The 144,179-nt window shown below is 38.7% G+C and overlaps 6 protein-coding genes and 1 non-coding gene across 16 annotated transcripts in view; 3 read left to right on the top strand and 4 right to left on the bottom strand.

Annotated features, from left to right (window-relative positions):
• The window catches only part of kctd17 (potassium channel tetramerization domain containing 17), a 39,542-nt gene extending 31,654 nt beyond the window's left edge, over window positions 1-7,888 (bottom strand). For all 7 annotated transcript variants that reach the window (XM_062056190.1, XM_062056188.1, XM_062056189.1 and 4 more), the window contains exon 1: window positions 7,470-7,888. In XM_062056190.1, coding sequence (XP_061912174.1) covers window positions 7,470-7,793 — 324 coding nt within the window. In that variant the 5' untranslated portion in view covers window positions 7,794-7,888. The remainder of the gene's footprint in view (window positions 1-7,469) is intronic.
• A 6,451-nt stretch (window positions 7,889-14,339) lies between these two features.
• Window positions 14,340-33,005, bottom strand: plbd1b (phospholipase B domain containing 1b). 3 transcript variants are annotated; one of them, XM_062056194.1, is made up of 11 exons: window positions 32,685-33,005; window positions 32,152-32,374; window positions 29,865-29,948; window positions 26,954-27,095; window positions 26,730-26,873; window positions 25,341-25,485; window positions 21,329-21,529; window positions 21,116-21,256; window positions 20,952-21,032; window positions 15,371-15,477; window positions 14,340-15,226 (listed from the first exon to the last, which is right to left on the bottom strand). In XM_062056194.1, the coding sequence occupies exons 1-11, from the start codon at window positions 32,749-32,751 to the stop codon at window positions 15,050-15,052; spliced, it is 1,512 nt and encodes a 503-aa protein (XP_061912178.1). In that variant the 5' UTR covers window positions 32,752-33,005; the 3' UTR covers window positions 14,340-15,049. The 3 variants fall into 3 exon arrangements, with proteins under 3 accessions (XP_061912178.1, XP_061912177.1, XP_061912180.1); XM_062056193.1 differs by having other exon boundaries at window positions 20,847-21,032; window positions 32,685-32,996; XM_062056196.1 differs by lacking the exon at window positions 32,685-33,005 and having other exon boundaries at window positions 20,847-21,032; window positions 29,865-30,039; window positions 32,152-32,287.
• Window positions 32,898-32,970, bottom strand: trnar-ccu (transfer RNA arginine (anticodon CCU)). Its single transcript has one exon. It is a non-coding gene; the product is annotated as a tRNA-Arg (tRNA).
• A 330-nt stretch (window positions 33,006-33,335) lies between the features above and the next one.
• Window positions 33,336-39,205, top strand: cby1 (chibby 1, beta catenin antagonist). 2 transcript variants are annotated; one of them, XM_062056197.1, is made up of 5 exons: window positions 33,336-33,589; window positions 33,665-33,766; window positions 37,063-37,168; window positions 37,239-37,351; window positions 37,427-39,202. In XM_062056197.1, the coding sequence occupies exons 2-5, from the start codon at window positions 33,674-33,676 to the stop codon at window positions 37,493-37,495; spliced, it is 381 nt and encodes a 126-aa protein (XP_061912181.1). In that variant the 5' UTR covers window positions 33,336-33,589; window positions 33,665-33,673; the 3' UTR covers window positions 37,496-39,202. The 2 variants fall into 2 exon arrangements, with proteins under 2 accessions (XP_061912181.1, XP_061912182.1); XM_062056198.1 differs by having other exon boundaries at window positions 33,354-33,504; window positions 37,427-39,205.
• A 378-nt stretch (window positions 39,206-39,583) lies between these two features.
• pdap1a (pdgfa associated protein 1a) lies at window positions 39,584-53,120 on the top strand. The gene is made up of 6 exons (XM_062056201.1): window positions 39,584-39,797; window positions 40,351-40,433; window positions 40,499-40,570; window positions 40,645-40,769; window positions 51,915-52,066; window positions 52,177-53,120. The coding sequence occupies exons 1-6, from the start codon at window positions 39,785-39,787 to the stop codon at window positions 52,209-52,211; spliced, it is 480 nt and encodes a 159-aa protein (XP_061912185.1). The 5' UTR covers window positions 39,584-39,784; the 3' UTR covers window positions 52,212-53,120.
• A 185-nt stretch (window positions 53,121-53,305) lies between these two features.
• sh3bp1 (SH3-domain binding protein 1) lies at window positions 53,306-82,884 on the top strand. Its single transcript, XM_062056199.1, has 18 exons — window positions 53,306-54,739; window positions 68,963-69,005; window positions 69,133-69,237; window positions 69,301-69,377; window positions 71,414-71,525; window positions 71,607-71,683; window positions 71,768-71,855; window positions 71,942-72,010; window positions 72,115-72,205; window positions 74,129-74,265; window positions 74,357-74,468; window positions 76,002-76,083; window positions 76,146-76,226; window positions 76,331-76,444; window positions 76,513-76,610; window positions 79,462-79,615; window positions 79,968-80,236; window positions 80,630-82,884. The coding sequence occupies exons 1-18, from the start codon at window positions 54,690-54,692 to the stop codon at window positions 80,821-80,823; spliced, it is 1,953 nt and encodes a 650-aa protein (XP_061912183.1). The 5' UTR covers window positions 53,306-54,689; the 3' UTR covers window positions 80,824-82,884.
• On the bottom strand, window positions 81,909-99,101 carry cdc42ep1a (CDC42 effector protein (Rho GTPase binding) 1a). The gene is made up of 3 exons (XM_062056200.1): window positions 98,952-99,101; window positions 89,383-90,267; window positions 81,909-85,160 (listed from the first exon to the last, which is right to left on the bottom strand). Exons 2-3 carry the CDS (start codon window positions 89,852-89,854, stop codon window positions 84,469-84,471), a joined length of 1,164 nt encoding a protein of 387 aa, XP_061912184.1. The 5' UTR covers window positions 89,855-90,267; window positions 98,952-99,101; the 3' UTR covers window positions 81,909-84,468.
• Window positions 99,102-144,179: the final 45,078 nt, after the last annotated feature.

Consider the following 144,179-nt stretch of genomic DNA (forward strand, 5'->3'; position numbering starts at 1 on the left):
AGGCTAATTTGCTTTTAGCGCAACGTTAGCTCAATTTGCGGTGTGTGTGTGTGCGTGTGTGTGTTACGGACAGCAAAGCCCTCTCTGGCTGTTATTTCACTTTACCTTTTTCTGTGTTGATTGAGCTGTGTTGAAGCATCAAAAAAGGACATTATGTTAAATGAAGAGTTTCTGTCTCTGATAGTTGATATAATAATGTAACTGCATCATTAAGCCTACATGAACTCCATGGTGTTCAGGGATGAATAGTCTCTCCTATTGATATTGTACTATTTTTTCAGCTATAGTTACATTAATCATTAGTAATGGAGCAGCCTAGTTTTGAATGGCAGGGTCCCTGCTATCACACGTTGATAAAAATATAACATTTACATAATAAAAATCAACTACAGGCTTCCCAAATGCTGTAATAAATTAAGCACGATGAGTTGACTTGAAACTGTTTAATGTTGCACTTTTTATATGTAGAAGAAAAGTTTTGTCATTTTATTTAATCTGAGCAACAACTCGAGGCAGTTTAATGTGAATTAACGTGGGCAGAATTATTATAGTGTTCCAGATGTTAAAAGGATAAAGCCATTGTTTACAAATTTGGTAAATAAATAACCAACATTTTTTATATTTTGTTGTTTTCTTACTGTACCGAAAATGAACCGAACCGTGACCTCTTTTATTTATATATATATATATATATATATATATATATATATATATATATATATATATATATATATATATATATATATATATATATATACACACATATATGTAAATATATATAATAATAGAAGAACAGAAGAAAACATACACATACGCATTCATACACGCACACGCATACACAGCACTATTGACAATAACAAAGCAAAGACAAAACATGGCATGGCACTGAGAATTTGAGGAAAAAAATTATCTAACTATGTACGTACGTAACACATGCACGCGCATTAGCCTTGGGCTTTGTTAGCTAATGATAGCGATTTGGATGGTTAGTGTTAGCTGTCATTGTATGTATGTACGCAAATTGTTTGTTGCTTCTCTTGGACTGCTTTTGAATGTATGCACACGCTCTCTGCACGTACAAGTTGTCGAGACACGGCGAATGATCCGCCATAAACACCATTTTATTCGGGCCAATAACATTTTTTACGACTCAAATTTAGTAATTGTGAAAAATATAGACTGTTTTAACATCAAATGTGCTCTGTTAATCCACTAATGGTAACACAAACTAGCCATTAGTGTTTTTGTTATATTTTTTGCTTTGAAAAATGTAACTGTGAGCAAGTTGCAAACAGCCTCTTTAAGAGACGCAATCCACTTTGCACACGTTTAGTAGATCAGTTTTGCGTGTGCTATCAGGTTTGAACGTGCTTAGTACATACAAACTTTAAGTAAATCAGGACCTGTGTGTCCAACTGCAACCCGGAGAAGAAGATTGCACTTTGTCAGGCCTCTACCTTCACACCTGTACAACACCAGAAGATTAAGCACCTGCTGGTAGCTCTTAACCACAATAAGGTGGCAATCTCTCAGGGATGACAAAAAAAAAAAAAGAGTTAAATAAATAAAATAAAGTCCCCTTCATCCACATTTTATCAACCATCACAACATGTATCTTAACTTAATGACCTAATTATTAAACTGAATGTAACCTTAGGTAGGACTTCACTTACAATAGTGTATATTTATAAAACTGAAAAGTACAGTAGTCTTATTAATAACACAAAAAATATATTTTCAAACTAGTTTATCATTAGGTCAGCTGAATCATGCCTCAAAGTTTCTGCATTCTCCACTCATTTAAACAGAGAAACTTAACAGCACTGCCTACACTCTAGACATAGTAATGTTTTTTTCCCAAGTTGTTTTCTGTACCAACTAACAAGGAGTCAACAGTTCCCCCTGTTCTTTTAAATTGGATTTATTTCATTGTGTACTCTGACTAGAACGCATGTAGACACTTGCAGCGTGAGGAAGTTTACAATGACACAAATAATGGTAGCCTACATATTCGTTTTCATCACAGTTTGAACAGGAATAGCAATGTATAGCTCTTTTCGACGAAACAGCTCATTTCGACAGAAAACCTGAAGCAGCAAATACACACAGCTTTAACTTACAAACAATGGCTGGTCTGCTAATGGCATCATATAGCGTCAAAACTAAAATGTGTCCTCTTCACTTTCTCCCAGGTGTTCACATTTTACGATGTAGAACACATTAAATCATTACCTTTTTGTTTTGGTGCCGCTGGTGAAAAATTCAACTTCTTCATCTTACAATGAAAAGCATCTGATTGGCCCACTTTTGTCGCTTTGTCCCACCCATTTACAAGGCGAAATTAAATATGATTGGATTTTGTTCCGGACAACTTCTCGTTTCGTTTTTAATTCGTCGACACTGGTTTACCAAGGAGCAGCGGCTTTAGTTTGAGCTCCTCCCAGATGACAAAGCTTCTCAACCTATCTCTAAGGGAGAGCCCGCCACCCGGCGGAGGAAGCTAATTTCGGCCGCTTGTGCCTGTGATCTTGTCCTTTCGGTCATAACCCAAAGCTCATGACCATAGGTGAGGATGGGAACGTAGATCGACCAGTAAATTGAGAGCTTTGCCTTCCGGCTCAGCTCCTTCTTCACCACAACGGATCGATACAGCGTCCGCATTACTGAAGACGCCGCACTGATCCGCCTGTCGACCTCACGATCCACTCTACCCTCACTCGTGAACAAGACTCAGTCTGAGGTACTTGCTGCTCCTCCACATCGAGAGGAGCCAGATGAGGTGGTTCGGGCATCTGGTCAGGATGCCACCCGAACGCCTCCCTAGGGAGGTGCTTCGGGCACGTCCGACCGGTAGGAGGCCACGGGGAAGACCCAGGACACGTTGGGAAGACTACGTCTCCCGGCTGGCCTGGGAACGCCTCGGGATCCTCCGGGAGGAGCTGGACGAAGTGGCTGGGGAGAGGGAAGTCTGGGCTTCTTTGCTTAGGCTGCTGCCCCCACGACCCGACCTCGGATAAGCGTAAAAAGATGGATGGATGGATGGTTTACCGAGAGCTGAAGAGAGGAGTGTGTGTGTGTCTGTGTGGGCGTGGACTTGCGGAGCCTGACACAGGTGAAGAACAGAAAAGAGGGAAGATGATATCATACGAGTGCTGTTGCGTGTACCTTTTTCAGCGGATTTCTTCGCTATTGCGGATCATTTTGTCAACTTGTAATTAGGGATGTCCGATAATGGCTTTTTGCCAATATTCCGATATTGTCCAACTCTTTAATTACCGATACCGATATCAACCGATATATGCAGTCAATCAATCAATCAATCAATGTTTATTTATATAGCCCTAAATCACAAGTGTCTGTCGTGGAATTAACACATTATTATGCCTAATTTGGACAACCATGTATGGTGAAGATAAGGTACTTTTTAAAAAAAATAATAAAATAAGATAACTAAATTAAAAACATTTTCTTGAATAAAAAAGAAAGTAAAACAATATAAAAACAGTTACATAGAAACTAGTAATTAATGAAAATGAGTAAAATTAACTGTTAAAGGTTAGTACTATTAGTGGACCAGCAGCACGCACAATCATGTGTGCTTACAGACTGTATCCCTTGCAGACTATATTGATATATAATGTAGGAACCAGAATATTGATAACAGAAATAAATGGGGGGAGGGAGGTTTTTTGGGTTGGTGCACTAATTGTAAGTGTATCTTGTGTTTTTTATGTTGATTTAATAAAAATAAAAAATAAATTAAAAAAAAACCGATACAGATAATAAAAAAACTGATACAGATCATTTCCGATATTACATTTTAACGCATTTATCGGCCGATAATATCGGCAGGCCGATATTATCGGACATCCCTACTTGTAATACATACATTTTGTGGGTATATTAAAATGTACTCTGAACTTCAAACATTTTGATTTGAAGGGGCGCTGCCCGCTCTTTCCTCTACGCAGAGCCGCCCCCGCATGTGAATGTGTTTGTGTCCGTCTACGTGCGTGATCGTCCCTGTCCACTGACGCGAAAGTCAGCCTTGTCACGACATAATTAATGCTCAATCAGCGTTGTGCCACTTCCCCCTTGCACAGCTGTAAGTGCAGCCCAGAAGAACAAAATTAAGAAATATGGCTAACATTTTCATACAAGTTTAAACACAACATTTAAGGGAGCAGCAACTTCAGTGACAGGCTTTAGCCTCACTGACTGCTTGAGCTCATGTTGTGGTGTGTTCAGTAATTCTGCCATTAATGCAGTCTCACAGGCAGGCACAGGGTGTTAATGGTCCCGACTGGGAGAATAAACACCTACTAATTCAATCAGGAAAAAAATAAATTTTACATCTAAATATTTTTTAATTAAGAGTTTTTGATCTGATTCAACTCCTCTGATATACAATGCTCAAAAAAACTCTGCAGACACTTTTTGTTCAAATCATTTTTGAATTTGTGGATAAAAACATTTTGTTCCAGATATAATCATTAAACATGTTCTGTGTTATTACACATTATTTTTACAGTACCTCAAATTCAAACTGCACTTTAATGTACTTTTATTAAACATAAGTTACAGAGTTTGAGTTTGAAAAAACTCCAAAATATGGGTGATCGCTTGCCCTTTGCCAAACCATAGGTAAGAAGCTCTAATATATACAAGTAATTAAAGAGAACAAATAATTTACCATTTGAAAGTGTTGTTTACTAAATGTTAACTTAAAAAAGTCTTACAGTATTTAGTACACCACTTGTTTACTGCAACATCGAAGGAAAAACATTAGAAAAAAAAAAGTTCACTCTGCAAAAACCGAGGTACGGAACATAGCGGGGGTTACCTGTACAGTTGCACCTCTAGTAAACGCAATAATATGAACAAAATGACAGTTGTCAGCTGTTAGCATATATTACCTCGATCAAACATGACGGAAGTGTCTGTTACAAGATGCTGCAGTAATAAAGAGTAGGGTACTTGCAACTTCATACTTGCCAACCCTCCCGATATTCCCGGGAGACTCCCGAATTTCAGTGCCCCTCCCGAAAATGTCCCGGGGCAACCATTCTCCCGAATTTCTCCCGATTTCCACCCGGACAACAATATTGGGGGCGTGCCTTAAAAGCACTGCCTTTAGCGTCCTCTCTCACCTGAAAAGGAGACTATTATATATGTCTCCGTTATCCATTGGTTTATCTATAACCCATAAAGTAGGCAGGCACAGAGCTATTTCTCAGCGTGTGTTTATTCCAGCCGGCACGTTAATACACTGACACACAACATACAGATTCCCATCATGCATTGCTTCAAAACCACAGCAAGTAGTAATGTCCAAAAACATAACAGAGACGAAGCAGAAGAACGAAGAAGAGACATGGCGACAACGAGTAAGAAGAAGAAGTACGCTTGCAAGTTCCAAAATGATTGGAAAAAATAATTTCAGTTTATCCAGGACAGCTCGAAGGGGAACGGGTATGCTGCCTGCAAATTTTGTAGATCAGACTTCTCCATTGAACACGGTAGCCGAACGGATATACTTGTCCCCTAGAGGGGGGGGGGGGGTTACCCACATATGCGGTCCTCTCCAAGGTTTTTCATAGTCATTCACATCGACGTCCCACTGGGCTGAGTTTTTCCTTGCCCGTATGTGGGCTCTGTACCGAGGATGTCGTTGTGGCTTGTGCAGCCCTTTCAGACACTTGTGATTTAGGGCTATATAAATAAACATTGATTGATTGATTGATTCATGAACGGATTATTTATATATATAAGAAATACTTGAATATATAAATACTCCCCCCGCCCCCATCTCCCGAATTTGGAGGTCTCAAGGTTGGCAAGTATGCTTGCAACGGTACTTGGTATAATCCTGCACGGGACAATCCAACTTTATTAAAAAAATAAAACAAAAATTTAAAAAACGAGATCGAATATGAAAAAAATTTATCGTGATATTTTTTTTTCTGTATCGCCCAACCCTACTTTTGACATTTTATTGAAAAGTTGACCATAAATTAGTGCATTTTCCCAAGTTTTAAAACTCCATAACTGTGCTAATATTTATCACAGGAAAATGATACGTATATCATTGGAATTGCCTTCACAAGACACGTCTGATAAAACGTGTAAATCACTTATTTTTTAATTTGTTCCCAAACAAACTTACTTTGAAGTCTTTACACACATATCTATTTCAAAGTCTTCAAAGTCTGTTGGTATCGGATCATAGTGCGATTAAATCAATATTTTTCCGTTCTCTTGTATGTTTTTCTTCATACATATCTGTGTGTTTTGTTTTGTTGTCCAAATATATTGTACATATTTATATAATATTTAAAAAGTTATTGGGCGCAGTAGGAAAAAAGCCAAAGGATTTGAATAAAAGCCAAAGGATTTGAATGACAGCCAACAGTAGTTTTTGCTTTTGTTTAGTTATTTTGCACATGTAAGAACTAAATAAGGGATTATTATTTTGCTGAGACTTGTTTGTGAATTTACATATTGTTAGTTTGTATGGGTGGGTTTGGATCGGCTCCAGCACCCTCCGCGACCCCAAAAAGGACAAGCGGTAGGAAATGGATGGATGGATGTAAACTCAAAAGGAGGGCGCCATGATGAGTGTGTGAATGAGTTGAATAGGGCAGTGGTTCTCAAATGGGGGTACGTGTACCCCTGGGGGTACTTGAAGGTATGCCAAGGGGTACATGAGATTTTTTTTAAATATTCTAAAAATAGCAACAATTCAAAAATCCTTTATAAATATATTTATTGAATAATACTTCAACAAAATATGAATGTAAGTTCATAAACTGAACATCAAATCAAGTAGGCTATTCCATTCATTACCATAAACCCAGAGTTTCCCCCATGCCATGATGGTTTGACCCTCACTAAAATGTCTGTCAAAAAGAACTGTGAAAAGAAATACAACAATGCAATATTCAATGTTGACAGCTAGATTTTTTTTGGACATGTTCCATAAATATTGATGTTAAAGATTTATTTTTTTGTGAAGAAATGTTTAGAATTAAGTTCATGAATCCAGATTGATCTCTATTACAATCCCCAAAGAGGGCACTTTAAGTTGATGATACTTTGTGTAGAAATCTTTATTTATAATTGAATCACTTGTTTATTTTTCAACAGGTTTTTAGTTATTTTTATATCTTTTTTTCCAAATAGTTCAAGAAAGACCACTACAAATGAGCAATATTTTGCACTGTTATACAATTTAATAAATCAGAAACTAATGACATAGTGCTGTATTTTACTTCTTTATCTCTTTTTTTCAACCAAAAATGCTTTGCTCTGATTAGGGGGTACTTGAATTAAAAAAAATGTTCACAGGGGGTACATCACTGAAAAAAGGTTGAGAACCACTGGAATAGGGTATATAATGGAATACAGGCTCATTTCCTGCTACCATGTACACTAGAATGTATGGACCCGGGTGTACTAGCAGGACTCACCGTGTCAGAGTGTAGGTCCTGCTGCTGGCACAGTCGGTACAGGAACGAAGTTTGTTCCTTGAGGAGCGTCTGCCTCGTAGTGAGGAAAACGGTGCCGCCGACGTTCAACCGGACCCACTTTCCATTACTCCCTCCTGCGGGGTTGATGACCGAGCCATTTCCGACGCTAGGCGATGTCTTCCCGCCAGGTTCGGGCGCGCTGGCCGCTGTGGCGGAGCTCTCTCCCGCCTCGTTGTCTTTGTTGTTGTTGTTATTGTTGTTGTTACTGTTGTGGAGGCATCCGTGGAGCGCCGGTTCCCACTGGTCATCCGGTGTCGTAGCCATTTAGAAACGGGCGCTTCTCAAAGAGTCAAGAAGACCATAGAGTTTGTGTGCTTTGGCGTCTTCTCTCCGTTACCAACCGGAGCACGCCCCGCCCACAGAAGGCGTGGCCTCGCGTCGTCCCAGTGCACTGTGGGTATTGTAGGATTTTTGTGGAATGTGCCATAACTTACACTTTAATATTTAATCACTTTATAGAGTGGCCATTTTTTTTAAATCATATTAATTTGTTATTTTAAAAGACGTCCATTATATTATTACGTCCAGTATATTATTATATTTAATTATTATTATATAACTTGATATTATTTTAAAGACTGGAAATCGTTTAGTTGTTATCAGTGGTAACGGTAATGGTTTAGATCAGAGTGTCCAAACTTTTGCCACTAAGGGCCGTACGCTGAAAAATCAAAGCATGCGGGGGACCATCCATCCATTTTCTACAGCTTGTCCCTTTTTTGGGGGTTGCGGGGGGTCGCTGGAGCCTATCTCAGCTGCATTCGGGCGGAAGGCGGGGTACACCCTGGACAAGTCGCCACCTCATCACAGGGCCAACACAGATAGACAGACAACATTCACACTCACATTCACACTAGGGCCAATTTAGTGTTGCCAATCAACCTATCCCCAGGTGCATGTCTTTGGAGGTGGGAGGAAGCCGGAGTACCGCAGTTACGGGGAGAACATGCAAACGCCACACAGAAAGATCCCAAGTGCAGGATCAAACCCAGGACCTTCATATTGTGAGCCCCCTCTACCACCATGCTGCGGGGTACCATTTTGATATCAATCAATAAATCAATCAATCAATCAATGTTTATTCATATAGCCCTAAATCACAAGTGTCTCAAATATATTTTCAAAACCAATACAATATATAGATAGTTTTTAGCTTTTACGGCTTCCCTCAAATTTGGTCCTGAAGGGTCTCAGTCATAAAAATGATGAAAATAAGTATAATATATCAAATATATATATATATATATATATATATATATATATATATATATATATATATATATATATATATATATATATATATATATATATAAAGTTTTTAATGCCTTCAGAACTTTAGATCAACTTTTAGATCTATCTGTTAATATAAAGTTGTATTTTTTTAATGTTTTATACCTTTTTTACTAAAAAAAAAACAAAAAAAACAATCCTGTTGTTTTTGGCAAAAACACAAAATATGCAACATTACCCACCTCCCCCCAAAAAAATTTCAAAGTAGAATAATTGAATTAATTGGAGAACTAAATAGGTCACTCATTGATTTCGATTCATTATTATTTTTTAAGCAATGACTGTGAAAAAAAAAACAAATTCCACAAAAATGATCAGGAATCCAAAAGGGCCCCACTCATAGAAGTATTAAAAACATTTCACAAGTTTTTTTTTTCTTTCAAAACTTAAATGCGCTTGATCAACTTCAGATCTATTTGTTGATTATAAGTTTACATTTTTGAAAGTAATTTCTTTGTTTGTTTAATGCCCTTTTTGTCATAGAAAACTTTAATATGCAAAATATGCAATATTTTCCACCAAAAAAAATATTTCAGAGTGGAATATTTGATGTGAAGTAATTGGAGCCTTGAATAAGTCAATAGTTCATAACAACATTGATTTTGATTCTTTTTTTTTTTTTTGAGCAATGACAGTTTCAGAGAAAAAAACAGCCAGCATGACAGCTTTGTCTTATTAGAGTCAACATTGCAAATTTTTTCTCGTTACATTTCACCTGTTAGCTCTTTCACCTGTACTTTGGACACTCCTGGTTTAGATTATGTCAAACATGCAAAATCTACCTTATCTATCTAGTTTTCCCTCGCTTATCACGGCCATGACTGTGATAGACAAATTTCCACAAAATAGGAATAATTAATTATAAATCTAATATTTTCATAACCATAGTTCAAGGTTCAAAGTTCAATGTTTCTTTAATGGTACCCGGAGCTAAAATAGTTGTGCAGACATTTGTAATTCAGCGTCAAGACAGAATGAAGCAAGCAAACACAAATCATATAAAACATAAAAACATTTTAAAAATCCACAAACGATCACCAGTATACAGGCACACTGTAGAACAGACCTGGGCATTGTACGGCCCGCGGGCCGCATCCGGCCCTTTGCGCATCCCTGTCCGGCCCGCGTGAGGCCAATCATAAATTACAAAATAAATTTAAAAAAGTGTCTATGTCGAGTGTGCAATACAACGGTGCTGCTTTTGTTTTGAAAAGCGTTATTTGTATTACTTCCGTGTGGACGTATGCGCGTGTGCGATTGTGAGTGAATTGAACGGCGCAATTACAAATTACAAAATAAAGTTTAAAAAACATCTATGTCGTGCGCGCAATACAACTGTGCTGCTTTTATTTTGAAATGTGTTATTTATGCCGTATGTCCGGGGGGAACCTGTGATTGAAGGTGCATAGAGACAAGTGATGAGACGCTAAAAAAAGAAAAGTTGATGAGGAATGGCGTGTTTCCAACAAGAGATGGACTGCCAAGTATTTCTTTACATAAATTAATGGTAAAGCCGTGTGCTTAATGTGTGGTACACAGGTTGCTCTGTTTAAATATCATTTTAATCGCCACTACACGAAGAAACACGAGGGAAAATACCGGAATGTGTCTGATGAAGCGCGCGCAAGGGAGGCTGATGCGTTGATGGTAAAACTGCAAACCCAACAAGGACTTTTTGCCATATTTCACACCCCCAGAGATGCAGCCGTCAGGACAAGTTTCGTCATTTCTCACAAAAGCGCCAGAAAAAGTAAGGCGTTTTCTGACGGAGAGTTTATTAAGGAGTGCTTATTGGACTTTGTTGCGCTGATAATGCCCGGAGACATGGACTGTTTTTCGCTAACTTTGGATGAGAGCTCTGATGCAGTCAATTAAAGAGACAACCACAGGTAATGACTTGTTCACAGAGGTAAATGCGTGTTGGGACACGCTGGCAGGTGTGACAATCCAATCCACTTTATTTATATAGCACATTTAAACAACAAAATGTTTCCAAAGTGCTGCACAACAATATTAAAAACAATATTCAAATATTATCCTTAGCTCCACCAATGACTGAATAAAAAGAAAAAACAATTACATATAAAACCAATATAAAAAACAATATAGAATAGATATGATTAAAAACTATTTTTAACAACAGATGGTTGTCCAAATCTGATGGGGAAAAATGTTGGATAATGCAGGATAAAGTGACCTTAAAAAGCAATCTGCTTTTGTATAAAGTTAAGTTAGGTTAAATGAAATTATTATTATTATTATTAATTATTATCATCATTATTATTTATCTTATGGTATATCAAAAATAATATTGAGCAAAATTTCATTGAAATATTGTCGTGTGGCCCTCCAGCAGTGCTCGGGTTGCTTATGCGGCCCCCGGTGAAAATTAATTGCCCACCCCTGCTGTAGAACAATAAAATACAATACCTAATAAACCAATAAAATCATTGTGATTAAAATGCAATGGCATAATAAATAAACTAAATCACCATGTGATAGCCTTATTTAAGCGTGTGATGGCAGCAGGTATTCTTATATCGTTTAGTCCTACAAAGAGGAACAATGAACCACCGACCAGAGCGAAGGAGCTGGAATTCACTGCGTAAAGGATGATGGGTGCAGTGGTGAATAAGAGAGCTCGCCTTGCGTTGCAGCTGCGTGGCATAGATGTCAGACAGGTTGAGTTGCGACAATTTGATTTAGTGCAGACTTGTTTCTTGAGGACAAACTACCAAACCATGACACCAGGGAAAAGGACAGAATCCATTCAATATATGCCCGATAACAGAGTGACAACATGGTTCTATCTATGTGGAGACGTGACAGTTTCCTCAGTCAATGAAGACGTGGTGTCCCTTTTTACACACCGCTTCGCAGTTCATCTCGAAGGTCAGCTTTGAGTCTATGACCGTGCCAAGGTACTTGTAGCGTTCCACAAAATCTACAGGCTGACCTTTGAATACTGTGGTAGGTTTGGCATTGGTGTGGGTTCTAAAATTAATAATCATGTCCTTTGTTTTAGATATGTCGAGCTGTAAAAAGGATTCCTCACACAAGCTGACAAATTCACCAACAATTAGTCCATGGCTGGACTAATTTTCACTGAGAAGACTGACAATGACCGTGTCATCTGCAAATTTCACTAGCGTCCTGTTAGCATGCTTACTCTGGCATGTGTTTGTGTACAGGATAAAAAAGGTCTGAAAGCACACATCCTTGAGGTGAGCCAGTTGAAGAGTGTGATAACTCAGATAAAATACCATTCACCTTGACTTGTTGGCATCAAATAGTTAAAAACTCTAAATTCCAACCAATTCAGATTAAAACTCAGATTCAAATCCCTGATCAGCCTTTTGGCTAGGATATGAGGTTGGATAGTTTTAAAAGCAGATGAAAAATCTACAAATAAAAGTCTAGCGTGGGTTTTATTTCCCTTTAGATGTTTAAATAGAATGTTAAGAAGCGTGGTTGAAGCATCCACCACACCTCTGTTTGCCCTATAGGCAAACTGCGTAGGGTCGAGTACATGCTCGATTTCTGTTGCAAGATGAAACTTTACAATTCTTCCAAAATATTCAATCACAAGTGAAGAGCAACTGGCCTTAAGTCATTCAAAGCGGTAGGTCTGCTGCTTTTAGGGACAGGGATAATCGTGGCACACTTCCACACACTTGGAACACGCTGTAAGCTTAAAGATAGATTAAAAATATTACAAAATATAAAACTTAGTTGCTTTGCGCATGACTTAAGTAAAATACCACTGATTCTATCAGCGCCTGGACATTTGTTAGTCTTCAGTGAAAGTAAAAAACATTCCACTTGACTTTGCTCTATAATGAAGTGGTGCTCATCCTTTAGATTTAGTCTGAAATCCTCAATTTTTTCATTAAAATCTTGCTGCTGGTCAAATCTCAGATAACATGTATTAAGAGCAGTAGCCAAATCAATGTTAGATCTGTAGCCCTCCGTTATAATGTTGCTTTTACTCATGAATGCCAGCAATGGTTTTCATACCCAACAAGCTGCACCAATGTTCCCTGCAGCCAATTTATTCAAAATGTTTGTTTTATAATTTTGTTTTGCCCTTAATATTTGAACTCTCAGTTCCTTTTTTGCTGTCTCCATATCAGATGCTTCTCATTGACTAAATGCTGCTTTCTTTCTCTTAAGACTGGATTTAACTGATTTAGACACCCAAGGTTTATTATTATGTTGGGACGATCATGTTCTCGCAGAAGGAAATATAAGAGCAGGTGACATCAGAGAGTTCATCAATGCCCTTACAAGAATCCGAGAACACATCCCACATGGTGCAGTCCAAAAAAAAGACAAGCAGTGGAATCCTCAGACCATATTTTAACTTCTTTGGTCTGGATTTTTTCTTTCTTTAATACTATTTTATATGTTGGGTGGAGCATCACACGGTTATGATGGATTTATATGCATCTTTTACTGTGCTAGGCCCATAACAAAGATCTAAAGACTTGTTCTGTCTAGTTGGACAAGTTACATACTGAGAAAAAACAGACAGGGATTTCTTTAGGGACACATGATTAAAATCACCCAATTAGGTGCTTCAGGTGAGGGAGACTGCATTTGTGTACTATGTCCACTATAGTACTTGTGGCTGTGGTAGGGTTTGCTTTGGGGTGAACAGTTGTTCAAAATATATGTGGAAACTCACAGGGTAAATAAAATGGATGAAGCGACACCATCAGAAGTTCCACATCAGTTGTGCACAGTCTTTCTCTGACAGTGACAGCACTGCAGTAGCGCTTGTTGACGTAGATGCACACGCCCCCTCTGTGGGATTTCCCAAGCGCATGTGCGTCGCGATCCAAGCGAAATGGAATGCCATATTCATCAATGGTCACGTCGTTGTCCGAGTTGTCCACGGTAAGCTATGTCTCAGTAAATGCTATAACACAGCAATCTCTGTAGTCCTGGAGGAAGCGAGTGTTTCCTTGAAGCTCATTAAGTTTATTTTGCAAGGACTGGACATTCCCCATAACCAGGGACCTGGTTATGGGGAGCCAACTACCTTCTAAATATGTTTTTCGAAATGTTGAGAGCACTCTAGATATGAAATAACACCGTTTAGCCACCTTAACATTTTTCACAATCCAATATAGTACCTGAGGATTAGCCAATCAGTGGCCATGATGTTGAACAGTGTGCTCTGAATGGTTTGGTCTCCTCTTGTGGCCAGTAGTACAGTACTATTGAGATTTTTTGTTGATTTAGCCATGTTTCTGCTTGAAAATGCTTAGTTTAGGGCAACATTTTTTATTAAAACCAGCTTTAAAAAAGAAAACCACCGAACAATCGGAGATGTTGTGAAGCCGCAATTTTTGACGCGTGATGTAGAGAGGGACGACTATAGCTTTAATTGTTTTATTTTTTAAATCACAATGATTATTATTTATTCAACACATAAGCCTTAGGATTTGGTCAGGCTGATTAGAAAAAATAAGTAAATAAATATATAAACCAGCAGCAAGGGTGAAGTGTCTTGCCCAAGTACACAACAGATGTGACTAGGATGGTAGAAGGTGGGGATTGAACCCCAGTAACCAACAACCCTCCCATTGCTGACACGGCCACTCTACCAACTTCGCCACGCCGTCCCTAATCAAAAGTACTGCAAAAAAGGAATCATAAATAACAGACGAAAAATACATTGACACACAATTATGTTGTGCTAAAATGAATAAATACAATTATTCATGAAAAGGTTTTTTGACTAACCTGTCAGTATTTTTTTGTTTTAAACATTTTTGACACATACAGTCCAGAAATACAATTAAACACATGTCAAATATTCATTTTTTTTTACTGTAGCTTTAATTGTATTAGTCTTTTACAACACACTAAAATGAGAAGGGTTGCATTCAGTTTGGTTGTACATGTACAGATTAGGGTATTCTATTCTACTCAGATGTACAGTATAACAATATAGAAGAAAGATATCTTCATGCTTCATAGAGTGTATATCGGACTGTGCATTCAATGTTACACGTTAACAGGCTCTTCACCAGTTTACTGACAGTTAAACATTAACATTTGCTGGTGATGCTGGAGGAAAAGGTCAACAGCATCCCTCCTCTAGGGAACAATGCTTTGCATGACATCCAAGTAGCTGCCCAATCTGCAACCGTTGTTTGAATGCTAGCACACAAACTAAACCGTTAACACAATATAAGCTATGGATTAGAGGGCTGGTACGTTTACGGCTTGTGCAGAGCGGGTCTCACGGTGATAAAAGTAAAGTTGTACTTGTAAGGAAGGCCGTCGTGAGCTGTGAGGTTGAAGGAGAGCCATGTGAATGGTCGTAACCCCCCCTGGATCGTGGGGCCGTTTATTGCCTCTGCTGCCAGCTGGAGAGCCATCTGGTAGTCGGTCACCTGTGTCATGTGACAGGAGTGAGGAGGGGCGTAAGCGGCATGCAACGGACGGGACGAAAAACGATCACCTGATTACTCCACAGTAAGCATTTTGAGTTGAACGATAACAATGGATGCAAAGAAGACGAGCCTTTGACTTCTGACCTTAGTGTCGTAGCAACCACCTGGCCGTGGTCTCCTTGGTCGCAGGTCGTTACGGCAACAGATGGTTTTACATGGATGGCCCTTGGCATAAGGATCTCTCCTATAGTCTGAAACAGATCCACAATAAGACACATCACTGACATACAGTAAAACCTCTCCTGTTTCACAATTTTTTTATAATATTCATATCACTTTTCAAGTTTCTTAATTGTCACACAAGTGTAAAAATATGTCGGACAACTCATTAAGTCCTGGTCCACTGTTATTATTATTATTATTATTACTAAATAAGCCCATTTAAGTCGGCGTTGACATACATGGTGGACTGTTTTTGTAAAATGAAAATTACATTTTTTGTTACATTCTTGTCGACATGTGTTGTAATATTGCCTTCTTTGTTATCGATAATAAGCGTGAAACGATTGTTACACAGCATTAAAACATGCACACAGTGATTCTCTGTCCAGTGCAAAATGAGTTTCAAAATAAAAGCATGACAGTATCAACCTGGGTGTTACACCCATGAGTTAATTTATTTTAAATTGTTAGTCAATGGAAGAAATATTTACACACGTGCGAAAGCTTTATTGCCATTGTTGTCAAAACATACTGTACACTGAAACTGTTGGGCCACAGTATAGAAAATTGAAATGTCGGCAAAATAACAATGCAAAATTACAACAAAATCAGCCGTTTAGCCTTGGCATGCACAATACCTTACAGCAAGACAAACTCCACACCAACACGACTCGATAACTCTTCTTCTGTCTTAGACTGGCTTATAGCAGGCAAACACTACTGCCCCCTACAGCCCAACCACTGAATTGCAGTTCAGAACCAACAATACTCCCGCAGCTACAATGTCATACGAAAACAGAAGAATCGAAAAAGGAGTACAGTGGTAGCTCAGCTTAAGACTGCCCTAACTTAAGAGTGTTTTGAGATAAGAGCTGTTGCTCAGCTAATTGTTATGCTTTATCAAAAGGGCTGCCATTTATCCATGAATATATAGAAGCACTGCTGATGGTGTGTTTGATGGAGAAGAAGTCCACGCTCCAAAGTAAATACTGTACATTATTAGTACACTACTTTATGAAAATACTGTAAATATTAAGCTGCTCAGTGGCCTTGTGGTTAGAGTGTCCGCCCTGAGATCGGTAGGTTGTGAGTTCAAACCCAGACCAAGTCATACTAAAGACTATAAAAATGGGACCCATTACCTCCCTGCTTGACCCTCAGCATCAAGGGTTGGAATTGGGGTTAAATCACCAATATGCTTCCCGAGCGCAGCCACCGCTGCTGCTCACCACTCCCCTCACCTCCCAGGGGGTGGAACAAGGGTCAAATGCAGAGGTGTGTGTGTGATGATCAATGGTACTTTAACTTTAACTTTTAGTAGTACATTCTTTTGTATTGTTTTTACACAATATTTCTTATCTAAAAGTGTGTTTTTCTTTTTAAAAAGGCATGTTAAAATTATGTTGTTTTTCCGAGGAACATGACATGATCCTCTTGAAGTGTTCTCGGGCCGCATCGTAGCGATAGTTGCGTTATCAGGATGCAAGAAGACGGTGGACGATAGCAGAAGCAGCGTGCAGGTAAGAAGCTATTTTATTCCAAACACTGGCAAAACACAAAACAGCATGGTGGTGAAAAATCATGTGAAGCCAAAAGGCAAAAAAGTAGCTCTAAAAATACAATTAAAACAAGCATGAAAACGTAGCAGGCGCCAACGGCGAACATTGGCCCAGCGCTTACTGCAATGCAAGACAGGTATGAATAAGGGGAATGATTAGCCTTACAACAGGTGGAGACACTAATCATTACTAGAGACTATGTGTGAACTCAGGGCTCCTAGCAACGAAATGCAAACAAAGAAGGAAATAAGTGCTAGGAACAGAACTTAATACAAAACCGAGGAGCTCTATACAACAAAAACCAACACGGGGCATGACCTGCTGATAGATCATGGCATGATGTGTTTTTTTTCCTTTGCTAGGTGTTATTTCTCTTCCAACATTCTTCTTTGTTCGTTTACACTTACTGTGTGTTTTAATTTCCTGCCACTTCTTCTCTGGCCTGAGTGCTGCCTCCATCACCTGCCCTTGGTTGCCAATCAGGTTGCTTTATATGTTTTCATTTCCTGCCCCTTTTTTTCTGGTTGGACCGCTGCTTCCCTTACCTGTCCCTGATTGGCAATATGGACACACCTGTCCCCTGGTTACCAATCAGGATACCGTAAATGCCATGTTCCTCATGTATCATCCTTTATTGTTTAGTGACTATGCCACTGAGGTGTTTCCTTTATGTTCACTCCCTAGCTGCACTAGGTTTTGTACTAATAAACCTCCAGTTTACCTGCACGCAAGCGGCTTACTCTGTATCTTGGGGTCACGTTGCAAGTGTCCCTGTCAGCTGGTCACAGGGCAGGCACAAATTGAATTAAATTTCAATTCATTTCAATGGGAGACTGTCAAGACTTGGTCCTAGGCGTGGTTTGCTCTCCCGTGGTGCAAAAGAATTGGACCATACGTGGCGTACAGGTGAGGACATGTTTAATCTTTTAACTCAAACAAAAAGGTATAAACAAAAAGCGCTCACCGCAGAGAAAAAAAACTTGACTAGGAAAACAAAAGGCGCGCACAATGGCGGAGAACTATGAACATTAAACAAACAAAAACTTACGTGACAAGGAACTGTGAACATAGCATGAATGTGTGATGTCGCCAGGACGAACAACAGAAACAGAAAAGCCTATATAGTGACATGATAAGTGAAAACAGGTGCGTGACTAACTGTGAACAGGTGCGTGACATGACAATGTGAAAACGTGAGACAGGTGTGTGTGAGTCCAAACGTGGAACAGGTGAAACTAATGAGTAACCATGGAAACAACAAAACCAGGAAGTGAAACCAGGAACTAAAGAAGTGTCCAAAAAACAAAACAGCACATGGCCAAACAAAAACATGAACACAGACATGACAGAACCCCCCCCTTACGGACAGATCCCAGATGGCCAAAAAACAAAAAACAGGATCAAGAGTCATGGGAGGGAGGGAGGGGGACATGGCGGTGGGTCGCCAGACCAGGTGTCCCCGAATCCACCGGGGCAGAGTCAGGTGGCGGCGGCGGGTAGACCGCCGCTGAACCTGACGAGGTGGGCGACCTGGGAATGGCCACATTCGTGGCAGACGATGAGGTCGGCGCACCTGGCGTGGCGGACGCCCATGGAATGGCCACATCCTTGGCCGACGAGGAGGTGGGCGCGTTGTCGTGGCAGGCGGCGAAGCTTGGCGTGGTGCGTCAGGCGGCGAAGCTTGGCGTGGTGCGTCAGGCGGCGAAGCTTGGCGTGGCGGGTCTTGACGAGGGTCTTGGTCTTGGCATGGGTCTTGGTCTTGGTCTTGGCGAGGGTCTGGGTCTTGGTCTTGGACTTGGTCTTGGCGTGGTTGGTCTTGGTCTTGGACTTGGCGTGGTTGGTCTTGGTCTTGGACTCGGCGTGGTTGGTCTTGGTCTTGGACTCGGCGTGGTTGGTCTTGGTCTTGGCGTAGTTGGTCTTGGACTTGGTCTTGGTGTGGCTGTGCTTGGACTTGGTCTTGGTTTGGGTCACTTGGCGGGTCTTGGTCTTGGTCACTTGGCGGGTCTTGGTCTTGGCTTTGGTCTTGGCGTGGGACAGCCACGGGCGGCACTTGGCGGCGTGGGGCAGCCACGGGCGGCACTTGGCGGCGTGGGGCAGCCACGGGCGGCACTTGGCGGCGTGGGGCAGCCACGGGCGGCACTTGGCGGCGTGGGGCTGCGACTGGCGGCGCTTGGCGTGGAGCAGGTACTGGTGGCGCTTGGCGTGGAGCAGGTACTGGTGGCGCTTGGCGTGGAGCAGGTACTGGTGGCGCTTGGCGTGGAGCAGGTACTGGTGGCGCTTGGCGTGGAGCAGGTACTGGTGGCGCTTGGCGTGGAGCTGGGCGTGGAGCAGGTGGATCTTGGCATGGTCGAAAAACTGGTGGTGGCGGCCGTGCTGGTGGCTGTGGCTTAGCAGGTCGAAAGACAGGTGGTGGTGGTCGTGCTGGAGGCTGTGGCTTGGCGTGACGATGCTGACCCACCCCACCTGAACAATTCCCAGCCCTAGCCCCCCCCTCAAGGAGCGGATCCCAGACGCGCTCCCCGCGGTCTGGAACCGTCTTTTGGGGTGGGCGGAGGGGGTTCAGGAGGAGGGCAGAATCCTCCCCTCTAAATTGTCCAAAAGGTCTTTCGTTCCCCCCCACCTGGGCTTTTGTGGGTGAAAAAAAAATTTCTGACTTGGGCGTGGCATGAGTCCTGGGGGGCGGGGCATGAAAATTGGGTGACTGTGATTGACAGGATCTGATTTCTAAAAACATGTCTTGGTAATATTTAATCATGGATTTAGAGTCTTTGGTTGGATGTGGCTGACAAGAAAAAGAGTTCAGGGGAAAAAAATCCATGACGTCACCCACTGGCAGCGGCGTGACGTCGTCCTGGGGAAGCCGGGCTGGCTGCAGCTCGTTTCCGCCCGGAGGGGGAGGAGCTCGCGGGAACGATGCGTCCTTTCCAATGCTTGTGGAAGCCCTCCCTGACGTCCTTCGTTGGGAGCGGCGCTTCCGGGACTGCGGTGACGCAGCGCCATCCTCGGACCAAAGGGAGCTGATCGGCACCAGTTTGCCGGTCGGACCCCACATGAGATCCCTGCGCTCCATGGGGGAATGGCGGAGTGTCTCGGCTTCCATGGCGCGCAGGACCTCCCACGTTACCTCGTCAAAATTGTCCCATTTTTTTGCGGGAGAGCTCTCGTGCTGGCGACATCTGTCAAGACTAGGTCTTTGGCGTGGTTTGCTCTCCCGTGGTGCAAAAGAATTGGAACGGACGTGGCGTGCAGGTAAAGACATAGTTTAATTATTACTATAAACTCAAACAAAAGGTACAAACAAAAGGCGCTCACAGCGGAGGTAAAAAACTTGACTAGGAAAAAACAAAAGGCGCGCACAATGGCGGAGAACTATGAACATTAAACAAACAAAAACTTACGTGACAAGGAACTGTGAACATAGCATGAATGTGTGATGTCGCCAGGACGAACAACAGAAACAGAAAAGCCTATATAGTGACATGATAAGTGAAAACAGGTGCGTGACTAACTGTGAACAGGTGCGTGACATGACAATGTGAAAACGTGAGACAGGTGTGTGTGAGTCCAAACGTGGAACAGGTGAAACTAATGAGTAACCATGGAAACAACAAAACCAGGAAGTGAAACCAGGAACTAAAGAAGTGTCCAAAAAACAAAACAGCACATGGCCAAACAAAAACATGAACACAGACATGACAGAGACATTGATTTGAAATACAAGTGTTCTGAGTTAAGAGCTTTGTCACAGAACCAATTAAGCATGCAGGTTGAGGTACGACTGTGTCGGAGTCATGCTTCTTTACCAGCATTTCAGTTTAGCCCCATCTAGTTGCACTTACTGTTGTATCTCATTATGTACTTGAGGGACCTGAGATCAAACACCTTGGCCTGGTCCCTGCGCAGGATTTTAGCTCTGGCGCAAAGGTCATAAGAGAAATCTTCACCATGTTTTGTCCACATCACGCTGTATCCACTCAGGTTGTAGATTTCAACATGAAATGGAATGTTGTAGGACGGCCAGTACCCTTTAAAGCAAAGCACCATGGAGAAAAGGTTATCTATAGTAGATAGACGACCACTCTGGTTAACTATTAAAAAACGTTGTTACCTCCTCGCAAAGTTTGGGTCTGGTCAGAGTGCATCACCTTCCCGGGAATCTGCTCCACAACAGTCAGAGCTCCAGTTCTGATGCTGTGACCGAGTGAGATCTTACTCAGGTCCACCACCATGTACTGGCTGTTATATGTACCTGCAACACGGGAATATAAACATTGTCTTGTTTCCTGCAAGCTTGAGTCCCACAACCTGCAGCTACTGTGACCTGAGTTGTATTTTGAGAAGATCTGCGCCCACTCTTCACCGCTGCGCGCCAAGCTGTTGGCCAGGCGGACTCTCTGCCAGGCCAGCAGGCTGTGAGGGCTGAGCTGAGAGAACAAGGAGGCGTTGAAAACACCGATTGAAGTCTGAGTAACCAGTAGGCGGCTACCAAGGAGGTAGAAGTCGTCCAGAGACGTAAGGAAGCCTGCAGGACGATGAGGAAGATTTGGGATTAGGAATTGGGCAGAGAGGGATACTTTTGGTTGAAACATAATATTAAAACAGGTGAAGGATATGTTGGAAATCGGGCTGTCAAAAATAACTCATGGGATTATTCACAAAATGTTTTTGCATTAATCATGTACGTACGCAGATTAATCACGCCATTTATTTTGACCGTACATGCTCTTTTACTTTAACTGCTATATGGTCAGTGATCAGAAAAATGCATACATCAGTGCAAAGATGAGTGAGGAGACTCAAACTAGTGTGCTTGCTGGAAAATTGTACTTCAAAATAAACCCTGACTGGACTTCAGATAAAACGGTTAACAATTTTTGACCAAATAAATTATGTGCATTCATGCAAAACATTTAAAAAATGTTCCCGTACAACATTATGATAATAAAATTGCATTTGTGTACAAATATTGGGTTTTATGACACTAATACTTATTGTACTTTTACAAACCCCGTTTCCATATGAGTTGGGAAATTGTGTTAGATGTAAATATAAACGGAATACAATGATTTGCAAATCCTTTTCAACCCATATTCAATTGAATGCACTACAAAGACAAGATATTTGATGTTCAAACTCATAAACTTTATTTTTTTTTGCAAATAATAATTAACTTAGTCCGGGGGTCTCCGTTGTGGTACTTTAGGCTTCATAATGCGCCACACATTTTCAATGGGAGACAGGTTTGGACTACAGGCAGGCCAGTCTAGTACCCGCACTCTTTTACTATGAAGTGGCCTGCCTGTAGTCCAGACCTGTCTCCCATTGAAAATGTGTGGCGCATTATGAAGCCTAAAATACCACAACGGAGACCCCCGGACTGTTGAACAACTTAAGCTGTACATCAAGCAAGAATGGAAAAGAATTCCACCTGAGAAGCTTAAAAAATGTGTTTCCTCAGTTCCCAAACGTTTAATGAGTGTTGTTAAAAGGAAAGGCCATGTAACACAGTGGTGAACATGCCCTTTCCCAACTACTTTGGCACGTGTTGCAGCCATGAAATTCTAAGTTAATTATTATTTGCAAAAAAAAAAGAAAAGTTTATGAGTTTGAACATCAAATATCTTGTCTTTGTAGTGCATTCAATTGAATATGGGTTGAAAAGGATTTGCAAATCATTGTATTCCGTTTATATTTACATCCAACACAATTTCCCAACTCATATGGAAACGGGGTTTGTATATTATTTTTACAATATCTATTTGCACACTTTGGAAGTCTTCAGGTGTCATAAATTCAGATATATATGATAATAGCTTCAGTAACGAGTCAACTAGTTTTTCCCCTCTACTGGTACTTTGATTATAATTTTTTTCTGTATATGACAGAAGGGTGTTTTCCTTCCTGTCATTCCCTTGCTATGAGGAATCCTGCAGTTCAACTTAAGTTTAAGTAACCAAATGTGGTTTTGTGCTTTATACAATAGGATAGCCCTATTGCCTGCCAAGCATTTTCACCATTCTACACTGTCAGAGAGTAACAACTATCTTCATTGTAACGCAGTGAAGTCACAGCCTTTACACTCTAAAAATAGCACCTTGAATATCAGTTGTGTTCTAAAGGAAACACAAGCCTATAAGAGGATTTTTTGGCAAATCTTTGCAGTTAGATTATTCAGTGATATTCTACTTTTACATTCAAAACACGTTATTTAAATTAATAAGGCTGCTGTAACTTAACTTTTATTTGTACTCTATATTTCAGTATGGTGTTTTCATTCTAATCATTCCCTGTCTTTTTTTATTTGCTATGGAAAAATCTCACGTTTTATCTATTTCATTTTGAGTATAAAGGGGAACTGCACTGTTTTTGGAATTTTGCCTGTCGGTCACATTCATTATGAAAGACATGACGACGGATAGACTTTTGTTTAATGCATTCTAAATATTAAATAAACGTAAATAAAAGTCGGCTCACAGCGGAGCCAATGAGAGCTCCATTATTTTTCCCATAAAATCCAATAAACAACCATCCAAAAACTGCCAACAATAAATACTCCATGACTTGAACACTAATCAAGTATTAGTGATTGTTATTATAAGCGCTAACGCAGACAAACTATTTATAGCGGCGCTGTGATCACTACCGCGCGTCCCTATGCTTACATCATCGCGTGGTCTGCTGCTTCCTCCCTTCTTTGTTCCCTGTAAGTTTATTCTAGATCATAAATCATGCATCTCACCTGCACATAAGAAGTCTGAGTAGGTATTCTGACAAGTTGGTACACTTTGACAACCATTTAGGACCCGAAAAGGCCGGAATGGCACGAAAAGACGCTTTACCATGAATTGATTAACGTGGACCCCGACTTAAACAAGTTGAAAAACATATTCGGGTGTTACCATTTAGTGGTCAATTGTACGGAATATGTACTGTACTGTGCAATCTACTAATAAAAGTCTCAATCAATGGTCCCCCCATACCACCACCTTGTTTCTTTGTGAGGATTATGAGTCATTCTTCATCTAAATGGGAATTTATATATACATTGTAGCAGTCTGCATCCTAAGGACAGCAGACCTTGTACAGTAAGTGATGTTTTATTATGTTTGTTGGCTCTCATAAAGTCTGCAGTGAGCAGAAATCCGTGATGAAGAAAAAAAACAAAGCAAACGTCCTGATGCGTTTTTAAAATTTGCTTATACGGGAACTGCACTTTTTTTTGGAATTCTGCCTTTCATTCACGATCATTAATGATGATTGATTTTTTTTATTTTTTTTTTGCATTGTAAATATTAAATACATGCGATCAAAAGTCAGCTTACAATGGAGCCTATTGGGGCCTCTCTATTCCGCCTACAAAGCCCTTAAAAAAACATCTATTGAGGTTTTATATAAATGATGTAAGTATATATGTAATGTAGTAACGGGCACTTTTATAATAACATTTAATATTTATGTGTTTTGATCATTTTAAGCTTACACGGCGCAATTTTTTCAAAAGCGTTTCTCAAAGTTTTGTTTTTTTCTTCATCACTGATTATTACTTACTGCAGACTTTATGAAAGCGCACAAAAGATAAAAAACATCACTTACTGTACAATGTCTGCTGTCATTAGGATGCCGACTGTTGGGATGTTCATATATTCCCATTTAGATGAAGAATCATGAGTATGTGAGGGACTGGGGAACAAGCGCCTTTTCGTGCCTATCCCAGCTGCATTCGGGCAAAAAACGGGGGACACCCTGGACAAGTCGCCACCTCATCGCAGGGCCAACACAAATAGACAGACAACATTCATACTCACATTCATACACTATGCCAATTTAGTGTTGCCAATCAGCCTATCAATGCATTAAAAAAACATTCCATCCGTCGTCATGTCTTTCATAATGATTATAAACGATAGGCAAAAAAATAAAAAATAGTTCCCCTGTAAAATTAGCAAAATATGTAAATAATATATTAAATGTTATTATAAATCTGTCTGTTAATACATTACATATATACTTACATCATGTATATAAAACCTTAATGTGGGTGTTTGGATGTTTTTCAAGGGCTTTGGAGGTGGAATTGCGCAGCTCTCATAGGGTTTTTTTAAGCGGACTTTTGATCGCATTTATTTATTATTTTGAAATAAAAATACATGAATAACATCCATTGTCATTTCTTTCATAATGATTGTGAACAATAGGCAGTTCCCCTTTAAATACGTAAGTTTAAGTAAGATACATTTTTGTGAGATACATACATACCATAACCCATAGTTATGGGTTGTATTACTTTATTGCACTATGGTACTATGTATGATTAGGAAAATGTGTGTACGTACCAGGGTAGCTGCTGAACGACATCTTTCCCGTGGCTACGTGCATGTTGGACACCCTGAGGTTCCAATGTTTGTAGATGCGCATGGTGGATGCATAATTGTACCAGCTGGAGTGACCCAACAGCAGGTTCTCAAAACCAGGCGTCACCTTGGACACAACGAAGAGAGGATGGATGGGATGTGTTTAGTTTTCCCTTTTGGAGATCTCGTTCTAGTTTTGTGGGTCAGTTCATGAGCATTGGCAGTAAAATTCATGATTACTACTACCTTGCAAACCTGATGATAACAGCATTTACAGGTTGTGATGATCAAAAACATGCACTGTCAGTCCCGCATCCTTATTTGCAGTTTTTTAATAAAAATAAAATTAAATTAAATAAAATTAAATTTAAAAAATAAAAATAAAATAAAATAAAATAAAATAAAAATTAAATTAAATTAAATTAAATTAAATTAAATTAAATTAAATTAAATTAATGGGACCTTTGATGATTTTAGTCTACATTTAAAACATTTTCTTGTGGTCTAGATACTATGTATTGGATATTCTTTGGTGTATATTTTGCATCAATTGTACTCCATTGTCATTTTTATAACCCGTTTTTTAAGTCTGTCTGCAAGATGTTCCATTCCGGAGACGTTCCCAGATTGCAAATGAAACCAGGCCCCACCCTCTGCAAAAGTATCATCATTTATCTTTTGAAAATGTACACTGTTTGAATATACATGATGAAGTTGTCACTGCTGTTATTTTTTTTCCACACACGGTCGAAAATAAACTTCATAAACATTATCTAGATTCACCAGGTCACAACATTAGGCACAACTGTGCACTCTGCGATCGATTCAGACTCTGCATAAAAAAGTGGCTTTTAACAGAATTTATGTGACTGCAAGTCCCACGTCTGTTTTATTATGCATATCCCAAGATGAAAGTTGAAGTTAAATGAAAATAACACTTCATCCTGCCTTTTTTATGTTTCCTCACAGCCGCAGGGGAGGAGGTCCGCCCCTCTTGCCGAGAGCTTGACTCAATGTCCAAATAAGTACATCCATCTCGCTGTGATATCACAGCGTAGCCAGACTGCAAAACCCCGCGAACATAGGCATCCAAAACTGCGTGCTAGCTCACGCTAAATTGTATGAACCTTATTATTTGACACTATGGTATTGTTTCACACAAGAATGCAACAGTTTAACAACGTTTATAACTCATAAAAGACAATATTCTTCATAGGTCCCCTTAACATAACTATTAACTCAAAAATAATCCACAAGCAAGTAAATATATTTTACGCTGTCAAGAGTGCAGAAGGACCAAAACAAAAGTTATTTATATTTAGGATTCCTCAGCGCTCACTGGCAGCTTGAGCCAAAAGAGCCCGAGCTAACCTTTATGAGAGCCGTGCAGTGGCCCATCCCTTGAATACTGAAAGACTTGGGCCCGGCAGAGTTGAGGCGGGGTGTTAGAGCAGGGACGAGGTCCAGGAGGTCGCCAACACTATTCAGAAACTGTACCGTAAACACTGACAGAGGCTGGTGGGAGTGAGAGGAGAGAGAGATGAGTAAGATGACACAGTTGTTGTTAGTGTATTTGCAACAGGCGTTACATACACCTCTGTGTGTTTGCTTTTGGCCCACGATGCAGCTCCAGCTATGAGACCGTCCAGTTGGGCCAAGATCAGTCCCAAGTAGTTCCACAAGGGTTCACTGTTCTTCCTCAGTTTTACCTGCTCTCTGGCCCATTGATCCTGTTCGCTGTGGAACATACAGGGTGTGCTTATTACTAGGCCCTTTTAATTGAATAGAATAGAATAGGCTTTTATCATCATTGCACATCAAGAACAACAACATTGTGGAATACAGATGGCGGAAGCTGCCATGCAAGGCGCTAACCATGACACCTCAGGAGCATTTAGGGGTTTGGTGTCTTGCTCAAGGACACCTCGACATGAACTCGCCAGGCCGGGACGGAACCAGTAACCCAACAGTTACAAGATGGCCACTCAACCCACTGAGCCTTGCTTGGACCAGACTTCACCATGGTGCGATTCTTCACCCTTCTCCGAGCCTCCGCTGACCTGACACTGAGCATTCCTGAGCATTCTGGCTTCAGCTTAATTGCATGTACCCTCACTTCTCTATTGCTGTATTACCACAATTACCCTGATATTGTGAATCATTTTTAGTTGTATATCGAGTTAGTCTACTGATATCCTTTTTTGCAAGTTGGTAGCAGTCTTATACGTATAATTACTTGCGAGTAGGGGAAATTACAAGGCACACAAATGCAATCGGGCAATCAGCATTGACTTTTGGATTATTTTAAGTCCATTTATTCATTTTATACCGCTTGTCCCTATCGGGGTCGCGGGTGGGGCTGGAGCCTATCCCAACTGCACTCGGGCGGAAGGCAGATTACACCCTTGACAAGTCACCATCTCATCGCAGGGCCAACACAGATTGTCTTTATATTTAATTTCTATGATAAAATGTGTTGTTTTTTTTTACAAACCTGTGATGTGTGATTGCATTATTTCAGCATGTATGCACTCGACATTCCCTGGCCCATCTATTTCAACCGTGCCAGGAAGTGTGCCGAACTTGTGCACAGATCACACAAGCCAAACGTGCAGACTTTAGGTGTGTAACACGGTACAACTGGCCTGGTGTGACTACACTCAAAGAGTTGCTTTTAGATACATTACACGTTATGTTAAGTGACAAAAAGCGCTGTAGGTCAGTGGTTTTCAAACTTTTTTCACCAAGCACCGCCTCAGAAAACACTTGGCCACCATAATGACCAAAATTAGGCCTAAGTATTCATGAAAAACAAGGCAGCGGTTTTATTTCACAAGTATATTTTATATTTTTGGCCACTGTAACAGTACACACAGTTTGAACAGTAACACTGGGTTTAAAAGTAGAACAATAAAACCCTGTACTTTATTCGGGTTATTATTTGGCATACCACGAAATGGAGCCTGCGTATACCCCCAGTGGCAGAGTCGAATATAAAGAGAGTATGGCCATCTAAACAACAGGCGCCATGACTGCTATTACAGACGTGTGCGGGTGTGCCCGAATGCATGCAATTGCTGTCGTTTCGACGTTAGTTTTTCTGACAAAATAAACCAAAATAATATGTCTATACAGAGTTCTCAACATACTACAGCTCATAAACTTACAAAAACCCTGCATAATAAGTATAATTTTGCGGCCGTATTAATGTCCATGACTCTGACTAGTGGCAGAGTTGTGTATAGAGAAAGTATGGCCAACCCGGTTACAGGTGATCTCCCCAATGATTGGTCAAAAGGCACTCACGTGACTAGGGGCCGCCCTGACTGCTACCAGCTTTGAGCTGATGCTATGTGTTTGCGACGCTTCCTCGTTAGTTTTTTGACATGTATAAACGCCAGAAATGTGGACAGCTTTTACATAACTTTCCCTGCATACCGGAAAGAAGACAAGTATGGGAAGTGAAGGTGTGCCGTCAGCACAGCATTAAATCAATCAAATTTTAGGTGTAAGAGTAGATGATAGTGGATCAATAAATATTGTCTGAGTCTAAAAGCACAGGCATACCACAAACAATGATTACAAAAAAGACATTGGAGGCAGCCACCACAGTTGACATATTTAACAGAAAAGTCATAATTTCCCCATGATTGTTGGTCCGAAGTTTAACATTTTGGCAAAATGAGGCTAATATGTTGCTTTTTCGGTTATTCTGTGTAATTTTTTCAAAGTTTTTTGCGCCGTCGGGTGCGTGTTTAAAGCCGACTGGTCACTAAATGAATGAATGAATGCAATGAATAAATGAATAAAATTAATGCAGCAGAAGAGTGTGTGAAATACGTCCGCCAAATTGTACTTTCACGTTTTATTGTAACCTAATGAGCTATTTTAGAACTATATATGGACGTAATATTTTGGTTTATTTTGTCAGAAAAATGAACGTCCTTGGTAGCAGTCATGGTGCCTGTTGTTTAGCTGACCATACTTTCTTTATACTGACCGGTGGTACATGTACCACAGTTTGAGAATCACTGCTCTAAAATAGAACATGTAAACATAGAATGTTTTTGCTTCTCTGAAAATACTATGGGTTTTGTTCAATATTGTGTGTTATTGCTATATAGAAATATTTTGTTTATCGCTGTTGATTGAATCCGGACATGCCTGCGAAGAAGGAACCATTAATTATAAATCAAATATTTTCATAGCTAGAGCAAAAGAAAACCTCTTACAACAAGTTTTTCAACATTACAGGAAAGGAGCCCTCTAGAAATTAAATAACACCCTTTAGTAACATTTACACTCTTTTAATCCAATTTAGGCTGAGCCAATCAGTGGCCATAATACTGAGCAGTGAGTGGTTTGGGCTCCTCTTGTGGTCAATATGACTGAAGTTTTGATTTTTTTTTAGTTAATTTAGCCATGTTTATGCTTGAATATGCTTAGAATACAGCACAATGTTGCGAGTGACAACTGTATAAATGTGAACTAATATTAAGATTGTACCTTAAGAAGCTTTCCAATGGATTCAGAACCTTCTCGTCCTTTATTAGCTGAGGGTACACGTTGGAATAATGGTTAAACATCTGTCTGCAAGGAAAGGAGAGCAATTATTTATTTTAAATGTGTTTATTTAAAATCAATCAAATTAACATTTAGAACTTATTTTCCAAAAGGAGTCCTGGCCAAGAGGTAGCAGTAAGTAGAAGACAAAGTTACATCATACACAATAACAACAACAACAGATTACTTCACATTACCATTAAAATAATTCAAAACAAGTGTCAGAAAAGGAGGTAACTGCTTTCAAATTAAAAGTGTATCATGTCAATTTCCAGTCCTCTTGTAAAATGTTACCTTTATTTTTTGATATCTAGGTTTGCAATCAGCCGTATTTTTATGTTATTAGTCTCAACTCACCCTATAGATCAGTAATGTCCAAACATTTTCGCTTAAAGGGGAACTGCACTTTAAAAAAAATTGTGTTCACAATCGTTATGAGAGGCATGCCAATGGATGTTATTTATTTATGTATTTTGTTTTGCATTTTATATATTAAATTAATGCGATCAAAAAATTGTTTACAATGGAGCCAATGTGAGCCGCTCTATTCATGAAGCCCCTAAAAAAACATACAAACACCTCCATTGAGGTTTTATATACAGTACATGATATAAGTATATATATAATGTAGTAACGGTCACATTTATAATAACATTGAATATCTACGCATTTTTATAATTTTAAGCAAACACGGCACATAATATCAAAAACGCATCACGTTTGCTTTTTTATCTTCATCACTATTGCTACTCACTGCAGACTTCATGACAGCCAACAAACATAATAAATCATCACTTACTGTGCAACGTCTGCTGTCATTACGATGCCGACTGATAGGCCGTTCATATATTCCCATTTAGATGAAGAATGACCATAGTCCTCACAAAGAAACGGGGTATGGGGATGGGATCAAGCGTCTTTTAGTTTCGTTCTCGCCATTTCCGGGTCCTAAATGGCTGTCAAAGTGTACCAACTTGTCGAAATACTTACTCAGACTTCTTCTGTCCAAGTGAGATGCAAGATTTATGAGCGACAATAAATTTCTAGGCAGCAAGGAAGCGAGGAAACACCGCGCCAGTCGTTGAGATTGTACACAGGCTTGTGGTCACAGCGCTGCTATAAATAGTTTGTCTGTGTTAGCGCTTGTAATAACAATATCACCAATACTTGGTTAATATTCCAGTCACAAAATGTACACTACCGTTCAAAAGTTTGGGGTCACATTGAAATGTCCTTATTTTTGAAGGAAAAGCACTGTACTTTTCAATGAAGATAACTTTAAACTAGTCTTAACTTTAAAGAAATACACTCTAGTCTATACATTGCTAATGTGGTAAATGACTATTCTAGCTGCAAATGTCTGGTTTTTGGTGCAATATCTACATAGGTGTATAGAGGCCCATTTCCAGCAACTATCACTCCAGTGTTCTAATGGTACAATGTGTTTGCTCATTGGCTCAGAAGGCTAATTGATGATTAGAAAACCCTTGTGCAATCATGTTCACACATCTGAAAACAGTTTAGCTCGTTACAGAAGCTACAAAACTGACCTTCCTTTGAGCAGATTTAGTTTCTGGAGCATCACATTTGTGGGGTCAATTAAACGCTCAAAATGGCCAGAAAAAGAGAACTTTCATCTGAAACTCGACAGTCTATTCTTGTTCTTAGAAATGAAGGCTATTCCACAAAATTGTTTGGGTGACTCCAAACTTTTGAACGGTAGTGTAAATGGAGTATTGTTGGCGCTTTTTGAATGGCTATTTATTGGATGTTTGGGGCAAAATACAGGACCTCTCATTGGTCTGACTTTTATTTACGTTGATCTACAAGTTAGAATGCATTAAAAAAAATCCATATTTGTCATGTCTTTCCTAATGATTGTGAACGATAGGCACATTTTTTTTTTAAGTGCAGCTCCCCTTTAGGGAAAACTTGAAGGATGCCCGTTTGATAGAGTTTGTCCATAAGGATGCTAAAATATACTATGCTGTCAGAACAAAACATGATTATATTATTAGTGTAATATTTAGTAATATTTTTTTATCACAAATTTTTTAGTATACTGCTCTGCAGGCCAATAGAAAATCAGAATCATACTTTGAACTCTCCTCTCCTACACAGTTAATTGTTAGTATCCCAACATTTAAAGAATAAATTAGTACATTATAGGTTTATTGCTTCGTTCTTAACATTCATTAAGTGTCGGGATACGTAAAACGCCTATACTCACTTGGCAGTGAAGTAGCCTTCCAGGTAGCCAGCCAGGAAGAAGGTTGTCTCGTCTTCCTGTTGGACATTTCCAAAACCGGCGCAAATTTCCAAGATGCCCCATCCGGTTAAGTGCAGAGTATCATTGAAGTAGCCATAGGCACCCCCCTCTGTCTCCATCACATCCTCCTTTAGGATCACCCTTTTCTGGGCAGCATCCCAGTACACAGTGGCCTCATGAAGGCCTATCATTGTAAGAGGATAGTCGGGGTCACACAGTTGAGGTTAGATAACACACATTATGTAACTTATGTCATAGCGGGAACATAGCAATGCAATTGTTAAGGCACATTTTAAAATGTTTCTTTGTTTGACAATATACCTCCAATTGATGCCCCAAAGGTTAAAAATCACGTATATATGCAGCCTGTGATATGTGAGCTAATGTTAACAAGATGTATACATGCACACGCTCAGTCTAAAACAATGATAAAATCAAGTTTTGTTTTCTAATAAAAATAATTCATATTCTGAACCATTAAAGACCATACTCACGCCAAGTGTGTCCTGATGCAGCCAAAGTGTTGAACAATATCCACAGTTTAGCGAGATACTCCTTCATTTATGCAGGTATATTCTTGTTGTTTTCTACCAAAAATGTGCCTTTTTTTTTATCACCACTGTTTACAGTGCAGTGCAAAGAATTGGCATTTCAAGTTACAAACGATAGATGTGTGACTGTCTCTGAGGGGGGGAAAATGTCACTGACACCCCAGATGGGACTCGAACCCACAATCCCTGGCTTAGGAGGCCAGTGCCTTATCCATTAGGCCACTGGGGCACAAGTACCTTACGGTTCCATTTTTTATATTTACCCCGGATGTATCGCATCATGGCGTCTAATCCTGGTCAAAATATCCATTTGTGTAACTATTACTATATTATCCAAATGGACGATCATAGTAGGAATATTGACCCAATTCGGAAGTGGTAATCGCCGTATTCGGATCACTATGGTGATGTGTTTTGGGACGTTCCATGTGATCGTATTTAAAGAATGTGTTTACCAATTCATTAAATAAATGAATAAAAAAATAATATTAAAATATAAAAAAGGGGGAAAAAATGGTGTGGTTTAAATTCAATCGTAACATCGATATTAAACATACAATTGTTAAACAGAATTACTATTTTTTAATGGAACATTCGCACTTGCGCAGTAGCACGCTAGCATTATTTACGGAGAGGTCGACCACAGCATTAGGAATTTAACTAAATAGTCTTTATGGAGTTAAATATTATAAATATATAAACACACTGTCACACCAAGAGCTACTAATGAACCCGTAAGGCTATCAACAGTATCAAAATAAAGGTCAGGTATGATAAATATCCGTAGCTACTAGTTGTCAGATAAGTAGCTGTTAGCTCGCGTTGGCCCGTCGTGTTGTGTCCTGCTGGTAACTACAACGATGGCATGGCGTTAAGTGTCTGTACAAAAAGTAATATTAACTTGTGTGTTCAACCTCATCTAGGACCTCAAAATGTCACTGAAGCTCCCGCTTAATTTTGGGAACTTATTCAGTCCGAAGAAGATCCCTCCAAGAAAATCTGCATCGTTATCAAGCCTTCATACAGTAAGTTCTTGCACAAGAAAGTATGTAAATGTCACTAATGGCGAGCTGATCAATCTGAACATCGATACGATCGATACTACGCGTTATATCAATATCTGGTCAATATTCACGTGTGATATTTTTCAGTTGTCTTTCATTTCGTTTCATCGACGTCTATGATTTTTGTTGTTCGTTTAGTTAGATTTTTGCTATTGTTCTAGTTCAATGGTCCCCAAACTACGGCCCGCCAGCGTCCAAAATCCGGAAGTCCCAAGTAAAAGAATAAAAATAAAAAGTATTATTATTTTTAAAAATCTGTCCTTCCTAATCCATTTTCTACCGCTTGTTACTCTCGGTGTCTCCTAGCCGCTCAGGCAAATCATATTGTCTAAAAATGCATTTTCCCATCGATAACATGACATCATCGCGCTCTGAATATATATATATATATATATATATATATATATATATATATATATATATATATATATATATATATATATATATTAGGGCGGCAATAACTAATCGATCAAATCGACCCCTGTTCTAGTTATGTATTGGCAAATAATTCAAAAATAAGCATGTTTGTCAACATTTGCATTTGAAACAGCAGGGTATGGGAAATTAAAGGCTTTTTGCAACTTACTCAAAGTTACATTTTCGAAGCAAAAAATATAAGGACACTACAGGCTAGATTTTTGTTATCATTAATGGTTTAACATAACATATATTTTAAAGAGTTGTACATATTTTTTTTACAAATACTTATCATATTGAATAAAAATAGCTTGTTGGCCCGACGAAAAATTCTGGCGTTCAGACTCTCACTCATGGCTGTCTCTTACACACGTACACGCCTCGAGCGAGTGCACTCACACTAAAGCAGTTCCAGATAAGCAAGTTATGCAAGTGACAATTATGCTGTCCTGCTGTTTTGATGATAGGCTATACAATCAGTGATAACCAACGTTAGTATAGAGCAGTGTTTTTTAACCTTTTTTGAGCACAGGCACATTTTTTGCGTTGAAAAAATCCGGAGACACACCACCAGCAGAAATAATTAAAAAACGAAACTCAGTTGACAGTAAAATGTCGTTTTTTGGATATGAATTCGCAATTGTTGGATATGAATTCAAACCATAACCAAGCATGCATCAATATAGCTCTTGTCTCAAAGTGGGTGTACTGTCACAACCTTTTTATCCTTCTTTGTGGGGACATTGTCGATTGTCATGTCATGTTCGGATGTACATTGTGGACGCCGTCTTCGCTCCACAGTAAGTCTTTGCTGTCGTCCAGCATTCTGTTTTTGTTTACTTTGTAGCCAGTTCAGTTTTAGTTTCGTTCTGCATAGCCTTCCCTAAGCTTCAATGCCTTTTCTTAGGGGCACTCACCTTTTGTTTATTTTTTGTTTAAGCATTAGACACCCTTTTACCTGCACACTGCCTCTCGCCGTTTCCGACATCTACAAAGCAATTAGCTACCTACTGACATGGAAGAGTATTACACGGTTACTCTGCCGAGCTGTAGACAGCACCGACACTCAACAACGGCACTTTATTAGTAGATTATTAATTACTGATTTGCAAAAAATATTTTTTACCCCTAATAGGTGAAATTAGATCATCTCCCACGGCACACAAGACTGTATCTCACGAGTGGGCTGCGTCACAGTGGTTGAAAAACACTGGTATAGAGCAGTAATCCTCAAACTGTGGTACGCGCCAAAAACTTTGATTCATTATTTAGGTACAGTATATCGTTTTCCGATATTTAAACATAGTGTTACTGTTCAATCTGTGTGTATTGTTACAGTGGCCAAAAATATTAAATCCATCCATCTATCCATTTTCTACCGCTTATTCCCTTCGGGGTCGCGGGGGGGGGCTGGAGCCTATCTCAGCTACAATCAGCCGGAAGGCGGGGTACACCCTGGACAAGTCGCTAACTCATTGCAGGGCCAACACAGATAGACAACATTCACACTCACATTCACACACTAGGGCCAATTTAGTGTTGCCAATCAACCTATCCCCAGGTGCATGTCTTTGGAAGTGGGAGGAAGCCGGAGTACCCGGAGGGAACCCACGCAGTCACGGGGAGGACATGCAAACTCCACACAGAAAGATCCTGAGCGCAGCATCGAACCCAGGACCTTCGTATTGTGAGGCAGATATACTTTTTAAATAAAACCTCGGCCTTGTTTTTAATAAATACTTAGGCCTACTACACTGCTGTATTTTAATGTTGGTCGTTATGTTGGTACTTGGAGAGCCAAGTGTTTTCTGAGGTGGTACTTTGTGAAAGAAGTTTGAGAACCTCTGGTATTGTGGGTCAAATGCGACATAATTAAATAAATAAATAATTACATCTTTAAATAATTACTTAAATCTGTCATTAGTAAATTGTAATTGAAATTAGAGACATATGTTTCATTAAATGTGTCCTTAATTTATTTAATGTAAAATTACATTTAATAATGTAATCATTCAACTATTTGTTTCATGATTTATTTAATCCATTTCATTATTTAATTATTTATTTTATGATTTCATTATTATTTCATGATTCAATTATTTAGTTATTTCATTATCTAATTAATTTTTTCACAGTTGAATAATTTCATGATTTCATGCTTTATTTAATAATTTCATGAACCTGTGTGTCAGCGCTTCATGCATGTATTTTATCTGTCAAACTCAAAGTCAGTGGGTTATTTATTAATTTAATTCTGTCCCAATCGACCCTCCATTAGTTAGGAGCTAAATGTTGCCAAATCCCTATTATTAGCTGACTTTTATACATTTTAAAATGAATGTCTTATTACACTTCTGTAACTGCTCTGTGACATGCGCTGTTGACCTCTTGGACAGGGCACAATTGTGAAAGAGATCTCGATCTCAATGGCTTCTTATCTGGTTGAATAACAGTTACAACAAGTATAAATTGTAGTTTCCGTGGTCAAAGCCGCAGGAGAGCGGGATATAATGCTTACAACACTTTTAGAAAGCCCCTTTGTGTGTCCATCAAGAATGAATTACAACAAACTTGCACAGGAAATCGTTTCACAATAAAAGCAATATGTATGTACCATAACATAAATAAAAAGGATAATATACAGTACGACCAAATAACATTGTTATTGAGCGCACATAACTCAACAGGGGCATGTGCTGGTGGAAAGACCTGACCGCTTTGGTGCTTTTATTCTGAAAGACTGACTATATTGAGAACAAAATTTGGAGTATCGCCCACCCTTTATATTACAAAAACATACAGATTTGATGATTTTCCCTGTACATGTCCTCTTTTTTTAGTTAGATCGTTCCACACGGGAAATGGAGCTTGGCCTTCAATATGGACCGCCTGTGATGAACATTGGGGGACAGACTTTAAAATTTGAAGATGGCCAGTGGATAACAGGTAATGGAACAGAGAATCTTACAGTGTCAGATGCATACATATGACTTTTCTTTTAATTATTCTTGACCAGACTCCGGTGGAAATGTATCCGTAAAGGAAGTTGAGCGGCTCAAGAAAAGAAACATACAGCTGGAGGAAGAAAACAATATTCTGAAATTAAAGATTGAAATTCTTCTTGACATGGTGAGAACAGATAGAACACTAATGAGGTTTAATGCATCCCTATTATAAACAGTACATTTAATCTTTTCCATGTAGCTGACAGAGTCCACAGTGGAGTACCACCTAAAAGAGAAAGAAGTGGAGGGGATCACGTCCGTGCATTGAAGAAATGACAAATATATGATGCCTTCCTCATAGGAATTATAAAGTGGAATTGTGTTCTGTTTAAAAAAAATAATACCTTTTGAATTTGTGTATAGCTAATAATGTCCAAAGGTTTATCAATCAGAAAGACTAAATGTATAGATTGTTTTAATTGCCTTATTTTTTATTGCGTAAGGTATTTTAAATATTCAGCATTTTTTACATTGTACCTGTGTGGCAAACAGTTCTCTTCACATTAAAGGGAATTTTCTGTCACAATTTGAGCAGCCGAGGGATTTTATTCACATATTTATTTCCAGGAAGACCCAACACCTTATTTATTACACAGATTCAGGTTAGTTTTATGAATACAGTGCATCCGGAAAGCATTCACAGTACTTCACTTTTTCCACATTTTCTTATGTTACAGCTTTATTCCAAAATGGAATAAATCAATTGTTGCCTTCAAAATTCTACAGACAATACCCCATAATGACAATGTGAATTGTTTTTTTGTTGTTGTTTTTTTTGCAAATGTATTTAATATAAAAAAACTAAAAAACACATGTTAAAAGTATTTACAGCCTTTGCTGAATATTTTGTTGATACACCTTTGGAAGCAATTACAGCCTCAAGTGTGTTTGAATATGATGCCACAATCTTGGCACACCTATCTTTGGGCAGTTTCGCACATTTCACTTTGCCCATTCCTCTTTGCAGCACCTCTCAAGCTCCTACAGGTTTGATGAGAAGCGTTAAGTTTTCATCCAGGATATCTCTGTGCATTGCTGTATTCATCTTTCCCTCTATCCTGACTAGTCTAGTTCCTGCCGCTGAAAAACATCCCCACAGTATGATGCTGCCACCACCATGCTTCACTGTAGAGATGGTATTGGCCTAGTGATGAGCGGTGCCTGGTTTCCTCCAAACATGATGCCTGCCATTCATGCCAAAGTGTTCAATCTTTGTCTCATCAGATCAGAGGATTATGTTTCTAATGTTCTGAGAGTATTTCAGGTGCATTTTGGCAAACTTTTTATTTAAAAAAATGGCTTCCCTCTGGCCACTATATCATACAGACCTGATTGGTGGATTGAGGCAGAGACTGAGTGATTGATTGAAACCTTTATTAGTAGATTGCACAGTACAGTACATATTCCGTACAATTGACCACTACATGGTAACACCCGAATAAGTTTTGAATAAGTTGAAAAGCCAGCATCTGTGATGGTATGGGGGTGTATTAGTGCCCAAGACATGGGTAACTTACACATCTGTGAAGGCGCCATTAATGCTGAAAGGTACATACAGGTTTTGGAGCAACATATGTTGCCATCCAAGCAACGTTACCATGGACGCCGCCCCTGCTTATTTCAGCAAGACAATGCCAAGCCACGTGTTACATCAACGTGGCTTCATAGTAAAAGAGTGCGGGTACTAGACTGGCCTGCCTGTAGTCCAGACCTGTCTCCCATTGAAAATGTGTGGCGCATTATGAAGCCTAAAATACCACAACGGAGACCCCCACAACCCCCGGACTGTTGAACAACTTAAGCTGTACATCAAGCAAGAATGGGAAAGAATTCCACCTGAGAAGCTTAAAAATGTGTCTCCTCAGTTCCCAAACGTTTACTGAGTGTTGTTAAAAGGAAAGGCCATGTAACACAGTGGTGAACATGCCCTTTCCCGACTGCTTTGGCACGTGTTGCAGCCATGAAATTCTAAGTTAATTATTATTTGCAAAAAAAAAATAAAGTTTATGAGTTTGAACATCAAATATCTTGTCTTTGTAGTGCATTCAATTGAATATGGGTTGAAAAGGATTTGCAAATCATTGTATTGTGTTTATATTTACATCTAACACAATTTCCCAACTCATGGAGACAGGGTTTGTAGATTTCAAGCTACCATAGTATATATGTATATATTCGATTTGATGGTAGAATGATAATGGTGTTTTTTCATCTACAATTATTATTTCATAGAATTACTTAACATAGGACTATGTACAAAGTATGTAGAGTGCAAGCGTATTATTTTCAATATCCATGTCAAAGAGTAGGTCCGCCTAATCAGTGCAGCTGATTGGTAATTAAATCTCTCAGTCAAACGTCACGATTGCCTACCGACTGCGCATGCGCGGGTAGATTCGCGACGTAGTTACGGTAAATGCTGACAACCCTCAGAAGACAGTAGACACAAAGTTCCAGCTGTTTAGCTTTTCTTAGACGAATTTTAACGTTGTGGTGTAAACAAGGAAATAGTGGTAACTACTGGGATCGAGTTATATTATTGTCCTTAACCGTCATCATGCCGAGAGGTGGTAAGTATCTATTTAAGCAAGCTAATCGTAGCTAGCAAATGTGGCGTGTTGTGCCGTAAATTGTGGCGCATGCTTAGCTTTAGCATGCTAACTGGTTAGCAAAGGGGCTATATTTGTGTTAGTGTCCCGCGGAAACATAATGATTGCATATCAGAGTGCATTAAATTGTGTTGAAATGAGTTTTATGCTTGTTGTAAAGTTAGCTCCCCTTCAAACATTCGCACTATAACGTTTCTGTGTTCGTTTACCGCCATTAACGTTACCATGTGTGCCGTAGATTCGCCCGTTGACAGCTATTTATTTCTTACATCTTCTCAATAACACGTAGTTTTCCCACTGTGTGAGACTTGCTAGTGAAGGCCACAGGCTATTTCATACAGTCTAATCAAGGTTCACAATGGGACAGGTATTCCTAATGTTGTGGCAGTATACTGCCACAACATTATGAAACTATAGTTTCCTGCTGGATAATACCTACATCAACGAAAGTATTAAATAAATTAACCCCAGAAGCTCATATTGTATTGTAATCGATCTGCATGTATCTCTCCAGGGAAAAAGGGCCACAAGGGCAGAGGGAAGCAATTCAGCAATCCTGAGGAGATTGACCGTCAGATGAAAGCACAGCGAGAGCTGGTGAGTTAAGGTTTTCTTTTTATTTATAAGAAATTTATTTTGGTTTCTGTTTTTTTCTCCAATAGGAGGAAAATGGTGGTGTTGAGAAAGAGGTTGCTTCCAACTCAGAGGAGAGTAGCAGTGATGAGGAGTCCGAGGTGAGGAAGGACGGTACAGAGTTTGCTGGCCGCATCTTGTGTTGTGCTACAAATGCATTCATTTCTACACACAGTCTAGGAAGAGGAGCGGTGTGGAGGGAATCATAGAAATTGAGAACCCCAACCGTGTGTCTCAGAAAAGCAAGAAAGTGGCCGAAGTAGATGTTGATGCACCTCAAGAGCTGTCTCGCAGAGAAAGGTGGGTCTTTAGTGAGTTGTTTTGAATAATGTGCTGATTGATCGGCCACCGGTCATTATCGGCCTATTTTAATGAAAGAGTATGTGATCGCTAGGGCTGCGAATCTTTGGGTGTCCCACGATTCGATTCAATATCGATTCTTGGGGTCACGATTCGATTCAAAATCGATTTTTTTCGATTCAACGCGATTCTCGATTCAAAAACGATATTTTCACGATTCAAAACGATTCTCTATTCATTCAATACATAGGATTTCAGCAGGATCTACCCCAGTCTGCTGACATGCAAGCAGAGTAGTACATTTTTGTAAAAAGCTTTTATAATTGTAAAGGACAATGTTTTATCAACTGATTGCAATAATGTAAATTTGTTTTAACTATTAGATGAACCAAAAATATGACTTATTTTATCTTTGTGAAAATATTGGTGTGTTTGAGTTTGAGTTTATTTCGAACATGCAAGCATACAACATGATACATCACAATTTCCAGTTTCTCTTTTCAACATGTTCGAAAAGGAGTAGGAAGAAGCAGAGCTTATTTAATCCTACCCCTTTTCTTTACATAACAGTTGCAAAACTTTTTGTTCACTTCCTGTTCACAATTTTTTCACAATAAACTCCATAAGTAATCACAATAAAAATAAATAATAGTAAGAATGTAATAATAATAATTGGTGAAGTAAGTCATATTTCATATGATGAGATAAGTAAGATTACTTTAAGAATGAATGAATGGATGGATGAAATAAATTGAGAATGTTTGTCATGGTTCTTCTTCTTTGTACTTTGTAAACACTTTAAGTTTGAAGAGTTTCCTGAAGTGTATCATATTAGTACATTGTTTGATTGCTTTGCTTAATCCATTCCATAATTTAATTCCACATACTGATATACTGAAGGTCTTAAGTGTTGTACGTGCAAACAAATGTTTTAAATTACGTTTTTCTCTAAGATTATATTTCTCCTCTTTTTTTGAGAAGAATTGTTGTATATTCTTGAGTAGCAGGTTATAGTTTGCTTTGTGCATAATTTTAGCTGTTTGCAAATTCACTATGTCGTGGAATTTCAGTATTTTTGATTCAATAAATAAAGGGTTTGTATGTTCTCTATATCCAACATTATGTATTATTCTAACTGATCTTTTTTGTAACACCGTTAATGAATGAAGTGTACTTTTGTAATTATTTCCCCATATTTCTACACAGTAGTTCAGATATGGTAACACTAGTGAGCAGTAGAGAATATGAAGGGATTTTTGGTCTAGAACATGTTTTGCTTTATTCATTATTGACGTGTTTCTTGCAACTTAATGTTGTATATTTTTTACGTGAGATTTCCAGTTCAATTTATCATCAATCATTATACCTAGAATTTGGTTTCATTTACTCTTTCAATTTCTATTCCGTCTATTTGTATTTGACTTTCTCTCCTACTGTTACCAAATAGCATTATTTTAGTTTTACTAAGATTCAATGATAGTCTGTTTTTGTCAAACCATCTTTTTAATTTGTTAATTTCTTCTGTTATTATTTGTATTATCTCCTGTGTGTTCTCTCCTGAACAAAACGCTGTTTTATCATCAGCAAATAATACCAACTTTAAATCTTTTGTAACTTTACAAATGTCATTTATATATAGATTGAATAATTTAGGTCCTATTATTGATCCCTGAGGTACACCACAGGATATATTTAGCATTGTAGACGTGTGTTCGCCTAGCTTCACGTATTGTTTCCTGTTCGTTAGATAACTTCTTATCCAGTTTAAGACTAACCCTCTGATGCCATATCGTTCTAGTTTTTTGATTGAAATATTGTGATTAATTGTGTCAAATGCTTTAGTTAGATCCATAAAAACCGCTGCCTCACATTTTTTACTATCTATTGCATTGGTAATTTCTTCTGTAATTTCAATTAAAGCCATTGAAGTTGAAACATTTGCTCTGTATCCATATTGGTTCTCTTCGAGTATTCTATTTTTATTCATGAAACTTTCTAATCTGTTATTGAACAGTTTTTCAATGATTTTAGAAAATTGTGGAAGTAGAGAAACAGGTCTATAATTTGTAAATTGATGTTTGTCTCCAGTCTTATAAATTGGTGCAACTTTAGCTATTTTCATTTTGTTTGGAAATGTACCTGTTTGAAATGATAGGTTACTAATATACATTAATGGTCCTGAGATCTCTTCAATAACCTTTTTTATCGTTTCCATATCAATTCCGTTACTCTCAGTTGAAGTCTTAGATTTAAATTTTTTTGCGATTGTAACTATTTCCTCCTGTGTCACATTACTGAGGAACATGGAGTTGGGATTTCGCTCTATGGTATCATTATAGTCCTCAATTGGAACTGGGTCTGGAATCCTTTCTTCCAATTTTGGTCCAATATTTACAAAATAATTATTGAAGCTTTCAACGACTTCCTTTATGTTGTCATTTTTTTTATTTCCATCTAAGAAGTATTGAGGGTAGTCCCTCTTAGTTCCATTTTTAATAATGCTATTGAGGATGCCCCATGTTGCTCTCATATTATTTTTGTTCCTGTCCAATAATTCACTGTAATATTCTTTTCTACATGATCGTAGTATGTCTGTTAACTTGTTTTTATACCTTTTGTACTTTATTTCTGCCTCTATAGTTCTTTGTGCTATACATTTTCTATATAGTGTATTCTTCTTACAAGCATTTTTTAATCCTTTTGTCATCCATGGTTGATTATTCTTTCTCTGCTTGTTACTGAGTTGTATCCATGGACAATGTTTGTCATAAAGTATTATGAACTTGTTTAAGAAATGTTCATATGCTTCATCAACCTCTTTTTCATTATACACATTGTCCCAATCTTGCTTTTGTAGCTCAATTTTGAAGGCAGTCATCCTCTTCTCTGCGCATAGTCTTCGAAATGTCCTTTTGTCTTCCATGTTCTTCTTGTAGTTTCCATCGTATATTGTAAAAACTGGCAGATGATCACTAACGTCGGTTATAAGTAGACCACTTGTAGTGTTATTATCAAAATCATTGGTAAAAATATTATCAATAAGCGTGGCACAGTGTCCTGATATTCTGCCTGGTTTTGTGATTTTAGGATATAGACTGATGCTGTACATTGTATCAATGAAGTCATCAATAGACTTTTGCTTGTTGGGGTTCAATAAGTCAATATTAAAGTCACCACATAAGAACATTATTCTTTGACCATTGTCCATGTAAGTTGCCTTGATCCATTCTTCAAATGTTTCTATACTTGACTTAGGTGATCTATATATACAACTGATGAATATGTTTTTGCTTTTTTCCTGGCATATTTCAATGGTTATACATTCTAAGATATTATCTATAGCAAATGACATGTTTTTTACCACTTTGTAGTTCAGGTTCTTCATCACGTACACAGTTACTCCTCCTCCATTTTTGTTGGTTCTGTTGATGTAGTTTAGCTCATATCCCTCCAGATCAAAATCTATTCCTTTTTTATCATCAATCCATGTTTCTGTGACAGCAATCACTTTGAAGGGTTCGTTGATGTGTTCCAAAAAGTTGTTAATGTTGTAATTTGCATACAAGCTTCTACTATTAAAATGAATAATTGACAATTTGTTATCACATTCAATGTTGCTATTATATTGATCATCTGTATAATAAAAACAACTATTACTGATGTGGGAGAAAAAATTTGTATCTGGATCTATATCATTTTCCAAATCCTGGTTTTTGTGATCTTTGTTGCAGAAATTTTTTAGTTCCATATTTTCTTGTTCAACAATCTTTGATGTTGTTTCAATAATCTCTATAAGTTTGGTGGATGCAATCCTGAATCTAGGTCCTCTTGTTTAGTCGTCCCTTGGAACATAGTAGTGCCGATGCTGAATTTAGGTGCTTGTTTTCTGTCGGAGTCCATTATCATCGTTGTTGTGGTAGCTGTGTAAACTTTAAAAATTGTCCAGGTCCTTGATGTCATGTCAATTACTCTTGCTTCTGGACCTCCATTCAGCTTGATGTAGATTTTACAGTTGGCGCTCCAAGTTCCCTGGATTTTTCCCTGCCTTCTCAAGTCGCGTGCTTTCTTGGCGATTCCAGCATTACGTTTTGTGAGATGCTCATTCATGTACACATTTGTTCCCTTCAGCTTCTTTCCCTGTCTCAGCAATGCCATTTTAGATTTTCTGTTTACGAGTTTCACGAGCACGCCTGGAGTGGTGTTGTTGTTTCTTCCGTTCAGTGGGATGCATGTTTCGATGGTATTAATGTCAATTTCAATTTCTTTTAATTGCAGAAAGTTGACCACTTGCTGTTCTGCTGAGACCATATCCATTTCATCTGGTTCACCTTCATTATTCACAGCTTTCGCATAGGATCTTGGTTTAATTCGGTGCCCCGTCACAATATCATTCATTCGTTTATCCTGATCCATTTCATCTATGATGTTCCTCAGCATGTTGTTGTCTTCTTGAAGGATTTTCATTTGTTTGCTCATTTCAGTGGCTTCTTTATTTCTGGAGTTCTTTTTTCATTTCTTTAATTTCTTCTTTCATTTCTTTCATATCCTCTTTCCATCCATCCATCAATTCTTCCCATTTTTCTATCATTTCTTCTTTAAATTCCTGGAGTATTTTTTGTAGTATCCCTTCTTGAATCCCATCATGTCCTGTGCCCAGCTTCAAATCAGTCTTTCCAGTCAATCCTTTAACTTTTGGCATCGCGGCAGTCACTGACGTCAGCGCCTCTTATGTCTTAAGGGCAGTTACTTCTTTAGCGACTTGCGGCACTTTTAACTTGTTTTTTCAACAATTTCGTACCTTGCGCCGTTCAGAGATCAATTTGAGGTGTCAGCCTGTCAACTTATATCACTCTGCGACGTCGGGATCACTTTAAAACAGCTGTAAACTCGCCGTAGCTTTTGGTTGCTAGGCAACCACTTTGAACTGCAGGAGGCGCCTTTGGCTTGAGGCTAACGGCTCTTCCACTCGCCTTATTTCAGCGTATCAGTGCCTCTCAACTGACCAAAATCAGATCGAAGATGCCAGGTGACTCTCCTGTGGCTGCGATCGCAAATCAGTGGTCAAATCAGTGGTCAAAATCTTCAGACTTAACAAAAACTCCGGTAGCAGAAGCAGAGCTTTTTTCTTTGCGTCCTTTCTCATTGACAGGAAGTCAAGCTTATGAGATGCGATGCAAGTGTAAGCCACTGTGACACTATTGTTCCTTTTTTTAAATTTTTATAAATGTCTAATGATAATGTCAATGAGGGATTTTTAATCACTGCTATGTTGAAATTGTAACTAATATTGATACTGTTGTTGATAATAATTTTTGTTTCACTACTTTTGGATTGTTCTGTGTCATGTTTGTGTCTCCTCTCAATTGCTCTGTTTATTGCAGTTCTGAGTGCTGCTAGGTCGGGTTTGGTTTTGGAATTGGATTGCATTGGTATGGTATTGTTGTGTATTGTTTTGTTGGATTGATTAATAAAAAGAATAAATAAAAAAATTAAAATAAAAGATTTTAAAAAAATAAGAATCGCTTCTGAATCGCACAACGTGAGAATCGCGATTCGAATTCGAATTGATATTTGCCCACACCCCTAGTGATCGCAAATGCTGATTTTTGACTTTCAAAGCCGATCACAAACGGCGATCCCCTCTGATAGATAGACACAGCGATATGGCTGAAAACTATCACAATATAAGTTTTCATATTGGTTAATATTGATAATTGATATTTTTATGACTTATAAAAATATGGACCAGGGGAAAAATATATTAAATTAAATATTTTCATTTCAAATGTTACTGTCCTCTGATTATAATCCCCTCAGCTATCAGGGCAGAAAAGAAAGGGATGTCAACACACCCATGACAAAAAGGATGGTCTAAAATCACAAACACTTAAAAATAAAGTGCAAAAATAAGTAATATGTAAGAAAGTATTAATACAGTGTAACAAAATAGTGCAAGTGTTAAAGGCTTAGACTGATTTTTTCTCTCTCACCACCCCATTGTTTACCTGTATCTCACCTTTTTGTAAGAGGCGCTAGAAGTTGGCAGACCCGTCAGCGATCCTGTTCTGTCTCCCTGTAATGTTTGTCTGATCTTGAATGGGATTGTGCTGAAAATGTAAATTTCCCCTCAGGGATTAATAAAGTATTTCTGAAAATGTAAACACAGAGAAACCTGAGAACAATTTTTGGCAGGTTTACTGTCAGGAAGTTACGTGTTCTGTTTAACATTACATTTGGTGTGTTATTCTTATTAAAGTATGCAAATTAATCGATTTTGTGCAGTAATTATTTAAATATTATCAAATTAAAAAAATTTAAGTATCGCATTATTTATATATTTTTTTATTTTATTTATACATTCCTGCACTTTAGTTCTTACCTTTTGTTTCCGTACATCCAAATAGGGAACGGTCGGGGGTAAAAAGATGAGCGCAGCAAAGGATTATGGTCCATTTGAAAAAATCCATAAAACTGCCATAGTATCGAGGTGACTTTACCCGTTTTATCCACAATTTTTGCTCTCTGCAGCACTCATTTATAGTTTCCCTTCTCACTCTGTGCAGAGAATCGATAGCAAGATGGCGCAACAAAATTTGATAGTTGGTACTGTTAGGTGATTGACTGTTTAGCGTGTTCCTCCCATTGCTCATAGATCACTTCCTGTTTGGTAGGTGACCAGTTTGTGTTTTGTACTATTTACTTTTTTTGACAATTGGATGTACACTACCGTTCAAAAGTTTGGGGTCACATTGAAATGTCTTTATTTTTAAAAGAAAAGCACTGTACTTTTCAATGAAGATAACTAAACTAGTCTTAACTTTAAAGAAATACACTCTATACATTGCTAATGTGGTAAATGACTATTCTAGCTGCAAATGTCTGGTTTTTGGTGCAATATCTACATAGGTGTATAGAGGCCCATTTCCAGCAACTATCACTCCAGTGTTCTAATTAGGGTTGGGTATCGTTTGAATTTGAACGATTCCGATTCTTTGTTTCGATTCCGATTCCTGACTATTCTCGATTCCGATTCTTTTAAGAGGCAGGGTCAAAAAAAAGTTTAGGATATTTTAAATGAGCTAGCTAACCTACAGTCTTTCTGAATGAAATAGTCTGGCATTCTCCATCAATTTTAATTCTATTAACTTTTTATGAACTTTACTATAAATTCCTCACAGGGCTGTTTTCAACTCGAATATAAATATCAAATCTATGAACTTGAATATAAATATTATAAATTATGAATACATTTTCCCAGGGGTACACTTTCCTCAAGAGAGCTTTATTTTTGAAAACCTCATGAAAACACATTTACACATAAGTGTATGATGCTGCAGGAAACCTCATGAAAACACATTTACACACACAAGTGTATGATGCTGCAGGTACTTAAAAATGTTACCGTGCTCCCACTGATGGGCTAACCTGGTGCAGAAAAGCAAATAAACAATAAGAAACAACTTGCAAAACCCAGTCCAGATTAGCAGCAGGTACAGTATAAAATCAGAGACAGTTCTTGTTTAGGAAAATGACCATATCCGCCTTCTCAGGCAGGATGCGTGAGCGTTCTGGACAGATAGTGTCTCCTGCTGTGGAAAATACACGTTCGCTGGGTGTGGAAGAAGCTTGAACGCATAAATATGAGAAAGCGAGATCTGACAGCAAAGGATAAGTCTTTTGTTGGTTCCACCGCACCACCACCATGTAGCAAGGTCGTCAGACATAAGTATCGGTAGAACGTCCTGCTACATCTGCAGCTCTCTCTCCACTCGTTTCTTGATGTACATGGAGCTCTGTTATTTTGCGGTTATTTCATTTTTTTTTTTATAAAGTAAAGCCACACTTTCGACCGCCGACGCCCGCTATCCATGCTTGAGCTTGACTGACTCGCTCGGCTATGCTAACACTTCCGGCAGTGGGCGCTTCTTCGTTGGTGTTCAGCGGCTTCTTCTTCCGGTTCGGCGGACATATTTTTTTCCGGTCGGCTGACTGGGTATCGAAAATAGGAATCGAAATTTAAACTTTTGAACGATTCTGGGAGAATCGGAAAGTTAGTCCCGGTTCCAATCGATACTCGATACCCAACCCTAGTTCTAATGGTACAATGTGTTTGCTCATTGGCTCAGAAGGCTAATTGATTATTAGAAAACCCTTGTGCAATCATGTTCACACATCTGAAAACAGTTTAGCTCGTTACAGAAGCTACAAATCTGACCTTCCTTTGAGCAGATTGAGTTTCTGGAGCATCACATTTGTGGGGTCAATTAAACGCTCAAAATGGCCAGAAAAAGAGAACTTTCATCTGAAACTCGACAGTCTATTCTTGTTCTTAGAAATGAAAGCTATTCCACAAAATTGTTTGGGTGACCCCAAACTTTTGAACGGTAGTGTAATACAAGTTAATAAAGAACTAGTTAAAATACTGTGCTGTATTGTTAAACTGTCAGTAGCACTCATAAATATATAGAAAAACTTAGAGCTAATACATATGATGGCTATTGGTAGCGGCCGCGTTCCCTCTACCGGAATCGGCAGCATAAATTCCTTTTTGGAACGTCTCTATTTTTTTAATTAATATTTGTTTATTGAATTTTTTTTACCAATACAGTTGCCAGAAACACAATTAAACGCACGACAAAGGTTTTTTCCCCCCAAAACATGTGAACCAAAAAAATAAAATAAAAGTCAAAAACATGCATAAGTCAAATAAGTACAGGCAAATATTGACATGAAGCCGCAGACAACTGAACACCTGAATGTCCCCAACACTGTACAGCAATACACAAAAGCAAAAAAATTGTCATCAATTATCTACATTTGAATTACTTTTCAATCGGGGTTAAATTGGAAATTAGTCTCTTACGTATTTTAGGAAAGCACCCCATACTTATTGAAACTTCACAGAACAACCATTGAATGTCAGCCTAATTTTCTCCAATTTAAGGAATATCTCGGATCCTGCGGGTGTGGCAGGGAGACGCTGCAGCCTTCCAAATTAACACGAGTCTTCTAGCTAACAAAATAGTGAATGCTACCAAATTGTTTTTAAATTTGCTGAGAGAAGATGACAAAGAGAGGCTACCCCAAATAGTCCACTATGAGGAGTCGTTTCAATCTTTTTGCTAATTACAGAGACAAAGTATTCAAAGTTTAATACCAATAACTGCACAGGGGTGGGCAGAGCCAAAAACTACGTATTAAGTTTGCTGGCAATTGTTGGCACCGATCACATAATAACGATATTGCATCATCCATCTTAGCCAGTTGGACCATGGTATAATATAAGACAAGAGTCTAGCGCAAATAGAAGACTTATGAACTCTACTTAAAATCTCTGTCCAGCTCTCCTTCGATAGGGTCACTCCTAAGTCACCCTCCCAAAGTGACTTAATTGAATTCAGAGACTCGGGGCATAAATGAAAAACATTTTTTGTAAATACTTGTAATTGATCCTATTAAAGTCGAAAGTGGTGTCAAAAACGCACCAGACTCTGTTTCAGTCGGTAAGTTTGGGAACCTGGAGAAAGTATTACAAACAAAACTGCGGGTCTGCAGATATCTGAAAATAAATTTGCTTAGGTAGTGAAAATGTATTACAAAGTTGCTGAACAGAAGCAAAAGTGTTGTCAATGTATAAATCTTTCATGTTGTTGATCCCAGACTTATCTTAAAAAGGCACTATCTACAAGAGAGGGAGGGAATGCATGATTGTAGTGATCGGCACAAGATTACAAATAGTCTGTAGACCAAAATAGCGCCTAAACTTAACCCAAATCCTGAATGAGGTCTTCACAATTTAGTTTTTCGTATAAGCTGAGGATTTGTTGAAAGGACTAGTTGGTACAATCCCTGGGGACTCTGCATGGCAGGGGCGACCTCCTCCCTGAGCCAGGCTTGCACCTGGTAGTTGAGTGAATGGGAGAGTGAACCAAAGCTGGTTTAGTTGAGGGTGCCTCCATAGTCAGCAATTATGGAGGATGATCAAATGCTTTATATTGCAGCCAATACTTAAGAATTGGTGGTTGGTGGTCTAGTAATAAAACCTAAAGTTTGGTACTGGTACTCCTCCCAACGATTTTGGTCTTTGCAAATATTGTTTACGTAACCTGTGAGTCTTTTTGAATCCCAAAATCTTGACTAATTTACAAAAGAATGTCTGAGACATACAGAAGGTCATCCGCGTAGAGAGACTTTCACCTGCACATTGTGTCTTAAAATGTCCATAATAAGCGGATTAGTACAAAGCGCTATTGACAGAGGCTCAATGGCAAGAGCAAAAAGTAAAGGTTTCAGAGGACAACCATGTCGTGTAGAGCAAAAGAGGTGAAAATATTCAGATGCAATATTATTTGTCTGACCGAGGCCTCAAGAGATGAATAAAAGCGCTTAGTCTATGAAATAAAACTGTTACCAAAGTTGAATCTCTCCAGGACATAAAATAGATCATTATAATTAATATTAATAGGTCAAATGCCTTTTCAGCATCTCTAAATATCACTGCTTCTTCGGTGTTAAAAGCAGGTACACTGTACAAGATATTGAAAAGATGCCAAAGATTCGACAAGGGGTGCCTATTCCGAATGTACCCAGTTTGATCCTCATAAACAATAAAAGGAAGAATAGTGTCCAGACGGAAAGCCAGCAATTTGGATAACAGTTTGAAGTCCACACTTAACATGCTGATACGAGATGCATGATAATGATAAGGGATCCTTACCTTTTTTCAGGAAGAGAGAAATTGAAGCCTGGTTAAGTGTTTTAAATGATTCATTGTACATGTCCAATAATATATGTACCGGTAGGTTAGCTTATGCCAAAATGTTTTGAAAAATTCGGGACGATATCCATACGGTGCCGGAGATATACCATATAGTAATGATGTCGCTGCAACGTTCAATTCCGCAACAGTAACTGTGTTCTATGAAAACTTTTTGTAAATTACAAAACATTAAGGCCGTTGGTGTATAAGAATCCATAAATGAGCCTTACCGTTTTATAAACTGCAGGATTCAAAACGTTGGGGCTTATAGTCCAGAAAATTCGGTAGTTGTTTTTCAAGTTTATTTGTATGGTCGTTGAATAATACAATTGACCTAAATTGTGTGTCTGCTAGTGAGCTTTTTTTCATATTGTTGTGTTTGTCAGGGAGGAGATCGAGAAGCAGAAATCTAAGGAACGCTACAGGAAGCTTCACATGGAGGGGAAGACGGAGCAGGCCAGGGCCGACTTGGCAAGACTTGCTATCATCAAAAAGCAGAGGGAGGACGCTGCTAAGAAAAGAGATGAACTCAAGAAAGGTAAGAAGGAAGGAACTAACTATTATCTAATTACACAGCTTTACACGTGGTTTGTAAGAACTCCCCCAAGTCTGAAATGTCAACCGTCATCTTTTTTTTTTTTTATGTAGAAAAAGAGACAGAAGAGGCCAAAGCAAAACGCTAGTCACCTGTCCGAGAACTTCAACATGTACATCAGTCTCAGAGGGATGGAGAGAGGACAGGGAACAAATTTGGAATAGTGTCAGAACATGGCTGCTCCTGAGCTCCATCCAGTGCTTCCTTGTACCACCAGAGGGGCGTGGGACTTTTCATCATGGTGTGGTCCAGACAGACAAAAAACGGGTGAAATCATAAAGCGGTGAAGAGAAATGCAACATTTGGAATTCGTCTGCAGTTTTAAAGAGACTGCTGCAGGTTTTCTATATGCTACACACACTCTTTACTCGTACATCATAATAATTCTTAGAGCGGCTTACATTTGCGTTCCTGTTTTTTTTTTCTTGTTTCAAATGTTTTTACAAGGTGTTGACTCTTAACAGCCGCAACTTTTCCCTGCATCCGACTTATTTTTGTCGGAACGCAGCAATAGACAGTAAAATGTATATGAAAGAAAAAGTAGATCAAGCTTGTATTAATTCTTTATGAAGTGGGCTGAATGTTTACTCCGCGCAGAAGGAATATTACTTGAACTACGTATTGTTTTTTCTCAATAGTTCAACCATTTAACACACCACTTCTGGAAAGCCTCGCATCAAACTGACTCAGTGACTGTGGCCTTGTTTATGCAAGGATCCGCAGTCCTTTTATAGAACGGATTGTCTTTTCTCGTGAGACCACATCACTGGCTTTTACCTGCGTTAGATATTTTTTACAGTTGATTTTCACTCACTTGCTCAAACAAAACCTTCACTTGTGTTATGCATTTTTGTATCTGACAAGCTAAGTATTTGTATGCAAAAACTTTTAGTGGATGGTCAACAGTCATCAAATACATTTCAACACAAGTAAGAGTTATACAGTATAGATATAAAAAAATCAAAGCTCAAAGCAGAATCGAAACAAGTTCCTCAATTTTTTCCCTCATGTGTTTGAAGTCATTTAATAAAGAAATTCATTCATATATTCATAATGGCTTTGCTGTACATTTTAATTTGTGCTTTAATTTACAATGTTGAACATTATTTTAATGCATTATTTGGTGCAGCATGTGCACATGTACACTGTCACAAACAATATAAATATGTACATTTGATTTATAAAGGGCTTTTCACAAATACAAATCAAAGTGCTATACAAAACATAGGTGAATTAAAACAGGGGAAACGTCATAAAAAGGATAAGTTAAAAAGTCCATCGACTAAAGGCTTGCATAATGCATAACCGTAGTTAACACCGTTCAAAGCTCTTTGTTTTTGGGCACAACATGACATCACAAATCAAAGACAAGTCATTATACATGGAGCAATTGTTATTACAGTTGTGATAACTTAAATGAAAATATAAATCACAGAGATAGGGTGAGAAGCTCTGTCATCCGGGAGGAGCTCAAAGTAAAGCCACTGCTCCTCCACATCGAGAGGAGCCAGATGAGGTGGTTCGGGCATCTGGTCAGGATGCCACCCGAACGCCTCCCTAGGGAGGTGTTTAGGGCACGTCCGACCGGTAGGAGGCCACGGGGAAGACCCAGGACACGTTGGGAAGACTATGTCTCCCGGCTGGCCTGGGAACGCCTCGGGATCCCCCGGGAAGAGCTAGACGAAGTGGCTGGGGAGAGGGAAGTCTGGGCTTCCCTGCTTAGGCTGCTGCCCCCGCGACCCGACCTCGGATAAGCGGAAGAAGATGGATGGATGGATGGATAAATCACAGGTTGTTTACTCAACATAGTAACCAACAAGGAAGTGAAATAAAACATTGACCAAAAAAAGCTACATTAAAACGTTCAGATACTACTACGCGACGGCTTAGAAAATAAACCTTTTTATAAATTCATAAAGATAAGCATTCATCTTTCAGTGGTTCTAGTATTTGAATACACATATTACACATTTGTCTAATTTTAAAACTGGCCCTTTAGTTTATTTTGATTGTTAGCAACTCCTACTAATACATTGTATTCATTTTGCACACATGCATACTGGATAGACCAGGGGTTGGATTAGAAAGGACAGATTTAAAAATAATTTAAAAAAAACAAAACATTTTTTAACTTGGGACTTCCCGTTGGCCGGATTTTGGACGCTGGCGGGGAGTTTGGGGACCCCTGGGGTAGACCATTAAGTATACCTGCACCATCTTATGAAAATTCTACCTATACAAAAATCAAGGCCTCAAGTGAATTCAGGTTGTATATATGTTTACTATTAAAGAAAAAGTACACTGAAGGTAACAGTTTGTGATTGTCAGTAGTGGGGGAGTGGAACTGTCAGTCAAAACAGAAAAAAAACCCATCTCTTCCCGCTCACAATTGCATGTGTGCAACTTCCTCATTAGCTGCTCTAGAGCTTGAGAGCGCGCGTCTGAAATCTAAACCGAAACGGTAAAATCCAAACAAACAAAAATCTGTTTTCTGTAGTAACCTGCTGGACCTTTGCTGGAGGAGGGGGGGTCACTAGGTTGGTCAGTTATTGCTGAAACAGCCAAAATGCTCCGACAGTCTCTGAGCATTTTGAAGCAGCTTGGATCTTCTGCAAAGTAAGTTTCCACCTTCATCATACTGTTCTGCTTTTTTGTTTTTAACCATTCATTTAAGTTCAAAAGTGTATGCTGGGAATAATTTTAGGTGCTCTGTACTTTTGTATGACATTATGCACAATATCTTACTGAAATCCAGCGTCGTCTGCAGTGGACGGACATTGTTTTTCTGTTTTACAAATTTCAGAAAAAAATAGTCCTGTAGTGCAATACTACGGAGCCCCTAAAGGGACATGGGAATTTTTTTTTTTTTAGACATGTATCTCGTGGCCACGAGAAACTTTCTCGTGGCCACGAGAAACTTTTTATAAAAAAAAAATATTAATTTTTTTTATTTTTTTATTTTTATTTTTTTAATAAAAAGTTTCTCGTGGCCACGAGAAAGCATTGGATGCGTGCTGATGGTTTGGTGTGTGTTAAAATGGCAGTTTAGGAGTTAATATGGCTGTATTTCCAATTAGGACTTTCCCCCATGTGTGTTGTGGCAAAATGTGAATGCTTGATTAGTAGGTGTGAGACAAACACTTTATCTTCCTGGTTATTGTAACGCTACTTGTTTGACATTATTTAAGACTTTATCATGCCCGGGAAAGGACAGTTTTCCTCTTCTGTGGCTGTGGGGGGGGGGTGAGCGTGGCTTGCGGACCTGCAGCGAAGCGGAGTGTGTCAGTCCGATGTTGATGTGATCAAACTTCTTTCTTGCTTGGAAGATACACACACAATTGTAACTGTTATTTCTTCCTGCAAATAATAAATATGTACAACGTGTTTGGATGTATTCATTTATGTAAAATTGTCATTAAATGTAATATTGCCTGACAAAAAGTGATTCGACGTACGTAATATTTTGATATTTACACATCGCATATTTACACACGCGCATCTGACTAGAATACCCTTATGTGCATTACATATATCAACATCTCGTGGCCACGAGAAAGTTTCTCGTGGTACGAGATACTTTCTCATGGCCACGAGATACATGTCTAAAAAAAAAAAAATTCCCATGTCCCTTTAGGGGCTCCGTACAATACACACTTACAATGACATTAATTGATGCAGTATTGTCCTTGTGCGGTGACAGCGGCCTATAAAGGTCACTAGCGAGAAAAGATGTTCTCTATCTATTCTTTAAACTGCATGAAGCATGTGTCACTGTTTCTGCCTCTGAATTTGAGGTTGTACACCGGTGCAGTGTGCATCTGCAAAACAAACCACACTGGCACGCAAAGCCAGTCACTTTGAACAACAGGCATTACATTATGAGGGCATCTTGTTGAGGTAAAGTTGTATGCAGTGCAATCGGAAAGTATCCAAAGCGCTTCACATGTTCCACATATGTTACAGCCTTATTCCAAAATAGAATAAATAAATTTTTGCCCTCAAAATTTTACATACAATACTCCATAATGACAATGTAAAAAGTTTTTAAGTTTTGAAAATGTATTCAACATTAAAAACTAAAATAAAAAATATGTTTAAAGTATTCACAGCCATTGCTCAATACTTTGTTGATGCACCTTTGGCAGAAATTACAGCCTCAAAACTTTTTGAATACGATGCCACAAGCTTGGCACACCTATCTTTGGGCAGTTTCGCCTATTCCTCTTTGCAGCACCTCTCTAGCTCCATCAGATTAGTTTCCATCTACACATGTGATTTTTATTTTTCTCTTAATACATTTGCAAATAAATAAAAACATTTTTTCACATTGTCATTATGGGTATAACGTGTAGACATTTGAGGACACATTTTTTTTTTTTCATTTCGGAATCAGGGTAACTAACAAAATGTGGAAAAAGTGAAGAGCTGTAAATACTTTCCAGATGCTATGTACGCGTATCCTTACAAAACATTGCACAGCGATACAAAAGTTTGATGAGGCATCAGTATTTTGGTTGTTTTTTCATATTTTAGTTTATTGTTACTATTAGTCAATGGTTCTCAATAATGACATTGAAAAAAGGAAGTGGCCAAAGCTCCAAACTGTTGACGTTCCACACGCCATATACACTCCTGAACATCCGTATTAGTATGTTGCACTGGTGGATTCTAGTAGAGTAGCTCATCAAAAGGAAAGAAGAAGCAAAAAAAAAATATATATAGAATTGAACAATTACCTCAAACAAGCTGTTCATCAGCTGATCAGAAATTTTAAGACCATTGACAAATTATGCGCTATTTTGTGTCATTATCTGCCAGACATCCACACGGTCATGACCTCCTGAGGGCAAAGTACATGGCAGGATTGTTGAACTGCACAAACAAGTCCTGCAAGGTTTGATGCAGTATGATAGGCAAGGCAAGGTTATTTATAGAACACAATTTGTAAGCAAGATAATTTGAAGTGTTTTACAGAAGCATACAATTATGCCTGGGTGGATAAAAACATACATCATCATTAATTGAATTAAAAGCAAAGTGTGTAGATAGTACTTTGAGTTGTCCTATGGACTAATAAAAACAAGTTTTGCCTGCCTGGATTCGAACGTTGCCAATGTTGTGGCTGGTTTCCACACCTTCTGAATGATTGTTTCAGATTTTAGCAGCATAAAACTGAAATGCAGCCTCACCGTGTGGCCACTTCCTGACGTTGGTTCATATGGTTCTAACTAAAGATGTCCGATAATATAATATATTATCGGCCGATAATTTTAAAATGTAATATCGGAAATTATCGGTATCGGTTTCAACCTCTCGATTTTCCTGGGAGACTCACGAATTTCAGTGCCCCTCTAGTGAGTCATCATAGTAAACAACCAACCAATCATGGATGATCTCAAGGGGACTAATAAAAAGTTATCTTTGCTTCTGTGGGCCACAGACAATTATTTCAGATGTGTCTGAGTTTAGCTGAAGAAAATGGTTTTGCATCCACACACTGATCTGTTCAATGCAGTGACAAAGTAAATCAACAGGCTGACATTCACCTGCCGTCAGTGACACGTAGATCCGAGTGTCATCTGCGTAGTTGTGGTAGGGCGCGTTGAAGCTGCGTGTTAGCTGGCCAAACGGCAGCATATGCAAATTCAAGTATTGGGGGTCTCAAAATTGACCCCTGGGAAACCTCATAGAAATTTGGTGTGAGACACTGACCAATTCCAATAAAGTACGTACTGTCCTTGAGATAGGACTTGAACCAGTTGGTAACAGAGATTCCCAACCAGTTTTCTAACCTCTCTAATAAGGCCCCTTCTACACTAAGGTTATCCAGGGTAAATCCCACCTAACCTCATCCTTGTCCACACACGCACACAATGGTCGTTTAAGACCCCCAAAAGGAACAAGCGGTAGAAAATGGATGGATGGATGAACAATATCCAGTGTTGTGGTAATTCAATTAACTGGAATCCAGTGTGCTGTGGGGCCCTTTTGTAGTGAATCACACCTGAGCCATCATAAATTAATCAAATCTTAAATGGACACGTGAAAGTAAACAATGTGATAAAGAAAACTTTACATCAATCAATCAAGGGATCTAGATATCTGGTCAGGACACTCCTCACTCTTTTGCCTTCACCTTCATTGTCCATTTTTTTGGTGACTTTATATACTCTAGACCTGGACGTTGAGTCCACAACATACAATACAGTCTGCTTTGCCAGTCCAAAAAGCATTCGCCGTTTTCCGTAGTCTTCCCTCGACGGCCAGGCAATACAAAGCACACGCTACCTTTTTTTTTATCACATCCACGGGAGCCCGCATTCTCGTTGTCTCTCCTTTGACAAATGGACAAAGTTTTTCGGTAAGTAGAATCACAGCACAGTCAACTGTGTCAGGTCCAGCAGAACTAAGACTGAGACGTTGCCTGCGTCTGTGTTCAGGTGGATATCATTTGTCCAACACTATTTTCCATCTTTGTTGCTGCTATCCTCCATCTCACAAACATACATCTGCCCCAGGGAGCCGAAATAATGTACAGAACCGACGGTCAACTCCTCAACATCAACCGTTTCAGGGCTAAAGGTCAAACCACCACCATATCCATCATGGAGCTGCAGTATGCAGACGATAATGCCCTCGTAGCCCTCTCAGAAGAGGACCTACAGTGCACTCTGTCTGCTTTTGCGAAGGCATACAAACAGCTTGGTCTTGCCATAAATATAAAGAAAACCCAAATCCTCCACCAATCACCACCAAACAGTAGTGGGCCACAGACAATTACCTGTCCTGCCCCCAAACCTCTCAATTGACAAAATCCGACTGGAAAATGTGGACCACTTCCCATATCTCGGGAGCTTCCTGTCATCTAAAGCTGTCATTGGCGATGAAATTCACCACCGCCTCAGCTGTGCCAGTGGGGCCTTCTCAAGGCTGAGGAAGCGAGTCTTCGAGAACCGTGACCTCCAAACAAAGACCAAAATCCTGGTCTACAAAGCAGTCATGCTCCCCACCCTTCTGTATGGGTCAGAAGCCTGGACCACCTACAGCAGGCACTTAAAGGCACTCGAGACCTACCATCATAGATGTCTCAGAAAAATCCTCAGGATCAGCTGGGAGGACCGACGCACCAACACCAGCGTCCTGGGGGAGGCTGGCTTGCCCACCATCACTGCCACGATTGCCCAAAACCAACTCAGATGGACTGGCCATGTAGTCCGCATGCCTGAGTCTCGCCTCCCAAAACAAGTCCTTTATTCCCAGCTTGTTGAAGTGAAACGGGCCTCGGACCCCGACTTAAACAAGTTGAAAAACTTATTCGGGTGTTACCATTTAGTGGTCAATTGTACGGAATATGTACTTCACTGTGCAACCTACTAATAAAAGTCTCAATCAATCAATCAATCGGGAGGTGAAAAGAAGAGATTTAAGGATAACATCAAGGCAAACCTGACAAAGTGTCGCATAGACCTTAAGTCTTGGGAAGTCAAGGCAACAGACAGGACGATGTGGAGAAACCTTGTCCGTGAGGGTCCCGCGCAATATAATGACGACCTCCACCATGCTGCACAAGACAAGCGCAGACTAAGAAAGGAGAGAGCATCCACCAAACAGGCCCAACCCAAACCCACCACCAGGGGCGCCGCTAGGGATTTTGGGCCCCATGAAAATAAATAATGATAAATGGGTTATACTTGTATAGCGCTTTTCTACCTTCAAGGTACTCAAAGCGCTTTGACAGTATTTCCACATTCACCCATTCACACACACATTCACACACTGATGGTGGGAGCTGCCATGCAAGGCGCTAAAAGAATCTTTACAGGGCCCCCAACACAGCGACAACATTTTTTGATGCTATTTTACATACAATTATGCATTTTAATGGTATTTTTGACTATCATTACCATATTTTTGAAAGAAGAACAGCATCACAGTTTTATAAGTATTATAATTTCATCATCATTAGGGGCCTCTCTGGGCCCCCCTCCATCATGGGCCCCTAGAATCCGTCTCCTTTACCCCCCCTTTTCGGCGCCCCTGCCCACCACCACTACATTCCCTTGTCCACATTGCCCCAGAATAATCGGGTCCAGAATTGGCCTCCACACCCACCTGAAGACCCACAAGGACCAGGAAGGAGGACAGTCATACTCGACCACGAGTGACCGCCGATGATGATGATCATTTGTCAACCTGATCAGCGCTCTCAGTAGAAAGTATCAAACACATTGCTAAATGGTAAATGGTAAATGTGTTATACTTGTATAGCACTTTTCTACCTTCAAGGTACTCAAAGCGCTTTGACACTATTTCCACATTCACCCATTCACACACACATTCACACACTGATGGTGGGAGCTGCCATGCAAGGCGCTAACCACGACCCATCAGGAGCAAGGGTTAAGTGTCTTGCTCAAGGACACAACGGACGTGACGAGATTGGTAGTAGGCGGTAGTGATGGGTCCGGCAACACCGATGCATCGGCGCATGCGTCGAGCTCATAGAGCGATACCCTGTGTCGGTGCGCGTATCGCTTTTAGAAAGTCACGTGACCGAACACGAGCTGTTTTGGTCACGTGACCGTTCATGAGCTGTTCTGGTCACGTGACCGCTCATGAACTGTATCGCACTGACGCCTGCGCGCCAAGCTGTGTTTATTAGGAAGCGGCGCAATGCGTGTTGTTGACGAACACCGTTAGGGCCGCTTGTTGTCACTGTCACTCAAAGTTGCATTTCAAAATTACACAGAATAAATGTGTTTATTTTGTTTAGAATTCAGATGGGTTTGATTTGGTGCGCAGCATATATTGGCTGTGCGGCGCACAGTGTGCGCGGAGGACGCTTGAGCACTGCGCAATTGCGCAGGCGCGCACCTTAGAGGGAGCGTTGCTCACAGGGCAAAGAGGAGGCGTCAGTGCGATACAGTTCGCGTATCGGTCACGTGACCAAAGCAGCTCATGATCGGTTACGTGACTTTCTAAAAGCGGTACGTGCACCGACACAGGGTTTCGCTCTATGAGCTCGACGCATGCGCCGATGCATCTGTGTTGCACGACCCATCACTACTATTACTAGAGAAAGATATAGGAATGACGGCGTGGCGAAGTTGGTAGAGTGGCCGTGCCAGCAATCGGAGGGTTGCTGGTTACTGGGGTTCGATCCCCACCTTCTACCATCCTAGTCACGATACATGTTCACATTATTTGACTGAATCTAAAAAAGATACAAATATATTTTTATTTAAATGAAGATATGAAATAATCCTAAATGAAATACAATGACTTGGTTTATATTATTGTACAGGTATATACTAGGTCATAAAATCAGTGTCAGTTGAGTCGGTCCATAGGTTGCCTGTAGGGATTTTTAATGTCCAGCAGATGTCAGTATTTAGTGACACAGTATCGACACAGTATCAATACAGTTTTGCAATGTGTCGAAACGCTTCATGAGGCCTCATCAACCCATCACTAGTAGGCGGGGATTGAACCAGGAACCCTCAGGTTGCTGGCACGGCCACTCTCCCAACCGCGCCACGCCGTCCCCCCCTACTGTTATACAGTAAAAAGTCACTAAGTGGTCGGTGTGCACATTTGTTCCAGGACACTGCCTCAAAATGGTAGTTTCGATATGTGTCGATAGTTGTGGCATCAACACTACCCGTCTTTAAAAGGGGCTCAATGACAGCTGTTGTTTAGGCCTTTTTAAATGTTCCAGCCTGAAGTGAGATGTTAACTAGGTTGTGGTGACAAACTCAGCACAGACTCTAAACATCTGGCGGGTGATGCACTCAGACTGCGGTTGATCTCGTCGACCGTTTTGTCAGTGACACAAGCGAGATGTGCCATCTTTTGGTGTCTAGCTGGCTGCTGAGTAGCTATTTGATGTCTGGGAATGATTGTATTTGAATGCCTTGAACTTTATTATTAAATGACATTGCAAAATCAAATTTCTTAAAAGATCCTGATGGCTGTTGGGCCGCAGGGCCTGAATTTCAAGGATCAACATCTTCATTAGCACAGTTACATTTTGTTTTGGGCCAAATAAAGACTATAAAAATGGGACCCATTACCTCCATGCTTGGCACTCAGCATCAAGGGTTGGAATTGGGGGTTAAATCACCAAAAATGATTCCCGAGCGCGGCCACCGCTGCTGCTCACTGCTCCTCTCACCTCCCAGAGGGTGGAACAAGGGGATGGGTCAAATGCAGAGGGTAATTTCACCACACCTAATGTGTGTGTGTGACTCTCAGTGGTACTTTAACTTTAACTTTACCAAATAATTCCGTCAACATCTTCAGAAATATAAAATGACTGTCTTGCAGTTTCCAACTTCGCAGGACTTGCTGGTGCGGTTCAAAACTCTTGCCAAAGACTGAAAGCCTTCCTACCATCCGCGTCAGGGGACATAACGGTGTGAATCTGGCAAAACAATGAAACAAACGACCATTTAAAAAATATGTAGCAAATTTAAGTTGACGGCTGTAAACTTTTAATTAGCTGATGAACAGCTGTTTTCAGTTAAATGAATATTTTAACACATTGCAAACACTTCACTACGTTCAATCTATTTAAAACCACTACATTGTCAATACGTATATCATTTTGTTCAGGAGTGTGCGACAGCAGATGTCTTTTGGAATACTTTTACACCCCACAAAGCATATCGTTTGCTTTTTAATGCTGAATTTGCATACACAACAGCTTTGACGTCTTAAAGTCAAATGTGTATTTAAAATTGAGAACCACAATTATTGTAATATTTCAGGAATTTTTGTCTCGTCTTTATTGCACAAGATGCAAAAAAGCCACATAACGACCACCAACGTGCGTATCCTCTCTTTTGCCGGTGATACTCGAACACCTTTCGTCTCACAATAAACGCCACTTCCCCGGCCCACCCTGGAAGTCCCGCCCCTCAGCAAAAGCTATTGGCTAGAACCCTGTAGCCAGCCGCTACATTATGTATCAAATATATTTTTTTGTCAAACATTAGCAGTATGTCAATAGAATATCATTTTTAAAATTTAATGTATATTATATTCGTACTGTATTTAATAATCAGTACGTCCAGGAATTCACAATGTTTCACAATTCACAACGCGAATAATGCGCGGCATCGCAACTTTGTCCAATGGCTGCAACTTCCCCGCATATTTTGGTCAATCGTTATTTTTGACGGTCAAATTTGTCTCTAAACGGCGCTCACACGCGCACGTCAACTGTCTAATTGAAACCCATGTTTGTTTCTTGTGTAGATGGAGCTGCACCAGCAAAGTGTAACAATTTATTAACTCTTTATTGCTCAAACGACACAAAGGTCAGCTTCCCTGGTAGCTCAGACCTACTTCCGGTCGTCTAAAGCGCTGAGCCTTCTGGGTACTGTAGTATGCAATCATATAGCAACACACGGGTGTCCTTTGATTGAAACGAGTCAGTCTGCCTCACAACAAGACAATAGAGAAAAAGAAGGTGCTTATTCACTACATCATCGGACTAAAATGGCGAACTCGTGCAAAGCACTGTGGGTACATTTCTACCAAATATGGAGACATTTGCTGATGTCCCAATTAGGAAAAACGTCACTATTGGGGAAGATCCCAAACGACTTGTTTGGAGAAAGTATAAAAGAAGGCAAGATTATTTTATAAATATCTCCACCATGCCTCCATGGTTTGATTTCAAATCTTACGCAGATCCCAAATACACACACAAAAAAACAAAACAAGTACCAATAGGTTTAGAAAAGTTGTTTTTGCATAATAGGTCTCCCTTTAAAAAGCAGGTTTTAATAAAATATTTCCCTGCTGTGAGATGTTATATGATGTTTGTGGTGTACAACCTCATGCTAATAAAGATAGTCCATCCATCCATCCATCTTCTTCCGCTTATCCGAGGTCGGGTCGCGGGGGCAGCAGCTTAAGCAGGGAAGCCCAGACTTCCCTCTCCCCAGCCACTTGGTCCAGCTCCTCCCGGGGGATCCCGAGGCGTTCCCAGGCCAGCCGGGAGACATAGTCTTCCCAACGTGTCCTGGGTCTTCCCCGTGGCCTCCTACCGGTCGGACGTGCCCTAAACACCTCCCTAGGGAGGCGTTCGGGTGGCATCCTGACCAGATGCCCGAACCACCTCATCTGGCTCCTCTCGATGTGGAGGAGCAGCGGCTTTACTTTGAGCTCCCCCCGGATGGCAGAGCTTCTCACCCTATCTCTAAGGGAGAGCCCCGCCACCCGGCGGAGGAAATTAATTTCGGCCGCTTGTACCCGTGATCTTGTCCTTTCGGTCATAACCCAAAGCTCATGACCATAGGTGAGGATGGGAACGTAGATCGACCGGTAAATTGAGAGCTTTGCCTTCCGGCTCAGCTCCTTCTTCACCACAACGGATCGATACAGCGTCCGCATTACTGAAGACGCCGCACCGATCCGCCTGTCGATCTCACGATCCACTCTTCCCTCACTCATGAACAAGACTCCGAGGTACTTGAACTCCTCCACTTGGGGCAGGGTCTCCTCCGCAACCCGGAGATGGCACTCCACCCTTTTCCGGGCGAGAACCATGGATTCGGACTTGGAGGTGCTGATTCTCATCCCAGTCGCTTCACACTCAGCTGCGAACCGATCCAGCGAGACCTGAAGATCCTGGCCAGATGAAGCCATCAGGACCACATCATCTGCAAAAAGCAGAGACCTAATCCTGCAGCCACCAAACCAGATCCCCTCAACGCCTTGACTGCGCCTAGAAATTCTGTCCATAAAAGTTATGAACAGAATCGGTGACAAAGGGCAGCCTTGGCGGAGTCCAACTCTCACTGGAAACGTGTCCGACTTACTGCCGGCAATGCGGACCAAACTCTGGCACTGATCATACAGGGAGCGGACCGCCACAATCAGACAGTCCGATACCCCATACTCTCTGAGCACTCCCCACAGGACTTCCCGAGGGACACGGTCGAATGCCTTCTCCAAGTCCACAAAACACATGTAGACTGGTTGGGCAAACTCCCATGCACCCTCAAGGACCCTGCCGAGAGTATAGAGCTGGTCCACAGTTCCACGACCAGGACGAAAACCACACTGTTCCTCCTGAATCTTAGGTTCGACTATCCAGCGTAGCCTCCTCTCTAGCACATCTGAATAGACCTTACCGGGAAGGCTGAGGAGTGTGATCCCACGATAGTTAGAACACACCCTCCGGTTCCCCTTCTTAAAGAGAGGAACCACCACCCCGGTCTGCCAATCCAGAGGTACCGCCCCCGATGTCCACGCGATGCTGCAGAGTCTTGTCAACCAAGACAGCCCCACAGCATCCAGAGCCTTAAGGAACTCTGGGCAGATCTCATCCACCCCCGGGGCCTTGCCACCGAGGAGCTTTTTAACTACCTCAGCAACCTCAGCCCCAGAAATAGGAGAGCCCACCACAGATTCCCCAGGCACTACTTCCTCATAGGAAGACGTGTTGGTGGGATTGAGGAGGTCTTCGAAGTATTCCCTCCACCGATCCACAACATCCGCAGTCGAGGTCAGCAGAACACCATCCTCACCATACACGGTGTTGATAGTGCAGTGCTTCCCCTTCCTGAGGCGGCGGATGGTGGTCCAGAATCGCTTCGAAGCCGTCCGGAAGTCGTTTTCCATGGCTTCCCCGAACTCCTCCCATGTCCGAGTTTTTGCCTCCGCGACCGCCGAAGCCGCACACCGCTTGGCCTGTCGGTACCTGTCCGCTGCCTCAGGAGTCCTATGAGCCAAAAGAACCCGATAGGACTCCTTCTTCAGCTTGACGGCATCCCTCACCGCCGGTGTCCACCAACGGGTTCTAGGATTACCGCCACGACAGGCACCAACTGCCTTGCGGCCACAGCTCCAATCAGCCGCCTCGACAATAGAGGTGCGGAACATGGTCCATTCGGACTCAATGTCCAGCACCTCCCTCGTGACATGTTCAAAGTTCTTCCGGAGGTGGGAATTGAAACTCTCTCTGACAGGAGACTCTGCCAGACGTTCCCAGCAAACCCTCACAATGCGTTTGGGCCTGCCAGGTCTGTCCGGCATCCTCCCCCACCATCGCAGCCAACTCACCACCAGGTGGTGATCGGTAGAAAGCTCCGCCCCTCTCTTCACCCGAGTGTCCAAAACATAAAGATAAAGATAGTTATAAAAAAAAATATTTTTTCACATTTTATTAACACAAGTTACATATATTACAGATGATTGATAAGGAATATCGATACTGCGTTAAAATCCTAACAATATACATCCAAACCTTTAAAGAGCAATACCACTTTTTGGGGAATTTTGCCTATCGTTCATGATAGGCACCATGACGGTGGATATTATCTGGTGGCAGAGGAGTTAGTGCGTCTGCCTCACAATACGAAGGTCCTGAGTAGTCGTGAGTTCAATCCCGGCCTCGGGATCTTTCTGTGTGGAGTTTGCATGTTCTCCCCGTGACTGTGTGGGTTCTCTCTGGGTACTCCGGCTTCCTCCCACCTCCAAAGACATGCACCTGGGGATAGGTTGATTAGCAACACTAAATTGGCCCAAGTGTGTGAATGTGAGTGTGAATGTTGTCTGTCTATCTGTGTTGGCCCTGCGATGAGGTGGCGACTTGTCCAGGGTGTACCCCGCCTTCTGCTCGATTGTAGCTGAGATAGGCTCCAGCGCCCCCCGCGACCCCGAAGGGAATAAGCGGTATAAAATGGATGGATGGATGGAAAAAATGTTTTGCATTTGGAGACTATGGGAGCCGCTCTAAAAAAACATCCAAACACCTTCATTGAGGTTTTATATACATGATGTAAGTATATATGTAATGTAGTAAAATGTATAATAATATTCAATATTTACGTATTTTGATCATTTTAAACATATGCGGTGCATAGTTTCAATAACGCATCACAACATTCGCTTTTTTTTCTTCATCACTGATTATTAACCAACAAACATAATATAATATCACTTACTGTACAATATCTGCTCTCACTAGGATGTCGACTGATAAGATGTTCATATATTGAAGAATGACCTTAATCCTCAGGAATGAACGATGTGGGGTGTACGGGGGGGACCAAGCGTCTTTTCGTGTCGCTCTCGCCATTTCCGGGTCCTAAATGGCTGTCAAAGTGTACCAACTTGTTCGGAATACCTACTCACACGTCTTCTGTCCAAGTGAGAGGCATGATGTATGGTCTACAATAAACTTCCAAGGAGCAAGGAAGCGAGGAAACACCTCGCCAGTCGATCATGTCGAAATTGTACACAGGCTTGTGATCATGTCGCCGCTATAAATAGTCTGTCTGTGTTAGCGCCTATAATAACAATATCACTAATACTTGGTTAATATTCAAATCACAAAATGTAAATGGAGTAATGTTGGTGCTTTTTGAATGGCTATTTATTGGATTTTTTGGGCGAAATAGAGGATATCTCATTGGCTCAGCTGTAAGTGGACTTTTATTTACGTTTATTTACGAGTTATTATGGATAAAATAAAACAAAAATCCATCCGTTGTCATGTCTTTCATAATGATTATGAACGATAGACAAAATCACAAACAAATTGCAGTTCCCCTTTAAGTCTGTGGGGTATAAACACTTTAATACAGTGGTTCTCAAATGGGGGTACGCGTACCCCTGGGGGTACTTGAAGGTATGCCAAGGGGTACGTGAGATTTTTTAGAAATATTCTAAAAATAGCAACAATTAAAAAATCCTTTATAAATATATTTATTGAATAATACTTCAACAAAATATGAATGTAAGTTCATAAACTGAACATCAAATCAAGTAGGCTATTCCATTCATTACCATAAACCCAGAGTTTCCCCCATGCCATGATGGTTTGACCCTCACTAAAATGTCTGTCAAAAAGAACTGTGAAAAGAAATGCAACAATGCCATATTCAATGTTGACAGCTAGAATTTTTTGTGGACATGTTCCATAAATATTGATGTTAAAGTTTTATTTTTTTGTGAAGAAATGTTTAGAATTAAGTTCATGAATCCAGATGGATCTCTATTACAATCCCCAAAAAGGGCACTTTAAGTTGATGATTACTTCTATGTGTAGAAATCTTTATTTATAATTGAATCACTTGTTTATTTTTCAACAAGTTTTTAGTTATTTTTATATCTTTTTTCCCAAATAGTTCAAGAAAGACCAATACAAATGAACAATATTTTGTACTGTTATACAATTTAATAAATCAGAAACTGATGACATAGTGCTGTGTTTTACTTCTTTATCTCTTTTTTTCAACCAAAAATGCTTTGCTCTGATTAGGGGGTACTTGAATTTAAAAAATGTTCACAGCGGGTACATCACTGAAAAAAGGTTGAGAACCACTGCTTTCATACATTCCAATGTTTGTTGAAATCCTCTGCTTTTTGATGTTAAGTTTTAAAAAGAACACTTAAAAAATGATAAGAAATTCACAACTATTCAATATTACTAAAAAATATAAGCGTTGCAACTTTCTAAAAAAAAAGCTGCTGCACATTCAGGCATTTTAGGCCGGAACAATTACAACAACAACAAAAAGGCTGGTGAAATACTGGAGGCACTCACTACCTGTTTTCCAGTCCTTTACTTTGTTTATGATGACAGCAACGGTTGGATAATTATTTTCTCTTTTGTTTGAATATCTGTGATATTTTCATTACTTTTTATCTTGATATGGGTGAGGTGTTATACTGTTCAAATGTTACTTTTTTATATGTTTTTTTTAAAACTTTTACCCGTACTTGGTAATGTAGTTTAGTTAACACGAGGTCTGCCAGTTCTTAGAGGTACTTTATTATCACGCAGTAATTCACTCACTAAGCCAATGTTTACATCTGCAGGTCACATGATGTCAGCGGGCTTCTACATGAAGACCTGGTTGTGGTGAGAAACGACAAAATGTTTTCTTCTGCTTTCGTTACCGTGATTTATCAGTGAGAGTACCAGTCACTTGTAGCCTAATAGGACCAGAACTCCATTAATACAAGTGTTTATATGTCTTTAATTTCAGGTGGAGCAGCGGGTGGAACCAGCCAAGAGAGCGGCACAGATGCTCCACAAGAAGCTGCTGGGCTGCATGCAGAGTCAGACAGGACTGGATGCTGAAAAACGGATGGTACGTCGGCCATGATGGAACAACTGTGCATACACTCTGAACTGAAAGTGTGTGTCCTTGCAGAAGAAGCTTCCTCTGATGCTGCTGTCAATCAGCATGGCGGAAAGCTTCAAAGACTTTGATGCAGAGTCTCCCATCAGGTGAGCACTTCACTTCCCCCTGTGCTGTTTTTGCGCCCCCATGTGATAACCTCCTGACTCAGTGTGACGGCCCCCCACGTTTTCACTTCTACATCAAAAAGACACTTTGCAGAGCGCAGACCTCAGCCGAGGTGGAGCTGTGTACAAAAGCAGAACAACACCATAGAGCCGTGCAGTTTTGTGTTTGTTCTGTTCAACGGGAGTTTCCGCAAAAGGCGGCGTGTGCTCTGACAATATCGAGAGAGTAGACATGGAATTTTGGTACGTTTGGTACAATAACCACCTGAGACCCAGCAGTGCATTTTCTTTTTTTTAGTGGTGAAGCTGTATTTTCCTTTGCACTTTCATTTTTACTGACAGAATAGTTAAGAAACATATTTGTTATTATTCATTTTATTTTAGCACAACATAAATGTTTGTAAATCATTTTTTTTGTCAGTTATTTATGAGTCCTTTTTTAGGCTGTATATTTGGTTAGTGCTTCCAATCAGCCTGACCTAAGCCTAAGATTTATGTGTTAAATAAATACTAATCTTTGTGATTAACACATTGTTTCATATCATTTGACAAGGTCAATCATGTTAAACTGTAAGTACATTGGATATAAATATTGAATATGAATAAAATCAAGAGTAGTATTATTAATTCAGTGCCACCTAATTAGTGGAAAAGTTGGTCCCCGAGGGGAAAAAGGTTAAGAACCCCTGCATTGGGAAAGTAGTTCCATCCTTGTGTTGAATCAAACTCTGCTGCTGACTAACCGTTAGTGCATTTGTTAAGAAATGCATTGCTTACTAACAAGCATAGCCATGGGACTAAAAAAAAGGTTTAAGTGCCAAAGAGGGTGACTGTACTCTGCATATGCATGATGCACAGGAATGGTTGGGGTCACAATTTTGTATACATGAAAAAAAAATAAAACAGAAATTGTGGTATTTGGTTGAACAAACCCTCTCCAAGTTCCGGTAATGCATAAAATTATCAAAATATGGTAAATGTTGTACATATTACATATTGTTATGAACGTGTCTGTTATTATATTATATATAGACTGGAAGAGTGTATACAAAACGTTGATGGAGGGTTTGGAAGTTGTTTTAGAGGTCTTTGAAGGCCACAACGATGACTTTCATAAGCCACATCTTCCAAGCGTTTTTTTAAATCATCTTTAGGATCCTAAAATACCCCCACATGTGTGTTCTTGTCTCTCATAAAGATTGTGAATAATAGGCAAAAATAAAGTGCAATTCCCCCTTTCTGAAGCGCAAAAATTTAAACTAAAGTGGAGTCATTCGGATTTTAATTTTATTGACAATTTATGTAAGAAACAAATTCCCTATCAATTTAGTTTAATTCTTTTAACATAACATAATTGCATGGAAACATATTTTTCATCGGTCCTTACTTATGCAGTATATTTGGTTAGTACTTATTTTTCTATTCAGCCTGACCTAAGGTTTCTGTGTTAAATAAATAATAATCTTTGTGATTAACACATGCTTACATATTATTTGATAAGGTTATAAACTGTAAGTAAGTTTGATATAATTATCGAATACAATTAAAATCAAGAATAAGATGAGTAATTCAGTGTTAATACAGTATATATATATATATCATACATCTTAGCGAGTCGAACCTTGGTATACTAAGTATGATGTGTTAGCTTGCATTGGACGAGGCTGTGTCTAGCATAAATAGAAGACCTATGAACTCTACTTAATTCAGTGTCATTATTTGAGTGGGCCCTCGACCCCTGTGTAGAGGAAAAGTTGGGCCCCGAGGTCAAAAAGGTTAAGAACCCCTGTTATAATAAATTGTGGTTACTTGTAGTTGTCATCGGTGTAGTTTGATCATTACCTATTTAAAGAGAAATTGGAACTTAGAATTTTAGTTTGGATTTAACTTAAGTGGTTTGATCATTTGTGTATGTGTGTGCGTGTGTGTGTGTGTGTGTGTGTGTGTGTGTGTGTGTGTGTGTGTGTGTGTGTGTGTGTGTGTGTGTGTGTGTGTGTGTGTGTGTGTGTGTGTGGCAGGAGGGTGCTGGAGATGTGTTGCTTTATGGAGAAGAAGTTAGCCACCCTGCTCGCAGACTATGAGATGAAAATGGAGAAGCAAGTGTTGGAGCCGTTGAATAAACTTAGTGAGGTGATTACACAGATGTTTTTGTCATTTTAGCCATACTTAATAAATATATTTGACCGATCGCTCATCTTGTTCGTCCTCAAGGATGAACTACCAGAGATCCTCAAAAACAAAAAGCACTTTGCAAAGCTCAACACAGACTGGAATAATGCACGACTCAGGTTGCATTTCCTCGTTCTAAAGTTTGAACCCATCTTTTTGCAGCATGTTTGCCAATTGTTGTTGCATATTTTCACCACTCTCAGGAGCCAGGCTAGCACCGGTGCACAGGCAAAGCAGGATGGACTCAAGGAGGAAGAAGAAGAAGCTTGGAGGAAGTTGGAGACCATCAAGGCACCAGTGTTCATTTTTCAAAAAGACGCCTTCAACTCTAATTTGAGGTTGCACCTTTCACATGTTTGTCACTTTGGTCTTTGCAGAATCAGTATTCAGCAGATTTGTATCACTTTGCAACCAAAGAAGAAGACTACGCCAGCTACTTCATTCGCGTAGGTTGGAATCCTTAAATGGACGTTGCTTGTTTTGTAGAAATCGGGACCACAATGGGATCTATGCATGTATGTTAGTGAACTTCATGTTCTCCCAACTGTAGCTTTTGGAGCTGCAAGCGGAATACCACAAACATTCACACGACTTCCTGGATAGAAATATATGCGAACTCAAAGAGAATCACAGCCACAAAGGTCAGTGCCTGTGACTTCTTTATGTCATACAAGCAATCCATTAAAAAAATTACATAAGATATGTTTAGCCTTTGTGCACCTAGGGAGCCCAAAACGATCATTTCATGTGTTCCTTATGTGATATGATTGTTCAGTTTGAAGGTTACAGTAGTCTGACATTTTGCCAAACAGTTTTTAAGAAGAATTTAATTGCAACGTTGTTAGAAAAAGACAAAGTATACACACTTTCTCTCAAGACCTCTTTCAGCCCCATTGACTCCCATTATAGCCGCAATTTTTCAACAGAGCGTAATCCTGCTATATTACTCTGCTTTTTCCATCAAAAGCAAATGATTCTCATTCTTGCAGATTGAAAAACAAGAAAATATTGTTTTGGTCTAATTGTGCCTCTTAACCACCACATGGCACCAGAAAGCCATGAGCATAATTTTCAGAGCTTTGAAGAGTTAAATTGCCATTAAACCGCTGAAATGCTGAAATGCAATGGAGATGCTCTTGTGCAGTTATATATAACATGGTCGATATATATGAACTCAACACCCTCAACCAAATCCTGCCTGCTTTCTGTCTCTTCCTAGCTCATAAGGCACTGTAAATATAATATGTTGTGGTCTACTTGTCTACTGTATCACAATTGATGTTGTCATAAATTATTGACCTATTCAAGGCTGCAATTACCCAACCTCAAATATTCCACTGGGCAACTTATTTTTTGAAATATTGCATATTTTGCATTTTCCTATCATAAAAAAACTGTTATGTTGACGAAAAGGCCATAAAACATAAAAAAAAGCCATGAACGTAATAGAAAGTTTTTATCAATAGATAGATCTGAAGTTGTTCAAAGATGCCAAGAGTTAAAAGTGAAGAAAAATATATTTCTTATAAATGACACTTTTATGAGCATCCCTTTTGGATCCTTTTAACATAAGTGTCAACCCGGGCACGATCCACATAAAAGCTTTTCAAAGTGTGAAGTGGGCGATCCTCTCCCTGAGGGACACCAGAAGTCTTTGGAGTAAGCTTTAGAAAAATAATTACTGTCAAACAGCTATAAAAAAAAGCTATATATTGGCCTATATTAGCATTGGCATAAAAATGTTATTCAACTCAATTAAAAAATAGAGCAATAGGGATAATAAATAAAGCTCAAATGCTGATTCCAATAATACATAACTCACTTTTTTTTAAAAATGTAATTGAATATATATATATATACTGTATATATTTATTATTTGTATTTATTTATTTATTTTTGTTTGTTTAAATACATTTTATTAGATTAAATCAATTAAACAACAAACTATGAAAATAATTGTATTTTTTTTTATAACTTTTAATATTAATTCAACACATTTAGTGTCAATAACTTTTATGGAATGAAAAAAAACAAGTGTTTTTTATACCTTGAGTATTAATTGAATTATTATACATTAATTATTTTTTTTACAAAATAAAAAACTTTAAAAATAATATTTTATTTTTATAGCTTTTAATACTAATTTAAGTAATGAATTTAGTTACAATACTTAAAAATATAAAAAATAAAAACAATTGTATTTTAATATTTATTTAATCAAAATAAAAAAAAATTATAAAAAAAAAACTATTATAAAATATACAGTTTAGTATTGATTTAGGTAATTATAGTTTTTATGAATACTTCTTTATGAAATAAAAGATTATGACAATAACTTTATCTTTCATACCTTTTAATAATAATTCAATTGATAAGTTTACTATTTATCAGATTATAAAAAAGAAGAAAAATGTTTTTTTTTACTAACTCATAACAAAGTGTCTTAAAGTCTTGGCTGTGTTATTTTTAGGTAAAATACCACATGGATTCTGTGTTCAACCGATAATTTTGGTAACAAAAAATATTTAACTAGATTTGAATGTGAATTATGTGATGTGCTGCAGAGCCACCAGGGAACCTCTTCCGACAAAAGGTTTTTGGGGAGTCTCTAGCCTCTCATCTGCGTGAAAGCAACAGGGAGATCGCTGCCCCCATCCAAGAGTGTATTCACATGCTTCTCAGAACAGGAATGCGCGAAGAGGTGGGATCACGTTTTCATGTGTCTAATGAAGGTATGACAAGTGACCAAATGCCTTCCTGCTTCCACCTCCTCTCCTTCTCTGCCGTCTCAGGGTTTATTTCGGCTCGCGGCTGCCGCCTCTGTGGTGAAGAGGCTGAAGACGTGTATGGATCATGGGGTGGTCGACCATAGCGAGTTCAAAATGGATCCCCACGCTGTGGCTGGTAAGTAAAGAGCTTTCCCAGCAGCCACAAGACATTGATACAATGTTGATTATACGTACATGTCCTTTAAAACCAACTTTGAAACAAAGTTACAAAATAGTTGTATTAGTAAATTGAGACAACGTTGATGTCTAACGTTGGATGATTGGGAAATGGTAAAATTTCAATGTTCAAATCAATGTCACAACCTGACATTGAATAAACATCATCAAAACGCATGTTATTTCAAAGTTGTATTTGTGTTGTAGAATATTGGTAGGGAAATGACCAAAATTCAATTGTCAAATCAACGTCAGAACACAACATTGATTTTTTTATTGATTTATTTAACCTTTATTTAACCAGGAAAAAATCCCATTGAGATTAAGAACCTCTTTTTCAAGGGAGTCCTGGCGAAATCACATTCACATGACACATTAAAATGACAGGATGGACATCAAATCAAACAGTTACATATAACTGAGGCTCCTTCAAATGCTCTTAGTTTAGAATTAAAAGCATTTAAGGATAAACATTCAGTCGGCTTCCAGTCTCTTTGTAGCATGTTGCAAGCACAAGGAGCTGCATAGACAAAATGTTTTTTCCCCAGCTCAGTGCCAACAAAAAGGACAGATGATCGTTGGATCTCAGTGCTTAAGAATCCGTACTTCTCTGTGAAATCAATGCACAAATATATTCGGGCAATAGTCCCAGAAGAGAACTTGTAAATAAAAATGTACCAGTGACACTGTCTCCTAATGGACAGAGAAGGCCATCACACCTGAGAGTGCAAGTCACAAGGGTGTGTCATGGCTCTACAGTTGGTGATGAACCTCAAAGAAGCATGGTAGACACACTCCACCATCTAAAGACAGGAATGAGTAGCATTCATATAAAAAAGATCACTATAATCTATCCATCCATTTTCTACCGCTTATTCCCTTCGGGGTCGCGGGGGGCGCTGGAGCCTATCTCAGCTACAATCGGGCGGAAGGCGGGGTACACCCTGGACAAGTTGCCACCTCATCGCAGGGCCAACACAGATAGACAGACAACATTCACACTCACATTCACACACTATAATCTAGCACAGATAAAAATGTGGCAGAGACAAGGCGTTTTTTTTTTACTTACACCAAAAGAAAAACATCTCTTATTACGGAAGAAAAAAACAATTTAAGTTTTAGTTTCTCCACAAGTTGATCAATAAAAGGTTTAAAAGTGAGATTAAGCGTTGCCAAAAAGCATGTTGTTTAAGTTAAAGTACCAATGATTGTCATACACACACAATTCCAACCCTTGCTGCTGAGTGCCAAGCAGGGAGGTAATGTGTCCCATTTTTATAGTCTTTGGTATGACTCAGCTGGGGTTTGAACTCACAACCTACCAATCTTAGAGCGGACACTCCAACCACTAGGCCACTGAGTTACATTAGGTTTGAGCTGCTCAAGGTCAGGACCTAATTCAACAAGTTCTGGGTTCTAACCAACCATCATCCATTTATACTCGATACAACAAACAATGTTCTCTTTCTATCTGAAATGACCCCAACAGGAGCACTGAAGTGTTACCTGCGAGAACTTCCTGAACCTCTAATGACCTTTGAACTCTACGACGACTGGTTTAAAGCAGCAGGGTGCGTAAGAAAACTACAAGCATCGAGCTGTTTCCGGGATTTAAGAGTTGATGTTTCCACAGTGAAAAAGATGTCAGTGAGAAGCAGGAGAAGTTCCGAGCGCTGCTGAAGAAACTGCCGGCAGAAAACTACAACAACCTCAGGTATATGTCATCAGAAACAGTCAAAAGGACACAGAGACGAGTACATTTTGTACACTTGTAAACAATGAAGACTTAGCCAAACTAACTGGACAACTTTTGACCAGTTATCTAGTCCAGTTCTTGTCCCGGCTGTCCGAGGAGCAGTCTGCCAACAAGATGACCCCCAGTAACATCGCCATCGTCCTGGGGCCCAACCTGCTGCGACCCCCAGCAGAGGGGTAACTTGGGATGGTATTTCTATGTCATTTTCAACCAAACGTCTCCAACTTTTTTCTGTCCTCTTCAGGGAGATTCCCCAGCTGGACATGGCGTCCGCCTCCTCTATCCAGGTGGTGACGGTTATCGAGCCTCTTATTCAATACAGCGCCACGCTCTTCCCTGAAGGTATATGAACCTCACATTTGAATGGATTCTGTGTTTCGTGAATAAGACATCACACTCAGATCACCGACTGGACACTTTATTACACTTTTTCATTTCATAATATGTTTATTATATTATTGTAGTCTTAATGACAGCTTTTTCGAAATAATAACTACGGTTAAGCCAGAGGTATCAAAAGTACGGCCCGTGGGCCGGATCAGGCCCGTGAACAGGTTTTATCCGGCCCGTGGGATGAGTTTGCTAAGTATAAAAATGAGCCGAAATTTTTGAATGAAAGAAACTGCTGTTCTAAATGTGTCCACTAAATGTCGCAATAGCAATTATTTGTATCTTTGTATATGATGCTACATATTTAAAAAAAAAAAAAAAACACATGTTGTTTGTGCACCAGTCAAGGATAATAAGCAAACTACATAAATAACATCCTGTAATTTGATTTTGATATTATTTTTTTATCTTGATAGATTGAAAATTAACACCAATGAGTTGACTGATGAACATTATGACATTATTTATTCAGAAAGTATAAATAACGACAAATAAAGATAGAATACTTTTAACCGCAACATGTAAGTGTAAAACAAACCCCAACAACATTATGATTTGTACATTTTCAGAATGCGCTTGTTCTATTTTTAAACAAAAAACACAATCTGAAGTTGTCTTTATTTTTAAGTTATCGTTCCGTGATTTTACCAGTCCGGTCCACTTAGGAGTAGTGAAGTGAAGTGAAGTGAATTACATTTATATAGCGCTTTTTCTCAAGTGACTCAAAGCGCTTTACATTGTGAAACCCAATATCTAAGTTACATTTAAACCAGTGTGGGTGGCACTGGGAGCAGGTGGGTAAAGTGTCTTGCCCAAGGACACAACGGCAGTGACTAGGATGGCGGAAGCGGGGATCGAACCTGCAACCCTCAAGTTGCTGGCACGGCCGCTCTACCAACCGAGCTATACCGCCCCGCCCCGAGTAGATTTTTCTCCATGTGGCCCCCGATCTAAAATGAGTTTGACACCCCTGGGTTAAGCCATAAATTATTTTCAACATAGACAGATTTTGCCCAAATATTATTAGTTGACAAAATGTTATTTTATGTTCAACTTTTAGCTGGGAACTATGGCAAGTCAAATATGATATAATTAAATAAATACATCTAAATACGTACATAAATGTGTCATTACTTAATTTAATGTAAAATTCCATTCATTTATCGAACTATTCATTTAGTTATTTTCAAATTTTAATAATTATCTACTTTTCTTACAATTTCATTATTTATTTCACAATTAAATAATTACTAAAATTTTCAATTATTTAATCATTTAATGATTTCACAATTTAATGAATGTTCAATTTAAATATTAATTATTTTAGTTTTTACCACTCTAAATTGTCCGATAAGATCAGGGTGTGACATATTTTTTAGAATGTAAAAAAAAAAAAAAGGCTTATATTTTATTGTTATTTTATCATTTTAATTTCCAGCTTAAAACACCTACTAAAAATTCACTGGAACTCAAACTGTGTAGGAATAATGTTGTGCTTAATTATTAGAAATAATTCCACAAGACCAGAATAACATAAAATTTGAATAATACTTTTCTTGCAGCGTCGGTTAAAACAAACGATCTGTTTCACAACTTAGCGTTCGTGTAATGCAGGAATATTCACATGGCGGTCCGTGTTGATTTCAAAATTTGGGAGACAAATATTTTTGCTGCACATTTCTAAAAACACAAAAATGCTCCTGTTGTATAGAGGAACTTGGACCACTGTAAACACAATGGCATATCCTTGTAGTGACATTTTAATCTTTCTAGCAAACATAGAACACTGAATCCAAACTTGTCATTTCCATAACTGAGGGTTTCCTCAAGGCACCCCTTTAAGCCCTCTCTTTTTTGGCAATTACATATTTTTTTTCGTAATGTGATTTATGTAACTAATGTGTGGCTGTAGCTTGTTTACTTCAAATGCAGTCAGTAGTCATTTGTTCAACTTCCTTAGTTACTTGTAGTGTTCTCTTTCATCATTTCAGCTATTCACATTCAGTTAAAAACATTTTTGTACCTGTTTCTTAAAAAACACGAAATCTTTGACTACCTTCTTTGCAGAAGGTCCTATAAATCACATCTGTAACTCTAAAACAGGGGTGTCAAACGTACGGATCAGGCCCACGAACAGGTTTTATCCGGCCTGCGAGATGAGTTTGCTAAGTATAAAAATTAACATGACATTTTTGAATGAAAGAAACAGCTGTTCTAAATGTGTCCACTGTATTCGCAACAGCAATTCTTTGTATCTTTGTAGATGATGCTACATATGTACAAAATAAACCACATGATGTTAGTACATCAGTCGAGGAAACTGATCAAACTACATAAATAACATCCTGTAATTTGATTATGAAATAATTTTTTTTCTTGATAAATTGAAAACTAATGAGTTGACTGATGAACATTATCACATAATTTTTCAGAAAATATAAATAACGACAAATAAAGATAGAATACTATTAACCGCAACATGTAAGTGTAAAAAAAGAAAACAACATTATGATTTGTACAATTTCAGAATGTGCTTGTTCTATTTTTAAACAAAGAAAACAATCTGAAGTTGTCTTTTTTTTAAAGTTATCGTGCCGTGATTTTACCAGTCCGGCCCACTTGGGAGAAGATTTTTCTCCATGTGGCCCCCGATCTAAAATGAGTTTGACACCCCTGTTCTACAATAAATAGACCAAAATGTGGCCGCCAAAACAATTGAGTTGAATATCATGAAGTAATCAATGACAAACTGTAATGTATTGCAGGAGTGAAGTTACAAATATTGTCCTAAATGTTTGTTTAGAGGTGTCCTTTGAGGTCCCAGAGCTTCCAGAGGTCCAAGATGATCCTCTAGTCCAGTCCTCCATCTCCAAACCGACGCCGCTGAGCAGAACAGTGTCCTGTGCCTCCACAGCCTCCTCGTCCTCCTCCCACCACCCTCTCTCCAAGACCAACAGGTTCTGTACATCAGTGGTCCCCAACCACCGGGCCGGATTGGTACCAGGCCGCGCAAGAAATTTAAAAAAAATAAAAATAAAGTTTTTATTTTTTTATTAAATCAACATAAAAAACACAATATATACATTATATATCAATATATATCAATACAGTCTGCAGGGATACAGTCCGTAAGCACACATGATTGTATTTCTTTATGAAAAAAAATTAAATTTAAAAATTTAAAAAAAAAATCCACCCCCCAAACGTAGACCAGTCCCCAGCTACAAAAAGGTTGGGGACCACTGCTGTACATCACCCAGCAGGCATGATTTCATGTCGGAAGGTTTTATCACCTCATTCTCCATTCAGTGTGTCCTCTCAAGATGGCGTCTCCTCTGTGAAAGCCGGTTCTGCTAGGCGCTCGGCGTGGAGCGGGCCCGCATCCGAGGCAGCAACAGCCCAAAAAGAAACACCCGCCCTGCCGTCAAACCAGAACCCGACGCTGCATCCTAGAACTGTGAGAACCAGCCAAGGACCGAGCATGGACCACGCCCAGAAACAATTGAGCCAGTTGGAGAATATTTCAGAAGCCCCTCCATGCTCTGCCAAAGCAGTTGTGGGGATCACACTAAACAAACGTGAGTCATAAAGATTATTTGCAATATGAAATCAACTTGAACCCTTTGGAGTCCAGAGTAGGATTTAAAACAAATTTGATATATCTCCTTAACAAACTGGCAGTTTTCTTCCTTCACTTCTATCGTGTACACATCAGCCTTTTCCTCATAATGTGCACGTCTACAGAAGGCAGATACATACGCAGCTCATTAATAAGATAACAGGAAGTCTCACTCTACTAACATATCACACACTTCCTCTAACCGCTGACTTCCTTTTACTTTATGTAGTCACCAACTCCTCTCATGTAGCTGAAGAAGCATAATGCAGGACGACGCTACACTTCAAGCACAATACTTGTTATAGTGGCTCCCTAATCAGTTGTTTTGTGTGTTCCTGCCTCTCGCCCGCAGCAAAGAGAAACGTCAGTGTGAGAAAAGCCAACAAAGCTAACGAGCCGATGACGGTTTTCGACAGCAAACCCAAAGCCCCGGAGCCGCCGAAGCCACGGGCCCCTCCAGCTCAACCGACTGGCCTCAAAAAGCTGCCTTTTAAAAAGCCTGGCGTTAAAGCCCCAAACTGCCCTCCGCCACGTCCCCCCGCATAGCAGTCCACAGAGGCACAGTAACAAGAGATTTTGACACACATGTCTTAAATGTGTACATCGCTCCCTGAGATGTTTGGTGTGGAAGAACTGTATCCAAACAACTTTGGGAGGAACGTGACCTTCTCTCTGACCTCGCAAATGTTGTGCATGAATGGACAAAGACAGTGTTCCATTTCAAAATGTTTAGGTGTCCCAATACTTTTGTCCACATAGGGCCTGTTGTACTAAAATCCAAATAAGTTCTAAGTGGCATGTAGTATTAGTGGGCGTGTCTAGGACTGTGGTGCAAACCTGGTCGATTTAAATGTGTATACCGGCTGTCACCATGGAGACACTCATTTACTGCACACGCATTGCATCATATGCTCCAATCTGTAGTGTTTTGTTATGTTGTGAAACATGCAGCACACATATATAAGGTGTACCTTCTTTTCTGGGTTGTATTGAAGCTCAATACAGACAACAGAACTTATTACTAGCACGCCGAAGGTGCACTCTGGGAGGCAACCTGGTTGTTCTGATGATGTGTCTAGAATGATCCAGACGCAAGAAAATACATGTCGCAAGAAGTGTTTTTATAGAAATAAATGAATGCCATACAAAATATCTATTTAATTAGTTTTAATCAGCCCCTTATGTTATCCAGACATTTTCAAAAAGCCGATATGTCTAATATGTTTTATTTCTGACACTCCAAATGTGCGTAATAGTTTCTCTGCATTATTCATCATAATGCTTTCTCACACCCATTTGTGCTGAACTGTGTGCCGGTTTGCACACCCATTTCCAGCTTGCTAAATATAGATGCCAAGCGGTTTCAGGCTTGATAAATCCCACTGCGAGGAAGAAATGATTATACTGTATTTGCATCTTCACTTCTACTATAAAGATAGATTGCGCTCGCTATTTTGCTCATTTGGGAAACACAATCCTCTGCGCGCAAGCTTAGTAGGTCAGCTTTACGTGCGCTATCAAGTTTGCACATTTACTGTGGTATGGTTTAAGTTCATTATTATGTATTTATTTGATATAAATTAGTCAAGAAAAAGGTTTCAACAAAATCAGTTAATAAAGTCTACAAAGTCTTGACTTCAAATATTTATTTGGGCTCCTGGCCCACAATGTCTCCACCACGCTGAAATAAAAAGCATGTTTATTTCCAATGAATGACATCATAGTGTGATGTTTACACGAGTATCTCAACTAGCTAGAATATTTTGAAAACATTCATTTATTTCAGTAGTTCAAATAAAGAAAATGAAATATTTCGAGAACATGTTCAATATATTTTTTAGACTTATTGCTAATGAAAGCCTCAAATTCAGTATCTCATATGTGGTTGAATATTGTTAAACGACACTTCCCTATAGCTTTAATGAGCCTTTTAGCCAAATTTGAACTCCTGAAATCAAAGAACTTTGCATTATATTCTCACTGAGATGAATATTTACATATAAAACTTGGACTGAAGGTGCTATATTGTAAGTACATATTTATAGGGGAGGTCAGTTGATATTTTCATGTACATTTGTATAGGAAGTAAATAACAGGAAATATGATTTGTCTATTAAAACATATACGAGTTCCTCTTCATTAAAGGAGCACATAGTATTTCTATAAAAGGTCTGCATTACATACTAATCATATGGGTCATATCATATTGCAGGATTATCAACTGATATGAGTCAAAAAGTCTGGAATAAAAGTGACTTTGGATGGCAACCCCTCTCTGAATTTAGGCCTGGGCCACATGGCCTCTTTCAACTCGCTGCTTGTGTTCATTTTGTTCCGTTATAGATTTAAGACAAGTGCAAGGTACTCCTGTCATGCAGGTGGAAGTTTAGCATATACATTGAAGGGCATGACTTATATGTCCAGTGACATTAGTGTTTCCTCAGCCAAAGTGTTGTTGCATCATTATAAAGTACAGTGGAACTCGCTTATCTCAACGTCCCTCAGACCGATGTAGGCATAAGTCGACAGAGCCCAAATCAAAACAAAGCATTGCGTGTACATTTTCTTGAGACTTTAGCCATATCTAAAAGAGAATGAATGCTAATAAAGGATTTTTAAACCTATTTCACTTTGTTGACATTGTTTTCCTCCATTTGTGCATATTTTCATATGCTTTTGTGTAGTGTCGTGAGTATTATGTGTGGTTCTCAACTGTGATGTGTTTTGTATGTAGTGTTTTATAAAGAACAACAAACATTTTTAAACCAGGTGACAGCGTACACAAACGTAATGACTGATCGAAATAAGTCGACAGGAAGTGACATAGTCTTTGCGCATTGTGTAGCGACATGTGGAGTGCGCTTGTGACGCAGAATGTAAACATATAATAGCGTTGTTACACTATCTGCATAGGCAAATGTTTTTGATTATATTGTAAAAGTCCAAAACTCAAACACTGAGCAGCTGAATATTTACAATTTAACATGAAAATACAATAAGTTTTTATCTCATGTTCAGCCGTCCTATTCCAGAGAAGACTATGTCAGTGAGCTCTGATCCCAATTCATTTATTTAATTTAAGGGTAAGATGTGAGTGTGACAACCAACCCCGCTGTTTTCTAGATGCCAATCAAAGGCGTTGCCTTGTCGTCATTCTGCTGGCATTAAAATCTTTTGCATGCATACTGTATTTTTCGGACTATAAGCCGCATTAGCATATAAACCGCACCCACTAAATTTGCAACATATTATTAGCCGCAGAAATATACCAGTACGTTGTGATATTATATTCACATAGAAATCTTCTATTCTATTCTTTTTAATATAAAGTTCCATATGTTTATCAGGATTCTTATTCCTTGTACTTTGTAAGCACTTTGAATTTGAACAGTTGTGGATCATTTTAGTACAGTTTGATTTCTTTGCGAAATCCAATCCATAATGTTGCCGTTTGCTAAGAAAAATACAGTCTTTTCTTCTCTAAATCCATGTGTCCAAGGAAGTGAGGTCGTAGCGAGCAGTAACGTCTGGTTATGATGAATGGTTTGAATCTTTCAAAAAATATTTTTCTTAAGAGTGTATAAATCCATTCCATCCCATTTTATTTATTTTTTAAGATCTTTTGTATATTTTCCCTTAATCTTTCAAAATACACCTAAATTTGCACTGATGCATGTAAATAAACAGTAGCCTAATATGACTCTAGACTATCGCCTGAAACCCGGAAGTTCCTCTAGGTCACGTGATTGCAATCCAGCAATAATCCGCAGGGTTTACAATTTGTCCGGAAAGTACAGTAATTGTGTTGTATGTTTTGACTACGACAAGAATAAAACTTTCGTACGTGCAAAAATATTTATTACCGTGGTTAACAAGCTACAAAATTAAAAGTTGGTGTAGACTCCATGCTTTTATTTTGAAGTGTATTTTGCTCTGAACAGGAAGTCACTGTCCGCACAATTTAATGCTTTAACTAGTTGGTAGTGACGTTGTGGCTTAGCAATAATGAAGTTAACAATACTACAACATTTTTCCACAAGACCTAAAAATGGTCAACGTCGAATTAAGTAATTACATGAGTTGTTTAACATAAGCGGGTCCCACTGTATAAATAAAGAATCCAGTTGTTGAGGTTGAGATTATTGGTTTAGTTAGAATTCAATCCTATTTTGAGTTTAGTGTTAAAGCCTGTCAGACTTTGATTTCATCATCATCATCTTCATCCGTGTAGCTGTAGGATACTTTCTTCTTCAGCTGCCCCACGCTCCTCATCTCAGAATCTGCCGCCTCCACCCTGCCGTGTCCCTTCCAGAGGCCCTGACCTCCATAATGGCGTGCGAGCACATCGGCAGCACTCTGGAAGCGCTCACTCTCCATTTTCATGCCCAAACTGGCCCGCTCGGGTGACCCTCCTCTCGGCGTATCTGCTAGTCTCCCAGACATCGGCGTTCCGTTCACCTCCACGTCGTCGTCATCCCATTCTGTGACGTGTGGACTTTTCCCGCCCACACAGTCCTCTCTCAGCAGGGAGTCCACGTACGAGATCGTGGCCGAGTCCATCTCCGATCCCTCGTTGGTGAGCCCCCACGCCGACCCCATGTCCTCTCTCTCCCAGGCCGGATTGTCTCCCTCAAGTAAGCCGAAAACTTCACTCATGAGGGAGGGGCCCAGGTCAAAGTTAAAGGTGTCCAGGGAGCCGAGGGAATCGGAGAAGGCGGTGAACTTGCGGTCGGTGGTAGCGCCGGTGGATAAATTGGCGTCGGTGGGGTCGGTCAGAGAGCCGCGATGCACGTGGGAGGAGCAAGGGGCGGGGTTGGAGATGGAGGGCTGCTGGCGCTCAGAGCGGGACAGACGAGGAAGAGTGACAAAGCCAGATTCCAAACCTGAAGAAGACACAACACGAACATTACTAGAAATCACTTCATTTTATAATTCAATGGAAAATTGTAAAGCTTGAACAAGCTCCGATTGAATCAGGCAAAGTGGACCACAAACTTTGGATGGACTTAAACTGAATGCCAAAATTCATGCAAACTCTCACATTCAATCTTTACCATACCAAAATCATTGGATAAAATGATCCTCGAAAAAGATCCTCTGTAAATGCAAAACTATGTTATATTTATATGTAAAAAAGTGGATTAAGTGTACGATAGCGCAACTCATTAGCATTAAAGCTACAGACACACAAAACATGTTCCCAGTATAGTTTACTAAAAGCCCTTTTAAAATGTTTAAATTTCAGCATCGAGGCATGTAATACGTACAAAAGATGTACTTATACATGCAAATGTTATTTATATCTGTCTCTACTCCGTTGAATATCTTTAATACTACAGTATGAACCATACACTTGCTCAAAATTCATGGAATAATAAAACAAGCCAGCATAGATTTTTGTCAACACACTTGTAATACACTATTGAGAAATGTAAAATTGTTCAAGAATAAAATAGGGGATATTTGATATTTTGTTTGATATTAATTTTAATCTTTAGAATTCACATCATTAATATTTTTTTAAGTAAAAACGTTTTTCTTTTTCTATATTGTTCATATTTATGTAATATGATAAAACCTATATTGTATTTATATACATATAAAATAATCAACATCATGTTTCCAAAGTTTGTGTGCATCTGTGACCATTTTTGTTTTCATTTTTTGCATCTAATTTTATAATTTGTTTTTACAATTTTTTTTTGCCATGTCATGCTTTACAACATTTTGGGTAAAAACAGTTGGCAGAACTGCCGATAAACTCCAAATGTAACTCATACCATACAACTCTGTTCTAGCATTATTTAGCCAATAATTCCAACAGGGGGCAGTACACACCATCAACCTGTCTCACACTGAAGCCAGCAAACTTTTTTTAATGTAGTTTCTTCTCAGTCATCATTGTCACATTGCCATGAGGCTAACATATCACATATCTGGTATCATTCACTCTTCTGCCATTATAACCAAAATGACTGCAGCAGCACTGTATGTCGTGGTAATGGTCTAACAGTGCTTTATGTGACCTTGTACATAATTATAGTACAGTAAATCTGCTGAAAGGCCCCTCCCTGACGTATACATTAAGGCATATAATTACCGTTTGACATTTGAAATGTAACAACGTGTCTGTGAGAAAGTCTTTAAGGAGTTGATGGGATCACACATGTATGTACACACACTTATATACACACACGTACGCAGCGTGAAGCATGAGTCTGGTGTCATTGCGGGTCATTCAAACACAGACTCCAACAGTTTATTGCCTGTCGTGTCTGGATGGCTGCTGTTTATCAGTGCAGGAGCTGCTGATAGAGAGCCAAGGTGATTCATAATAGCATCTGGGGAAAATCTGTCTAAATCGTTGAGTAGACTCCATGGATGAGTTTTACTGCAGCCATACACGTTGCCGCCTAGTCTTTGCTGCGTTAACTCGTTTGACCCTCAGTTGTGTGTTTTACTTTGTTTAGCAACTGGGATTTATCGTTTCATCCAATCGTAATCATAGGCGTTATTCTGGGATTTGGTGGTGTGTATAGATGACTGTGGGAGTTTCCAGTTAAGATGTTTTTTTTTTTTTTAAATGGTGTCTCTGATCTTCACTGCTTATGAGAAAACAATGCACAATTGCAAACTAGAATGACCCTTGTTATGGTTCAGATCGCTGCAACAGTCTTTAACTAAATTGTGCGTTTGTACTGTATATGCATCATATTTGTCATTAGGATTCATGCATGAGCTACCACAGTAACCTGAATATAAGACAGCCTCTTTTTTTCTATATTTTTAAAATATGTTTTACTGTCAGTGAACTAACAGACTAAAAATTATCATATTTCTTATAGACTAAAAAAAACGTGGTTGTGTTCCACTATCACCATTGCCGTACAATCATCATAGCTCTTTTTAGAGGGTCTCTGTTGCAGCTGCATCTCCCTAAGTCACATATGTGTGAGTGACAGGAAGAAAAGCTCTGACTTGTACGGGTAGAAGCTGTTTGGCACCATCTGTTAGTTTGCATGCACAAATCTCTGGACGACTTTTTCAGACTTTTTTCTATGGCAAAATATACGGTGCATTCGTCTCTCGCAGCATCGTGCTTCAAATATTCCTGCTTCACCACATTGCAGATTTTTTGGTGCTTTTTTAAAAAGCATATTCTAAAGAAATGTGTTAAATTAATAATTTTAACGCAAAAAATGTCTAAATTAACTAAAACTGTCAATACTACAGTATTGGCCACTAGATGAAACCAATCAGATCTCGTTGTTTGGTATTGTGGCCACTGATTGGTTCTGCCTAAGGAAGCGTTATTATATTAGATTTAGAGTGTAAAAGTGACTAAAAGGGTGTTATTTAATGTCTAGCGGGGTCTCATAATGTTGAAAAACAGATTTAAAATGTAGGTAACAGTTTTTTATGCTGTAGTTATTAAACATTTTTAATTTATAATGATGTATTCCTACTTAGTGGAAAGTTGTTTATCGTTGAACCAATTAACCACAATGATTAAGGGATGACTGTACTTTAGAAAAAAAAACAGTGTTCTCCAATACTTGACTTTTTAGAAACTAACTGCACTACAATGTTTATCTTGATGTGTTCAAATTTGTGACGGACGCAAATGGTCTTATTCAACAATGTAGCCCAGTGGGTGATGTTAAAGTTATTTCAATGTGAGGTAGTATAAGTACGGTGGTAGTGGTGGTAGATAGCTCCAACACACACTAGACTGCGCAGCAGGTCTGTTTTCAGCATTTTATTCCGTAGCGGCCTCACCAGACACTGACACTATTCACACATTGTAAAAAGTCAATTCAGTCGGTCTGGCATTGTTGTTATTGCACAGGCATGTTTTTTTAAACATAATATGACCACATAATGTGGTGGTAGTGGTCATTTCACGGTCTATTTGGTGCCGGGAAGATGAATTCAGCGACTTTATTTAAGGTGCTGTAAACAGACTGCTGCTGATGAGAGCCCAAGGAGTCAACCACACAGTAACATTATTACAAATGTCAGCAGAAGTTACAAAGTTCTAGAGAGCTGTGGCAAATGAGCGCATGTATCACTACGATTGCTGTATTTCATGTAACCTGATCCATTGTCAATGCTGAATATTGCCTTTATCAATTTGTCATGGGGTCTTGTCACATGATACACAAAGTATGACTCCACGTGGGTTTTTGTTGTTTTAAAAAAAAAAAAAATATTTCCAACAAACCTTAACCCCTTCCTAACAACAAGAATAATGCAAACGCATACTCAATACAGTAGGACTATGGTGTTTTGGTTTTTTTTACATTTCACTAGCTAACTAGCTAGCAATTGAAGTGTAGACTTTTAACTTTAAGACCTGTTACAAAATAATTTAATTTACCGTTTAGTAATCAAAGCTACAAGTGCACACATTTGTGAAAATGTTAGCAACATGAAAATCCTTTGCAGTAAAAGAAGCCCATGGAGATCATTAAATTATGAGTATAAACAAGTTTAATATATTTACAATTATGTCATGAATCACTGAAAATAAAATGGATGTTATCTACATAAATAATGTAGTTGTCATTTCTAAATGATGTTTTTTTTTTTTATCAAACCTCCTAATCACATGCTAATTTTGTTTATTGATTTACAGTATTTATTTCAAATCCATTATGGTTGTGAAACAGTGTGTACTGTAGAGCCAAAACCATTAAAGAAAAAAGTGTCACGTTCAGAAGACATCTGGACCTTACTGTAGATAGTTACAAAAACATCAACATTGATAGCAAAGTATGTAAACGCCGTAGTAACATTTATAGTACCATTGGACATACTTACTTACTGCTATAAATAAGGTGTTCTAAAACTTTTGACCGGTAGAGTATATAAGTATTTTTCCCTTAGAAAAGGGTAGTGTAGTCAGAGTTTTTCTTCCTGTCACTTACACAGCAGCAACTTAGGAACATGCATCAAACAGAGGAGGCGTTATGATGCCAATTTGAATATAATAATTGCCAATGAAGTTATCAAACAACTAAGTTGAAAATATGATTAGTGTAATACTGAAAACATTTTTTTTTTCTTTCTAAAAGTTTTTCCCCAGTGTTTTGCCATGCTCACCATAAGAACTTGTCCTTTCTCCTGGCGTGCTTTGAGAACTTGGAAAAAGCACCTTGGTGATGGGACTCCCGTTACACATATCCACGTCCAGCCTTGGGAGGGAGACTGCATTCTTGATAATGGGAGAAATGGCAGGGGGTGGCAGTCCTGCATCCTTGGATACCTCCCTGGGTCGGTTGTCAGAGCCCCTGCGGATTTGTTGCAGTTTCCTGGAGAAATACGCTCCAAGCTTATTGTCCGGTGTGGACATTGACTCCGTTTCGCCATTGCCCCCATTGTTTGAGCCGCCATGGTTGCTGAGGAAGGAAGTGTCCCCGAACACATCACCGCCTCGGCCAACGTGCATCGTGTGGCGAAAGTCACCCAGAGGGGGGCTGATCATGTCCACTGTGAGGTCGCTTTTAAAGCGCCGTTTGCTTTGAGAGTGTGTGACCAGACCCTTCAGGCCCGAGAGCTTTTCTTGCAGATTCATGTTCACTTGCCGTAACTATAAAAAGTATGTATAGAATGGAAAGTCTTTAAAAGAATTCACACTCAACTGCAAAGTATGAACCTTCAAAAACTTTGACCAAGTTCTCCAAGATTTGAATGCTTGTAGTCTAAATTACTAAAAAGTTGACCAAATACTTCACTTGAACATTATCTATGTTTATCACGTGCAAGACATAATCCATGCCGCTCTTTGCTGGTCATCGTTATGCCGAGCTGGCTGAGTAAAACCGTCATAAATTGCAGAAAACACTGTGTAGTTGTCTCTGGGAAAAGCCTCGCCAGTTGGACTGAAGTCAAGTCCCTGGTTTCCCTCGCTTCAGCTTTGTCGACATCAGCTCAGAAATAGGTCCCGGTCCAGCTGCAAATGGTTCTGTGGTCTCGCCGTAGACCCATCTATGGAGAGCACAAATAGAGAGAGAAGGGCTATCTTTAAAATGGAGGCAGGAGGAAGAAAGAAATGACATTAACAGTTAATGTTGTGGCAGTTTAGACATTGATTCCTTGTGCATCTATGTCCTCATCAAGTCTGCCTTTTGTTAATATTATTCTACGCTCCAAATGTCGACTGATCTGGAAGAATCTAAATTTAGACGAAAAGTCACTCCCCTGTGAATTAAACAGTCTGCGATTGTACTTCCGAGACGTAAAAGGTATTTCTTCTTGTATTTGTCTTGTTTCAACCGTCATGGACGTTACCCAAAAGAGCTAGCTTTTGACAGTTTAATATTGTATGTTGTAGGAAATTGTCCTTTTATCATGTACTGTTCTTTGCCAGCAGCAGTAATGGATAGCCAATTCCTAAATATTTTGATAACATAAGGGCCTTCTGGTTCTCTTTAAAAGTGTTTTAGCACGGGAGACAGGCCTCTACACATGCACGGCCTCATCTGGTTTCATTAATGACTTGCGATGGTTTAAGAGATGGGGACTACGTCAGGTCCAGGTCCAGTCTTTCTCATTTGCAGCTGACCGCAGTCGCAGAGCTCTTCGCTCCACTTCCCCTGGCTGGCATTTTTTAAGAAGGGCATCTGGAAGCAGAGCAAGGGGGAGAAACACGCCACATACCAGCACTGATCGCAGCTGTATCAGGCCAAGCTAAACAAAAGAATGGGACACATGTTGAAGCTGAGATGGCATAGGCTTAAAGGGTCCTTCAGCACATTCCCATGAACGCAACTTACGGGGCGTTCAGACTCAAAAAATGCCATATCAAGGTTTGGTTTAATTGATAACCTACTGGATTATGAGGAACACACATGGGGTTGTTAATTACCCTGACTGTGTGCTTACGGGAAGCTCTGATGCATCGTCTCTGCCTGTAATCCATTGAAAGACCTTTGACCACAGCAACACAGAGGCAGTTGCCCCCACCAAACCCCCGGGCCAAATAGTGCCTGCTCTCATTTGTACTTGTTTATGTGTTTGCGGAGTCACGTAAACACAGAAGCCCGCACTTTCGGGTGTCAGATAAATAGCCTGTAAAGCACCAGCAGGCTTTATAAACATACAGTAATGTATAATCCTTGTCGTGGCCTGCCTGGGGGGTGTGCGGGTCACGGACATACCCAGGATAATCCTCTAAATCTTCATCTCTGTTGCCCCTAAATATGCACTTTTATAGGACACGGGTCTGGCTTGGCTCCTGTCAAGACAGGAAGAGAGAGAAAGGAAATGGAATGGAGACTTTATGTTGAACTGTATATGTACTTTGTATTTAATACGGAGCAATACAGTGTGTCTCACTTATCTTATCTCTCAATATTTTAATACTGCTGGAGTAATTTCCTGAGAGTGTGTCTCTCTGGCTGCCTATCCAGAGGTTCAAAACAGTCTTTTTTGCATTTTAGGACCTGAAGTAACGAGACCAAAGCAACTTGTGATACTACCAGGAAAGAAGAGTCTAATCAGTTGCTGTTACTTTTACTGTTAATTAGTGCAGTCCAATTTAATGTATTAACTCATGCGATTAATAAAATAAAATAAATCCTATATTTATATCTAAATATCATTTTAAAAAGCACATCAAGCAGTAGAAATAGTTTTCCTGGCATGTAATGTACTGTAAGTCCTTAGTATCCCTCCATTGTTTTCCATATTACATGGAAAGGAAGAATTGCAGTTGGTGATAATATCTGTCCATCATTAACAAATAGTACATATGTTTGCATGAGCTCTCTTCTGTGCATTGTGATAAATTCATGGATTTCACAACTGGTTATAATGTATGCCTCTTCATCACTGATACATTCATACAGTATAATCTATTTTCATGAAAATTCAACAGTGAGTTTTTTAGCTACTTTGGCAGAATTACGGAACATTGTGTCTCTGCTTTTACTTACTCCTTTTCAGACATGTTGAACTGTGTAACTGTGATGTTACATAATGCAACAGAAAACCATTACCAAGAATACACAACTTCTGATTCCATGTCACTGTGTCCGTTACTAGTTTGTTTAGTAGGAGATGTCAGTTTATGAGCAAACACATTCCTGAGCATCAATTAAGGGAGTCTATGTTTATGACCATTTAACATCTTATCTTAAGCTTGGTGTTGATTTAAAAAAAACACACACATTTAGGACTCTCTCGCCTAATTTTTTTCAGAACCTCACACATATATCATTATTTATGCAACTTGCCTAAGATTGTCTTCTTGTTTGTGCTTTGCTGTCTTTTGAGTTACAAGCACATTTCACACAAACCCTTTTGGAATGACTGCGGTGCTAAAATCCTTGACTCTGCTGTAGGTTCAACATCAGTGGACTTTCCCCCCCCCCTTACGTCCTTCAGGCTGTAACCCCGCTAACCAGGTGAACAAACATTTAAGATAAGGCAGCATTTTTTACACTCAGCCTTTAGCCGTCTAAAATGTTTCTATTTTCACCATTCACGCTCATTTTGAATCCAAGGGCAACACTTCTTCTTTGGTCAAGAAAACATGTTTAACTCCTCAAATATCCAGACTCGCTTTGCTGTTTGTTGAATCAAAACAAATAAACTTCATTTCATCTACTTGATACTTGTTTTCAACAGAACATTGTGGAACAATATCACCACAAGATGGTCATTGATATTAAGTTAAATGAAAACGTGGTGCAGGCACAATAGCAAGACTAAAGTCATACAGTATGTGCTAAATTAGATTACATTCAATCAGTTTTGCTTGCTAACACTATCCACAAAAGACGTTTACACTTCAGTTGTAAGTCAAAGGCAGCTGAAAAGAGAAACTACTATTGAATGCTGAGTTTGAGAGGCGTTAATCAGCTTTGGGCTATTACTTTCTGTGTACTTAGAATCATAATATTCTGCAATAGGCATAACTTCAGTCTTAAACATGATCTAAAAAAAAAAAAATATTGCATACTAGGCATTACTGTTATATTTTACCAGTAGCTACACTATTGTATATGATTTTGTTGTCAAGGCACGCACCATTCTGAGGTTTTCAGACGTACAATTCCAAAAAAGACGTATAATTGGAGACCACATGGTTTTCCAAGAAAGAGTAGTTTATAACGACGACTACTTAGAATTGCTGATGTTGTGAGTTTTAGCCTCACCAGGAGAAAAAGATGCAATTTTATCCGACCCAAACAAATTCACATTACGGAAACATGTTAAACATAAAACTGTTCAACTTTTGTGTAAACAGTTTATTTTTTTAAAAATGTCATAATTCTCCCATTCAATACTTTTTAAGTAAAATAAAAATATTGATAGGAAGGATGTGGATGGACTTGATCCACATCGAATGTAGGTGAATACACTGCATTTAAAAAAAAAAAGTTATTTACGCTTTGTGCTATAGGTGACAAAATAAATGAATACATTTTTGTTTTAAAATAAGCAAAGGGCAACAAAAAATAAGTTGTGGGCCAAAAATGGACCTAGGCTGCACTTTGTACACATAGTTTAAGTGTTTTAAAAGTGCAACAGTACAGACAATTGCAAATGTTACAGTTTAAACAATGTGAATATTTTTTATTTTATTTTGGTAAATAAAAGTAATGCCTTAAGTGAAGCATTTATAGTTCCAGCTTGTATCCCCGTTCCCAATCTCCACTTAATAATGGCGGCACACTGCTTTTGGTTTTAATATACTTGTCTCTTCTCCTTTTACTATTTTCACAAAACACATTCACAGGCTGTGAAACACATGCCAATGCAACAGGTGGCAAAATAGTAAGATCGGTTTAGCCAATCATAAGGCTGAAGAAAGTAATTTCTGGATAAGCAATGGTGAAGACACGAACATACTGTACAAAGGAGTTTTCCAAAAATGCATGTGAACAAAGAATTGTAAATAAGCCTGACATGATCATAAGCAATATCCTTTTAATGCCTTTACTTCTATTTTAAAATGCGGCAAATTCCTTTCACCAGGTGTTGCCAAGGGACTTAAATTTGACCATTTGTTGTCAAAAATGGTTAGAGAGTCCAGTGGTGTGAAAACAAATACAGCACTCGGATTCAAAGTTCGCACCTCTACAACTGACCCCGTCCTAGTTGCGTCAATGACACTGAAAGGTCACAAAGGGTCCTGCCTCTAAGGAATGTCAATCTTTCGTTGCAAGGGGGGAAAAAACACGGACTAGCTGTTACTCAAACGTTTTGATTTGTGTTGTGTCTAAGAGAAGGGCGACACAAAAGAAAATCTGGCTGATTTTACACAGAAGCAGGAAATATGACAGCCTACACTGAAGGAGGATGTAGTGTACTGTACTGTACACCCACTCTGTCACACACACTGTTTCTTACACACTTTGACACACAAACTGTGCAACAGTGACTGCAGCAAGTCATTCAGTGAGCAATGTTTTTATTGATTGGGCATGTTTGTCTATTGGCTTTTTGACAGCAAGCTCTGTCAGTGCACGTGTATGTGCGCATGTGTGCATGTGTGTGGTATTTCGCACTGTGGCCTCCTTTATGGTATGCTGGCAGGTTGTAGGGCTCAAAAAGGGCACTGCCCCCAACAATCACTAATTAAAACACCTCAAGGCTACAAAATGTCAACATGGTCCCCCAACTCTCAGTGCATCCCGATTGATTTTAGTTTTTGTCATGTTGCAACCTATAATTAATTTAGAAAATCAAAGTTCACAGCATGGTTGCAGCAGGGATATAATAATGTAGATATATTGCTGATGCCGCTGCTTGTGGTGTATAAATATGTCGGCAAGTGGGATGACTTTCATGACAGAAAGCTGAGAAGACACTCTCAAAAAGTCCAGTGTTTCCCATAGCGTAGCCAAATTTATTGGAATTGCTCCCCGACAGTTACATATGACATCTGCCGCCTTTCATAAGCAAGAGAAAGATTCCAAAATAAGCAATTATGTTAAAATAATAATTTGCTTCTTCGAGGAAAGGGTTACGTTTGAGTGGCAGTGTACCCCAGGGCAGTTCTACACAGAATGGATGTTAGAGGGTGGGCGGATCAAAAAATATTGATAGTGTCGATACCCAAAAGGTACTAGAATCTAGCATGATGAGACCCATATTTTCTGTTTGTCGTCCCAAATATCCCTTTGGGGAAAGAAGCTGAGGGATTTAAATGAAAGCCAAACAATGTTTATGCCGTCGTTTACTTAATTTGCACTATTTACTATTCATACAATTGTATGTAACACAATTTATACAGTAGTGCCACAATTTAAGAGTGCCCCAACTTAAAGGGGTCATATGTTGTGGTCTACATAAAATGTAATAGTGGTTCTTTGGTCAACATTTTGCATAAATTATGTTTTACAGACCATCTTCAAGCTGCTTTCTGACTCTCTTCAAGATGTGCCATTTTGTGGGCGGTCCTATTTACTTGGCTCCACTTCGACAGCGTCTTCTCCCCGTCATCGTCTTAGTTTTTAGCGCTTCAATGGCGGTGTCTACTAACAGATATAATTTCCAACTATATGCTACTTTGTATTAGAAATGGCAACAGCGGCGGATAGATGTGCATTTACGAGCAAATCTGCCCCACAACAAGAGGATAGTTAAAAAGAAGGTGCTTATTGGCTACAGCTCAGAATACAATTGCAGACTCGCGCTAAGCTCTCTGGGTAAAACTTTACCATATATGGAAATATCCATTGACAAGATAGGGCATAAAACGTCACAGGACAGACGGAATTCTAAACATCTCGTTTGCCAGAAGTATGAAAGAAGGCAAGATTATTTTACAAATACCTCTGTGATGCCGCCAGGCTTTGATTTTACATTTTCGGGATTTATGGGGATCCCAAATATGCATAAGCAGGTACCATCAGGTTAGAAAAGTTTGTTTTGCATAATAGGGCCCTTTTAAGAGTGTTTTGATGTAAGAGCTGTCTCTCCGCTAATTTGTATGCTTTAAGTTACAAGCAGAAATTTGAATAACAAGTATCCCCATTAGTTGGCGTAGCAAATGTCACAGTGAACCCCGTAAGATATGCTCAAAACATTTGGTCTTACTCCTATAAGCTACTTTCTATCTTATATCTAGAGATCAACATAACTTTTTTTTTCACCATGGGAATGAAGAAAGCGCTGAGAAGAAAACACAGACGATATTCATTGAATTAAAAAAAGCAATCATACATTTGAAGGGGAGCGTCTACTAGGGGTGTGGGAAAAAATTGATTCGAATTCAAATCGCGATTCTCACGTTGTGCGATTCAGAATCAATTCTCATTTTTAAAAAATCGATTTTAACAAAAAAAATTATTTAAATTTTTTTTATTTTTATTAATCAATCCAACAAAACAATACACAGCAATACCATAACAATGCAATCCAATTCCAAAACCAAACCCGACCCAGCAACACTCAGAACTGCAATAAACAGAGCAATTGAGAGGAGACACAAACACGACACAGAACAAACCAAAAGTAGTGAAACAAAAATGAATATTATCAACAACAGTATCAATATTAGTTACAATTTCAACATAGCAGTGATTAAAAATCCCTCATTGACATTATCATTAGAAATTTATTTAAAAAAAATTAAAATTAACAATAGTGTCACAGTGGCTTACACTTGCATCGCATCTCATAATCTTGACAACACACTGTGTCCAATATTTTCACAAAGATAAAATAAGTCATATTTTTGGTTCATTTAATAGTTAAAACAAATTTACATTATTGCAATCAGTTGATAAAACATTGTCCTTTACAATTATAAAAGCTTTTTACAAAAATCTACTACTCTGCTTGCATGTCAGCAGACTGGGGTAGGTCCTGCTGAAATCCTATGTATTGAATGAATAGAGAATCGTTTTGAATCGGGAAAAAAATCGTTTTTGAATCGAGAATCGTGTTGAATTGAAAAAAAAAAAATCGATTTTGAATCGAATCGTGACCCCAAGAATCGATATTGACTCAAATCGTGGGACACCCAAAGATTCACTGCCCTAGCATCTACCCAACTGGGCAAAGCAATTTGAGCGTATCACTGCTAGTCTGCACCATGCTGAAGCAGAATGAGTCCAACCAAATATGTTAAAATCATATCTAAAGGGCACAAATGTATCCATGAAAATATGGAAAAGCTCCTGATGGTGTGTTTGACAGAGAAGCAGCTGGAAGGAGATGCCGTGGAAGTCCACTCTCCAGGGTGAATGCTGTACATTATTATTGCATTACTTTATAAAACTACTGTAGATGTTTGTAGTACATTCTATGTTATGGTTTTTATACAATATTTCTCATCTAAAAGTTATTTATAAAAAAGGCATGTTACATATGAATAGTGCTTTTTTAGGGGGCCAGCACCATTTATATTAATTTCACTTGATTTCAATGGGAGACATTGATTTGCGATACAAGTGTTTTGACTTAAGAGCAGCTGTCACAGAACCAATTATGCTCATAAGTTAAGATACTACTGTAATTGTATTATTTTGTTGATATTGTTACATTGTCTTATATAGTTTTTTGTATTTGTTGCATTTTTCAAACATAAGTTTGTTTATAGAAATAATGCTTGCCTAAAATCTTTGTCTTTCTGGTAATCAACAAATTAAAGGCAAAATCAGAAAACCATTCAACGACCGTGAAAAAATTCAAGTAAAAAGTGTCGGTTTTATAATCAGCAATACAAACCTGTATTTGCTTTGTCAATACCAACATTTGTAGTTTTGCCCAAACTTAAAGGACATTAACATTACATCTAAATCACCTTTCCTCACCAGAAACTAAATCCCGAAGAGTGCATGCTAAATTTCCCCGTTCAACCTAGAGATATATTTGTCAAAAAAAATGACAAAGTGCATCATCAAACAATCAAATCAAATATTAAAAAGATACATTGAAGTATTTTATCAAAAAATATAGTTCAGTTCAGTTTCAGTCTATTTCGAACATGCATACGATACAATGTAATGCATCACACATTTCCAGTTGTTTCATTACAGCACGTCCGAAAAGGAGTCGGAAGAAGCAGAGCTTATTTAATCCTACCCCTTTTCATACCATAGCAATTTTATCCAATTTCCTTATCCTCTGTAACAGAACAGTGAACGAATAAATAATAAATATATAATATACCATAGTAAGCAAACAAATATTAAATACATAAATAATCTTTGTCTCAATAAAAAAAAAAGAAGTGGTGGAAGTATTGTACAGTACTTTGCGACATTATTTTGTACTGCTCGGATAAGCAATAAGTAGAGTGGTAAGTATATTTTGTCTAATTACAAGCAGAGAAACCAACATTCATACTGTCTAAAATAGACATACATGTATGTGAACACTAAAATAAATAATAGGAGCTAAAAGCACAATGGAATGTAGCCCTAATTTACGTTATTGCTAACACGTGTCTTTTAGCTGGTTACATTTGATGTCAAAATGACATTAAACCAAGTAACAGCACCTTAGTACTGTATTTCACACACTTAACATAATTATATCAATAAACGCCAGCGTCAAACTGCATCCACAGTTTTAAGAGCTTTTATAATATAAATTAGTATTTAAATCTCGATTGATTGCTTAATGGGCACAAAAGAACACAGAGGAAAGTGTGACGTCACGCGGATGAAGCATAGGCACGATTGAACGCGAACAAAAGGATGAAAACTCACCGACAAACTGGATAAACTCGAAGAAAAGATACTTTAGAGATGTTGTCCAGAAGAATAAAGTTGAATTCGTCCGAGTGATGATGGCTTGACAGAACAGTCAAACTACTAGTGTGTGCGTGTGCGTGTGTGCGCGTGCAAGTACGGAGTGCGGAGGACGAGAAAAGGGGCGTGTCATACAGCCAGTACACTATGGGGGGGCATTACTGATTAGGGGTGGTATCAAACGGATACCAAGATTTTGCCTTTAATATGTTAATCATGACTGTAATAATAGTCAGAATAAAACACAGGACACCCAGGCAAACGAAACATGTTATCATCTACAAAACCCAAAACCAGTGAAGTTGGAACGTTGTGTAACTCGTAAATAAAAACAGAATACATCCATCCATCCATTTTGTACTGCTTGTCCCCAATACAATGATTTGCAAATCCTTTTCATCTTATATTCAATTGAATTGACTGCAAAGACAAGATATTTAATGTCCGAACTGAGAAACTTTTTTTTTTTTGTGTGCAAATAATCATTAACTTAGAAGTTAATGGCAGCCACACATAGCAAACAAGTTGGCACATGGGCATTTTTACCACTGTGTTACATGGCCTTTCCTTTTAACAACACTCAGTAAATGTTTGGTAACTGAGGAGACCAAATTTTGAAGCTTTTCAGGTGGAATTCTTTCCCATTCTTGCTTGATGTACAGCTTAATTTGTTCAACAGTCTCCGTTGTGGTATTTTAGGCTTCATAATGCGCCACACATTTTCAAATGGGAGACAGGTCTGGACTACAGGCAGGCCAGTCTAGTACTCGCACTCTTTTACTAAGCCACGCTGTTGTAACACGTGGCTTGGCATTGTCTTCCTGAAATAAGCAGGGGCGTCCATGATAACGTTGCTTGGATGGCAACATATGTTGCTCCAAAACCTGTATGTACCTTTCAACATTAATGGTGCCTTCACAGATGTGCAAGTTACCCTTGCCTTGGGCACTAATACACCCCCATACCATCACAGATGCTGGCTTTTCAACTTTGCGCCTATAACAATCCGGATGGTTCTTTTCCTCTTCGGTCTGGAGGACACGACGTCCACAATTTGAAATGTGGACTCGTCTGACCACAGAACACTTTTCCACTTTGCATCAGTCCATCTTAGATGAGCTCAGGCCCAGCAAAGCCGGCGGCGTTTCTGGGTGTTGTTGATAAATGGCTTTCGCTTTGCATAGCACAGTTTTAACTTGCACTTACAGATGTAGCGACGAACTGTAGTTACTGACAGTGGGTTTCGGAAGTGTTCCTGAGACCATGTGGTGATATCCTTTACACACTTTTGATGCAGTACCGCCTGAGGGATTGAAGGTCCGTAAAATCATTGCTTATGTGCAGTGATTTCTCCAGATTCTCTGAACTTGTTGATGATATTACGGACCGTAGATGGTGAAATCCCTAAATTCCTTGCAATAGCTCGTTGAGAAATGTTGTTCTTAAACTGTTCAACAATCTGCTCACGCATTTGTTTACAAAGTGGTGACCCTCGCCCCATCCTTGTTTGTGAATTACTGAGCATTTTATGAAAGCTGCTTTTATACCCAATCATGGCGCCCACCTCTTGCCAATTAGCCTGTTCACCTATGGGATGTTCCAAATAAGGGTTTGATGAGCATTCCTCAACTTTCTCAGTCTTTTTTGCCACTTGTGCCAACTTTTTTGAAACATGTTACAGGCATCAAATTCTAAATGACCTAATATTTGCAAAAAATAACAACATTTTCCAGTTCGAACATTAAGTATCTTGTCTTTGCAGTGTATTCAATTGAATATAAGTTGAAAAGGATTTGCAAATTATTGTATTTTGTTTTTATTTACGATTTACACAACGCGCCCACTTCACTGGTTTTGGGGTTTGTATTAACAATTAGCTAAAAACAAAAAAACATACAATATATACATATAACTATATACACAAGACAATGTTGTGACAATATCAAACATAATATTTAAATATTCAAATGTGTTTTAACTGAACTTAAAATTGCTGGGTTGCTTCGTCGCGGTGTATTTCACATGATGGTCAACAAGTTTGAGCGTAGCATTAAATCAAGTGAGAGACGCGTTAGTAAATGAAGAATTTGAGCTAAAAATGCTGCTTTGCTGTGTTGTTCCACGCATTCAAATCTAGAGATAGGAAATACCTTTTAATAAAGTTGACAGAAGAAAAAAGTCAGGGAAATTACAAAAGTGCGTTGAGGGAAATGGCTCTAAAAATATAACTTTCATTATCTTGTAGAATACAGCTGGACCATGCTCGTGTCTGCAACGACAACTTAGTCAAAGGTTTGTGTGAACATTTTATTTGTTTGAGAACATGAATGTGATGCAACCAAGTTTATTCTTATTGTTTAAGATCAGAACTGAGCGTGAAATAATACAAGAGATTGCATTAGTTTATATACATACATTACTTGGCGAATAGGTCCAACATTGTCTTTCACATATTAATGCTTAATTTGTGGACCCCTCAGATGTAAAGACATGATGTGCCTCCAATCTTTTATTTTTTCCATCCTTGTAAGTGTCAAGGAAGTGCAGCCCAGGCAAGCAGACGTCTACTTCAGTGATAATAAATGGTTTAAATCTTTCGAAAATTATTTTTCTTAAGAGTATATAAATCTAATCCATCCTATTTTAAATATTTTTTAAAGATAGCTTATATATTTGCCTCTAAACCTATCAAAATACGCCCAAGTTTGCACTGATGCAGGTAAATAAACAGTAGCCGAATGGAACTCCAGACCACCACCTGAAACCCGGAAGTGCCTCTAGGTTACGTGATAGCAACCCAACAATGGGACTTTTTCTTCCTTGTGGTGAATAATGGCTACAGTGTGGCACTTTGAGGCCAAATTTATGATATCCAATGCAAGCTTAAGGCATTGTGACTGTTCTTGTTATTGTTTTGTTTTTAATAATGGCTTAAATGGACATGGAAATGGTAAGTGATTATAATAATGATACATATTGTTTGTATATGTAAGTTATTTTGTTTGTTATTGTTTGATTTTTAATCACTATTATTGATTGTCACATCTGGATGGCATGGTTTTGCAAAGGTAATTTCCCCAAGATGCAGAAGGACGTCAGGAAGCACAATGAAGGTAAAAATGTGATTTATTCCCATAAAGAGGCAAAAAATAAGAAAAAAGGAAAACGTGCGGATGGCATGAGAAGCTACGGCAAAGCTAAGCAATAGACTAACCAACAACGGAGCAAGAAACTAGTCATTCTAAACTCTGAAGAAAATCAATACCCAATGTCGCGTGTTGCGAACACTACTGCACGGCACTTGTTAATGTCAATCAAATACATTACTTGGTGAATAGGTCCAACATTGTCTTTCACATATTAATACTTAATTTGTGGACCCCTCGCCAACTAAGGAAATATCAAACTAAACAAAACATGACCCGGGCAACGGATCATGACATTGATGTTATTATCATTGTTACTAATACAGTTGTTGCTAATATACATTTATATTTTTCATTTTTATAGTGTTGTATTTGATAAGTATTGTATTTTTTGTCTTCTCAGTTGCTTTGTAATTTTTTTTATCATAAGTATTGTAATGCTGGGATTGGATTGAGTTGGGGTTGTTTTCTTTTCTTTTCTTTGATATTGATGTGTGATTTTTTTAAATAAAAAAATGGGGGAAATTTTATACAATTATTCTCTTTCATTACATACAATTAGATTAGTGGCTCTTTTAAAATCATTTTCTTTTTACCCCAAACACAACATAATAACACACACATATATTTGGAAAAATAAACATAGATGTCCATTAATAAAATATTGTCATGTCAGTATTGATCTGATACAAAGGGTATCAATGCTATTGATATTTGGATCGATCCATCCACCCTGAAAACAAATTTAACAAGCTTCAAATTGATTTGTCAACATAAGTCAAACCATTAAAGAGCAACTACAAAGTACACTCAATATTATTTTTTTTTTTCAATTTAAACCGTTTCAGGGTTAAAAAAGGATTCAAAGATAACGTAAAGTGTGAATCATCACACTGTTTCTGCAGACTGTAAGGAAAGTGGAAATACGAAGTTATATAATTGCTTTATGCGATTTCATCCAGTGACGTCATTCTAGTCGGCCACAGTGAACTCACAGTCAAGCACAAAAAAAAACCCTACAAGGGGCTGTTTGCAATTTGTACACAGCTGCCTAGAGGGCATTAACTTTCTAAAGTGTTGAAAGCATTATATCCAGACCTCTTACGGCTTTGGGGCGGTCAACAAACATGCATTGATAACGATTTTGCAGAGTTTAGCTACTAATGTATAATTTAATGTATATTCTATTCTATCTACTGCAAATTGTTAGTTCCTTCTCTGGGACTGCTGAGGGTGTTCAACTGTATGTAACTTTGAGTAATTTGCAAACAACCCCTTAAAGTGCAAGAAAAAACAAAACAAAAATATAGCGAAGTTTGTAAGCAAAGTGCCCAATTTTTCAGTTTTGCACATGCCCAGCCAAGTCATTGAATAATTTTAATAGAATTGCTCCAAGTGTAACTCGTTACACTAAACGATACCCAACGTATTTCATTGTAGAAATAAAACAGACTCAAAATAATCCAACTCACGGCACACTAGCTCAACTCCAATTAAATGAGTTTGTGTGAAAAAGGCGTGACATTTAATTTCTGCAATTGCTCCTCCCTCAAGTGTTTACTGGCAACCGCTACCTTCCATAATAGAAATAACCAGAATGACTCGATACATTGTTAGAAATAATCCACAAAGAGCCTGATTTACTTAAAGTTTGCATGTACTAAAACACAGGCAAACCAGATCCACTGTAACTAAACATGTGCAAAGTGGATTACGTCTGTTAAGTGAGCAGAATAAGGTGTGCAATCCATTTTGTGTCTGTCTTTGTTAATATGCAAAATATATGCTGAACTTGAAAACGCCCACAATAATGGGAGGAGAAGATGCAACTAATAATTAGCACACGCAATGTGATTTATCAACACTCAACACCATTTTGAGAGTGCTATTTTGCATTTTATTTTGCATGTGTAAGAAGGACGTGCAAACTGACAGTTCCACACACGGCTGCAGGATCGGTGCTCGCGCTGCACAGACAGATGATGAACAGACGGGAATCCTCCGTCCTACGTGTGCGTGTCAACATTTTGGACGGTCAGAAATAAAAAAGATATTATACATATTGTTTATTCAGCAACATCATCTTATAATTTTACAGCTGCTTGAGGATTAAAGGGGCTAATTAAAGCAAATTCAATTGATGCATTTTGGTGTCCTTTAGTCTTTTTTAATGTCGTTCATTCTTTCACATATAATATATATATTATTAAAATATTTTTTATATGAAAAAAAACTTAAGTAAGTATCACATTTTTTGCGTCTTGAGTGGAGTAAGTGCAGCCTCTTACTAATGGCACCTTACACCTTACACCTTTGGCAGTAAAACAAAAAAAAATTATGTCAATGTAGATGCACTGCACGACTGCTTCTAAAATACCCATAAAAAGTGCTACTCGTCTGCTGCTTGTTTGAAAACATAGCAAATCGCCACAGGCGCCTGATAACATGAATGTGCAGTAAATAAGAGAGTCTCCGTGGTGATGCTCCGTATAGTACGTTTGTACACGCAAAATCCTCATTTAATCCTCATGCACCACTTTACAATTGCACACGCAGTCTTAGTAAATGGCACGCAACACCCCAACTAATAGTACAAATTATTTTAAACATTGCACACGCTGTTAGGTTAAAGTCAGGAAAATACAGCCTGTATGAAATGCTCACGTCAGCGGTACGTGCTGACCTGTCCAACAGGAAAGCGAGTCTTATCAACAGGAACGCAAGCCTCCTCACCCTGTCCTCTCAAGGCCTTTTGACATTCAAGCTCCACGCAGTGACAGCACACACAATCACACACATAGCTCGCGTGCTTGCGGATGGACGTCAACACAATCACTCACAGTGCAGATGACCGCCATCGTTAATTACTGACAACAAGAGCAGGTGGAATTGTGGGCTTCTCTTTGATTGGGTCCCATCATTTAAAAAAAAGGACCGATAGCGTCCAGATGACCAAAAATCTCTGTAACTGTAACTGAACTTGGAACTCCCTCTTCATCAATCATTGGTACTTTAACTTTAACTTAAAAATGGCTGTATGGATGTCTGATTTATTTTTAGCCAGTGTATAAGTTTTTTTTTTGAAAAGTGAATAGTTATCACAGTCTCTAATGTGTGTGGGCAACTTATTCCAGGATTGCGTTCCTCTCACAGAGGTGACCATTTGACTGAATGTTGTTTTACATATTTCCATCATTTGGAAATGTATGCAGGCTGACCCCTCAGTTGTATTGCTACTACCTGCAACAATGCATCTGGCAGACATATTTGATTATTACTTCACGTGATTCAGGAAGAAGATCCTTCCAAGACACACACTACGCAATATGAAATTACCTCTAGTCTTCTGTAGGTGACGTCAGCAGGCTCATGCAGGCCTGCCCACATTTTGGAGCTAAATGTAGGTGTTTCAAAATGTGCTGAAACTCTTTAGAAAACAAGCCTGAAATCTCTACTGTTTATTTTGGGGGGAATTTTTAAATTTTGGGGTCCAGAACTATGAAATAAGTGCCAATGTTGTCAGCATTAAAAGGGCCCTTTAAGTCAAGTGATGTAAACTTCATTCATGATTGCTGGGTTATCAGTGACATTGCTAATGCAGGAAAGGTGTGTCCTTTAAAGGCAAATAATGTTGATATGCATATCTAATCTGTATACAGTGCTGGTGGAGGACATGTACACCCGTAGGTCTGTCGAGTCTCCAGTTTCCACCTTCTGCATGGGGTACAAAGAGTTGGCACAGGGTAAATAAACAAAATGACATGGATTTTTATCATGTTTATATCGACCTGATTCTGATACTACCCTGAGTATAGATACAGTTTTTGGATCTATTGTTTTGCATATGACTTCATATTGCTCCCAAACGTGATTCTAACTGTTAGAATCTAATTGTTAGCAATCTGCAGATTCTGGTGGGAAGTTGCGTAACAGCTTCATCTTTTAATACGTTCATCTGTTCATATTTTCTTTCCCAGCATTCCAGACTAACTTGTGTGTGTGTGTGTGTGTTTGAAGCAAAGTTGACTATTCTGCTTTTATTGACTTTTGCTACTGTTCTTCCCTGTGTTGCTGCAAGCTGGAGAAGTCAAATATTACAGTGAGTGTAAATGTTAGCTCAAACTGTATTTTTCTTTTTATAGTGCAGTTTTCCAAGCATCTAAACTTAATTCTTGCATCCGTCCCCTTGTTCCTGTATTGGCCCTCTCTTCCAACCTTGCATCCCTCTCCTTGCTCACATTCAGTCCAATTCCAAAATAAACAAATTCCCTTCAAAAGTATGTCAGCTATTTTGCTAAAAACATCAAATGCTGTTCTGAGTCAAGTCCCCAAAGGGAGGCAATGGTTACAAATAGGTCTTCGTCTCCCTATTTGTCTCGATCCTAACGCTCCCACGGCATTAAGAACAGTACTCGCCATCTTACTTTATACTTTTTCCCTTAGAGTCACACGTTTGTAGCATGGGGATGGTTGTCATACTTTTGCCCCCAGAAAGTCCTGTGTCTCAAATTGTGGTATGGAAATTTACGGACTCAGGATCAGAGCTCACCTACATAATCGTCTGTGGAGTAAAGTTGGCTGACTTTTTTGTTTGTTATGTCAAATTTTAAATATTCAGCTCCTCAGTATTTACCAAAGGTAGGTGGTACTGTGTTACATTTAGTAAAGTAATGTTTTGGATGCATTGTTGTCAGAGTAGTTTTTATGCATTTTTTACTTTTGCCTGAGTATTTTTGTGAAGAAGAAAAATTACTTTTACTTTGTTACATTGAGTTTCATTCTGATATCATTGTATTTGTAATGTACAGAATAGTTATTGCTTGCAAAGACGAATTTTTGTGGTTTGTCTGACAGAATTATTTCAAAGTTCACATGACTGTATTCCACCAATCTAACATAAGCACAAGTGACGTTTAACTCCATTTCACTAATCAAACAGAGCATGGCAGTCACATGACCGGCCCTAAAAAGTAACACGACAGTATGCGACTCGCAGTCAGAAGAGACAAGGTTCTTCAAGGTTTACTTATTACTAAGTAGGAAAAAGAACATTTGTATCACACGCTGTCATCTGTGTCAGTAGAAATGTTCATCTGACAAGAATTCCACTTCCAACCGAAGAAAACATGTTGCGGTACGTTGTAGATGTTTTTTTATGTTTTAGTATTTTGTGTTAACATTTTATGTTGTGACATCATAAGGGACTGTAAAATGTGCATTTTTTGTGGTACATGCTGTAGTAGTGTTTCTCTCTCACTCGCTCGCTATCTCTCATGCACACGCACACGACAACTACGGCTGTAGTGTAAGTACCATTAGAAATAGCGACTAAATAAATTAGAAGTTACTCAACAGTTACTTTGTGGTTAAGTAGTTTTTTCTCTGAATTCGTACTTTTACTCAAGTAATTATTTGGTGGAATACGTTTTACTTTTACTTTGGTCACATTACTTTAAAATAATAGTACATTTACTTAATTATTTTCTACTATACCCACCTTTGGCTTTTAGACAATGGCTTAATAACAAAACAATTGTTACCCCTAAAGGTTGTGATGGGTTTAGTTTAGATTAGCAAATGGTTCGACACAATTGTTAGCCTTGATGCTAGCAAGAAATTCCATCTGGGGTTAGTCGTCACTTTCTCTGTAGGGTTGGTTGTCAAATACACTCATACATTACCCATTACATATGCAGTAGGCTGGCTTAAAGATGTGTTTACTGTTTATGTCCCTTGCTCATTTTGTGTTAAGATTCATTAAGTTGTGTATTTGTCAACTTGTCAAAGCAGTTCAATTTGCAAATTAAGTTCTGCCTTTTTTCAGAAACATTCCGTTAAAATAGGATTGTGACGGACGATTTAATGTTGGAACGACTGTTGAAAGATGTTTTGATGAGCAATTCCCACAAAAGTTTTAAAAAAAAGTGTGACACAACCCCGTTCCTCCCTACTCTAAACAGAGTATCCTGGTTTAAAGGGGAACAGCACTAGTTTTTGAATTGTGCATATAATTCACAATCCTAATGTAAGACAAGCACTCATAAGTTTTTCTGTTATTATGTATTCTAAATAGCAAATAAATGCAATCAAAGTCCGCTTACAATGGAGCTTCTCTATGGGAGTCACACTTTACTGCCTATAAGGCGCTTAAAAAACATCCAAACACTTCCATCAAGGTTTTATATACACAATCTAAGTATATATGTAATGTAGTAACAGGCACATTCATATTAAGATGTAATATTTAAGTTTTTTGCTCATTTTAAGCATTAATTCTACAGACAAATCATAACGGTCGATTTTTCCTTCAACAATATCATTGATTTCTACTTAGTGCAGACTTCATGAGAGATAACAAACATAATAAAACATCAATAGTAGCAAACCCTGAGCTCTTTAAGTGAACAGCAGCAAGTCATTGGTACAGATATGTGGATGACACTTGGGTGAAAATCAGAAACCATGAAGTGCAAGCCAACACTGAGCACATTAACTCAGTGGACAAAAACATCAAGTTTACACGTGAGGATGTCAAAGACAGTAAGTTACCTTTTTTAGACTGTGATGTCTACATTGGAGAAAACGGGGGCCTCCATGTCGGGGTTCACCAAAAATCCATACATACAGATCAATACCGACTGGAACAAAAACTGGGTGTTATCAGAACCCTACAACACAGAGCTGGTAATGTTTCTACCAGCCCACAGGCCATTGAGAAAGAGTATAGGCATTTGAGGGAAGACCTCAAAACCTGTGTTTTCCCCAGCTGGTCGTTTGTGAAAAGTGCATCCAGTTCCAGAAATAACAAGAACACAGTAAATGAGGAGGAAAAAGGTGACAGACGCAAAACTATTGTCATTCCATACAGTATGTATGAGGTCTACATGAGAAACTCAGAAGAATTTTTAACCAACACAACATCTTGGTACACTTCTAACAAGGCAACACCCTGAGACTGAGACTGGTGCATCCTAAAGATCGGACACCCCACACCCACAAAAACAATATGGTGTATGCTATCCAATTTATGTAATTTTTTTATTTTTATTTTTTTTTTGTCATAAAAAAATACAATCATGTGTGTTTACGGACTGAATGCCTGCAGAATGTATTGATCTATATTGATATATAATGTAGGAACCAGAAATATTAATAACAGAATCATTTAATAAAAAATAAAAAAAATAAAAAATAATAATTTTTTAAATTTTTTTTTACTTTCTTGTGCGGCCCGGTACCAATCGATCCACGGACCGGTACCGGGCCGGAAACCGGTGGTTGGGGACCACTCTGTCTACGACACCACCTGTCTCCCACATACAACACTGTCCTTTCAACCAGTCCTAAAAGACTCTGCAATTTAGCCTCCAACAAATAACAGGAGTTTGAAACATTCTGGTCACAGAAGGTGACCAGAATGCCATTTGTGCCATTTGTTTACAACTGAATGGAATGCTAGCAATGAGGGATTCTGACTATTTTGGACTGGGAGTAGTCGATCCACAGCGATTGTTCTGCCACACAATACGTCAATGCTAACGAAGGGAATTTACACTTCAATGACTGTCATTGGCTTTGACAGTTAAGATTGCTCGTTTGCATTAAAACAGTTGTTTTTCTCGCTACGATAGGGCGAAACCATCTTTGCCCAGGCACAGCCTCCTGGTTTTTGGAGTATAAATATTTGGGGTTTTGGCACCAGCCGCAAGATTACATCTGACCAATCTAAGCCTAGGACTAGATCTGACCAATCTAAATCTAAGACTATATCTGACCAATCTAAGTCTATGAGCATGAACTGATGAAGCCTACTCTGATGAGAGGTGAAACATTGTCTAAGACAAACCAAGCGGTCCAGTTGCAATCCATTGAATGCCCTGAGATTTAAAGCTTAGTTGATGTGCTTACCGATGGGTGCAACATCGTCTTTCACTGATTAATGCTTAATTTGTGGACCCCTCAGATATAAAACCATTTTTTCACAATTTTTCTCAAGAGTGTATAAATCTGCTCCGTCCCATTTAAAATATTTTTTCAAATGCAGGTAAATAAACAGTAGTCAATTGGGACTCTGGACCATCGCCTAAAACCTAGAAGTGCCTCTAGGTCAAGTGTTTAACTAAAGCCATGTTTGAATGCAAGAGGAGCCAATAGACATTTGTTGATTAAAATGTTTGTATTGATTGATATTTGGATCCTCCAATCACTACTAATTTGCGCATTACAAAAACATTACATTACATATTTTTTCTCAAAGCAACAACATTAGCATGGTCCTTCTATGACAGGATTACGGAACCAAACATGGTTTGGAAGTGGCTCCCATCATGTCACCTGGTTCTTCTGGGCTCAGCCACATATGTTTTTACATGACTTTTATTATATGTGCATGTGTGTGGTCGAGGGAAAAGAGGGTTTGGGGTGGGTGGGGATGACTGTTTTAACCTGGGGTTATGTAATGAGGGCGGGAACCATCCATCCATCCATTTTCTACTGCTTGTCCCTTTTGGGGACGCAGGGGTTACTGCAGCCTATCTCAGCTGCATTCGGGCGGAAGGCGGGGTACACCCTGGACAAGTCGCCACCTCATCGCAGGGCCAACACAGATAGACAGACAACATTCACACACACATTCAACAAGTTTTTAAATGTAAAGCTATTTGTGCTACATATTGTACTATGTATGAAATGTGCTATACAAATCAAATTTGATTGATTGATTGATTAATTAAACCCTGATGGGACTCTGGATATTGGTGTGGATTTTGCATTATGTAAGTAAGTAATTATATGAGGTGGGAAAAAGAACATTTTACTATTCACCAAAGAAAACTAAACATGTCACTTGAATTGAATCTGAGAAGTGAATGTGTTATTTAGGAATAAAAAGGAGGTTAGAAGATTAAAAAAAAAAAGGAAGAGAAGGGAACATATGAATACATTGTAAAGCGGTCGCCTGGAAGTTACTTTTAAACGTTACAAATGGCTGCCAAAAACACAGAGAGACGTTCCAACAGCATGAAATGCAACCAAATCAAAGACATGGAGAGAACTATTTCCTGGGATGGAAAAAACAGTGCTCTGGAATTATATTCCAATGGTCTCTTGCGCAATGACATTATATGGAGTTAAGAACCTGTAATTGCTGCATTTATATGGAAACTTTTTGTTATTATGTTTGTTAAAACGTTTTCCTAAAAAAGAAAATGTAAGATAAAGACTTTTTACACCTTTCATACTTCTCACCGGGACTCACTCCTTCAGAAGTGTCAAGGTCATAAAGAAATGAGCTATGTTTGTTGGCGTGCAACAACTTTGAGCATATGTTATTACAAGGAGCAATGTTTAAAAAAGGAATACTCTCAGATGTTATTCAAATAGTCTCACATGGAAGAGCACAGTAAGTTTGTCACAACTTTATCCCCAAATGTCGAAATACCTATAAAAGTTAATTCCTGCTTTTCAATAAAAAAATGTTTGTAACTGATTAATATCCTCATACTTGCGACAAGTCTTTCTACAGTTTTGTGTTACTGCGCAAAACGAGCCAGGCTGCTTCAAATTAGAACCCCGCAACTTTTTTTGGGCGCGCTAATTTGACTCCTAAAATAACAGCAGCTACTGTGTTTTTCATGAGTCTGGAACCAAATGTCCGTCTGGGGAGTCTGCAGTGGACACAGGTGCTTGTTCTCTCTTTTGCCTCTTTCAAGGATTTTTGTTGAATTACACCATCAGATGTGGATGCTTGATGTGTGTCTTGTTCATTTTTTCTTGAGGTATTGTTTGATTTACCTCTCATATGGACATCATTTTTCAAACGTAATATTGCTTTATAATAAAAGTGATCATCAACCACCAGGCTATTGACCGTTAGGGTCAGGTAACTATGTCAATTTGTATTTACTGTATATGTAGATCTATTTTGGAAATACCATTGTTATTTAATGAAGAATAATTGCTAATGCTAATGACACTATTAGTAGTTTATCCAGGGCATGCATTCTGATTTTAACCATGCAGATTTATAATCAGTGCCTCCAAAATGCAATCAACACATTGAATACTCCACCAGGGGAACAAAGACCTTGGACACACCAACGTCAACATGGCTACAGGGCCTAAACCACGAGCACACTTGGACCAGTCGGACCATACGTCCCCCCTCAGGAAAAGTGCTCTTAAAACAACAAAGACTATAAAAACATGGTCTGATGGTGCCTCTCCTCAGCTGCAGAACTGCTTAAATATAACCAATTGGCATAGTTTTAAACTTCAGGACTAAGGTTGGGCATCGTTTGAATTTGTACGATTTCGGTTTAGATTCTGTTTTCGCTTACTGTTCCGATTACGGTTCCCAATTATTCTTATTTCCGATTCTTTTAGGTGGCAGGGTCAAAAAAATTACTATTAATTTTTCACAGGGCAATTTTGAAACAATATATAAATTAGAAGTGGGAATATTTGGGCACCTCAAGATCCGATTTGATTCCGATTCTTGGGGTGTTATTTTATTCGAATCCACTTTCGATACAACACAATTCTCGTAATATATCATTTGGTGTATAAATCATAATAAAACATTTTTAGAACAGCTTACAAAAGCTCTTCTCGGTTGCTGACATTCGACTGATTCGCGCAACGTTGGTCTTTTTAGAAATGTATTTTTGAAATTGTATTTACAAATATCACAGAATGTAAATCTATCTAATAAAAAAAACAGAGCAACCCCAGATCCAACCCATTCCCAGCTTTATAATACATAGGATATAAATATAAATAAGATACCAAGCAATTGAGAAGACCTATTATACAAATACAATACTATACTAACAAAAAGGAAAACCAAAAATGAATAGAAGCCACAGAAATTATGTGATTTTCAAAATGTATTTATTTGTTTTTTAGTTGCACAAAAGATGTTTTTTTTAAAACAGAAAAAAATATGTATTTATTTTTCTGAAAATTAAAAACATTGTGCACAGCTGATTTTGTCTTCTAAGACAAACCAAACAGTCCAGTTGCGATCGATTGAATGCCCTGAGATTGATCTAATCACTAGGTATTCACAGTATTGACATCCGGATCAATCAACCCTACTTTACATTGAAGTATTAGCAGTTAGCTTATTGTGTTAGAAGTGGCTTCTCACTGCTTAGACAACGTGTTTGTTGCATCTTGCTCTAAAATTCGAGCCGGATTTGTGGCAAAACATGCATCCTCCGGGAATTCACGCAACTCCTGCATGCGTAACAAGGAATCTGTCAGTGTAATTGCATCTCCCTGAGCATGCATCCCTTGAATGACTCTTTCACATGAGTACAATATTTAGCCACGTAAACACTGGGACGCACCTGCTCAGCCGAGTTCATCTATTGGGGAAATAGGTCTGCATAAAAGGAAGAGGTACAGCGCTTGTCAGCATGGTGTACGGACAACAACCTGTCCATCTTGGACGTCTGCTCCCTTAGTGTCCATTCAGAGGAGGACCTGATTTTGGAGCATCACCCCACATCAATGATCAAGAAGGCACAGCAGAGACTGTGTTTCCTGAAGATTCTGCAGAAACAGACGGTGTTTTTATCGCTGGGTCACGGATAGCAACATGCTGGATGTGTGTGTGGTTTGCTTGATGCACAGTGGCAGAGGAAACGGCTCCAGGGGTCGTCAACTCAGCTTAGAATATCATCAGCTGCTCTTTTCCCTTCCTTGAAGATCTCTCAGATAAGCTAAAAACACTCTGAAAGATCCATTCTGTTCAGATTATTAAAAACTTTGACCAACACATTTTATCCAGAAGATATAAATGAGTGTAATGCTCCTAATACCTCTTCATGAGGCAAAACATGTATTGTGCAATATATGTTTGGTGCAATACTAACAGTGTGATAACCTCATTTTTTTTTACCACCGCTTTCAGTCCCCCAAGGAATTTGAGATGTTACAATAATGTCAATTCAAGCAAATTAAACCAATCCCCGCAAATTGCATCTAGCTTTGCAACCAACTACTGCAACTTCCTCACACAATCTGGACACTCAGCATCAATTTGCGCCAAACAAATTTTTCTTTTAAGTGTCGCTTAAACACGCACATCTAATCTAAACTTACGTTATGTTATGTGTTGTGTAGACTAGGCAGGAACAGCAACATGCAATCATATAGAAAATCTTTATTGCTCAAAATGGCACATTTGTCGACCCGTGTAACTCAGACCTACTTCTGTTCCCCATATAGAGCGCTAAGCCTTCTGGGTAATGTAATATATGTATTTATGTATTTATTTAAGCATTATTTGTCCATGGTGAATCAATTACGAACGTGTTCTTATTTGGCAGCATTTACCTGACATATGTATGATATGATATGATAATAATCTCTCACCTCTTACCAACAAAAATAATTGCTCTTTTAGCTAATTTTGCCGTTTTAAACCTTATAGTCATATTTTGGTACTTAACGCATGTGTTGAACGTTGAAATGCTAATTTTTGCAGATACAAATCTAAGAGTTGTTTATTTTGTTACTTGATGCTATCTGGCTTGCATGCTAACTGTTAGCATTTCAGTTCGCCTTCAACTTTTGAGCATTCACACGCAATTTCTAATGAAATTACTTTTTTTTTTTAGTTACTATTAGATGTAACTAGGGCTGTCAAAAATGACTAGATAACTTGTGTGACTAATCACAGAAACATTTTTGCATTTATTATTTATAAACGCAGATCAGTCAATTTATTTTGACTGCACATGCTACTTCACCTTTACCAGATGGTTACCCGAAAGGCGATCATTGCATATGTTGCAAAGACGAGTGAGGAGACTCCGACTGGTGTGCTCGCTCGCAAATATCACTTCAAATTACACCCTTTGTAAGTCTTTGGTGCTATAAATCCGAAATATATGATAACCGCTTGAAAATAGAGCAAAACCTGTTTTTCCATTCTACTAGTACTTTAGGGGGTGATTAAATGACTTCAATTGATGTCTGTTTTTTTTTTTCTTTTATAATGTTAATGTTTTCATTTAGGAAATCTATTATTAACATACTTCCCGTATGAAAATGTCTTGCAATATGCATTTTTATGCATTTGGATCATTCCAGACGCATTAATGCGCTGCGGTGCTGTGCGCCTGCCTGCAGAGAGCACGCGTCTGTCTGCTAAAAATAGGTTCTGTTGTATAGATTGCCATTCTATATTGCAGAAAAAGTGATACCGATTATGGATGTTTTTCTGTTTTTCAACAACATTGCAAAACCCCAAATGTTGGAGAGCATGATAGCATTAGCGTGGAGGGAAATTAGTATTTCCATCGTGAAGCCACTTAGTACACCCAAAAACCTCATTTAAATAGGGCGGTCTGCACCACTACATATAATCTTAGTAGATCACAGGCAACACACAGTACATAGTACACACAATTTTATAGTTTGCACATGTGTTTAGTGTGTAAAATGCTGTGCGATACCACATATTTTTCTTTCCCATTGGATACCAAGTAAAATTCAGGCAGGCACCTACAAATACCCCTAATGTGTCTGCTAAAAATGTCAGGAAAAAAGCAAAGCATAGGAAGGTAATGAGAAAAACCTGACATTTTTAAACTAATAATAATAATATACTTAGTCGCCTATAACACAATTTTGTCTTTAAAAATATATATAATATCTGTTTCAAGCATTTTTTTTAAAATACAAAATAATCAAATATTTGACTGTTTAGCATGCCCTCCTTGGTGAAAAAAGTTTAGAGACCCCTAATCTAAAATATAAAAAGCTTTCAAAATAAAAATAAAATACACTTCAAATATAAACAAAGTTTAGTTGGTTAATTGTGATAAAACTACAGTAACTGATGAATTCTATGCATCCATTAATTTTCTACCGCTTGTCCCTCTTGTGGTAGCGGGGGTGGCTGTAGCCTATCTCAGCCCCATTTGGGCAGAAGGCGAGGTACACCCTGGACAAGTCTCCACCTCATTTAATTTGAAAAATTACAACAACCACAATAAACCCTTCTAAATATGTAACTGTACATTAATATTTTCAGACAGGTGGAAGTTTTGACACACTAGATTATGCAGTTATACAATCTTATCATTAATATGTTTATTCTATTCTTACTTGGGGAAAAAACAACAGTAAAAGTGTAAGAAAAAAAACGGTATGTAATTACAAAAAAATGAAACTTTCTGACTAATAATTAATAATAACATGCTTAGTAATCTATAATACATAGCTGAAACAGTATCTGTTTTTAGCATATTTAAAAAACAAAAAAGTGCATGTGCCTCACAATACGAAGGTCCTGTGTTCAATCCCGGGCTCAGGATCTTTCTGTGTGGAGTTTGCATGTTCTCCCCGTGACTGCGTGGGTTCCCTCCGGGTACTCCGGCTTCCTTCCACCTCCAAAAACATGCACCTGGGGATAGGTTGATTGGCAACACTAAATGGGCCCTAGTGTGTGAATGTGAGTGTGAATGTTGTCTGTCTATCTGTGTTGACCCTGCGATGAGGTGGCGACTTGTCCAGGGTGTAGCCCGCCTTCCGCCCGAATGCAGCTGAGATAGGCTCCAGCACCCCCCGCAACCCCGAACGGGACAAGCGGTAGAAAATGGATAGATGGACAAAAAAAATGTAATCAATAATTTGTTGACTTTTTAGTATGCGGACCCTTGGTGGAAAAAGTTTGGACACCTCTGAATGAAAGTATCAAAAGTTTTAATATTTTGATTTGAGAATCAATATTAGAGCTTAAAGAGCTGATATCGGCAGTATCCATATTTCAGTATCGATCCACACATCACTAGCGAGTGGTATTTGGATCTTAGTACATCAGGCCCCCATGTGTTTTACATGTGTTCTTTTTAGAACTATTTTGTCGTGTATAACGCCATTAAGAATTGCATTCAATTTTCTTGATCATGCAATGACAATAAAGGCTATATTATATTCAAATTTATTCCAATATACAATTATGTAATTGTATCACCGGTCCGTCAGAGTCCATCGGATGAAAAAGGATGAAAACACTTCCAAGGCCAACAAGGAAAACATTTGGCAAAATCGAACTAAAATCTACGACGGAAACTACTTTTAATATTGTTTCATCGTCTCCAAGCCTGTTGATGCACCAAATCCCTTGTATGTTATGTATGGGGAGAAATGTGTTCAAGTTAAATCCCATTTCCTTTGTGGACATATATACACAAATATACCTTTTTGCACATGCACACAGTCATTTTCCCAATTAAAACACCCTACTGTAACAGCCCAACCCTGTAATTTAGATGCAACTAAGCTTCCCATAGTGGGAACTAATTATGGGATGGTGAATCAAATCACACTTAAGCCCAAACCTGACACAAAATGGCTTCCATCAGTGTTCACTTGTTGACCAAAAAAAAAAGCAAACGCTCACGTTAAGTGTATGTATGGTATATGTTTGTGGTCAGGACATTTTCAAAGCTGCAACAAATGTAGACATACAGTAGGCTCCACCTCAAACGTTGAACACTTTATAGTATACACAAAAATGTATTGATAAACATATCATACAGCAAGAATTTTATTGTGTGTTACAAAAAATGGTATGATAATAATATTATCATTATCATATATAATTTTACACGCTAAAAATATATAAAATATTCAAATACATTAAATTTATTAATGAAATGGATAAATTAACATTTGAAATTACTTTGACCTTTATCAAAGTCTTGTTGGTGAAGACGGTGATGAGTGTAGAAGGAGGAGGAAAGGGGAGAGTTACTCTACACCACCTTTGCACTTTGCTACGACTCTTGTCTTGAGTTCAATAGAGTTTCTCACCTTCTTTATCATACTTTATTAGGCCCCATGGTGAAATATTTTGCAGTCATATTCAATACAAAAAGCACAGAGACTGAGCCACCTCGGCGTGGGATTCTATGTTTGGGCACTGATATGTTTGTGACACGCAATGGTTGGCTGGCTGGTATACGAAATCTGGGGCAAAATATTAGCAAACGTTTTTGTCGAAAAACTAAATCATATTTAAAGTAGGGTGTGCGGAAACCGAGGTACCGTCGTATCCCACAAAACCACATGATAAAAATCTTTAATGTGTATCATTCAAAACTGCATATTATTATCTATTTTATTGGGGCCTTATGCATCCCCCACCCCATTGCAAAAAACTGTTAGCACCTTTTTTATTTGCATGAAATGATTTTTATTTGATTTATTAACTCAAATTTAATTTGACGCCTGTTTCGGATTGAAAGCAAATTAATTCATTTTAATAATTAATCTTTTTTAGTGGAAAATAAAAAATGTAACATGATTAAAAACATAAATTGACAAAACATCCTGGAACCCAACATGTCTGCCTTACAGGACCAGTGAATTAACGCTTAAGGTGACTTTACAAGGGGAAATTGACCATTATATTATTTTTTAAAATTGATTAATTTGTTTATTTGACATATATTCCGGAAATACAATTAAAAACCTGTCAAATGTTCTTTTTTTCACCCCCAACAAGTAATCCACAACAATTATATAAAATAAATAGAAAAATACAATTAAAAAAACCTGCATCAGTCAAATAATTACTGGCAAATATTGACATGAAGCCAAAGACAACTGCACTCCTGAATGTCGACCAACACAGTGCAGTAATACACAAAAGCAGACAGAAGGCTCATCAATTATCTACCTTTCAATTACTTTTCAATCGGGGTTAAATTTGAGATCAGTCTTTTTTACATATTTCAGGAAACCATTGCATACTTCCCGAAACTTCACAGAACAACCGTTCTATTTAAGGAAATAAACAATATCTGTAATTCAGCGCGTATGGCAGGGAGGAGCTGCAGCCTTCCAATTTAGCACAATGAGCCATTATATTCCTTCCAGTGGCAAAGCAGGAAGGGGCTAGGAATATGTTTTTTGGTAAAATTCCTTATGAAATGCCCTGTCATTTATTAATTGACATTTTACATGCGCCTCGTCACGCAAAATGGGGCCCCAAACCTATCACAGTGCATGATCTGCGTGTAGTAGTAGCTGCCCTGTTTTAAAGGCCTACTGAAATTACATTTTTTTTTATTTAAACGGGGATAGCAGATCCGTTCTATGTGTCATACTTGATCATTTTGTTTCTTTTTTCGCTCTGACCATAACTTAGGTACAAGGGTTCATTGGATTCCACACTTTCTCCTTTTTCTATTGTGGATCACGGATTTGTATTTTAAACCACCTTGGATACTATATCCTCTTGAAAATGAGAGTCGAGAACGCGAAATGGACATTCACAGTGACTTTTATCTCCACGACAATACATCGGCGAAGTTCTTTAGCTACGGAGCTAACGTGATAGCATCGTGCTTAAATGCAGATAGAAACAAAAGAAATAAACCCCTGACTGGAAGGATGGACAGAAAATCAACAATACTATTAAACCATGGACCTGTAACTACACGGTTAATGCTTTCCAGCTTGGCGAAGCTTAACAATGCTGTTGGTAACGACACCATTGAAGCTAACTTAGCAATGGGACCTCACTGAGCTATGATAAAAAAACATTAGCGCTCCACCTACGCCAGCCAGCCCTCATCTGCTCATCAACACCCGTGCTCACCTGCGTTCCAGGGATCGACGGAAGGACGAAGGACTTCACCTGATCATCCGTGCTGTCGGTGGCTAGCGTCGGATAGCACGTCTGCTATCCAAGTCAAAGTCCTCCTGGTTGTGTTGCTACAGCCAGCCGCTATTACACAGATCCCACCTACAACTTTCTTCTTTGCAGTCTTCATTGTTCATTAAACAAATTGCAATAGATTCACCAACACAGATGTCCAGAATACTGTGGAATTTTGAGATGAAAACAGAGCTTTTTTGTATTGGATTCAATGGTGTCCGAATACTTCCGTTTAACTATTGACGTCACGCGCATACGTCATCATACATAGACGTTTTCAACCGGAAGTTTAGCGGGAAATTTAAAATTGCACTTTATAAGTTAACCCGGCCGTATTGGCATGTGTTGCAATGTTAAGATTTCATCATTGATATATAAACTCAGACTGCGTGGTCGGTAGTAGTGGGTTTCAGTAGGCCTTTAACACTTAGTGTATTTCGAAAATTCTAAATTTTAGGTCCTGTTAACTAGTACATTGTCTTTTAATTTAGGACCTCCACCCACATTCCAAAGATGTGCATTTTAGTAAGAAGAAAACATTTTGCACCCCCTGAGTCTCCATTGTGACTATAAATAGTATCGTTTGTCTGTACAATTGTTCTAAGTACACATCTGCATAACACTGTGTCATTATTGACGTTAAAGAAAACAAAAAGAAAAAACATAGAGCAACTTCAAACAAAGAATAACTTTATTAAAACATTTTTTTAGTCTATTACAGAAAATATTTTAAATGCATCAGTTTGCCTAAAATAACAAAAATGCAAACCATACTGAAAAATAAAATAAACTCAATAAATTATATTACATTCAAATTGATGAGCACATAACATATATGAACACCTTAACTACAAAAAAAAAAAAAATTTTTATAATTATTAATGATTTTTTTTTTTTTGCAAAATGAGGAAATAAAGATTAATGGCTACAATGGGGACGTTTTGCAGTGCACAGCTTTTCAAAGCGGGGTTTGAAGCATTCCAGCATGATACTGATAAAGCATGTTTTCCAGGGTCACACGCGCCGACCCTGGGATTGCACCGTGCTCCCAAGAGGGGCCACCACACTATTTGAGAAGAACTAGGTTAGTTAGTTAACAAGCTGGGATAGGCTCCAGCTCCCTGTAAAGGCCGGTAAAAGGCGTAAATCAGGGCTATTCAACTGGCTGCCCGAGGACCAAATCTGGCCCGGTCTTCTGTCGAATTTCACTGCTTCCTCGAATAAAAGTACCAGTAGCTTTCTCACGCTGTAATTGTCTACATGTTTACTGCCTGTTAATATACAATGTCAACTTTTTTACGCTGTAGCTGTCTACATGCTTACTGAAGATACAATGAAAAAAACATAATCTAAAATCCCTTCTTACTTGTACACGAGGCACCAGAGGTGTGGACTCGAGTCACATGACTTGGACTCGAGTCAGACTCGAGTCATGAATTTGATGACTTTAACCTCCACTTGACAAAATGTAAAGAGACTTGCAACTCGACTTAGACTTTAACATCAATGACTTGTGACTTCACTTGGACTTGAGCCTTTTGACTTGACATGACTTGCTACTTTCCCCAAACCCAAAGATTAAAAAGTTATTCAGCGCTCCGTAGCTTTCATTTTGTACGTGTCTGTCTATCTATCAGTGTGTGTGCTGCCTGTCAGCTGCGTGTCAGCGTGTGTGCTCTCAGTACAACAGCCAATCAAATTAGATCTACGTTGTTTTCATCACACAGCATTCATCCAATCAAATTGCAGGACAACCAATGAACAAGAGTTGTCAAACAACGCGCCAGTGAGAAAGATTTACCAAAGTTGGTTTCGTTCGGGTATAAAAACTACGACTTGGTCAACAAAAAACGAATTGCAGTATGCTAAACATGCAGTTCGAATATTACAGACCGAGACGCAACAACTTCCAACTTCGTTCAACATTTGAAGTTGCACACAGAACGGTAAGTTTTGAATGTAAGCTAACGTTTAATGGCTAAGTACGTGACTTTTATTTGCTGTGTGGTTAAATGAGTGAGGCTGTAAACTCACTGCTAACGCTATAACTAGGGATGTCCGATAACATCGGTCTGCCGATATTATCGGCCGATAAATGCGTTAAAATGTAATATCGGAAATTATCAGTATCTGTTTTTTTATTATCAGTATCGTTTTGTTTTTTTTTAAATAATTTTTTGTTTTTGTTTTTTTAATTAAATCCACATAAAAAAAACACAAGATACACTTACAATTAGTGCACCAACCCAAAAAACCTCCCTCCCCCATTTACACTCATTCACACTCATTCACACAAAAGGGTTGTTTCTTTCTGTTATTAATATTCTGGTTCCTACATTATATATCAATATATATCAATACAGTCTGCAAGGGATACAGTCCGTAAGCACACATGATTGTGCGTGCTGCTGGTCCACTAATAATACTAACCATTAACAGTTAATTTTACAAATTTTCATTAATTACTAGTTTCTATGTAACTGTTTTTATATTGTTTTACTTTCTTTTTTATTCAAGAAAATGTTTTTAATTTATTTATCTTATTTTATTTGATTCATTTTTTAAAAAAGTACCTTATCTTCACCATACCTGGTTGTCCAAATTAGGCATAATAATGTGTTAATTCCACGACTGTATATATCGGTTGATATCGGTATCGGTTGATATCGGTATCGGTAATTAAAGAGTTGGACAATATCGGCATATCGGATATCGGCAAAAAGCCATTATCGGACATCCCTAGCTATAACCATAGACATCTTATAAGGGTACGCAGCATCGAGCGCTACTGCCTACTGGCGCTGACGAGACGCGGGGCCGCCATCTTGGAGTGGTGATCCGCTCCACTCAGTGCAATTCATTTGGCAGGAGCAATGAACTGTCAGCACAATTTAATTAATCTTACCTCACTGAATACCACTGATTTTCACGCGGTTTTTTGTCATACGTGTAGCTATGATAAAGGACACATGTTTTATTATTCATAGTTTGCTTAACAGTAATAGAATAATCTTATATGCTATAAGTGACCAGACGCCCGAGATCAAAACTGGGAATATAATCCCAGAGAGGGGGGGGAAATGGTCAGCTATTTTTAAATTGAAGAAAAAATATGATTAGGTTATATATACATGCGTATATCCTACATAAACAATGTATGAATACATTAGATATCTATATATCTTATAGACTGTATCTCTGTTGCTGCAGCAGCAGAGATAGTTTATTCTGTTTTGACACTTTGTATTGATATTTTGTATTACATTCTTCCCTTAAATGATCATGTTTACAGTGATTGTTTTATATGTATTTTTTATGTATGTCGCTTTGGATAAAAGCGTCTGCCAAATACTTAAACATAAACATATATAACCACCTGAAAGTCTTTATATCAGCTAAAACCACCAATCTGTTTCTCTGGATTCGTAATAAAACCAAATTCTGTCTTACCCAACAAAGTTAGTATTTGAATATTGTTACTTGAAGACTTATTCCTGGTTACAATTATACTGTTAAGAAAGTATTGTTTTATATTTTGCCTAAAATGAGAATGCATCATAATCAGTGGCGGCTGGTGAATTTTGTTTTAGGTGGGGCTGAAAGTTTGTAAATCAAACCCGTGTAGGGGGGTCATCCTCCCCCAGAAGATTACTTTGTGATTTTCACATATAAATATTGAAGATCCTTGCTCCTTCTCAACTCTGTGCTAATATTCTTTTCACAAAACAAACCAATAGTACGTTAATGTCAAATCTTACTTGTGAAAAGTAGTGCCCCGATTCCTATTTTCAACAGTCCGCTCATTTGAGCAAGAAAACGCTGAACACCATCTTTGTTTTCTACCTGTCAACTGTCAGTTTAGGCTGCTCGCCGGCTCCTCATCACCACTTCAAGATGGCGGCCAAATTGCTCGCGTCACAGCAGCCAATGCTGCGTCTACTTATAAGATGTCTATGGTTATAACGTCATTGCAAACACGACAATCCGTTGCGTCCACTGCAGTTCGCTACCTTATTCATACTTTTTGTCAAGTGATTTTTTTTAAGCAGGGTTGCATGAGGTACCTACACTTAACGTTACGTTAGTCAATGTATCACACACAGTAACGTAACGTTAGACGGCGGTCAGCAGCACCGCATATTTTAGCCACCTACAAAAAGACAAACATAGTCAAGTAAAGGTCAGTTAAAATATATACTATATTAAGAATATGTGTACATATTGCATAGGGCCCTGACATCTAAAAAGTACAACTCTGTTCATTGTTATGTTCATGTATTTGTTATGTTTTTCATGTGTACGCACACATAAACACACATACAGTATGAGATGAGATCAATGAGATAAGGTAAGAACAGGATAGAAACTGCTGTGGAACTAGTTACAATGCAATATGCCATGGAAATACAATGTTAACACTTTTGTGCAAATAAGTACAGTTGCACTTGGTTTTTCAAATGTGTTTATTCTGTAAAGGAATGAGTTCAATGTTTAAAATGACTGGTTAATAGTGCTATTATGAAGTGCAATGTCAGCACTATTTTTTTTCCTGCAATTTCAAATGCACTTGTTTTAATAAATAAATACAGCGTACACAATCTGTGTAAATATATTAGTCTGTGGTTAAAAGGACTTGAAAGGACTCGAAACTCAAAATGCAGGACTTGGGACTTGACTTGAGACTTTCCAGTCTTGACTTTGGACTTGACTCGGGACTTGCCTGTCTTGACTCGGGACTTGACTCGAGACTTGAGGGCAAAGACTTGAGACTTACTTGTGACTTGCAAAACAATGACTTGGTCCCACCTCTGCGAGGCACACATGTTCGAGCTTTCGAAGAGCATTAACATACAATGTGAACTTTCTCACGCTGTAATCGTCTATATGCTTGCTGGTCAGAAGATACAATGAAAGAAACATAATTTAAAATGACTACTCACTTACTTGTACAAGAGGCAGCTGCTTTTTGAGTGAGGCAAATATTTGAAATATTTGCATTTGCGTGCATGCTCAGTAGTGTAGGGGAGCAGACCTCAATAGAACACGGGAAATGACACCCTAACGGCCCCAAGTTCAGTTTTTTTTTAAATTGCAGAAAATTCCTAAATAGTGCTCCTGTATAGAGGAACTTGGAATGCTGTAAACACATTGGCACATCCTTGCATTGACATTTTAACCTTGCTAGCAAACCTAGCACGCTGGGATCCAAACTTGTGATATACATAACTGAGGCATTTCTTAAGGCACCCCTTTAAGTCCTCTCCTTTTTTCTAGTTACAATTTTTTTCATAATGTGATTTGTGTAACTTGGATCTTGCTGTAACTTGTTCACTTCAGATCCAGTTAACAGTAGAGGTGAGGGAAATAATCGATTTTTAGATGCATTGCAATTTTAATATGAACGATTATAAAATCGATTAGTAAACGTCAATAATCGATTTATTTATTGTAAATAAAGTAATGCAGACAGTTCTCAAATTTGACTGACTGCAGCGAGCCAACTCACCAAGAGATCCAACCAGCTCCTTTATTATAGGGCACTATTGTTGCAGTTTTGCACACATTTCCATTAATTTAATACATTTGATCGGAGTTTCTTATTAAAGATGCTCTGTTTTTAAAAGTTGCAAGTGATAAACGCGTATTTAGTGAAAGGAAAACATTTTTAAAACTGCATCAATATACTTAAATTAAAGTTGCATCACTAATCAATTTTTAATCGATTCGTAGCTCCTGAATCTTAATCGTAATCGAATCGTGGGGTGGCCAAAGATTCCCACCTCTAGTCAGTAGTCATTTGTTCAACTTCTTTAGTTATATTAATAGTGTTCCTCTCGGTTCCATTTTAGGTACCGTATTTTTCGGAGTATAAGTCGCACCGGAGTATAAGTCGCACCTGCCGAAAATGCATAATAAAGAAGGAAAAAAACATATATAAGTCGCACTGGAGTATAAGTCGCATTTTTGGGGGAAATTTATTTGATAAAACCCAACACCAAGAATAGACATTTGAAAGACAATTTAAAATACATTTTTGAACATATTGAAAAGAGAAACTGGAAATTGTGATGTATCATGTTGTATGCTTGCATGTTCGAAATAAACTCAAACTCAAACTCAAACTCAAAAACTCAGAATAGTGAACAACAGGCTGAATAAGTGTACGTTATATGACGCATAAATAACCAACTGAGAACGTGCCTGGTATGTTAACGTAACATATTATGGTAAGAGTCATTCAAATAACCATAACATATAGAACATGCTATACGTTTACCAAACAATATGTCACTCCTAATCGCTAAATCCGATGAAATCTTATAAGTCTAGTCTCTTACGTGAATGAGCTAAATAATATTATTTGATATTTTACGGTAATATGTTAATAATTTCACACATAAGTCGCTCCTGAGTATAAGTCGCACCCCCGGCCAAACTATGAAAAAAACTGTAACTTATAGTCCGAAAAATATGGTACTCTTTTTTTTCCCATCATTCGGGCTATTCAACTGGTGGCCTGCAAATTCAGACTAAACTACTTTTTGCAGCAGATTCCTATAAACACTATTGGGCTTTCAATATGATCTTTGACTACAGTGTTTTTGCAGAATGTCCTTAAAAACAACAGAGCTCTCCTGTAACTGACAAAACAAATAGCCCAAACTGAAAATATCTACTGTAGAGGATGCTGGTTCTCAGGAATATTCCAAGTACCGTATTTTCCTGACTATAAGGCGCACTTAAAATCATTTCTTTTTCTCAAAACCCGGGGTGCCTAATATACGGAATAATTCTGGTTTTGCTTACCGATCTCAAAGCTATTTTATTTGGTACATGGTGTAATGAGAAGTGTCCTGAAGCGACTGTCAGAAAGCGGCTTGAAGATGATCTGTAAAACATAATCTATGCAACATATTGACCAAAGAACCACCATTACATGTTATGTAGACCACAAGGAAGTGTTTTTGATTTTTTTAAAAAATTAAATATGACTCCTTTGATGCGCCCTATAATCCGGTGCGCCTTATATATGAAAAACGATCGAAAATAGACCATTCATCGGAAGTGCGCCCGATGGTCCGGACAATATGGTAAGAATAATAGGGTGGAAATGTAGCCCCCAAAACAGTTTAGTTGAATGTCCTTGGCGTAGATGAACAGAGGGGAACTTTGCAAGAAAGTAGCTAAGAACTGTAACACACAGCCAGTAGAAAATGCAGCTTGCATTGAAAAACTTTGTAACTACACGGCCAACAGGAAGGTGCAGCGTCGACACACGGTGATTACTTTAAACACACACACACACTCACACACATAGCATCGGAAAACAGCGGAGCTCTGCCACATACCTCCTGGTCTCTAAATAGCCTCGCTTCCTCAACATCTTTCCTTTGGCTTTTTTTTGACAGGCGGTCAGGACTCATCCATCACTTGATCCTGAAGCCTGACTCAAAGTGCCTGAACCGAGGTCATAGTTAAGGGTTCTGTGTGTGTTCATCACATGTTCTTCATTCCATTATGCTTGCATATTTAGTTTGTGTTGCTCCACATGCCGAATATCATTTTTATAAACACTTGAGCCTCCAGCCACAGCTTTAATATGTTGATTTAAGAGTCATAAATCAACCCTGCAACAACTTTCATACACTGCTGCTTGCCATCCCTTTTATAGTCATTTTTGTCCACATTTTTTTTAATGGAGGAAGACTTTCTGGTTTTCCTGGCACGGAAACATCATGCCTTAAGTTGGCTCTAATTGGTCAACTGGTCAGCCACAGTAGTGTTTATGTAGACTCTGATGAATAGTTCTGAAAAGCACAGACTTCGGAAAACTGGGTAGATTTGAAGATTTCTTTAAGGTAGCTCTACTGTGAAGTTTGGAATTGCGTGCGGCTGATACAGACACAGCAACAAAAACATGCTTATGTGGATGTGTCCGTCTTGGCGCCTTTTCCTGTTTAAGCCTCGCATGGACATAAAGTGCAGTCTTACAATGGTCCATTGTCCCGTCCACCCTCCACTCTTCCTGTTAGGTCAGAATTCACGGAAATAAGGACACATTGAAAAACAAACAGCGGCCACTCCAGCTCTCCACCCACTGAGGAACCCAGCTTCAGGTTAAGAGGGTGGGTGTCGGCATTCCTGGCAGGAAGCTAATCAGCATCCCAGTTTGAAATGTATATAATGCATGTGAATGTGAAATAACGCTGACTGTACGGAGCACGAAATGGGGGCTTGTATCGGGTGGCGAAGAGATCCAAGTAGTTTTTAAACCTTTGCCCTTTTTTGTCTTTTATTCTTTGTAAAATATGGCATGCAATTTGCAGGGGAAAAAATTAAACATTAAACTAAAAACATATTGGCATATAAAATAGGGGTGTGACGATTAATTGATGTATCCATTTATATTTCTTAGATTTAACTATATCAATCTGTGTTCGGGAAGTTTGCCTTTCTGAAGCTAGGTATCAATTCAACATCGTTTTAAAAGGAAATATATTTAGTTTATCAACACTAGAAAAAGAAAAACTTTGCATTAAAGAACAGTACTTTTATTGATACGGACGTTAAAATTATACAAGTCTGTCTGCCTGTCTGTGGCGTCATCTTCATCAGTCGGCAAAACTAGAGTGGCCAAAAAAGGTCACAACAAATGCAGCCGGGACGAGACAATATCATAAATTACAACACAACAACTTTCAGCTATAGCACGATTGCAAAAGCCACAACAAAATCAAACGCCCAACACAATGATATAAAGCCGCGACACAACTTTAAGCTACAAAGGGCACAATTGACACAGCGGAAGTGACAGTGGAGCAAGTTACGAACCAACTTCCTGAATATAGTATAGTGTTACTGAAGAAGTAAAAATATATATTTATGACTGAAAAAGTGGTCACACTTCATTTACTTTCCAAACTTTTTTCATTACACCGTTTTCAACTTTCCGTCTAAGAAAGTGGATGAGTCTCCAAAACTTGTCTGCTGTCACTTCTGTTCCCTCTTTCTATTGTCATGTTTTGGCTTATAGTTGTTGTGCCTAATTGGCTCTTTGTTGTTGGGTTGTGGCGTTTGTATTTCTTGTAGCTCTTCTCTGCTATTGTAACTGTTTATTAAAATGAGAACAGTAGCAGGTCAAACAGCTGCTTCTTTAACCTGAAGAGATTCAGTTGCACCTAATTTTTTACATTGACATTACATATTTATATTATTTCTATGTTAAAAAAACAACAACAGTAAAAGTAGGAGGAAAAGCTATTGTTAATTCAACCTGAAGAGATGTTGGTTGAACTTTAATTTTTAAATTGATACTGTTTTATTTTATGTTCAAAAACAAAAGCAGAAGAAAATCTATCGTTAAAAAGGTTGGTTAATGTACTTTTATTTTTAAAAAATTGAATATTGAAAATGGGAGCAGAAAGTGATTCCTCTTGTTAATTCAACCTAAAGTGTTGGTTGCACTTTATTCAAATAAGATGTGAATGTGTTGGCCATTAATTATTTACTTGCTTGTTTGTATCTATAATTCGTCCATCCATTTTCTACCGCTTATTCCCTTCGGGGTTGCGGGGGGCGCTGGAGCCTATCTCAGCTACAATCGGGCGGAAGGCGGGGTACGCCCTGGACAAGTCGCCACCTCATCGCAGGGCCAACACAGATAGACAGACAACATTCACACTCACATTCACACACTAGGGCCAATTTTTTAGTGTTGCCAATCAACCTATCCCCAGGTGCATGTCTTTAATTCGTTTATACATAATTCCCTTACAAGAAATAACAGGAATATAGGAAACTTCACCTGCAGTGTCCAATATTCAGTATTTATTTCACAACACACTGCTTGATTTTTGTTTGCCTAAAAGTTACTTAATCGATTTTAACTCACTAAATCGTTTCGAATCATATGGTTCTAAAAAATATATATAAATCGTCCCTGGATCGTATCGGCAAACACAAATTTTGGATCGAAATCGAGTTGGTTTAAAAATTAGATGATCATTCACCACGTAGCACAGTAGTTGCTCGTATCTCGTGGCTAATTCATCTTGGGCTGGACTGTGGCAAACAAATTTCCGCTAAGTGGGATTATTATTATTAATAAATTGAATATCGTCTTGGAGCATTAAAAAATGTTTTTGACCTTCCAAATAAATTTGTTTCACATAATTACAGCACTCTCAAAAAGAAATAACGCCAATATAATCACATTTACACTAGTTTCACTCAATATAGCCTTATATTAACAAAAGTTATGTTGTAGACTGCAATATTGTTCAATTAAAGATATTACGTGTCTCGCTTGTGTGCTATTGTGTGCTTAGCTGTTGCGTAGCTGCTAGCTTCTAGAAGCCCTTTAGCCTTTCAGGCTACCATTTCTCGATGACATCACTGAAATACAATAAATGACCAACCATGTGTGCTTATTGGAGGACATTTAGCTGACAACTGGCTGTCGAGCTTTGCCCAAATAAATGTGCTGCAGGACTGCCTGCATAGGAGCACTTACAAATTGTAAGGTTTAGTATCAAGCTGATATAAACCATCTAAAGCAGGGGTTCTCAAACTTAAGACACCTAAGAAAACACTCTCCATGTACCATCATAATGACCAACATTAAAATACAATAGCATAGTAGGCATAAATGTTCATTAAAAGCAGGGCAGAGGTTTTATTTATCAAGTATTTAATATTGTAACACTGTAACGTTACCCAGAGTTTGAACAGTAATATAAGAAAATAAAACTGAACAGTAACACTGGGTAAATATCAGAGAAAAACGTACTTAAATAATGTTCAAATATTTTGCATACCGCTAGATGGAGCCCACATACCACTTGTGGTACACGTACCAGAATTTGAGAATCACTGGTCTAAACAGTTTAAAATTAGTTTTTTGCTGATATCAGACCAATATCCAATATCAGCATCAGATTGGGACATCCCTAACTGTAATACATAAATAAGACTCAATTTACAATTAATTTAGGCCAAAAATATGTACAATATGCTGTAAAAAAAATGTGATAAAGCCGCAATATTTGAAGCACGATGTGAAGAGGGACACAAAAAATCCCAGCAGTACGACTAACAATTTGCAGTTAGGTTCTTGTTATGATATGCTATCATTGTGAAGTGAGTTATATTTATATAGCGCTTTTCTCTAGAGACTCAAAGCGTTTTACATAGTAAAACCCATTATCTACATCTTTAACCCTTGTGTGGTGTTCATATTGTTGTTACTCAGCCAGTGTTCATGGGTCTGATGGACCCGTTGCATTTTGTGGATTTTAATGCCTCACAATCAAACACTTTTATATTAAAATACTGAATTATCCCCAAAAACATCTGTAATGAAGTGCTTTGAGAGGCTGGTAAAGGAATACATTGTCTCCAGACTTCCCCCCACATTCGACCCATACCAGTTTGCTTATCGCCCTAACCGCTCCACAGAGGACGCCATCTCCTCTGCACTCCACCTGAGCTTAGAACATCTGGAAGGAAAGGACACACAAGTGCGGATGTTGTTTCTGGACTTCAACTCGGCATTCAACACCATCATCCCGCAGCACTTGGTGAGCAAACTGGCCACCCTTGGATTCAGTACCCCCCTATGCAACTGGCTGCTTGACTTCCTCACAGACAGACCCCAAGTCTGTGGGAGTGGGCAACAACACCTCCAGTGCCATCTCCCTGAGCACCGGCACCCCCCAGGGCTGCATCCTGAGTCCACTGCTGTTCACGTTGATGACTTATGACTGCTGCGCCAGGTCCACTACTAACCACTGCAATCATCCGTGACAACAATGACATGGACTACAGGGAGGAGGTGAACCATCTGGTTGACTGGTGCAGAACCAACAACCTGGTCCTGAACGTCGACAAGACCAAGGAGATCATTGTCGACTTCAGGAAGCACCAGTCCAGCCACGCTCCACTCTTCATCAACGGCACAGCGGTGGAGATGGTAAGCAGCACCAAGTTCCTGGGGGTGCAGATAACTGACAATATGACCTGGTCCCTACACACCGGAGCTCTTGTAAAAAGAGCTCAACAGCGCATGCACTTTTTGCGTGGGATGAAAAGAGCACAGCTCCCTCCCCCCATTCTCAGCACATTCTACAGAGGCACTATAGAGAGTCTACTGACCAACTGCTTCTCTGTCTGGACTGGAGCCTGCAGTGCCTCAGATTGGAAGTCTCTCCAGAGAGTGGTGAGGACGGCGGAAAAGATCATCAGAACTCCTCTTCCTCCTATCCAGGAGATCGCAAAAAGCCGCTGCCTGACCAGGGCTCAGAAAATCTGCAGAGACTCCTCCCACCCCCACCAAGGACTGTTTTCACTGCTGGACTCTAGAAAGAGGTTCCGCAGCCTCCGTAGCAGAACCTCCAGGTTCTGTAACAGCTTCTTTCCTCAGGCCGTAAGACTCTTGAACGTATCATAATAATCCCCTCAATTCCCCTCAAAAATGGATGAACTCGCTGGAATATAAAGACAATATAACATACATCCATAAACGTAGATGCATATGCAAAAGTGCAATATATTTATCTTTACAGTAATCTATTTATTTATACCTGCACCTCATTGCTTTTTTATCCTGCACTGCCAACCAGCTAATGCAACGAAATTTCGTTCCTATCTGTACTGTAAAGTTCAAATTTGAACGACAATAAAAAGTAAGTCTAAGTCTAAGTCTAAGACCCACAAACACTGGCTGAGTAAAAACAACACGAACGTTGCATTTAAATTTATCTGCCAGTTTTTGCATCCCACAGGGATTCTTCTTTTGTGTTTCTGCACCTGCGCTTCCCACACAAGGTTGCAACATTGTTTGTCAACACTGTCTGCGCTCATTTTGTCGCACATTTGACCCTCTGATGTTCTGTGTACCTACACTCTGTCCTCCTCCTGTCTAGGCCTGCTGTGTGTGTGTGTGTGTGTGTGTGTGTGTGTGTGTGTGTGTGTGTGTGTGTGTGTGTGTGTGTGTGTGTGTGTGTGTGTGTGTGTGTGTGTGTGTGTGTGTGTGTGTGTGTGTGTGTGTGTGTGTGTGTGTGTGTGTGTGTGTGTGTGTGTGTGTGTGTGTGTGTGTGGGCGTGTGGTACACAGAACATAAATGTCCACACTTCTATTAGCCCCGGGTCCAGTGGACCCCGGACATCTTATATGTAATAGAAATGTGTAGGGGGGGTGTATGGTGTGTGTTCATTAAATATGTATTCTGATATATGTTCTTCACAGAAAATGAGCCAAAGCCAGTGAGTCTCAGTTTGAAAAATTAATTAATTGTATCATTTTTCTTTTAACAAAAATTGAAAACGGGTCCCACAGACCCGAACACCACACAAGGGTTAAGCTATATTTTAAACCAGTGTGGGTGGCACTGGGAGCAGGTGGTTGATGTGTTTTGCCCAAGGACACAATGGCAGTGACTAGGATGGTGGAAGCGGCGATCGAACCTGGAACCTCAAGTTGATGGCATGGCCGCTCTACCAACCAAGCCATACCGCCCCACATTAGCTGAAAACAAACCCAACTAATGCACATACGCGTGCGTTACCTTGGAAATTAACATGCACAACACAGGAAGTGTGCGGGATATAATGTTTGCAGTACGTTCGAAAGTTAGCCACGTAACAGCCACTTGATTTTACTTTCACTTTATCTTAAACAATTTAACAAGAAGAGTGCAACTGGATGCAATTTAGTTGTAAACCTGCAAAATGTAATGAGTTAGTATACAAGTATTGCCTTCAAAAAGATAATAAATCTTATTTTTGGACAGGGTTCAAGTTATTCGCATAAGACCCAACGGGAGCCCTGAAGAGCATCAGATCTTCCGTAAAGATATACAATTAATAAACCTGTGCAGGACATTTATGGACGATCAATATTCATTAGTTAAATCTAAAATGTTGCATTCTTCATATAAAAGTAAGATACACCAAACACTAGATATTTCAGCACCCGTTATAAACGGCAGTATATCTGCTCATGGGACGATATTACAGAATAGGTATATGAAACTTGGATATACATTAGAGTAGTCAGTGTACAGCTTGTATACCGGGATAAGTTTGCTATGTACTCAAAACAACTCAACACACAACTATTATTGGCAACACAAGTGCAGTCCGATAATTGTTTCCGGCATGGTGATGGTAGCATCATGGTCTGGGGCTGCATGAGTCCTGCCGGCACTGGAGAGCTGCGGTTCATTCTAACCTGGACTGCAACATTTTGAAGGAGGGCATGATTCACTCCCTTCAGAAACTTAATTCAAGTGTGAACTTAGGACAGTGGGAAGAGGGACCAAACAAGACAGCAAGAATGAGGATTATAAATATTTTGTTTTCTGAAAGACAAAGAAAGATTAAAATAGATTATATCATTGTCAGGCTCTGCTGCCGCCTGTCTGATTTTCCTCCTGACTACTTAAGCTCTACAGTCCATTCACTCGGCGCCACTAGATTCCTGATGATTCACCCTTCCAGTCGTGTTCAACTCCTCTGCTTTGGCTCCACTCACGTTATTTTTCCTCACTCCTTTTGCTCTTTTTGTTGTTATTGTTATAATTTATTTTGTGCGTTGGGGTCCTACTCTCGCATAGCCGATCATGACAATAGCATTATAACAGGCATGTCTTTTGTTTAAAAAAAATCATGTCTTGGAGGTTTACTGCTGCTGCTGCTGTTGCTGCTGCTGCTGCTGCTGCTGCTGCTGCTGCTGCTGCTGCTGCTGCTGCTGCTGCTGCTGCTGCTGCTGCTGCTGCTGCTGCTGCTGCTGCTGCTGCTGCTGCTTTTGAGCCGAAATAAGGGATTTGCTAAGAAAGCAGAATGGACTCCACCCTGTCCTTCAGCTTTTATTTCCACTTTAGTTATCGTGCCTGTGTGTGTGTGTGTGTGTGTGTGTGTGTGTGTGTGTGTGTGTGTGTGTGTGTGTGTGTGTGTGTGTGTGTGTGTGTGTGTGTGTGTGTGTGTGTGTGTGTGTGTGTGTGTGTGTGTGTGTGTGTGTGTTTCAGTCAGTGTTGAGTCTTGTGCATATTGTGCGGTGCAGTGAATTGTGTGTGTGGCATCTACTTGCAATCTACATGAAGAGCTGCTGGCAGATGCAGCGGTCAGACTCTGGATACGGACTCTATGGTCTGGGCAAACACTGGCTCTTAGTATACTGTATGTTGCTATCTTGGATCCACTGTTACAGTAAATATATTGTGTGCACAAAAGTATATCAAGGGTACTTCTCTGGAGTACACTCTTCCACCACTTGTGGCAGTAATGACAATCTCAAACAAACAGAAGAAGTCTAGAGCTAAAGTCATAGTTTCTTAAGGCAAAAATTATGACTAAAATGTTGACGCTGTATTTTCATTTGCAGTTTATTTAAGAAACATTTTATTTATTATTAATGTTGTTAAAAAACTTTTTATTTTATCACTGCGTATTTGTAAGTGAATGTATTTTTCCGCAGTTTTTAATGAATCCCTTCTTTCGCGGTATATTTGATTAGTCAATTTGTTATTCTTATAGTCAGACCTGTGTGTTTACTTCCATACCTGACGGTTTTGGCGTCAACTGTTGCCTTCCTCAGAGGTTGTCACGTGATCGTACCATCAGGTGCGGAAGTAAACACACAGGTCGGGCTATAAGAATAACAAATTGCATCATTTTTTGAAGCCTTGATAATAATCTTTGTGATTAACACATCGTCTTATATCATCTCATGGGGACTGCGTGGCTCGGTTTGTGGAGCGGCCGTGCCAGCAACCTGAGGGTTCCTGGTTCAATCCCCGTTGTAAGTAAGTAAGTAATTTATAAAGCGCATTTCACAGATAAAATTACAAAGCGCTGTACAAAACATAGGTGAAGTAAAACAACAATTCAATTTAAAACAACAGGGGCAACATCATAAAAAGGATACAAAGTGGATTAAAAATTATAGTTAAAAGGTGCATTAACTAAAAGCTTTACTAAAAAAAGAGAAGTTTTCAAATGTTTCTTAAAAGTTTCAACACAGTCGAGATCACAAAAGGACCGGTGCAAATTGTTGCAGAGTCTGGGAGCTATAGCCTGGAATGCCAGGTCTCCAAGGGTTTTAAAACAAGTTTTCGGGATCTTTAGAAGACCCTGGCCTCAAGACTGGAGGCTGCACCCTGAAGAGTAGTGGCATAGCAAGTCAGTGATGTGCTGAGGGGCCCCACCATGCAATGCACGGAATGTCAGGACTAAAATTTTAAACTCAATGTGGAATTTAACTGGAACTCAATGAAGACTGGATAAAACGGGGGTGATATGGGCTGTTCTGGGTGCACCGGTCAAAAGTCTGGCAGTCGCATTTTGTACAGTCTGAAGTCTCTTTAGCGTTGACTTGTTGAAAAGGGTGAAGAGAGATTTGCAATAGTCAATGCGAGACGAAATGAATGTGTGAATGATATGTTCGAGATCCAATTTTGACAACAAATTTCTCACTTTAGAAATGTTTCTGAGATGATAAAAACAGTTTTTGGTCAGTTGACGACAGTGACCCTCCAAAGACATTGACTGATCCAACACAACCCCAATGTTTCTGAGGCTGCTTTTAACAGATGCACCCAGAGCACCAAGGGAGTTCCTGATCAGGAGGATCTTTTTACCGGGGGCAATTATCAGAGTTTCAGTTTTGTTTGAATTTATCTGGAGGAAATTTGAGGACATCCAGTTTTTAATACAGAATATGCACTCCAAGAACTCAGATAAAAAGTGAAACTCTGAATCATTGAGGGAGCATAACAGTTGAATATCATCTGCATAGAAATGAGAAGAAACATTTTTAAAACTACTAATCAACCTCCCAAGTGGCAAAAATATACAACAAAAATAAAACAGGCCCCAGAACAGAACCTTTGGCCACACCACATGACAGGTTGGACACATTGGACATTACATCATTGTTGTGTCCTTGACCAAGATACTTCACCCTGGCTCTTGACGGGTCGTGGTTAGGGCCTTGCAAGGCAGCTCCCGCCATCAGTGTGTGAATGTGTGTGTGAATGGGTGAATGTGGAAATAGTGCCAAACAAGTATAACCCATTTATCATTTATATCATTTGACAAGGTTTGTCCTGTTAAACTGCAATTAGGTTTGACCCGAACGGGACAAGAGGTAGAAAATGGATGGCTGGATGGATAAATATTGACTGTGATTAAAATCAAGACTAAGACGACTAATTATAAATAAATGATAAATGGGTTATACTTGTATAGCGCTTTTCTACCTTCAAGGTACTCAAAGCGCTTTGACAGTATTTCCACATTCACCCATTCACACACACATTGATGGCGGGAGCTGCCATGCAAGGCGCTAACCAGCAGCCACCAGAGGCAAAGGGTGAAGTGTCTTGCCCAAGGACACAACGGACGTGACTAGGAAGGTAGAAGGTGGGGATTGAACCCCAGTAACCAGCAACCCTCCGATTGCTGGCACAGCCACTCTACCAACTTCGCCACGCCGTCCCTTTCAGTGTTAATATTTCAGTGAGCCCAGGCCCCTCTGTCGTAAAAAAGTTGTGCCCCGACGTCAAAAAGGTTTAGAACCCCTGCTAAAGCTTTCTGGGCTTTGTACAAAAATTATGGCTCACAGGCCAGAAAAGAACACTTTAAATTTGGGGCTGATCTCTGGCATGTAGCATAGAATCGTTGATTTCCCAAGAGTTCTTCTTGTGGTGTAACAGCGAGAGTAAAGTCATGAGTGATTTAGCCATTATCAGGCAAGTCATTCATGTCAGTTACTCATTGTAAGCCAATATCTTGTCTTAACCTAACAGATTCCCTTGGCAGATATAAGTCTTGGGAGGGAAGCATCACGTGGCTGTTTGGAAATAAGCTATCTGGAAAGATATCTGGAAATACTTACAACATTGTATAATCACATCATTGGCTTAAGGGTATGGTGTACTTGTAGCAAAAATACTGACAAAGAGAAAAGAGAAGAAAAGGTCTCACTAATGGCTAATGCCATACATTTTATAGCGATGAGGGAATGGAGCTGCATTTTATATATTTCCCATCTGTGTTTTGTTGTGCATGCCTTCTTCCAGAACATGATTAATTTGATCTTAAGGAATGTACATTGACTGTTTAGTCTTCAGCGTCCCCCTAACCCCAACCAGACACCTCTGAAAGCCATCAAGACGTTGTCTTATCTAAACCGAGCAGACCTCCTCCTCCATCTGTCCATCCATCCTCTCCTCTTGTCATAAACCAAATGCAGTCTCCACTAAGAGTATTTTCATCACTGCAGACTCTTGCAGACCGGACTGGCATTTCCTGTGGGCGGGACCAGAGAGCAGACACATTCTTGAGCCAGTCACCTCCACCTCTGCGAACAACCCACTGAAAGCCGAGCGGTCTCGACCTGTTGTACACATCACTTTGCATGCAACTTTAATTGCAAGAGTAAACAAATGCTTATTTTGAACTATTCTCCCTAATTGTAATAAAAGAGAATAATACCTTATCGAGCTGAATATAAGACAGACAAGAAGAAGCTGTTAAATTGTATACACACAAACAAGAAGCTGGCACCAAATGACTTCTAACCACCAAAGTGAGTGAGAGCTTTTCTTCCTGTCACTCACACACACTTATAGAGAACAACCCGCGTTGGAAAACAAATGTTACTCAAAGTTAGGTAAGTTTGCACTAAAACTGAAAAGTTATGATTAAAGTAATTGCACTATTTTGTTATTATTTTCACATTTTCACTTATTGTTTTATTTTGAATATTTTATTAAGCATTTGCCCCTAACTTAAAAAATACTTTGGCAAAGGTCTCAGTAGACATGGTTGAAATGAGTCCAGAATGTAAAGTACAGAATTTAAAAAAATCACATTGAAGCGATTTTACTCATTTTCTGCTCCAAAAGTTCCATCCAAAATCAGTGGTTCTCAAACTTTGTTTTATCAAGTACCACCTCAGAAAACACTTGGCTCTCCAAGTACCACCATAATGACCAACATTAAAATACATCACATACAGTTTGAACAGTAACACTGTGTTTGAATATTTAATTATGTGATTATTTGACGTACCACTAATGGAGCCCGCATACCACAGTCTGAGAATCACTTATCTAAAGTCTTTAAAAGTTAATATATGAATGTTTGCAAGATTTAATTGTCAACAATTCTATTCCCAAGTTTATGGAAATGCATATGTATTCACATTGTAGTGACTCTGAGTGAGTGTGGGAATCAATTACTGTCCTCCCACGGGTCTACAGCTGTGAAGAGGAGCTAATATTCAACAGCTGAAAGTGTCAAATCTGTTTCACTATTTTTGCTTTATACTGCAAACAGGCGTTTACATCTGTATGCATGGCAATTGCTCTTTATTCACTGGGAAAATTAATCATTGCACATTTATACACAAATGCATTGTGATAAAGGAATTCTATATTTTTTTTACAGAAAAAATACCAGGTGCAGTAGTGACTGAACTTTCATTGTCTTCTTTTTGTGTCAGCAACCTGAACAATGCTAAAAAAAGATTTTCCATTCATATCAAAATAATGTAGTCATCACCATGTATGGAGTTGATTTAATGGCATCTATAATTTCCGGCTAACCATAATTATACTGTATATTACAGAAGTTCATCACGAACGAAACGAGAGTCAACTTATAATATCAAACATTTTGACTGTAGTGACAGCAGTCTTTAGGTTCTTACCGCCTCCTTGTGGTTGATAGTGGACAATACGACTGGTCAGATGATTTTTATATATTTTTAAATAAATTAATGAGTTTGACAACACGTGACACCATGTATTACTGTTTTGTATGTTTTAACAGCAACAAAATGAGCTGCTCAGCTGTTTGCATTTAATATAAATAGGAAAGTAGAGATGATAACCATAGAACATGAATTAAAACTGTTTGCAGTATTATTGATTGATTGATTGATTGATTGATTGATTGATTGATTGATTGATTGATTGATTGATTGATTGATTGATTGATTGATTGAAACTTTTATTAGTAGTTTGCACAGTGAAGTACATATTCCGTACAATTGACCACTAAATGGTAACACCCGAATAAGTTTTTCTACTTGTTTAAGTCGGGGTCCACTTAAATTGATTCATGATACAGATATACACTAACATCATAATACAGTCATCACACAAGATAATCATCAGAGTATATACTTTGAATTATTTACATTATTTACAATCCGGGGTGTGGGATATGGGGGGGGGGGGGTTAGGTTTGGTTGGTATCAACACTTCAGTCATCAACAATCAGCATCAACAATTGCATCATCAGAGAAATGGACATTGAAACAGTGTAGGACTGACTTGGTAGGATAATGGACACAGAGAGAGAGATCAGAAAGTATAAAGAAGACAGTATATTAAATGTAAACTAGATGAGCTCCAATGCTGACGTTGAAGTGAAATCCTGGATTTTTTTTTTTTTAATAATTGTTGAAGTAGAGGACACAATTCCCAAACAGGCTGAATATTTTGAAGTTGGAGCCGTTTCAATCAGATGAAAAATGTGGGAGTTGTGGAAATCTGAAGAATGTTCCATTGATTTCAATGGGAATTTCCCAAAAATGTGGGAATTTCGGGAAAAGTGGGAATTTTTTTGTGAAAATTTTAAAAAAACTTGAATGGTCTGAATGAGTTGAAATGGTTGGTGTTTGAATTTTTCAAATCGGTCGATAAATGTTGAAGTAGTAACATTTTTAATTGAGAAATGGTATTAAGGAATTCCTGGAATTTCGGGAAAACCGGGAATTTTTCCAGTTCGAAAAATAACTTAGTTTTTTGTCGTAATTAAGAGGAATGTTTGGACGGTGAAACTGTTGAAGTGGGTTGAAAAATGTGGAAGGAGTAGTCGCCAGAAAAAAGGGTCAAAAAAGGGTTTGAGAAAACGGGAATTCTGGGAATTCCTGGAATTTTTTAACTTGGAAAAATAATAGTTTGAATGTCCATGATGAGTGGAATGTGTTGAAGGTGGAATGGTTTGATTCGGTTGAAAAATGTGGAAATGGTGAAAGTTTGAAAAATGGCCAATTCATTTTGAATGGGAAAAATGTCCCGGAAAACCTGGAATTCTGGGAAATCTGTGAATTTTTGGAATTTGTCAAGGGAAAGCCCGCGATTCCAGAATAGGTAGGCTGAACAGTTTGAGGTTGGAACGGTTTGAATCGGGTGAAAAATGTGGAAGGTAGAGCGCGCCAAAATCTGGAGAAGAAGAAGAAGAAGTTGAAGAATTTTAGTAAATAGATTAATTTTGGTGTAGAAAACCATATGTGTGAATGCTTTGGAGCATTCACACAATAATGTATTTACATACAGTATACATTTTACCAGGAACTAGTAGATGCGCCAGCATACAGTAAATACAGTCTTTAGTCCAGGGTGAAGGGGGAATGGGGTTGGTTTTTTGAGACTTTTATTAGTATTAGTATTAGTATTAGTATTAGTATTAGTATTAGTATTAGTAGGTTGCACAGTGAAGTACATATTCCGTACAATTGACCACTAAATGGTAACACCCAAATAAGTTTTTCAACTTGTTTAAGTCGGGGTTGTCACACTCATTATGTCTCTCCATCAAATGGCACTGTCTCTTACATTGTGATATGAAAATGTACAAATGTTAGACCAGTGCTCACCTACATAGTCTTCTCTAGAGTAAGACGGTTGAACATGAGGACAGAAGACATTTAGTGCTTTTCATGTAAAATTGTAAAATTGTATTGCTCCTCATGATTTGTCTTCCAGGTTTTACACAACGAGTTTATAACAAAACAACTGTTACCAGTAAAGGAAAAGATACAATTTAGATCAGTGATTCTCAAACTGTGCTGGTATGCGGGCTCCATCTAGTGGTACGCCAAATAATCACTTAATTGAATATTCAAACACAGCGTTACTATTCAAACTGTGTGTAATGTTTTAGTGGCCAATTACTTGTTAAATAAAACCTTTGTCTATGACTATTTAGGCTTACTATGCTACTGTTGCTACTATTGTTGATCCTTTTTGGTGGTACTTGGAGAGCCAAGAGTTTTCTGAGGAGGTACTTGGTCAAAAAAGTTTGAGAACCAACGGTGTAGATTGTTATTAGCTAGCTAACTACATTGGTATGCATGGTTAGCCTTAATGCTTGCACATTTTTTTTTTTTAGCAACCCATGGCTCTAGAGCAGGGGTCACCAACCTTTTTGAAACCAAGGGCTACTTCTTGGGTACTGATTAATGCGAAGGGCTACCAGTTAGATACACACTTAAATAAATTGCCAGAAGTAGCCAATTTGCTCAATTTACCTTTAACTCTGTTATTATTAATAATTAATTATATTTATCTTTGTGGAAACACTGATCATCTTAATGATTTCTCACAATAAATATATATAGAAACAGATAAATATCAATATGCAACACTTTATTTTTATATTTTCTCTAAGTGCACATTTTTCAAATTGAACATTTTCAAATGATCACTTCTAAGACAGTCTTGTGAAATCACAATATCCCATTTTAACTAGCTAGCCACTAATATTTTTTAACAAATCATGAATTACTTTGCACCATGTTTGTACAAATAATAACTCATGTAAAATACAAAAGTAAACTCAATTTTTTAAATCATGTCACACTTTGAATTGGAAACCAAATCTGTTATCTGTTTCTTTGTCAGTTAGTGGGAAGCCTGGCATTGCATGCTGTTAACTAGTGTGTTGTACTCTGGTGTGTAACTTGACACTGCAACTCTGAGTGAGTCTTGCAGATGTGCATCAGTGAGGCGTGTTCTGTGTTTGTTCTTGATGAAGTTCATGTCAGAAAATGCTGATTCACAAAGATAACATTTTTCCTCATTGTTTGCGGAACCTTCTTAATCTTTTGGACATATTTTCACAGCAATCTGGCCTTAAGCTTAATTATGATAAATGTAAAATGTTAAGGATCGGAAATCTAAAGGGAACGTCCTTTCGAATGGAATGCAAAGTGCCTGTTTTGTGGACAGATGGACCAGTTAACATACTTGGTGTTGTTGTCCCAGAAAATCTGGAAGATCTAGGCTCAGTAAATTATGATAATCGACTAAGAAAGCTGGACAAAATTATGCAATTATGGAAAGGGAAATCCCTAACCTGGCATGGTAAAATGTATATTGCCAACTCGTTAATTATTCCTCAATTTATTTAATTGTTTTTGTCATTACCAGCTCCATCACAAAACTTTTTTAAGATTTATGAGCGGAGGGTCTTCGATTTTGTCTGGAACGGCAAACCAGAAAAGATTAAAAGAAAGGTTTTGTACAAAGAGTATGAATATGGAGGCCTGAAACTTCTCAACCTTGAAGCTATGTGTCTGTCTTTAAAAGCATCAATTGTTCCAAAGATGTATTTAAACATTGAGTGGTACACAAATGTCCTGTTGGACAAAAAACATGTACTGTATCAAAAGAAATTGTATCCTTTTTTACAAGTGATCCCCTCCCAGAGAGTCTGCTGGGAAACATGGCGGGGTTCATAAAGGAAACAATCCACTGATAGTGGTGTTTTGAATTTTATGTGCCAGAAAAAAGAGACGATATTTTGCAGCAGTTAATATGGATGAACTCTAATATTGTAATAGATGGAAAGCCTTTCTTTTGGAAAAATATGTTTGAAAGAGGAATCATTTTTGTCAATGATATTATCAATGAGAATGGTAAAATTATGAAGTATGATGAATTTAGAGCTATATATGGTGATGCTTGCTCAAGCTTTTCATTTTATCAACTAACTGGAGTAATTGGGAAAAGATGGAAACAAATAATTAATTATGGAACTACTAAATTATTAGTTTGTAAACCTCTAATAAGAAATTCTAGTTGGCAAAAAGGAACTAAAGTAAATAGAAAAATATATAATTTTTATTTAATAAAGAAATCTTTGAAGGCTGCCTCATACAACACAAATGGAAAATGGGAGGACTTTTTTGACTGCCCGTTGCCATGGGATGCCATATTCAAACTAATCTATAAAACCACTATCGATGTGCAAAATCGTTATTTTCAAATTAAAATTATTTATAACTTCTTACCCACAGGGAAAATGTTAAAATTATGGAATATGACAGAGTCAGATGATTGCCGATTTTGTTGTCAGGAGCCTGAATCTACCCTGCATTTGTTTTGGTATTGTCATATTGTGTCTTTGTTTTGGGTGGAAGTTGAAAAAATGTGTTTAAGGATTGGTTTGTTTATGAAGCTTAATGTGGTTTCTGTTATTTTAGGAGAGTTCATTGACAATCATGATTTAGTCAATTTAATTATAGTACTCGGTAAAATGTTTATTTTTAAGGCCAAAAACA

The sequence above is a fragment of the Entelurus aequoreus genome, linkage group LG08 (genome assembly GCF_033978785.1).
Source record: "Entelurus aequoreus isolate RoL-2023_Sb linkage group LG08, RoL_Eaeq_v1.1, whole genome shotgun sequence".
NCBI lineage: Eukaryota > Metazoa > Chordata > Actinopteri > Syngnathiformes > Syngnathidae > Entelurus > Entelurus aequoreus.

Bases quoted from the DNA above. Each gene is read 5' to 3' on its own strand.
- sh3bp1 (XM_062056199.1), top strand. From the start codon at position 54,690: ATGCTCCGACAGTCTCTGAGCATTTTGAAGCAGCTTGGATCTTCTGCA. The intron at 54,740-68,962 runs GTAAGTTTCCAC...TTACATCTGCAG, and splicing joins CAGCTTGGATCTTCTGCAAA to GTCACATGATGTCAGCGGGC. The intron at 69,006-69,132 runs GTGAGAAACGAC...CTTTAATTTCAG, and splicing joins TACATGAAGACCTGGTTGTG to GTGGAGCAGCGGGTGGAACC.
- cby1 (XM_062056197.1), top strand. From the start codon at position 33,674: ATGTCACTGAAGCTCCCGCTTAATTTTGGGAACTTATTCAGTCCGAAG. The intron at 33,767-37,062 runs GTAAGTTCTTGC...CTCTTTTTTTAG, and splicing joins CGTTATCAAGCCTTCATACA to TTAGATCGTTCCACACGGGA. The intron at 37,169-37,238 runs GTAATGGAACAG...ATTCTTGACCAG, and splicing joins AGATGGCCAGTGGATAACAG to ACTCCGGTGGAAATGTATCC.
- cdc42ep1a (XM_062056200.1), bottom strand. From the start codon at position 89,854: ATGAATCTGCAAGAAAAGCTCTCGGGCCTGAAGGGTCTGGTCACACAC. The intron at 85,161-89,382 runs GTGAGCATGGCA...TGTCTTCTTCAG, and splicing joins AGAAAGGACAAGTTCTTATG to GTTTGGAATCTGGCTTTGTC.
- plbd1b (XM_062056193.1), bottom strand. From the start codon at position 32,751: ATGAAGGAGTATCTCGCTAAACTGTGGATATTGTTCAACACTTTGGCT. The intron at 32,375-32,684 runs GTGAGTATGGTC...TTACAATGATAG, and splicing joins TGCATCAGGACACACTTGGC to GCCTTCATGAGGCCACTGTG. The intron at 27,096-29,864 runs GTACAATCTTAA...TATGTTCCACAG, and splicing joins CCATTGGAAAGCTTCTTAAG to CGAACAGGATCAATGGGCCA.
- pdap1a (XM_062056201.1), top strand. The intron at 40,571-40,644 runs GTGAGGAAGGAC...TTCTACACACAG, and splicing joins GCAGTGATGAGGAGTCCGAG to TCTAGGAAGAGGAGCGGTGT. The intron at 52,067-52,176 runs GTAAGAAGGAAG...TTTTTTATGTAG, and splicing joins AAGAGATGAACTCAAGAAAG to AAAAAGAGACAGAAGAGGCC.